The 144,179-nt window shown below is 39.5% G+C and overlaps 1 protein-coding gene and 2 long non-coding RNA genes across 10 annotated transcripts; 1 reads left to right on the top strand and 2 right to left on the bottom strand.

Moving 5' to 3' along the window:
• Window positions 1–5,988: 5,988 nt before the first annotated feature.
• LOC140001902 (uncharacterized) lies at window positions 5,989–9,556 on the bottom strand. 2 transcript variants are annotated; one of them, XR_011807652.1, is made up of 5 exons: window positions 9,287–9,556; window positions 9,101–9,172; window positions 8,660–8,827; window positions 7,068–7,570; window positions 5,989–6,263 (listed from the first exon to the last, which is right to left on the bottom strand). It is a non-coding gene; the product is annotated as an uncharacterized lncRNA (long non-coding RNA). The 2 variants fall into 2 exon arrangements; XR_011807651.1 differs by having other exon boundaries at window positions 5,989–7,570; window positions 9,287–9,507.
• A 57,232-nt stretch (window positions 9,557–66,788) lies between these two features.
• IRX4 (iroquois homeobox 4) lies at window positions 66,789–76,657 on the bottom strand. Of its 7 annotated transcripts, none has more exons than XM_072034874.1 (7): window positions 76,405–76,657; window positions 75,811–75,918; window positions 70,982–71,047; window positions 69,803–70,054; window positions 69,329–69,435; window positions 68,090–68,412; window positions 66,789–67,905 (listed from the first exon to the last, which is right to left on the bottom strand). In XM_072034874.1, the coding sequence occupies exons 3-7, from the start codon at window positions 71,024–71,026 to the stop codon at window positions 67,154–67,156; spliced, it is 1,479 nt and encodes a 492-aa protein (XP_071890975.1). In that variant the 5' UTR covers window positions 71,027–71,047; window positions 75,811–75,918; window positions 76,405–76,657; the 3' UTR covers window positions 66,789–67,153. The 7 variants fall into 7 exon arrangements, with proteins under 7 accessions (XP_071890975.1, XP_038031394.1, XP_027307626.1 ...); XM_038175466.2 differs by having other exon boundaries at window positions 70,982–71,140; window positions 76,405–76,646; XM_027451825.3 differs by lacking the exon at window positions 76,405–76,657 and adding an exon at window positions 76,005–76,398 and having other exon boundaries at window positions 70,982–71,140.
• Window positions 76,070–141,187, top strand: LOC140001901 (uncharacterized). The gene is made up of 3 exons (XR_011807650.1): window positions 76,070–76,195; window positions 135,650–135,794; window positions 141,011–141,187. It is a non-coding gene; the product is annotated as an uncharacterized lncRNA (long non-coding RNA).
• The last annotated feature ends 2,992 nt before the right edge of the window (window positions 141,188–144,179 follow it).

Raw genomic sequence — 144,179 nt, 5'->3', positions numbered from 1 at the left:
TAGAATTAAAAACATTTGTATCCTTTCTGCATATGTCAGTGACTTGTATGATTGAATTTCACAGAGTTTTCTTTATGTCAAGCTCTGTTTGGTATTAGTGGCCTGTGCAACAAGACACATTAAAGACCGTGCATACCCAGGTAGTGACAGTTTTCACTCTAGTCTTTCCAGACCCCAAATAATTTTCTACGGACTGGTCGCAGTGGGGGATTAGAGTTGGACATGCTGACTATCTTTCCATGCTGAGAGCAGCTCACAGAGCTCAGATGTGTTTGAGATATGGTGAATTTAACTGACAGTAACAGGAACTTATTTTTCTCAGCCTGAAAGTTATGCAGTCATTATTGATTATTCCAGGTCTACATTGCCATCCAGTGACTTGATGCTCATTTTGCCATCTGAAATGCTTAGCATTCAGGTGTCAAAAAATTGAGATGACAAAGCAAAAATCGTCATGTGGAAGAACAGATTATGAAAGAGGAGCAGAGGAACGAAGAATGCAATTACTGCAAAATGGAAATAATGTGATGGAACACTGGGAATATTGCTTTTAAACCTTTTTTCTTTTTTAAAGGGGCTGTTTGTTTCCCTTAGAGTGATGCAAATATTGTGAGAATATGCATAACTGCACCCATCCATATTATCTTCTGCTGATACTACATCCTGTTTTAGGAAACCTTTCCAATGACCCTGCTGTGCATACATTTTTATTGCCATACTGGCAACTGTATACCAGTACAAACGCTATCAACAGCACTTTCTAATGGAGATGCTGTTTTAGCAAACACCAGAATTCAAGCAAAAAATTCTTATCCCTAAGCAGTGTGAATCCAGTCGTGAAATAAGAATACAGTTAAACATTACAGAATTTGTAAAAACTGGCTACAGCTCCGTAGGCATTCCCACCCTTTTTAACATTCCCCAGTGAGTATATTTTCTCCTTTACAGTTTTTAATTTTTTCCTGTTTTCTCATTGTTTCCTTTTCCTATGTCTTCTGTTCCTTTCACTCATCTGTCCCTTCTTTTATACCTTTATTAATAAGGACTAGATCTTTGACAAATCAGTGGTTTACTTGTAATAAACCTGTCTCTCTGGTTTACCTCTAATGCTTATCTCCTGCTTCAATAAAACAGAGTGCCTAACTCAAAAGCCTGTTCTTTATGAAACTCTGTTGCTTGGTCTGAAGCATACATTTAAGAAGGCAGTCATTTGGCTAGAGTTTTTTGCTCTTGAGTGGATCAAGAAATCTAAAACTACATTCACTACAGTGATTAATGATCAAAATGAAATCTCTATTTGGAAATTTGACACTTTATAGTGTACTGGCCTGGCAAAGTATTGCATAAGATTTCTTAGTCTTCACTTATGATTTATCTTAACAGCAAGTCATTTCTGTTTGTGTTAACTTTATGTCAATATTGGTATATTTGCAACTTTCGTTGTCATAACTTCCAAAAGTTATTGATTTATTTATTTTTTTTCTTGTAGAGATACTAGAGAAGTGGAAGAAATTAGCTTAGAAGTCTGTATTAATGTATTCGCTGTGGACATAATGATTTTTTTTTTTTTAAAGATGTAGTTAGGAATACAAGAATAAAAATTACCTGATTTTTATGTTCACGTACATTTTCTTGAACTTTGTTTTGTAGGAAAAAGTCACTTTCAGGAAAACCTGGAGTAAGGCAGTTCTTGGTTTCTAGAAAGGATTTGCACAAGGTGCATCTCTTCCCTCCTCTCCAAGGAGTCATCTTCTGCTAGCAGACCTGTGTTTTAATACCTAAGTAGACTTAAGCAAGTACTATAATCTTTGGACTGTGCAATGCTCTTTGAATCTTCCCAAATTCACAGATCATAAAACTAAGTTCTCATGCATCTGCTACTGAAAGGAAATCTGAAGTGTTTTAGGTGCTAAAAGAGGATTTGTAAACAAAGTGGGGTACCAGTGACTATAGCAGAACCTCAAATGGTTCTCAAATTTGCTTTTAATTTTTAATTTTAGGATAATACAATGCCCTTACCCTTGTGTAATGAAAACAAGTTAGAAGCACAGCAGTGTGACTGAAGAGTGGGATCTGCCTGACCTAATTTTAGACTGGAATGCTTGGGTGTAAGGGAGGTTGAACACTTGAAATAAGGGGATATCAGAAATAAAAAGGACTTCCAGAAATGTACTGCATATAACGAAGATTCCACTGATGTTCTGGGTAGCACAGGCCTGTCTCTGAGGAAAGAGGGCCTGGACAGATCTGGGATGAGACATTGTAAGGACTGAAGTTGTCAGGGTACTGTAGCAGTTGCTGCCTTTTGGCATCAGAGCTGTAAATCTAATCAGTTGTGGCCTCCTGCAAAGCTCTCTCTGGATGCTCACATCTAGAGTGAGAACTGGACTTGCTCCATGTACAGTTTGTGCCAACTCTAAAAGCAAGCTGAGTGACTTACGGAGCAGGAATACATGGGGTAATGTCTGCATGTAGTCTTATTAGTTACTCATAAACCCAATGATCAGGAATGAGGCGGTTGCCTACCTACACTAAGGGGATTCTTACTTCATATTGTTGATATATTGATTAACTTATAAATTTCCATAAACTTAGTATTGTTCTTTTGTCCTCTATACAGATGTTTCTGGACACATAAATACTTGGATTTGATGCCTATATGCTGGATGTGATGAAATCTGGTATGTTCAGATCCAGAAACTGAGTTTCATAGATTCCATCATGGAAATTAAAGTTGGTTTTACACTTGAGAGGGAAGTGTTGCTTGAGTTTGTAGGAAGGGGCAGTAAAGTATTTGACATGGATGTTTTTATTCCCTGTATTCCCTGCAGCCCTTCGCAGATCACTGATATTTGGAGAAAAGCATGTCACAATGTAGTCTACAACTGTGGTATTCCTGTTATCAAGAGTGGAGGTCAAGCCAGAACACAGGCCAAGAAACATAAATGTGCTCCTAGATGACCTCACTGTAGCCAAAGCATAGGAGAAACATAGGGTCAAGACAGAGAATGGGATTAATGTACAGCTGGATATAGCTAAGATTTGGGGTCAGGTTTAGGATTAGAATATCTCCATAAAAGCATCAGTTCAAATATCAGTAGTGGTCACAAAATCAAGTCTGTATTAGAAATTACTAGGAAAAGAACAGTGGGAAACAGAAAACAGTTGTGCTGCTGCCTAAACTGAAATCTTACCTGTGCCTTGTATTTTTCTGTACAGGTATGGTCCTTCTATCTTCATTTTTTAAAAAAGAGAGTCAGACTGAAGGAAGCCACACTGGTTAAAAACTTATTCCCATATTCAGAGGACAGCTAGAGGAGCTATAAAATTAAGCAGTATGTATACTGTGAACAGCTAAGAGAAACTGAAGAAAATAAGAGGGAAACAAGACCAATAGAGAACATAATTAAGGCCAGTAAGAAGCACTGAAATTTTAGAAATTGAAAGAATTTTAATAAGTGTACAAGCCTAATGTGAGAAGGATGTGGTAAAATTTAGTGATGCTAAAAGATGAAAATTAGAGGTGTATCTGTTACGTTATATAACTGTATGATAGGAAATCAATAAAATATTTTCCAGTAATAGAAGGGGCTGCTCTTTAATGTCTACTAAATTTAGACATTTTTAAATTGGCATGCCCAAGTAATTAGTTTCCACAGAGCTGTCCAATAAGCCTTCTGGATCATTAATGTTGATTTTTGATAAGCTTTGAAATATTGGAAAAAGAGAACAAAAATGGCTAATATGCCAACATTCAAAGATGGTAAAAGGCATGACCTGGATAATTACATGTCTGTCAGTTTGACATCACTTCTGGGCAAAATAATAAGGGACCTAATTAATAATGAATTAAAGAAATGTTGTATAATTAGTGCCAATCAACATGAGTCATAGGAAAATCAGACCATGTCCAGCTAGCTTGATGTGTTTTTGATGAAATTAGTAGTAGTGGTTGATAAAACTAAAAGTGTTAACATAATACCCTCTGATATTTGCGAAGATTAGATTTGGTAGTACTCCATGATATTTTGATTCAGAAGTGGAAGTCTTGTGTAATCAACCAGCTGCACTCACATGGATTATGTGTATTAAAGAGTAGCCATTTTCTAGGTGTGAAAACCTCAGTGTAAAATGAGGATCATTGCTGAAATTATTTATTTCTGTCGGACCCTTGATGGCATCTGTTCTCAACTGTGTGGCACTTAGCTTCTTATCAGTGTCATAAGACAACATTAGTAACTATAGATGGTTTGAGGGTTGAAAGACTGAGGAGCTATTAAGACAGAGGATTCAGTGGTGATACTGCTCACTGCCTCTTGCCCAGCCAAAGCTGGCACAAAGCTGTATATCTTAATGTGAAGAAAAGTAAACCAAAAATAAAGCGCTGTCTATATTTGTAGAAAAAAGAAGCATTTTAGTGAGGGGATACCTGTAACAACCCAAGTTACATTTTATCCCAGGTGAATAGCAGACAATAGCAAACATTGACTATTACATTTGTCCTTTTTTTTTTTTTTTTTTTTTTTTTTGATTATCAGATCCTTATAAGTTTACAATGTTTACAATTCAGTTCTGTCTTGAATAACTTTTGTGAGCTTTGGAAGAATAAGTAGAGCTGCATTGCATAGGCACATCTTTCTAAATTTTTCATGAGTTCACCTGTTATTGAATACTGAGTCCAGTTCGAGGTCTATGGTTCATTAACTAATGGGGATAAATTAGAAAAAGTTCAGATAAAGCAATGGCACAAATTACAAGAGTAGAAAACGTGTTGTGTAGTGAAAGATTTAACAAGCTTCATCTTTGCACTTCCCCATAAATGAGGTTAAGGGCTGACTTGATCAGGGTCTACAAGTACACATACAGGGAGCAAAGCTCTGATAATGGGGTCTTTGTTCTGGCTGAAAAAAAAATAAAATCTAATTGCTGGAAGATATAGACAGGCAGATTCAGTCATGAGTGTCACTTACCAAGGCCTGTAAGACTCTGCAGCATTGCTGATTCTATTTTTAGTGTTGGTAGCTTCTGAGATGTGTATTAATTGAAACAATGGTGATACCTGAAAACTACTGTGGACTGTGTTATAAAGGTAATTAGATCATTGCAATAGTCCATACTCAATCTGTAGTAATTAAATGCATATTAAGTCAAAGACACTGGTTCTATTAAACATGGTGCTGTTAAAAATATATTCCAAGCCTTCTTCTGAATAAGGTACAGAAAGGACTTGAACTTTGTTTCTCCACAAAAATACTCCAGTTGTCTGAGGGATGGTGATTTGAACTCTGTTTTTGCAAAAAGAAAGACCAGATCTCAAATCCTGATATTTATCATTGACAAGGAATTGTCATCATGTCAGTACCTAACAAAGCCAGATGAATTAAAATGAAATAAAGTTAGCTTTAGAAGGTGGACAGACAGGTGGATTTCCTCTCTGCTCTCACTTTTTTTTTTTTTCCAGTTAAGATTACATATGAAACCTGTATTACTTTTGGGGATGAAAATGAAAAAGTGATTCCATTTAAACTTTGAAAACTAGGACTTTACTATTATTTTTGACAGTACTGCTTTTGTGGTGCTCTTTATACTATACCTGCTACTGGAATGAAGGGGCTTATGCTTCTTCTAGGCTTTGCAAGCTTTGCTTACCAGTTTGAATGGCACTCTAGATTAGTGCCTTAAATTTTCTATGGTTTTGATGAAGTAGCTAGTATTCAGCATCTCCATATATGTTGAACAGTAGCATCATCTTCAGAACAGTCATAGAATGATTGATATTCATGCCAATTAGCATAAGTTATTCATTGAATTAAGGCATTTTGGGAGGGCCTAAGATAATAGTAGGAGAACATGTACATATGAATGAAACTATCCTTATTCTAAGAGCAATTGGAAGGTTTAAGTATATTCAAAAAAAAACAAACACAAACCACCAACAACAAAACCCTTGATGGTGGTCTGCATTAGAAATAAATATACCAGAAAAAATAGGAGACATTAAATATTTAATGATTGTGACGGATATCATACATTTATACTAAGTGATAATGAAATATATTCTATTCCAACAGTAAATCGAAGGGATGTTAGACAACCTCCAGACAAAGATTTTCAGATTTGCAGGACTGGATAATGGGTATTAACCAGTTTAAAAACAATTGTTCTAGGAGCTTTCCATGTTGCTTATGTTGCCCAATCTAACCTTGCCTCTTGGAACACAGGTGAGTCTTAAGAAAACTGGAAGAGTTGACCTAAGGAATTAACTACAAAAGGTGCACAAGGGTCACATTTCTGTTAGTCATTCTGTGAGGAAAATAAATACAGAGCCTGTTAAACAAATAAAATAAATAAAAAAGAAAATGACCTTAGAAGCAAAATTGCTATAATAGATTTTCATCTGTCTAGTCACAACAGATAAAGAATATAGCAAATAGAATTACTTTTCTTGACATTAATATTATTTAAATTTGCTTTTCTGAGATCTCTTGTTTACGTAGGACTGTTCAAAATCTAGCCCCATGACCTCTGACTACAGTATTTACTTTGGCTATATATAAATTATCACATATAAATGCCAGGATCCAGATCCTCACTCACTATTCAGGTCAAGGACTGGGCTGGAAGTTTTGGCTTTAGTTTGGTTACATGCCTACATTGCTCTTTCCTGGCAGGTCATGGGAAGAATGGCTGCCTTGGAGGAGCTTATGTACGCGTGGCTTTTAGGCTACAGCCAAAGTGTTCCTCTAGATCTGGAAGTCTGAAGATGGTTGCAGTCTCCAAGCTCAGATACAACCACATATTAGTCTGGCACAACTGATTTTTACAAGTATTTACAAGTTAGTTTTACACGTTGGCATTATTAACTTGTCTTGCATTCAGGGCTTGATCTGTCTGGGGGGGGGGGGGGGGGGGGGAAGGGACAGGGGGAACATGGAGGGAGAAGCATACAATGCCATGCAAAATTGTTTGGTTGTATGACTGACAAAATGACTTTAAAATTTTGAACTGTTTCTATAGAAGCAAAATACAGAAGAGTACACTATCCCCAAGGGAAACGTAGAAACTACCTGTTGCTTCTCAGGTTTAAAGTTTTCCCTGAAAAGGTGTAAGTATCTGTTGAAGTGTAAGAAAAGGTTTAATCAGCTGAGTACAATTCTGACATATAAATGAATATTTTCCTCTCCAATTTCCAACTTGGAATGCAATGTTTTTCATCATACTCTTCGATCAGGATTCTGATTTTAACAATGGTTCCCAGTGCAAATTTCCAGAGAAGAGAGAAGCAAACCAGTCCTGTCTGCTTTGAATGAGGTGGAGATAACAAACAAATGTAAATGAAGAAAATAAAGCTGTAGGAATGTTTTCAAATAATTGTCATTGTCCAAAAGCTTTAAATTGGTTGAATCCCTGAAAGTTAATTAACGTAGACTCAGGTAGCATCACTGAATTTGAAATAGTAAGATAGACTTCATTGCAGAGCCTCAGTCACAGTTTAAATTGGCAATACCTCTAACTTCACAAGAATGAAAGAGAAAAGCACACCTTTCCACTTTGTCAGCTACTGGCAGACCTAGAGAGAGAAAAAAAAAAGTTGTTAAAATTAAAAAGTAATTATTTTTTTTTAGGACATTTCACCGAATGTGTAATATTTAGTAATAACCTGACTACAAATGAAAGGGAAGATGATACAGTAGAAGGTACTTGCATGGCCTTAATTTACATGGCAATTGAAAAGAACCACAATCTGCAATGGTTAATAAATGTCTCACACCATTCACCCCTAAGACAGAAAAATGGGATTCCCTTATTAGTTAATGGAAGTGCAATCCCTCTCAAAATATGAGAGTCTGGGGTACACTACTGAGTACTGAAAACGTTAAGACTAGGCAGCACCAAACACAACAGAGAAGGGAAGCCAATCCTTTCTGCCTGTTCAGGTAACAGAAAAGCAACTCAGCTTTTCTCAGCAACTCAACTCAGCGATGATTCTTAGTGACAGGCGGGGAAGTAGTTCTTTTTAAGCCAGGGACGCTTTCAGAACCTACAAAGCTAAAGAACTGGTTGAGGGCTCTGTGGAATCACATTCCTGGTGCAAAAATCTGGGGACCAGGATGCCACAACAGGACGTGCTAACAGGACCGGCTTGGCAGTTAGCGCGGGGCAGGGAGGAGAACCTAGACCTCATCATGGTGGGCACCCATCGCAGTGGTCGGTCTGAGGCAGTAACCCAAACGGAGGAGATGCTGCCTGTCTGGTCTCATGTGGGCACCCAGGTGGATCCCCTGAGGGGGGAGGCGGCAGTCCAGACAGGTCACTGTGGGGAACCCCAGAATCTGGAGGCCCCCCTGGGCCATGAGGGAGGAGAGCGCTGTCACAGGTGCAGGTGTGCCCTGCTTCAGGGACTCCTCGAGCAGGTGGCTGGGCTGCAGTGAGAAATTGGCAACCTGAGGGAGTCTCTGAGGGTGACAGATAGGAGGGGTGTCCCCACCCCTGCTGTCGCTCGGCAGCCCTCTATGTCCCGACAAGGGGTAGAGGCTGCCCCTGTTGAACACATATGGAACAGAGGGCCAGATTGTCTGCAAGACACAAGGGGCTGGACCCTTGTCTTGGCTCAGAGCAGAAAGAGACGTCTGCCCCCAACACCCACAGTGCCACTTACCCCCACGGTGTCTCTGGGAAATAGATTTAAGGCTCTCAGGAAGGTTGCAGAAGAGGCTGAGGGTCTGGACAGTAGTCCGAACCCAGGAAGCAACCCCAAGAAGAGAGTCAAGATTGGGGGAAGTGCAAGACATAAGGATCAGGGCCAGATGGAGCACCGCATTGTAACCTGTGCCACAAAAAAAGAACAGAAAGTCCTGGTGACTGTGGACTCCTTGCTGAGGGGCACTGAGGCTCCTATCTGCCACCCAAATAACCCAGCCAGAGAAGCATGCTGTCTTCCTGGGGCATGTGTCAGAAACGTTAGGAAGGCTCTGCTGTGACTCATTGAACTGGAGGACTACTATCCTCTCCTATGAGAGGATCATTCAGGTTGGATCCTGGGAAGCTGCTATTAGAAATGGGGGCCAGGACGGGGGGGGCTGGGTCTGGGGACACTTACCTGCCAGCATCTGAACTTGTGTCACTGCCGAACAACTTCCCAGTGAAGTAGCATCACCAGGGTTTTACTGTACTGAGAAGGCAACATCAGAGTTATTAGCTCATAGAGTCTCTAGACCTATTTTACAGAGATGGTAGAAAACATGAAGAAAAAGCAGGCTACTGGGGAACACTGCATCCGTTTTACCATCACAGTAGAAGAGCACCCTAAGTATCCTGAGCCTCAATCTCCCCTAGGGAAGTAATTCTTCCCATAACTCCTCATGCTTCCTATATAGCAAAGGTCATATGATCCCCACCTGGCAGATTTCATTTCACAAGGGTGGAGCCAAGAGACCTTGTGGAATAAGCTCATCTACTTGGCTTCAATGTTTTAATGTCAATTACTCCTTATCGCTAATAGGAATAACCTGACAAGGGGCTTAGTAGTTAGAGATGACCTAATGAATTAACTACAAATGGTGTGTAAGGGTCATATTTCTGTTAGTCATTCTGTGAGGAAAATCAGTAAAGAGCCTGTTAAAATAAGATAAATGAACATAAATAAAAGAAATAAATAAAAAAGAAAATTCTTACCTTCTGTACAGCCTCTACTTAGTAACATAACAAAATGCTCATTTTGTGTATATGGAGACCTGTAAAATATTTTTTACAAATATATGGATTTAATTCCATGTGGGTAAATCTTAGCTACAAAGCGAGTGTGATGCAGTGTTTCCTCCATTATGAAGGACGGGGGAAAGAGCTTTAATTCATTCAAGTAAAAGTATATGTAGGTGTACTAAGAAGTACAGTAAAAGCTGGGAAACAAAACTACTTAATAGTTCCCCCCTCATCCCCCTCCATTGGTAATTTTCCAGCAAAGCCAAGTAAAATCCCATTGTCAGCTCATCACTCTGGTACTATCTGAAGTGTTTCATGCATCATTCATCATAGCAGGTGAAGAAACACTGAAATGCAGTTCACTTCAGCAGTAAGATCCTTTAGGACTGTTTGGTTAAGTGACTTAATGGCTTATTCTTAATGTTCTTTTCTTTTATCTTGAGATCTAGTAAATCAAAATGACCAAAAAAAAAAATCAAATTCTTTTTGGCAGCAGGTCACCTGTAAAATATTTTCTGACCAACATGATTACTTTTAAATACAAAACAGCAAGAAAAAGGTGGGTGCACCTTTGATCCTAGAAGATGTATATATCTGTAAGTCTTTCATATAACCAATCTGTAGTATTTTCCAATGGGAACAAAGACAAAAACATTTTTTAATCATATAATCCGTACCTCATCTGCTCCATTTTACCAGCACTTAAGTCATGACATAAGCCACTGATAAGGGACAAAAGCAGAAGCAAAGGAGAATTAAAGGCAGGGGGACTCACTGGGAAGGGTAGAGTAGTAGTGGAAAAAAGTGAAAGCTAAGGCAAGGAAAAGAAGGGAGATTCAGAGGTAGCAAGCTTTTGGTCTAAATTATTTTGTCTGATTTTTTTCCTAATATAAGAAATATCTGTAGACGTTGCATGAAGGAATTTTCAGAAAACATTCAATGCCAGGTATGAATACAGGAACTTTCAAACTCTCTCTAAAAACAAAATGCCTCGACTGCCTTAGAAGGGTAATTGTATTCATTCTCAATACGTCTTTTAAATTGCGTTACCAGAAAAGACAAATGAACAATCAGGATGAACATTTTATGTAAATAGCAGTTGCCTAGAAAAAAAAAATAATTATCCTTTCTTAGGTAAATTGCAGTTATGTGCAAATAGAGAGAAAGTGGCAAATTCAAGAATAGTTTGTCTTGTGCTCTGATCAAGGAAATCATATGACTAGAAATCATATACTAGAGACTCTGTAAGTCTCTAATATAACTGTATATGCACTAAAACACTAAATAGAAGTTTGACAAAAGGAACTGAATGCAGGCAAAACATATGTAAGGTGAAAACAGCAAGTATGTGTTAAGCTGCCAATTTTCTGTTTATTATTAGCCATGCAAGATAAAACCTATTTATTGGCATTCTGTGGTCCTCCTATCAAGAGCAGTAAATGGGAGAGGCACCAAGCAGCAGTTGCAGAGGAGGAGATCATGTGGTATTTCTTAGATCTGATCCAGAGCCTGACTGTAAGACTGCTGCTCTTCTCTTGTACCCCTCTCCCTGAAGACACAAAACATCCTCACATGATATTAAAGGAAGCACCTTATATTTTAAAGCAAAAACAAACAAAAAACCCAACCAAACAAACAACAAAAAAAAAATTATTTGAAGTATTTCCTCAGTGTCTATATTTTGCATTCTACCATCTATTTTAAATGTATTAGCTATTTTTTAATAATGAAAGCTTCAGTAGAATGTTTACCAATGAATTTGCCAAAAAAAAAACAAACCAAAACAACAACAACAAAACCAAACCAAAACAAACAAACAAAAAAAACCACAACCAAACAAACTTCAGTCATTGTCAAGAAAAGGCTTGCTTTTAAAAAAAGTTTGATGTTTAACAGGAAAATAACTATGGTATCAGAGAATGAGGGAACTTTTGCCCCTCTTGAAAACACGTGTTCAGATTTGGTAAATTTGTAGCTCTGGGGAATACTGCTTGTGCAGTGAGTGTATAATAGTTGAATGCAATGTTGCTCAGTTCTTCTAGTGCTGGTGCAGGTAATATGGGTCCATGGCCAAAACCAAATTTTAGCTAAACTGTAATCTGAATGTGTTTAAAATTTTGGCCTAGAGGGGCATGCAGAAGTCTTGGAGAGAAATCATGGTTTCGCACCTTCTGTGTGCTGGTATTATAACACATGACTTGCAAGACTAAGGTGTGATGGGATGTCCACATGTTTTTCACAGCGGGGACAATTTCCAGAAACTTGCTATATGTGGTCAGAGAGCACTGTGGATTGAATAGGTGAGAAATGTCAGGTCTGTCACTCAGTTGTTAGTGTACTAAGTGGGGAGAAAAATATGGTGATTGTGTGGAGATCTTTTACAATCCTGTAGCTGTCTTCCTTAGCTTGCTTTAGGCATATTGTAGGTAACAATGCTCACAGCCTTATTATCAGTGATGTATAGCCTCATAGATAAGGGGGGAAGAAATGGGATAACTGACCTGTTAAGGGAGGAAGCAAACATGATGAGGTGTTGGCAAAAAATAATAATAATAATAAATATATATATATATTTATATTAATGTCCTTATTCCAGGTGATTGAAGCATATTTGCTATTTCCAGTGAATGCATTAAAGATGTTTCAAATGTAATTTATTTTATTTTATTTTATTTTATTTTATTTTATTTTATTTATTTATTTATTTATTTATTTTTTTAATTTGTTTTTTTCCCCGTAAATAGTAAAAAGTAAATGCAGAGAGTGACTACTTTTCTGTCCTCTAGGTCTCTCTTGGCCTTCGAGTTCCCAGGAAATTTGTGAATGCTGAGGAGATTGCTTTGGTCAGTTCCTAGGGTCAAGCCAGCATGGTCTAAGGACATTCATCCTATTTCCTTTACAAAGAACTTGCAATCTGTTCTTTCCGTATTCTAACTTACATCTCTGTCTTCTTTGTAAGGGTGTTCTCATCAAATAATGTCATCACAATTTCTTTGCTTAGTTCTTCACAAAAGAAGAAAATGAGTAGTTTCTTCAGACTTTTTGTTCTCTGCTAGTGGTGGTTTTACCTTGACAGACGTCTGAACTCCACCATAACCACTCTTTCACTCCTCCTCCTCCGGAGAGGAGGGGAAGAGGAAAAGGAAAGAAACAACACAGGTTGAGATAAGGATAATTTAATTACAGCAAAAGTAATTATTAAAGTAAAATTATTATTAATTAATAATACTAAAGGGAAAAGGGGAAAAAGGGAAACAAAACAAAAATACAAGCAAAGACCGTGTGGAAGTGTGTGGAAGTGCAAATGAAAGAAATTATTCTCTACTTCCCACCAACCATGCTTGACCATGTCCTTGAAGCAGGGCCTCAATACACGTAGCTGTTTTCCGGGAGGACAGACATTGTTTTCACAATGAAAGCTCACCCCTCCTCTCTTCATCTCTTTTCCACCTTTTATTGCTGAGTTTGACATCACATGGTATGGTATATCCCTTTGGTTGGTTTAGGTCAGCTGCCCTGGTGATGTCCCCTCCCCACCTCTTGCCCATCCGCAGCCTGCTGGCTCTAGGGGGGTTAGAGGGAGTGCTGATGCTGTGCCAGCACTGCTCAGCAATAGACACAACACTAGTGTGATACCACTGCTGTTCTAGCTACAAGTGCAGAGCACAGCACTCTATGGGCTGCTGCAGGGAAAGTTACCTACATCCCTGCCAGTCCCAGTACACTGCTAGATTCTTCTTTTTCTATCTGTTAATGAGTCTAAGTATACTTTGATTTTATTTATTTTTTTCAAGTATAGCTGTAAACTGATTGTTACTTTTAACATTTGTTGTTAACAATGCTGTTTTTTGCATTATCTTTCTGATACTCTTGACATACTTATGCTGTTTCTTTTTATTATTATTATTATTTTTTCATTATGTGCCCCTGTGTAAATCCCTTTATGGTACAGACTTATTTCTAAAATCATTGTATCTGTACCATTCTTTTACTGAGATCTTCATGTGATGTGGCCATTCTTGCTCAGGTATAAAATGTTTCTTGTAGACTTATTCTAATGCTTTCTTAGTCTAAAATTATTTTGAAACCAATGTTTGTTCCAACCTTGTATTGTAACCTGCCTCCATGTAAGTTTACTTTATGTAGGTGGAATGAAACAATTTATTAGAATGGCCTCTTACAGACATGCTCATTCAAAGATGCATTTTCTGAATAGAAGTCATGCTTGCTTTAATCTTTTCCATGTCTAATGCGTACAGGTGCTGTGTTGGTTTTATATTGGTAGGCAGCTCTGCACTACTACACTGGTCTCTCACCCCCACTCCTGAGAAGGACAACAGGGGTGAAAATACAATGGTGGGGAAAAAGCTCAAGGGCTGAGATAAGGACAGGGAGATCACTTGTCAATTACTGTCATAAGTAAAACAGGCTCATTGTAGGGAGTTTAATATCCTTCATTGCAAACTGCTAACAGACCAGAGCAGTGAGAATTAAAGCAAACCAAAACCACCTTCCCCCCTATCCTACTCTTCTACCTCCTCCTGAAGAGCTGGTAATGGAGGCTGTGGTTTGATGCTTTGTCACCAGAACTTCATGCTCATTCTCTGACCCTGCTACCCGTGGGGTCCCTCCCGAACTGATCCTGCAGGGGCTGCCCACAGGCACTGTTCCCATATAGCTCCGTCCCACGGGGGATAAGGACGGGGAGATCGCTCAACAATTCTCGTGACGGGCAAAGCAGACTCAGCATAGGGAGATAGTAAGAGTGATTGCCTATTACCAACAAACTAGACACGTGAGAAACAAAGGAAAGAAACCCAAAACGCCTTCTCCCCATCTGCCCTCTTCCACCTCCTCCCCCTTAGCAGCACAGGGAAATGGGGGAATGGGGGCTGCGCTCAGTCCCTGATGCTTTGTCCCCGCCGCTCCCTCAGGCTCCCTCCCTGCCCTGCTCCCCGTGGGGTCCCTCCCACGGGATGCCGTCCTTCCCCAGCTCATCCCACATGGCTGCCCACAGGCAGCAGCTCCTCAAGCACTGCTCCCACACGGCTCCGTCCCACGGGGTCCGTCCATCCATCCCCCAGGAGCAAACTGCTCCAGCACGGGTCCCCCATGGCTGGGCGGCAGCTCCCCCCAGACCCCCTGCTCCTGCGGGGGCTCCTCTCCATGGGCTGCAGCTGCGGCCCGGGGCCTGCTCCTGCGGGGGCTCTCCATGGGCCGCAGCCTCCTCCAGGCCACATCCACCTGCTCCACCGGGGGCTCCTCCACCCACGGGGGGGCTGCAGCGTGGAGATCTGCTCCATGGGGGACCCATGGGCTGCAGGGGGACAGCCTGCCCCACCAGGGGCCTCTCCCTGCACAGCCCGCAGGGGAACTGCTGCTGCCTGCCTGGAGCACCTCCTGCCCTCCTGCTGCACTCCCCTGGGGGGCTGCAGGGCTGCTTCTCCTCTCTTTCTCCCTGGGAAGCAACTTTTTTTTGTTCTTTTTTTTATCCTTTCTTAATTACGCTCTCACAGAGGAACAAGCGACATCGTTTCTTGGCTTGGCTCTGGCCAGCAGTGGAGCCATTATCTAACGTGGGGCAGCTTCTAGATTCTTCTCACGGAAGCCACCCCTATGGCCCCCTGCTACCAAAACCTTGCCACGTAAACCCACCAGAGCAACTCTTTTGGTGAAGAAATTTTTCGTAAGAACCAACCGAAACCTCCCCTGGTACAACTTAAGGTTTTTGGTTCTTGTCTTGTCACTTGGGGCTTGGGAGAAGAGAACGATCCCCACCTCTCTGGAGCCTCCTTTCAGCTTCCTGTAGAGCACAGGAAGGTCTCCCCTGAGCCTCCTTTTCTCCAGGCTGAACAACCCCAGCTCCCTCAGCCGCTCCTCACCAGACTTGTTCTCGAAACCCTTCACAAGCTTCAGAGCCCTTCTCCGGACACGCTCCAGCACCTCGAGGTCTTCGCTGAACACAGTGCTCGAGGTGCGGCCTCACCAGAGCCGAGCACAGAGGGACAACCGCTTCCCTAGTCCTGAGGGCCACTCTATGTCTGATACAAGCCAGCTGTAGAGATATTTAGATGCATAGATATGCAGCACTAGTACATGTTCCTTGGAAAACTGGTCAAACTCTCTTCAAACCCCGTAAACTGATGGTTTCCTCTAACTGGCACTGACGCTTCAGCTGGATCCTCTAAATCCCATGTTACTGCTTCTGCTTCCCAAGCAGGTGACGGAAACTCCTAACCGGAGAGCAGAGGAGTTGTAGTTCTGTCTACAGGCAATATTTGGAAGTTTGGAAGATGCTTCCCTTGCTCAGCTGCCATCCCTACGTTAATCAATCAGCCGATCTTTTGCCTTCCAGCAAAAGTCTCGATGCAGTTCTTAAGGAAAGTTATATCTGAAAATCCTCAGCCACCTCTGTGCACGCCAAACCTTTCATGGCACTGTGCAATGCACGGATGGTAGCGATAAATCAGGTTGTGGAATGAAGGGCAACGTGTGGGGAAGGAATTTTCAGGTGGCTTCGCGCTGCTTCGCAGGTCCCTGAATTAGAGGTAATGAGGAAACAAGCGGGAGAAACAAAACCTTGAGCAAGGCTGAGAGCAAGAATTGGCTACAGTGTTAAAGAGGACCTTTGGGCAGTGGGCAATTGCTGGCTGGCTCCAGGCGCGTGTCTGAGGGTCTCTGACCAACTGTAGGATAGATTCGGGCGCGTGGACAGCACGTGGGGCTACCATGAGAGGACATGTAGGAGTGAAAAAGGGCACTAAACGCCTCCTGTTCCAGAGCCATCAGGAGTCTGTGTCTTGCATCCCTTCAGCAACACAAATATTTGGCTCCAGATCCAAAATGTCATGTATTTGGCAATTTTATTTATGGTAGCACTCCCCTCCCCTCCCCTCCCCTCCCCTCCCCTCCCCTCCCCTCCGTCCGCTCTTTTGCCTCCCCTCCCCTCCCCTCCCCTCTTTTGCCTCCCCTCCCCTCTTTTGCCTCCCCTCCCCTCCCCTCCCCTCCCCTCCCCTATGCTCCCTGTCCCTACACTCTGCTACACTCCCCGCCCCTATCCTACCCTACACTCCCCTAAACTGCCTTGCCCTACACTACCCTATACTCTCCTACACTCCCCGCCCCTATCCTACCCTCCCCTCCCCTACACTCCCCTCCCCTACACTACCCTATACTCTCCTACACTCCCCTTCCCTATCCTACCCTACACTCCCCTACACTCCCTTCCCCTACACTACCCTATACTCTCCTACACTCCCCTCCTCTATCCTACCCTCCCCTCCCCTACACTCCCCTCCCCTACACTACCCTATACTCTCCTACACTCCCCTCCCCTATCCTACCCTACACTCCCCTACACTCCCTTCCCCTACACTACCCTATACTCTCCTACACTCCCCTCCCCTATCCTACCCTACACTCCCCTACACTCCCTTCCCCTACACTACCCTATACTCTCCTACACTCCCCTCCCCTATCCTACCCTACACTCCCCTAAACTCCACTCCCCTACACTACCCTATACTCTCCTACACTCCCCTCCCCTATCCTACCCTACACTCCCCTAAACTCCACTCCCCTACACTACCCTATACTGTCCTACGCTCCCCTCCCCTCTAACACGCTACACTTCGCTATGCTATGCTACACTACCCTATCCTACCCTCCCCATACCTCCCCTACACTATCTTCCCCTGCCCTGCCCTTCCCTCCCTGTCCCTCCCCTCCCCTCCAATTCCCTCCCCACCCCTCCCCTCTCTTTCTTTTATTCCCTCCCCTCCCCTTCCCTCCCCTCCCCTCCCCTCCCCTCTTGTCTTCTTCTCTCCTCTTTTCTTTCTTTCAGGTATCTTCAGATCGCTTCAGTTGTTCTCATAGCTCCTATCCCTGGCTGATTCACGGGAACCCAGCAGCAGCAACCAGAAGCGCTCCAGCTGCTGTGTTACTGGGCGAGCAACAGTCTCCAACTGGCAATCGCTGACTTTGTTCCGTGGCTCGGACAGGTGCCTTGCAGTTCCAGCGTGGCCTGGACGTGTCCTCTTGCTGTGTCCCCACCTACAGCGCAGTTCTGCTTAGAAGCAGCAGCAGGCTTTTGAAGATGTCCCACTCCTTCCATTTTCAATGGGTTAGCTTGGCTAGCCGGGTGGTGTCTGTCAATAGAGACAACAAAGAGATTTGGGTTAGAAACAGCTAACTGAGTAGTTCCTTTGCACAAGGGCAAGGAAGATTTACCCCTTCCTAATGGAGACTGCAGTGTCAGAGAGAACGACAGGTCCTTCCGAGAGCTTGGAAATATCCCCTGGGGATGCTGAGTCCAGAGGAAATCTGTCTAAAGTACACCGTGGAATCGCTCTGGTTTACTTCCGAGCAGAACAGAAGCATGTGTCCGATACGGCTTCAGCTGGTTGCAGTGTTCTTCTTCACCTCACACCTAAAGTAAGATAAGAGGTCTCAATGCAGATGGAAAGATTGAGAAATAGAGAAATCCCTGATGCGCTTTGAGAACTTCTAAGAACTGAGAACTACATCAATCCAATGGTGTAACATTAAGGATCGCTTAGAAAAGTAAACGTTCAAAACAAGGAAAGGAGAAGAACAAGTAAGCTTTCTTAAAGCATCTATTCTATTGAAAGGATCTTTAAATAAGTAAATAAGTAATGAAATATATGCGCAGAGAGATAGATAGATAGATAGACAGACAGAAACCTAAGAAACTGCTGTGCAGGTGAGCTTCTTGCTCTCTTTTCTCAAAGTCCCAGTGAATACAGCATCTGTGTGCGTTACAAGCATTACCCTCAGTCCACCACAGGTACAGACGAGAGGACAGCCTGCAGGTTGCGGAGGCAAAGAAACTGCTCTGGCTGGATGTGAAGAGCCACGACAGAAGTTGCTGTCAGGGAAAAGATACACAGAGGGGATGGATGAAAAACACGGAGTGTGCTTCCGACCTTCACAACTGCTAAGCAAGTGGAGATGAGGGTGTGGAAGAAGCAAATCAGCTGCTGATCGAGAAGCAGCCTGAAGATTGCCCTTAAGCAGGGCCTTGCATTCTTCGTTTTTAGAGCATTGCTTGCCTTCAAGTGCACGATCAGGATTTTATTAACTTTCTCCCACTACAGAACTGCAGCCGATTCCTTCACAAAACTTACAGGTGGGAATTGGAAGTCTTGGTCTGCATTCTCTCTTGCCTTCTTCATCTCAATTCTCTTTTGGCCTGTGAAGCTTTTCGGATCAGAGGAGAAGATCCGCTGTAACACGGAGTTTTGGATACTGCAAAGGAAACGAAGAATCGTACTGACAACTCTTGTCAACCTCACCTGCAACCATCACAGAAGAGAATAGCAAAAGAACCCCGCTTTCTCATGGGAAGCATAAATTTGAGCATAGGTGTCCTCTAGCTGAAGCGAGGTTAAGCAGGTTCCAAACAAGGGGAAGGAGCACACCCAGAAGCATTTCCATAAAGCTGTGTTTTCAGACAAACGGTTTAAAGACTTAGATTTTCTTACAAGTGAAGAATGAAACAAGAAAGAAAGGAAAATTACCTGGACATCCAGTTTTCCTCTAGCTTGCTTTGCTTCTTTCCGAATCTGAGTCTGGAGTGACAGTCAGGGAGCAGCACTGTGCAGAAATGCCAAAGCCTCCCCAGCTTGTTGTACCTTCATCAACAAGGCCTTTGACACTGCCGCCTCCTCAGCAACATCAGCAATTTCCTAGGAAAGCTGGTGTCCACCAGGTCAAATAGGAATGGGAAACCCCTCTTGCCACAGCTTCACACTCACACCAGAGTCGGCAGGACAGGCCGATGGACAGAGAAGTGTCTGTAAGAGTGTTAGAAACCAGACTTTAGATTTCCACCAACCCAGGAAAAATTACTCATCCCTTCAAACTGAACTCTCAGTAGAAGGAGGTGATCCCAAGCTGCATTCCTGACATCTATGCTGCAAAGTCATCGAATGCGCCATGTTACTGTACCAGCCATGTTATGAACAGAAACAGGACTTTGAGGTTATGCTGTTTGAGTAGAATTAAGCTCAAAGAGTTAGTCCTTCGGTATGTTTTTGTCTGCAAGTGTTTTCACTGTCTCCCAGACAATGTCTCCAGCAAGCTAGCTGCTTGTTTCATTTGTTCTGTGCTGTTTTGTTTTCTCAGGAAGGATTCTTAGAGAAATGAGATTAAAGTGATCATCTTGTATGTCCATCCATCCCTCCCTGCCCTTCGCTTGTCCAGAGCTTTTACCTTGTCCAGCAGCTTGAATGAACTCGCTCCTAGGCGCAGTTGTGTCCAAGCCATTCTGTTGCTAGGCGTGTTGTGCAAACAGACAGCTCAGTGGTGGGGAGAGGTCACACTGTCTGCAGTGTGACCTCAGCGCTTACCAAGCAGTAGGGAATACACAGAGAAGGGCGTTAGGAAAACTTCAAGCCCCACATACATTTGAGGTGGAAACCATGTTTCCCAAGATAACACTGGGCACAACGCCATCATCAAAATGTGTTCATTTCTTGGTTCATCCAACTCCTAGGTTTGAGGTTTAATACGTTTCTGTCTTGGCTTAAAGCACTCTTCCAACCTCTCTTTCCAGTTCCTATGATTTCCTGCAATAGCTAATCCCACTTTTCCTTTTGACAATCTCCCAGTCTCTTCTTTTTTACCTCTCCCCAAGAAACTTAGAACTGCTCTCGTCATACTTGACAACTAGATATGGAGCTGTATCAGCCAGAAGGAAGTTTCCTTCACACTTGCTGCTTCTTACGCTACCTGGGCTCTTACCTTTACTCTTACTCGCCCTTCCTACATTAGCACAAAGAAAGCTGCTTTGGAGATCTGACGTCTTGTTTTCCAGAAACTACCCTGAATCACCTTTACAAGAGCTGTCCCACGCTGCGAGCATACGTCTTGCAGTCTGGCCAGATATTTGCCTTCCAAGTCAATAACCAAATCTGTCAAGTTAAGAGCATGGAATTAATGGAGAGGAAATCCTTTTATTTATTTATTTGTTTGTTTGTTTGTTTATTTTCCTAGACCGAGTAGGGATGAATTGTGGGGAACAAGCAAAACTCTGGTGAAAAATGAAATGAAAAATGTTAAGGTGAGGCAGCTTGCCCACTGCAAGTGCTAGCCTGAAAGCAGATGGAGTGCATCTTCATACACCACAGCCTGAGACACTACTCGACAGGCCAGCCCATGTGAGGAAGTCCATTGCTGTCCTGAATTTGAACGTGACAGGGGGACTCCTAAGCCTCTTGTTTATGCTTAACAAAACAAAAAACAAAACAAAAAACACGCATTGTTTTCCTCAGCCATCAACAAAACACTTACAGAAGGGAATGGGCCCTCTCTGCACCTCAAGGGGAGATCCACAAATCCTCGCGTGGTTTCATCACATCCAGCACCCTTCTCTGTGCCTCCCAGCTAAACGTGCACAGAGGCAGCTGTTCCCAAAGTGCTGTGGTGACATCATTCAGGTCTGTTTCTGAAGTCATCACCACAGGCGCCTCGCAATGACAGCACAACACTCCCTGTAGCTAATGCATATGTCTCAGAAACAGCTAGAGAAGTACCACTATGCCCAAACTGACTTTCATTAGAGTAGATCCCAAATTATTCTCTGCTCCCCTACGTCTGCGGAAGGTGTGGGATAAATCTGTTCCTTGAGAAAGGATTACAGGCAAAAAGAGCTTGATTCTGATACGGTGCCCGTACTTGGAGAGCAGTTCACCTTTGATTTCCATGGAAGAAAAGAGAAGGGGAAATCAACAATTCTCTTCCTCCGAGCTGGCAATAGGAAAGAACCCCAATTCTCCAGGAAGCCTTAAGAAGGAAACTATGCATCTCCTTGCTAAACATCTTGTTTCTTCGGAAAACTTTTCCAGTCCTTTGCAACTGCGGTGGTCTGAATCGGGTGGGCAGCCGAGTTCCACCATGGCCGCTCTCTCACTCCCCCTCCTCAAAGGGAAAGGGGGAGAAAATACAGTGCAAAGAGCTCTAGGGCTGAGATAAGGACGGGGAGATCGCTCAACAATTCTCGTGACGGGCAAAGCAGACTCAGCATAGGGAGATAGTAAGAGTTATTGCCTATTACCAACAAACTAGACACGTGAGAAACAAAGGAAAGAAACCCAAAACGCCTTCTCCCCATCTGCCCTCTTCCACCTCCTCCCCCTTAGCAGCACAGGGAAATGGGGGAATGGGGGCTGTGGTCAGTCCCTGATGCTTTGTCCCCGCCGCTCCCTCAGGCTCCCTCCCTGCCCCTGCTCCCCGTGGGGTCCCTCCCACGGGATGCCGTCCTTCCCCAGCTGATCCCACACGGGCTGCCCACAGGCAGCAGCTCCTCAAGCACTGCTCCCACACGGCTCCGTCCCTCAGGGTCCATGGTTGGGCGGCAGCTCCCCCCAGACCCCCTGCTCCTGCGGGGGCTCCTCTCCACGGGCTGCAGCTGTGGCCCGGGGCCTGCTCCTGCGGGGGCTCTCCATGGGCCGCAGCCTCCTCCAGGCCACATCCACCTGCTCCACCGGGGGCTCCTCCACCCACGGGGGGGCTGCAGCGTGGAGATCTGCTCCGTGGGGGACCCATGGGCTGCAGGGGGACAGCCTGCTCCACCGGGGGCCTCTCCCTGCACAGCCCGCAGGGGAACTGCTGCTGCCTGCCTGGAGCACCTCCTGCCCTCCTGCTGCACTCCTCTGGGGGGCTTCAGGGCTGCTTCTCACTCCTCTCTCCCAGCTGTTGTTGCCCAGCAGTCTTTCCCGTTCCTTAAATCTGTTCTCCCAGAAGCCCAACCAACGTCTGTCACTGTTTTGGCTCTTGCCAGCATCAGGTCCCTTTTGGAGCCTGCTGGAGCTGGCTCTCATCTGACATGGGGCAGCTCCTGGGCTCTGCTCACAGAGGCAACCCATGCAGCCCAACTCTCCTACCAAACCCTTGCCATGTAAACCCAGTACAGGGCCTTATTCCTCAAAGGATATTAGCTTTCTAGTTCTCACTGAATTTAGCTGGGTATTTAGGCATTTACAATCATAAATCATTTTAATCACAAACAGAAAAGCTGAATGGACTCAAAAGTGTCAAGGACCAATCATCAATTCTTTTTGTCCGGTCATCAGTCATCATTCTTTGTGCCCAAAGAAGCGCAATGAAGCTGGTGAAGAGTCTGGAGAACAAGTCTTATGAGGACCGGCTGAGGGAGTTGGGGTTTAGCTTGGAAAAAAAAGAAGGCTCAGGGAAGACCTTATTGTACTTTACAATTACCTTAAAGGAGGTTGTGGCAAGGTAGGGATCTGGCTCTTTTCCCAAGCACCAAAGTGATAAGATGAGGGGAAACTGCCTCATATTATGCCAGGAGAGGTTTAGGTTGGATATTAGGATAAATTTCTTTACTAGAAGGGTTGCATGGCATTGGAATAAGCTGCCCAGGGAAGTGGTTGAGTCACCATCCTCTGAGGTCTTCAAGAAATGTGTAGATGTAGAGCTTAGTAGCATTAGTAGACCTTAGTAGGTTTAGTTGTGGAATTGTCAGTACTAGGTTAAAGGTTGGTCTAAATCATCTTAAAGGTATTTTCCAACCTGAACGATTCTATGTTTTTATGATCAACTTTTACCACAAGTCACTTATCAACTTTTAAAGTTGCTTACTAATTTAAGTTCCATTGACTGCAATTGATTTTATATACCTGTCTATGCTGAAGAACCTCTCAGCTTTACTTATGCACAGGTTGTTAAATAAAGTTTTTGTTTGTTTGCTTGTTTGTTTGTTTGTTTTTGTTTGTTTTAAATGAGAATTCTTTGCTTTATTTATGCAGTCATTACTTGAAAGTTGACTTCCTACCTAGATGCACAAAAACTGTGGCAGTGTTGAATGCAGTGCTGAACTCTTCAGAAAATGTCACTAAATTTCCTTGTTGGCTGTAGCTAACACAAAAAGTATTTTTGTATACATCTACTGTGATTACAGTGGTTGTAAAAACCTTTTATATCATGTGTTCTTAAAATCTGATAAACTTACCTGATACTGAAAATGCTACTTACATCACATTGTGAACCCTTTATAGAGAACTTTAATTCAGCCGTGTCAGGCATATTATAGTCTCTAGCAATGACAGATGGCTAGACCATTCATATTTGACAAGACTTCTTTAGTTATGCTAAACTGAATTTTGATTCCTGAGAGGCAGTATCAGTATTGCTGTACTAATTTATTAGACAAGGATAAATTTAAATTTTTATTTTTGTGCAGCTATTTAAAATTTAAAATGATAAAGTCCAAACAAATTAAATTTTAGTGATCACTCTCCAAATGCATAAAAATCTCATAAAATAGTTAGGAAGAGCATTTGGATCTTTTATAACCAGTTAATCTCTATATACATGATCAGTTTTTCATATACTTGTGTCCCCCCGTTGGTACTAGGATATCAAAACTTAAGCTGTGCTCAAAGCTAATGCCATCAGAAAAACTGATTTCCCACAGTACTACAGGCATTGGACTTTTCCTTCCATACTATACTCCTATTAAAGCATAATAAGGTTATATCAGAGCATACACGTTCTTCCATTGGGAACTGTAGTAAATGTTGAAAATCACAGATGAAAGGTATGAAAGAATAATGTTAGTTCTGTGCTGAAAATAGAAAATGAACATATGAAGTAACAAAAGGACGGAATTAGTCTAAAATTGTGTACATTAAAGTCCAGACAGGCAAATACTCTATTTCTTACCTAACATTTCCACGCACCTGACCTTGTTTTTAAACAATTGATGTCTCTTAAGACTATAAAGTCTTAAAACCACCATACACACACAGACACACACACACACATGCAAAATGAAAACAAACAAACAAAAAAACAAAACCCAAATTATTGCTTTTAGAGACTGAAACACTGGATCTAAGACAATGAGGAAAAAAAAGTGAGGGTGAATAGCAGAAGGTTTCCAGTAAAACATCCATCTCAGAGCAGACTCAGCTAGATCATTTTATTCAGTGCTGTGATCCCTGTCCACATTCTATGCCAAAATTTGTGTAAGTACTGGCTTCTGTTTCCTGGCAAAGTACCACTGAAGAACATCTGTTGCCAACTTGGGCGATTACAGGGTGTCAGGTACTGCCTGGAGGACTTTACTGGTATGCATCTTTTGTTTATCTGCCTTGAACCTTTTAGACTTGTTCCCATCCCTCCTTTTTCAGTTGATTTACAACACAATGAGCTGGTTACCTTGTTCTGAAGCCCCATATCATGCTCTCATTCATATTTCTTCCAAGCTGAATAGTCACAGTCTGTTTAATTCTGCCTCATGCAGATTTTTTTCTGTACTTCTGACCCATGCTATTGTGCAACAGACACCTTGCAACAAAATGCTGCAGATGCTATAACTATACAAATTCCAAAAAGGATTAAACAAGGTGAGAAAAAAAATATCTGTCAAGTGCTACTAGTTACAAAGTTATGAAATCAGTACATCCCATAGCTACAAATCACAAAGATGCAAAACTACAACTGGCCTAGTAGCTATCTTGTGTATCTACTAATCTTAGTTGTCAGAAAAAGGACAAATAAGTGGCCTCCCCTGATATTAGGAGGCTGCTGTGATAGCCATTGTGATGGTGATGACACTTGTACCCAAAAGAGGCTGTATTGTGATAGAAAAAAAGTTGATGAGAAAATGAATTTCATTATGAGGTCCTACAAACTCAAGGACTACTTTCTTTCTTTTCTAAAAATATTATGCTGATGATGCACAAGATCTTCCAGCATTTGATAAAAACATGACAGAGAGTTGTGGAGTCTCCTTCTTTGGAGACATTCAAAACCCGCTTGGAAGCATTCCTGTGTGACATATTTAGGTGATCCTGCTCTGGCAGGGGGATTGGACTACACAATTTTTCAAAATCCCTTCCAATCCTTAACATTTTGTGATTCTGTGAAATTCCAGACCATATGAGGAAGTGAGAGGGACAGCCATTCCTCTGGAGAAGGAAAAGGCTTCAGGTCCACCAGGAAGGAGTCCTGGAATTCAGTGTTGGGGTCCCTTTGAGATGCTTCATGAGGAGCTTTTCCCAAGACAGGGCAATAAACAAGAAAGCAAGAAAACAACCACCACCAGCACCAGGTAAAAATGCTGTCCTCTCCTATTTGGCACTCTGGGGACTGCGTGTGGGCTCATCTTCCTTTCTGGTTGTTCAAGCCCTCCTGTGCCATCCACCAGTCCTCTTGAAGAAGTGGAAGCTTGTCCTAGTTTTGGCATGGATAGAGGTAATTTTCTTCACACTGGCTGGTGTGGTGCTGTTTTGGATTTGGGGTGACAATATTGCCGATCACACCCCGATGGCTGAGTTGTGGCAGAGCAGCACATACGCAGAGCCAAGGGCTTTTCAGCTTCTTGTGCTGCCCTGCCAGCGAGGAGGCTGGGGGTGCAGCAGGAGCTGGGAGGGGACAGAGCCCAGACAGGTGACCCAGCCTGGCCAAAGGGATGTTGCAGACCATACGGCATCGTGCTGAGCAATAAATATTGGGGGAGTTGGCCAGGGAGATGGGGCTGCTGCTTGGGGTCTGGCTGGGTGTCGGTCAGCAGGAGATGAACCTTTACATTGGGCATCACTTGCTTTGTGTTTTCGCTTTTATGTTCTTCTTTCACTTCGGCAACTATGTGCGTACTCGTCTCCCTTCTGGTTGTGGGAGCCCTCCTGTGCCATCCCCCAACCCTCATGAAGAAGTGGCAGCTTGTCCTAGTTTTGACGTGGATAGAGATTACTTTCTTAATACTGGGTGGTTTGGTGCTGTGTTTTGTATTTTGGATGAGAATAATGCTTATAACAGCTTTAAGTTCATATTGGTATTCTGTTATAATCGGCACTTTGCTGACTGCATCCACACTCATGTCCCATTCTGGTTTTTCTAGTTCCAGGAAGTTTCCTAGGCCGTGTCTGTACAGATGGTGAAGTTCTGGTACACATCATATTATGAATGATGATGGAAATCCATTTTTCAACATAAAGGAGGGGAGGTTCATGTTTGGATATGATTACTTACTGCAATCACCTACTAACAGTCTTTATATTATATTAATCTTTAGGTTTCCATCCTAGTGTTTCTTTTTCTGTCCTTTTTTTTTTTTTTTGCATGTTTGTGTATTTTTTTTTTTTTTTTTTAATTGGTGTATTTGTCGAAATGTATTTTGACCAGAATTTCCAGTATTAAGTATCAGAGAGCAAATTTATTATAGGTAGCAATCTTCTTCAAAGAGTTTGTTTGTTGATATTCTTGTTTTAAAGAATCTACAGAAGAAATTTCCAAAATACTAATTCTAATATTTTCTTTATCATCTTATCTCATGTTGGTGTCAAAGTCTTGGTAAGTAGATATTTTAGTATGCATCATTTGGAGTTCCTCCATGTGCTTTGAAGTGTACCCCATCCCTACAGGCTCCTGAGTAATGAATTTGTTGTGTGGTCATTCTGTATATTTAAAACTGTGCAGAGAAGGGTAAAGTTACTTTCATAAGAGTTACTCTTGTACTGGTTTTAAACTGATATGTCAGAAATCTGTAATGGCAGTGTATTCATGCATTATCTGGCAAAGGGGATAAAGACTAGTTTAAGAAAGTTCCCTGATATTACAAAACTATTTAGGGCAGTAAAAAATTAAGAGTTGCAAATGTATGTCAAGATACAGAGTAACCAAACTATAGTTTAGGAATTTTATATTGTTAAATGTTATACTGTTAAATGTAAAATAATGCAGACAAGGGAGGAATCTATGCAAGGATGAACAATGAAGTTGTGGATAATTCTCTTAAATATTAATTAGATATTTAGTGATGGAAGTAGTTAAGTCTAGAAATGGTCAGTGAAAGAATATGAAAGAAAAATGAAAAATCATTATGACTTTATAAAGTATAATGCTCTTGTATTTGGAGTACTGTCACCAGTTATTGTTACTCTTTATTCCCCTCTAAAAGGATTTAATAAAGCTAGATAAGGTAGAGAGTAAAGCATAAGAATGTAAAGATTGTGTTGATGGGATAGATCAAAAATCTAGTGTCTTTTTACTGACAGCTGGAAAAGGTTGATGCCACAATGTATAGTGAACGTGTGAAAATGTTCCGTAATATAACACAGTGTGTATTACAGAAATAATGGTAAATGGCCATTTTCTTAGAAGATTCTCTTAATTCAGAAACTGAGCCATTTGAAAAATGCAAATGTTTGAATTTATTCTTAACAAATATAAAATCCAGAACTTTTTGCCCTGTCTCGCTTTTATGTTGTCTTTTCACTTCCCAAGAACTGGTAGTTCCTAGAGTCCCTGCTAGATGGCATAACAAGCCACCACAATAATAGTGATGTGCTAAAGCAGGTGTGCTAGTATGTTATCTGCACAATAGCCTAGTCAACTGCTTAGCCAACATTACTCCTTTCTCTTCAGTTTTTTGGTCATGCTGTCTTACTTACACGTGGGAGATCATAGATATGCTTTTTAATTTCTTAATTATTAAAGCACTTACATTCAGAATTAAGGTTTGTCTTTCTCCTATATGAAAGGAGGTGAAATCTCTTGCTTGTAGCTTTATTTCAGAAAGCACACTTGAATTCTAATAGATCTTCTCATGGCTTTTCCCCAGTCTTTCCTGCTGTAGAAATGCTATGAATAAGGCTCTACCACTGTGCCATAAATGCCCTTATACCCAGCTGCAGGTGAAAATTTCTCCTTATTCTCGTAAAACCTCGCGAATGTCTACACACTGTCCTGCTGCACATCTTACTTAGCTTCACAAAGTCTATGTTGGGATGATGGCATGACATTTGAATGCTGGCACTAACAAAAGAAAACAAAAATCATTTTTCCCTTCAGTGTTTTTCTCCTTCTGAGAGTATTATAGCCTGATTCAGGAAGCCTGATTCTCCTGCCACTTTTGTTAGTGTTAAATTAAGAGTAATTCCAAATAACTCACCGGGGTGACACTGTTGTAACTGCTGTTAGCAAAAGAACAATTGGAGTGCAAAAGATTTACATGGAAGCATTTTCAGATATTACAGCTTTGAATGGATTTTTTAAAGTACTGTTTTAATTACTGCTGGCTTACATAGTAATTACTTTTTAGGCAAACATAATAGATACAACAGGGAAGGACGAAAGTAGGAAGATAAAACTGGCTATGGACATGTTATCTGTAATAGAATTCAGTCAATATTTGCAGGTGCAAATTTACAGGCGAGGTAGTCCCCATCTCCATCTCTTTGCTGCAGCACCATGAGCCTGAGTATTCTCAGCGCAGCACTGCCGTTTCTCCTTGGTACCTTGGCCACAGGATGCAGAAACAGAACACTAAAGGGAATCTGTGGCACCATGCATCAGCTGGTGAGTGGGAGTCTTGTCCTGGCTAGTGCATCGTGGTGCAAGAAGGATCATGCTCCAGTATGTGATCAGGTGTGCAAGGGTTAAAGATTATCATCTTTTCCTTGCCTCTCATATACACATGGGGACTGCATTGGCCCCTGCTGCAGCTTGACTTGCCAAAACTCTCAGACATTAAAGGGAGAGGCTGCAATATTAAAGGGGTTAATGAGTGAAGATGTCATGTAAAAATATCCATGCTCTCCTTTGACTGCAGTGTAACAGAAAGTGCTTTTCTACACTGTAGATTTAGCAATTCTGCACATACAGAAAGTGCACAGAACTAGCGTGTCTATTATAAATAGAGCTAAGTGTATCCATTCTAATCTCATTTGTTTTCCTAAAGAAAAGGTAAGCATTAATAGACTCTTAACTCGTGATAGATTAATTCTCTTGTACTGCATTTCAGGAAGCATCTAGCTGTGGAAAACTCTAGGGAAACACCTACTCAGTGTTGCAAAAACAGACTATTTAAAGCCTGCACAAGGAATTTCAACACTGTTAGTGCTGAAGATATTACAGAGAATGTGAGTAATGGATATGAAAATGTGGTATTCCATTGTAGAAAATGCCCTGGGGAGGCAATATGTGATTATAGAGTCTGAAGGACCTTTTGTGTGAGTCTTAATGCAAAATCTTTCTGCTGCATCAGTGGCAAGGGTTATATACCGACACCTGAAGAGAGAGGAGCATAGGGACAACATATTGATTATTGGCACTGCCTTTCATTAGCAAATGATTTGAAACAATGTTTACCTGTGTAGGTAATCCTGTAGATAACAGGGACTAGATGTGCAATGAGACTTAAGCATTCATGCATTCCTGTTGGTGCATAACTCTAGTTTTAAGGAACTAGCAAGATTGCTAAGCCCTAGTTCATTGGCCAATGAGTATTTGTGAAAGTTTACCCACAGCCAACCTTGTCAAGAACTTTCTTCATAATGACCTCAATCATATTCCTACCAGATTCAGTCTCTCTCAACTTAACAAAAGGAAGATTGCTCAAGGGCTATTTTGCAGTGACTATGGCTATTCTCCATGCATCTCTTCTCAAATTCTTTACTCTGTGTAATTCAGATGAAAGGCTTAAATTCAGCTCTTCATCTGTGCCAGAAAGAACGCTGTAACCTCTTGGCTACTGGATATTCAGAGGGGAGGGAAGTAGGAATGGGAGCTGTTCTCCATTTCTCTTGTTAAAACTCTTCCAGTATATACAAATAATGACAATTCATTACAGCAGAGACAGAGATTGATGACACAGGCATGTAATTAGGGCTATCACCTGGGAAGTGGGAGAGTCAGGTTCTGGTCCATGCTCCAATGAATATTTAATTATTAACATGAGATGGAACAGCTCTGTCAAGCCTGGGAAGGCTGCACCTGCAGTTCTTCAATGGTTTTCTGCTGTGGGCAGTCTCCTGGCTGGTAGGAGAATGGGGTTGAAAGCCTTGCTTCAAAATTAATACATATCTCAGAGCAGACCTTTCACTTCCTGATGGAGAGCACTCACCATCATAAAATAGTTTTTTTTTTTTTTTTTCTTCTGTGAGAAGTTATTTCTTAGGCATTTCTTTCCAAAAGATACTGAAAATTGTTAGCAAACCTTAAAAGCTGCAGGAGGTGTTCCCCTTCATTCTTCCAAGGTGGTTAGAAATGAGGTAAGAAGACCAAGCTAGCAAATCCCATAATTTCTATAGATTATGGAAAGAAATAAAAAAAAAAAAAAAAAAAAAGGAAACAAACAAAAGTATTTTTAATCCTTTCCCAGGTGTATAACCATGTAAACAAATTCTTTGGGTGCAGAGTTCTTGTGTTTGATTTAGTTTTACTGAAATATCTGGAAAAAAAGTCCATTTTCAAATATGAATGGAGTGAAAGGTGAGCTACAGCCCCCAGGCACTCCAAGGAGGTCAGGAGAATGAATACTCAAGAAGGAGGGGAAGATTCAGTTGCCCAAACAGAAGTGTCAAGTATCACTTTTGGTATTGGCTCTGACATTTTAAGCCTGCCTGCCTGGCACACACCTGCTGTTTTGCAAGGGAGTGGGTCTCCCTGTGGTCCTGCTGCAGAGCTGCCAGCCCCATGGAGATTATTGTGTCTGCCCCAGGGCAACTCGGGTGGCTTGAGATGGCAATGTTTAAGCAGCTGAATCCCACCTATCCTGTTTGACTGACACAGATACCTCCAGCCTCTGAAAGGAGTTTAATTCCTCTTGTCATTCTGGTTCACCAGCAAGACCAGTGGCTACCAGTGTGACAATCTATCTCAATTTATATGGTGGTTAAAATTGTGCTGTTGTTGCAGAGAAAAGAGGAAAAAATAAATCAATTTGAAAACCCTTGTCATCTAGTAGCTAGTCCAGTAGCATTTTTGCACTGATACAAAAAATCAGGCTTTCCTTTTTATTGTATATAAAGAAACTTCAGTCTACAGTACAGCTTTTAAGATGTGTTTTGTAAAGACTACATTTTAATAGGTGTGTATTGAAAATATATAATTCCCTTTGCCATGAATGTTTTCCTCACTAGTTTTATTGATATTTTTATAATTAATTTTAGAAGGTTATGATGTAGCAAAAGAAAAACAGTGATGGAAAATTCAGCCCTAAGAAGTCAAAAAGGCTGAAATGTATAAGTAATTTCCCTTTGTAAATAATAAGACTAGAACAAGAAGGAAAAGGTGGGAAGAAGATAATGGAGGAAGATATAGATTGGGGACAATCTGCAAGATGTTGCATAAATACAATGTATGCTGTGCCAATGACAATCAGCTTTAATTCTCAAAGATATACAGCTTTGCATCTTGTATCATTCTGGTTTCTAATTAATCTTGGTTGTCTTATATTTGAAATGCTATTTGTCCTTGTTATAAGCAGTTTTGATGACATTTGCTATTTCACTGGATTTCTTAGCCTAAGATTCAAGACTTTGAGTGACCTAGGAGACATACATCTGGCTATGCCTTACTTCATTACAAAAATAGGCACTGTAATATAAGTGCTTCCTCTCTCCTGCTTGCTCCAGTGATACTTGCTGAGAACCAAAAAAAAAGAATTCACAGGTCACTGATACCAAAAGGCATGACTGACTGAACCTTTCTGCAGACAATGTTCTACAAAGTGTTCTATTTTATGGATAGTTTTTATTCAGTGTGAACATGGATTCGACATTGATTTTTTAAGAAGTTATGTGGAACTACTTGATACCAGTCATTCCTTTTGGAAATGCCACCCAAGCCTTTGGGTCTGTGGGCCAGATCTCTTTTGACTGTATCTGTTGGCTGATGAGCTAGTTGCAGTCTGAGTTTCTTGCTGAAAACAAACCTTGCTCCTCCTCATCTCCTGGATCATTTACAACAATTGTGTGTCAATTTGTATTCCAAAATGTTAAGTATGTAGTGTGTCAGTTGGCTGCACTGTAGAGGAGGGCCAAGTCTGGACAAAAGCTGGCAGTGAGCTTAAACTCAAGTGCTGTCTTGCAATCAGTATAGCCCTGACAGCTCAATCCTTGCCTACCCTCATGCTCTTGCCATACTGCTTTAGAAAGTGGCTTTCTGTTCCAAACATCTCTGTGTGCTCTGCTGCACTGGGTATCTAGAAGGCTCCAGTCTTCTGAGAGGGGAGAGAAGACTGTATTTATGTATAGAAAATAATATTTCCTGAGAAAGAACTTCCCTGGTAGTGGAGAACCTGTGCACAATCAGGGGGCTTAGAAAGCTCTGTGGCTATTTGTAAAGGCAGTACTGACTCCTGGGGTCAATAAAGAGCTGTGTGGGAGCAGGTAGCTGCATCAGGGCAGGTTTTTGACAGAAGAATAATTAAAGTGGAGTCCAGCTACTGCTAGCTGGGGAGCTACTCAGGTAATGGGCCAGAGATAACCTTCTCTCAGGGACCTGGATAGAAAAAAGGAAAGGAGAGCGGCACTGAGTTTTGGATAATTTTGTGGATGGTCTGTGTCAACAGTGCAAGTCACAGTATACTGTGGGACCACTTCACTGCAGTGGTCATCATTAGAATATACCTTAGCAAGTATAAACGAGTGATGATGGAGATCTTACCAAGACCATTTTCCTGCCTTCAGAGAAGGCAGAGAAGGCTGTCCGTTACAGCAGGGTATCCACTGATAATGTCACTGCGTGGTGGATCTGGAATAAACATCATGGTAATTTTCTTTATCTGACTCTTGGAACCAGCTGTTATCTTTCTTGAATTTCTCTCTTCCAGCAATGAGGATAAAATTACCTGACACAGCATAGAAAATTTCAGACTCAATTTTCAAGAGATTGGCAAAAATTATTACTGAAAAAGACTTTTATATTGGGATGTGTTCTGTATTTTAAACAGATGCAATACCTCTTCTCTGCTTATTTAGTTAACAGTGATAACAGGAAAAAAAAATACAATTACAAGCTGTAAAACTGAAATTCTGTAGAGGGCCCTAAGACCCCATACAAGTCCAAAACTGTTATTATTATTGTATAGGGTGAGTGACTGAGGGTCCAGTCAAGTGTGGGATTCTGGAGCCAGTGTGAAGGTGGCTCCTTCTGGGAGCAACAGGGTGAAGGCTGACTTTTTTCTGCAGATACATGAGTCTCTCTAATCAGTGATTGGGAACACAGGGAAAAATAATTCTGTAGGCTAATGATTAATCATTTCATCAATTTGGGGAACCATTCAATATTGACTGAGTAGGAAAGAACATAGAGGATCTGCTTCCTGCTCCCTTTTTACATATAGTCATAGGAGATGTTGCTGTGATATGCAGACTTTTTCAGTAATTATAACAAACCTGTATTTAGTAGTCAGATTATGCCCACAGGATGTGGAGGAAAAGGAAGAATAAAAACAAAACAAAACAAAACATAGGTTCAAGACTTTTCTATCTATCTCATGGTTTTGCTAAATGCAACTTCCTTGTGTGCAAATGTCCTTTTTGTCTTTTTATTTTTTTTAATTATTATTATTATTTTTATTTTTGTGGAAATAACACTAAAAACAAGAATGTGGTTTCCAGAGCCAGAATTTAGTCAAATATTCTGCATAAGTAGGCAATGTTTTTTATTTATTTTCTTTTGAGAATATTTTTATTTTCTTTACAATAAATAACCAACTCTATTTATTTTTAGACAATTTAGAACTTTCTAATATCCTAATTCTCCCTTAATTATTGTTAATTAATTCCTCTCACTCCTAAGAATTCATACTATTTAAGCATTTATAAAGAATTAATATATGTTACTTTGATCATTACTTAGTCAGGTTATGTAACTTTTTACATCCTGTCTTTCAAGTGAATCCTTTCAGCTTCCAAATTTTCATTTTTGCTTTCCTCTGGACTCCAACAAATTTGTGAGTATACTTTTCTTCAGAGGTAGGAGTCTAGTTGGATGATTGTCTTTTGAATAAAGAAAAAAAAAAAAACACACAAAAACACAACAATATTATAGTGACAGTATGGGGGAAAAACCAACAACGACAAGGCTCCCCTCCCCCCCAGATCTACAACCCAATTTTGTCTGTATCTCAGAGAATTACTATCAACAGGTAATTAAAAAACATACAAATGCAATAGTTTCTCTGAAATGTTTTCTACCACACAGTTTGATTTATAAGAGAAATAGATTATCTCTTGAGAGCATTTATTTATGTATTCCTTTTCCCTCCAATTTGTGTCATTTTTATGGGGTGTTCTACCTCTATATGGACAGTATTTTTTATTATTATTATTCTTTCTAGACTGAAAAATACTTTTCTTTGCTTAGGTTGAAGGTCTTCTGGTTTGTCACTAGAAGGCCCCTTTACTTGCTGATTTCTACTCATTAAAGTGGTAGTTTATCCACCTTCAAATGTCTCTGCTCTGTGTCACAGACACTTATTTGTTCTCCAGCCATCAAAGTGTATTAAAATTAACAGCAGTCATCACATGAGTGGAGGGTAGCCGTTCTCAGACACACAGATAGTTATATACTCACAGCAGGAAACTTGCAATCAAATTCTAACAAAAGGTCACATTTGCAATAAGTAAAGGAAAATGTAGGTAATTGGTTATAGAATCAGTTAATATCTTCACAGGCCTTGAAAGGCACTCTGATGGACTTGAAACCCTTTTGTTCAAGTAATTAAAACCTAGGTATTGTTATAGTATTAAAAACCAAGGCAGTTCTTAGTGCTCTGTGAAATAGTGTTGCTACAGTTGCAAATAGAGGGAAAATTATTTGTGGTTTGTTTGAAAAGACCCACAGGCTTGCGTACTGGCTGGAATGTAGAAATGGAGTAGGGAATGAAGTGTGGATCAACATGAAGATTAGCCCTTACAAAATCTGTCTTTACACCCAGCTTTAAAGGCACTCATACTGTTTCCTTCAGCTGGCTTAGGTCTGCATCCCCTTCAGAAACATCAGATCACGGTGTATAAGCAACCTTCCAGAGACCTGAGGATATGTCTGTTTGAAGCAACTGACTTTTTGAGGATTCACTTAGGCTGAAATTCTGTTTCTTTGAGTGGTGCAGTTTAATCCTGAGCAGCCATATGCTACAGCAGTATTTTGTAACTCTGTCTTAGTTTATGCAGGTCCCTGCCCAACCAAGGGGAAAGGTAAGTGACACAGAAGGGTCTCCAAGCAGCCAATGCATGGAGAGGGGACCAGACAGGAGCATCGAACGGGAAAGGCCACGGAAATCTACTGGGCTTTCTTTGCCTGTCAAATACTCCTTTTTGTCTAGTTCAAGCTAGGAGTTTCTCACAGTTTTTGGCATGACTGGGGACCAAGTCTTCAGAGCATCTAGAGTAAAGTCCTTCCTCTGCGTGTAGAAAACCAAAGTTAGCACCAGAGAGCCCTCAGTAGGAGGCTGTGGGTATCACAGCACGAACCCTCCCATTTGTGCTTTTGTGCTTTTAGTTGTACAAACAAGGAGTCTGCTGGATCAGACAGAAAAGCTATGTGAAAGCATATCCTTGGGTCTGTGAGCTGGACTACTTAGCAAGGAGATGTAAGGCATGAGTCAAAACTTCTGCTTGAATAAACATTTTAAGCAACTAAATAGCCACTAAATGTACTCCAGAAGTTCCTTTATGTCCACCAAGTGCTCTGTCTACTAGTCTAGGTAGTCAAACTCATACTGACTTCTCAGTGACAATTCAGATTTAAAGCTACCATTCAAATTTTCACCCCTTTCACTGGCTAGTTTTGTTCCAGAATAGCCTGATATTTGCAAAGCTTCCCAGTAACCAAGGGAATGCCTCGACTTTCCCACAACCAGTGAGTGCCCTTCCTGCTGAGCAAACAGAAGGTGAACCAAGCTGTGCACAAAGTAGGCAGAGGAACTCCTCTATACAGAAGAAAGCAGATTCAGGCCTCTCAAAGATGTCCAAAGCAGCCCTGGGAGCTTTCTTAGCTATGACTGTCAGTTTGTGTAGAGTCAGAGATGAGTATGAGAAGCCTATGGGCTTCAAGGTGCCCCCAGGCTAAGGAGCTTGGGCCTGTGTTTTCTCTGTTAAGGCTGAGGACTCTAATTTTGATTTGCTTAACTAAAAATTAAAGCTTACAAACAGAAAGCTTTTGCCCTTCCTCCAGAAATGTTCTCGGAAAATATTTTGGAAAATATATGTAGACAACAGCAGATCTTAAAAACTTCTCCCATCCATTTAATTTTCTACTAGCTAAGTTATTCTAACAAAGGTGCCCCCAGCCTTATCTAGAGATAGTACTGAGATTTTCCAAGAGAAAATTTGGGAATGGGAAGAGAACTGCCAAGGCAGAATCAAAATCTCATTAAAAAGAAGGATGCATTTCAGAGCTCTCAGAGGAATCCTTTCAAGCCTCCACAGTTTTACATGGGAGGAGTGGCATCAGTTTCAAAACTATTTTGTTTTCTTTGCTAACTCTAAGAATAAGAATTTCATTTCTACTAAATTAAAAATCAGAGAGAGACCACTGCTGGTGTGTCCTGTAGGAAGAATTCGTTTTGTTGGGTTATTTCACAGACAGTCTCCAGGTTCAGTGTCCCCTTTTACTCATTTGTCTATTGTTCATATTATCCTTACCTCTGCACTGTACTTGGTGTTTCTCCCCCAGAGGTGTTCCCCTCTGGCCCAGATAAGTGCTGAGGCCATGGTGAAGGAATATGAGTGAGTGCAGAAATGGAGTGACAGTCTGGGGACAGGACTCATATTACCTGTGAATGGGCAAGGCAAAATTTTCTGTGTTCTCCAAACCAAAACAGAGAAAGACATAGACCTGGCTTTTACTTCTTCCCTTCCTTTTCTCCTGGAGCTCAGAGCACCTTTTACTTTCCAAAACCTAGTGAAAAATGACAGAGTTGAGAAACTATTCTTTCTCATTGTCCAAAGTAAACATCACCCCTTAGACCAAGGCAGGCATGAAAAGTGGTTTGTTTGGAATTAGAGGATGACATGTACCACCTCAAATCCTCAAGATCTGCTGCTGTGGAAGTGTGGCACACAGAAAGAGGGAAATATTGGTCTAAGTTGTCTACCACTTTTTTTTTTTTAATTTTATTTTTTTGCCTATTATGTTGGACCAATTCAGAATAACAATACAGCTATTAAAATCAATGAAAACATTCAAAAAACATTGTTTTGCATATTAAATATTCCAAGGAACTGTATGCAGTCTGTAGACTGTATGTATGTGGGAAGAAAGGCAAGAGCAACTCTGGTTAGCACCATGTCAGCTGTATTTGAGGACCCTTCCCCAAAGCCAACAAGAAGGAAGATAATAATGCATTTGCTAAATTGTTATGTGGAGACTATTTGCTCAGTTGTAATTGAAAGTATTGCATGAATCTCTTTACAAATGTGACAGTTTTTCAACTAACAGGAAGGGGGGAAATACCCAAATATGTTCTGATATTTAAGTAATCAATCACCGATGAAAATTAGGAGTTTGAGGGAGAAAATATTTGAATTACTGATTTCAGTAAGTAAGAGTTACTTTATAGATTTAAATAACCTTGCCTGAATAATCTGTTATACAATTTCAAATGATGAACATCCAAAACAAAACAAAACAAAACAAACAAACAACAACAACAACAAAAAAAACTAAAAAAGCACACTTTTTGAATATAATATGAATTAAGTTGTTGTAATAAGTTTACCTAAATAAAAGGCAAGAGACTGGAAACACTGAATTAAATCAGTAATAGCCTCTCAACATTTTGCCTCTTTCTAGGCTAAATTGTGGTTAACAAAGTACCCAGTCAAAAACAATTTTCATGGGAGTTGTATTTTTTATACTTAGATTTCTTTGGAAGAAAAGCATGAAACATTTTCAGGACATTCTCTGTCAAAATATTTGGCCACGTGAAACCAAAATTTTCAAGCCTTGTAACATAAAGCCTTCAGAGCTCATATTGCTCTGCTTGTTTGAAGGGATTGAGATGTAACTTGATCACAGGCAACAGGAATTTCATAGAGAAAAAGATCTCTGACAGTAAGGGATTACAGTCTTGCTGACAAAAGCATCCTGAGATACTACTGAAGCTAGACATCATTTCATGAAATAGAATACTATTTCTTTGCTGTGAGGATAACTGCGCATTTGTTGGGAATACATCTAATCAGCTTCCCCATCCTGGAACTATCTTAGTCTCTGCTGTCCTCTACCTTCTGCTGACTGAAATGTCACAGCCCCGGGGCTTGAAGGAAAGTGATTGATTATGGATGTATGATATTTACTTTCCCCACAAAGACGATAGTCCTTTCTGTGCTCAATGCTTATTAAAATACCAAAATATATTGTTTAATGGGCTTGGGCTTGCCTGTATTTGTTTTTGTTTTTATTTTGTTTTGTTTGTTTACAGAAAAAAATTGAACAAAACTTTGAAATTAATAGTTTATCCTTCAGGGACTTGATTTAATTACTTTTCTGTTGTTAAGTTCTCTTTAATTTCTTTGTCTCTCAACAAAATCCCACTGGAACACAACACATTCACAATACATTTCAAAATTGACCTCTTTCCTCCTATAAACCAGAAAATGTTAGTTTTATTTTTCACTTTCCTTTTTGCTGCAATTTCCCAGTATTCTTCTTTCACATCCAGATGGAAGAAAGCCTCATATTCCAAAAATTGCAGACTGAGTCAGATACAGATTAAATATAAATGTTAAAATTTGTGTTATTTCTGTAGAATTTGTGTTTTATTTTCCTCATGCAAACTATCTTATCATTGAGAGTATCTATCTTTCAATGTCCCAAAAAATTGCTGGCATCCCAGTAATCTTACTTATTTGTTTATTTGTCTGTTTGTTTATTTGAAATGTTATTGTAAACTTGGAGACTTGGAGGCTAAGAATGTCAATCTTGCTGACGGTGCAGTTTATTCATTTTTGTTATCTGTAAATCACAACTTCAGCTACTAGTTCCAAACGTATCCATGCTATAGCACCCAATTTGCTCTCCTTCTGAAGACAGTGATGTATAAGTGTTTTCCTGAGCTGAGGAGGCTGTTGTTTTGCAGGACCAAGCACTGCATCCCTAGTCTGTATATTCACTGACAGAGGCCTTGTTGGAAAAGCCTGATAGAGACAAAAGGCTTGTCAGGATCACATCAGTTCTCTGGACAGCTTTGACAGAGAGTAGGGAAGAGGGCAGTTTAAATAGTAAGCAAGTCTCCTGGCCCAGCTTCCTACCTCTCTACCTGGTTTTCCTGGGAAAGGGGCATACAAGTTTCCTTGGTCTTCCTATTTTGCACTACAGGGCTGTGCAGAGCAGTGCTGAGCACTAACCAAGTGGCAATGACTCTTTTTACTATATGCATTTCCAAAAAGAGAAGTACTGAGGACATAAGAGGTTTGGTTCATGGTAGATAGATCAGTTTATTGTATGTATTTGGTAAATATTAGAGGGTTTGGAGAATGGAATAATAATCCTTAGTTATAAAATATTTATAATGTATTTATAAAGCTGATAAACAAGTAATTTCATAAAACCAATTTCAAAGCTCCTTTTATTTTCTAAAATCTCAGATTGATTCTGCTCTCAGGATAATTCCCACTGTAAATTTTATGTTGCATATTTAATACTATTTGGTTTCAAGTAATTATCTGTTTTAAATCTTACTGTTTCAGTTTTCTTGTATGCCCCAAGGCAAGTGCATATAGAGCTATCCAAAAACAAAAAAAAAAAAAAAGAAGTTGGTATATTCAAAAAGAACAAAATATGTAAACTTGTGTTATATTTTTGCATTTAATAAATGTATATTTATCATAATTTCTAATTATTCTTTTTTTCTTTAGTGCATATTATTAGTTTAATTGAACCATAAACTTTAGACTAATAATACCAATTTGTCTTACATTATACTTTGCTCTATTAACTTTTACAAATGTGTTAATCTCAGCCACTGATTGATGGGCACTCAGCAACTGTGCTAGATTTTTTGCTGGCAAACTGCTACATTGCATTTTCTGTTCTTGGAAAATGCTTTTCTTTGTTTGCCTATTTTTGGGGGGGTGGAGAGTGGGGGATAGAGGGGGATTGGATATGATTTGTATTCTTTATTCTTGAGGTTTAAATACGAAATACATTTTCCTCTTCCATTTTGGCAGAAACCACAAGCAGTGATAAGAGCTAGAGCTGACAATTATTTCAAGATATCCTTTCTAAAATAAAATATTTTGTTCAGTATCCCAGAAAAACCCTATCCACTGCAGAATTTGGGGAATTTAAGTCTCCCAGTGATCTTCATGGTTAGGAATTTCTCTGACATGTGATGTCCATGAGAATGGAAATACACATTTATCTTCTCTTGGAAAAAATAAAACGAAATAAAAGCACATAACTATGAAATTACACAAAAATAACACAGAGAACTGAAAAAAAAAAAAAAAAAAAAAAAAAAAAAAAGGAAAGCTATTTCAGGGCCACTTAGCTACTTTGTAGTTTGGTCCAACACTCAACAAAAGAGTTCCTCATATCCTCTTCTATTCTCTTTGCAAATTATAAAATGCAGATTATAATTAATCTGCAGGGAGAAAAAAAGAATAGTAGAAATAAGCTAGTCTCTCCCAGCTGTGTCTGGTCTGATCTGCAGTAACCTGGACCAGCTTTACAAGTTCAAATGATGTTTTTCCTTGCCCTGTCCCATCACCAAAGATCAGTTTCATAGTTACTATTCTTGTCTCATGAAGACTTCAGGTTATCTGGTCCAGCTGACATATCAGTGAAAAACACATATTTTTTCCTATCTTTGCCCTTGTTACTGAGGCTTTATTTATCTGTCTTGCTACAGCTTTTTCTTTCTCCCATTTTCTCCTTCCAGTTAGAAAAACCCAAACATATTCTCCCTATGCTTTGCTTCTTACATAGAAGCCTCAAATTCCATTGTCTTCCAAAGAGTAGTCTGGCTTCCTTCTAGGCAGAAATAAAAGGATCTCCAAGCCATCTTTAGCCAGACACCAAGATCTACACTGTCACCAAGAGCAGGTAAAATACAGTGTTGACTGGGGGACCTTTCAGAGTATGAATCTCACAGAAAGTTAATTAATTAATTAATTTGAATAAGGGAAAATGTGTGACCCACAAGTCAGAGATACTTGCCAAAATAGCTGTGTATCACAGTTGTGATAAAATTATAGCAAGTTGAGGAAAAAAATGGAGGATGGGTGAAAAAACATGTTGAGAGGAAATCAATCTGAATGAGAAGAGTATAGGAATAGAGAAAGAGACACTCATGAGGAAATTGGGAAGAAGAGGAAAGGGAATAAAAATTAAAATATCCAAAATACATGAGAAGATGCAAGGGACAAGAAGCAGAGCAGAGAGAGCTGCAACACTCACAGTCTTACAGCAACCAGAGGTCCTCTATTGCAACAGAAATGCTGCTCTTCCTTGCTTTGGAAATTCCTTTCTGTGCATCTTGGTCTGTGGAAAGAGAAGTGTGCTTATTCTTAAGCCATAGCATCCCAGGAGCTGTGTCCCTAAACAGTAATCTTTGTGAAGAAAAACAAACAAACAAACAAACAAAAAACCATTTTGGAACAAGTATGAAGCCTACTGACCAGAAGTATTTTCCTTGAAGTTTGTAAACCCAAATAGTACCTTCTACAAAGCCACTGTCTCACCAGACAAAGGAGTTGTGACTCGCTTTTTATTTCAGCTTGGAATTGTTGTGAACTACTAGTGATTGTTAAAAATGTGGAAAAAATGGGGTTGTTCTGTAGCAAGACATAGCATAAAAAGAATATGGAAGGTTCTTCATTTTCCAGTTTCTCTATGTTTTATGTCTTTAGATGCCTTCTCATTTCAACAGATCTTAATGTAACTACTCTTGAGTTCCAGTTTCAGTGGGTTTCCAGTGAATGTTAATAACTGCTGGGCTAATAGGGAACAAATCGTGCTCCCTCTTCTTGAGTGTCATTTTCTGTATCTTTAAGTGGCCTTAGTTTCAGCTTAGTGTAGTAGTGAACAGATGGAGAGCAAGTGAGAGCTGCCTACTGCTTACAGTAATTGCTCTGGCCCAATAAAGCATGATAGGGAGATTTTATTAGGTCAGTTTCTATTACTCTACATCCAGATATTTACAAATGAAATTCAGACCTGTAAAATAATTAATTTTTAAAAACAAATATGAGATTTAATAATAAATAATACATCTAGGAACGCTGTATTTGCCAGCTTCTTTATGCAGCCAGGTTAGTTGCAACCCACTTTTCTAAGTAAAACTAGAGTTACCCCAGCAATCACTTATCTTTATAAGTCATGGTTTCAGAGACAATTTCAAATATATCACTACTCCAAAATAAGCTGTGAGACCTGCCAATGTTTCTAATCTCCTGCAAAGGATTTGTTATCTATATATCTTGAATGTTTTTGTAGCCAATGTCCAGGTGTTGAAATTTGAGATGTAATGTTGAAATGTTCATAGATACTTAAGTTACCTTGCGTGTTTCTATTCTTTGGTGGCTTTTAATAAAAGAAATAGCTGTACTTTTAAAGAAGACAAAGAGGCTTCCTTTGTCTACAAGTTACCACACCCTGTATGTCATGTTAAAGGGACATCTAGTGAGCATATAACATTCTGCAACAAAACATATCCTTATTGTATTATTGAGCACCAGACTATACAGTTTATCAAGTTAAATTTTATTGTAGATAGTCTTGTGATTATCTAATTTGTATATGAAGCAATTATATCTTCACTACATGCTCCTTTGAAATGGCAATAACCTTTTTACTAGGCAGCTATTAAGTTTTGATGGTGTTTTCAGTGTATATTTTTGAAAGGACAATGGTGAATGTTTTTCACTAAATAACTTTTTTTTTTTTTTTTTAGATTATTATTATTATTTCTAATACACTGATCTGGAAATACTGTTTACAGTAGAAAATATAAATTTCTCTTCCTTCAATTAATAGTGATATTTCTTTATGGTATGTTAGAATATATCTCTGTGTTTTATGCTGACACTCAAATGATGAATGAATTCAGCAAAACTTATATGTCACAAAATTATAATAATAGCAATGGAAATGTCCAGTTTTCTTTCTAATTGAAATATATATCTTATTTCTCATCTTTTTAGTGGGAGACTACTTGGCCTGTCAATTTCTTAAAATGCTAGCAAAATCTGTTGCTGAATTTTCTAAGATGTGTAAATATTGGCTTTTAAGCTAGCACAAAGTTTTTCACACATGTAATTAGAAGAGAAGTGGATTACTTCTTACTATAGAAAGAAACTCTCTGCATGTCTTAAACAATGATTTTCTGGACGTATATTTTTTGGATCAAAAAACTCTGTAGCTTATGAAGTTGTTTGTTATTTTGTTGTGATTTTATATAGAATGGAAGGGTGAGGAAAAGGTCAGCAATAACTCTGCTGTTGCATTTTCACTGGGAAAAACATAATATTGATCGATAAGAAAATGGAAAAAGCACAACTATTAGCGTCTTACTTGATCTTCTCCGACCTTTACCCTGCCATGTTGATTTTATTCTTAAATGTTATGTCTGTTGTTCCAAAGGTTTGTCCTGTTTAGTCTTTTATTTAATTAATACATGATCTTCTTTACTCTCTCTAATGTTAAAACAAGAAATTCAGTTTTATTCCTTGTTGAACCATTGTCCTCTTTACACTCAGCAATGCACACTGGATAATGACTCCATGTAGGAATTGGCCTGCTTAAAACTCCTTTAGAAGAGCAATCGATGGGTACTTAACTTCATCAAATTGTTTTGCCGGTCTATAGGAAAATTAGCTTTAAGGATGTGGAAGCTCTTTAAAATGATCATTTAAGTTTTGATATAAAACAATAGGCTTTTAACCTTTCTGTTTGTAGACTTTAGAGCAGAAAATATGTCATTGAACCTTCACTGAATGCCTATATATCTGCTAAGGTAGCGACTACAAAATTTAGTGAAGAAAGCTCTCTGCTCCCTGAGGGCAGTCTGCAGATGATACTGTACTTGGTGTATATGATCGCAGGACAGGAAGAGGGACAGAGCTGTGTGCTCTGGCAAAGCCAATGGAATGTCTTGGTTTGCCTTCTAGCCCCAGATCTTCTCAAGCGCTGCCAAAGAAAGCAAATCATAAGTTTTGGTACTAAAAAGGAATAATGTTTTTATTTTTTGAGGTAAAAGAAAATATTTCAATAAAATATGCAAAGATAAACACATGCAGAAAAGACAAGAAGTTGTATTTGCGGATGTTGAGCATTTGGGCTGCACCCTGTACCTCCTTGCATATCTTTATCAGCCCCTAATCTTCTGAAGACTGACATTACTCATTTGTAGCTTCAGAGAAATAAATGGTGAGTTCACTATGTCAGTAATTTACCTTATAATTATGTTCTAAGTTGGCAACTAGTTTTGTAACTCTTAATTCAGTTTAGTTTAAATGAAATAGGCTGTGATAGGTTCATCCAAGATAAGGTGTTCTTTAACTGAAAAAAGTGGTCACAAAGTCATTTGCAGTCCTAGAACTAAATAGGCTTCAGAAACAAGTTAGGCAATTATAATAAGGCACCTTTTTTTTTCTTTTTCTTTTTTTTTTTTTTTTTCCCCTTTCTTTTACAAAGAACTAGAGTCATGAGCACTTGAATCCAAGAATTTTAAAATAATTGCAAGGTTTGTTCCTGGTAACATTTTAAAATTTCAGTATGGCAGGGCAGTTCTAAAGGATTGCAAGTAAATTTCAATTTAAAAGCAATAATTAGAATAGACCTGTATAGATGACACTGTGTCTGCCAAAATAATGGAATAACTGATATGAAAAATAAAGGATGAGAATATAATTAATATCAGTTGACATTTTTTAAGTATTTTTTACATAAAATAGTTCTTGCTGTCCTCATTTCCTTTCTTAAGAGATGACGGGCTGATTAAAGGTACCTTTATTAGCCTGATCAGGCTGAATGTCTGCACATTTTTCCACATATTACCATGCAAATTTCTCACAATCATAAGATGATATGATATGTGATATACTAATGATAAATATCCAACAGAGTAATTACTTGAGAATCATAATCCAGTATGTTTCCACTGAGGTCTCTCACAGACCAGTTCTTGCTCCAGTGCAGCCATAAATCATTGAGAAAAGCACATAAGAAAATATAAAATATTTGTTGATAAGGTTTGCAGGTGCCATAAAAACAGATGGAATGGTAAAAACATCATGACAACAAGTCATTTGTATAGGATTCTCTACATCATTTAGTAAACTGGGGAGAAGAATAATCCATTTAATATAACTAAATGCAAAACCAAATACCTAAGGGTAGGAAGTACAGGATTTAACATTAGGGAGATAATAATTTAAGAAACACTGAGCCTGAAAAGGTGGCAATACTTTTTAAATGGAAATATTTTCTGAACCTGTGGTCCAGGTAAAAGGGATAAATCTTGGATTTATAAAAAATAAAACATAAAATAGAGGGAAAGAGCTATATTATTTCTGTCCATGAAGTTACTGACACCATCACCAAAATGCAGTCTGATATCTATTCTTCCAAAAAGACAGTAAAAGTTTGGAGAATGTTCAGAGAAGGAATGATTTTACGGGCAGGGAATTCCACCTTAAGAAGAAACCTACAGGAAACTTACTGTTTTTAAAGCATCTTAGATAATTATAGTCCATATGCACCCTGTATATGTAATTCACTATATGTGTATTTCTTTTTGATATGACACTTGAGTTCAGAAGACAAAGGCACCAGCTCCAGCAGTCAGAATATAAAGGGAAAACACTACGTATAGAAAAATATAATTTGTTTTCTTATTTGAACTTTTACATAAAAACATTTTTTTTTTCCTAAAGCATATTTTGCAGTCCATTGTAAGTTCTTAAATGCAATACCAGATAAAATTAAATGGCTAAGTCATACAGAACACCAGATGATATTCTGGTCTTAAAAATCTATTAACCTCTATGAATCTTGCATATGCCAACATTTCTCTGTAAAAGTCTTTGGCATAATACCACAATAAAAGGCTGTGACTATCATTACTATATTTTCACATCTTTTCTCAAAGGTGAACAGTTGTTAAACAAATATTACAGGCCTTTTTATAGCATTGAACTCCTTTATCATCATATCATTAATTCCCCAGCTCTCTCATTTGAAGTGCTTGAAAGTTGCTTTCAATTGCAAATTAGCCAGGGCAAGAAGAAGAGGAGCCATGAAATCTCTTCGTACAGAACATATATCTGATTTTAGTGACCTGTGGTCTTGAATGTTTGTTGTAAATAAGTATTGTACAGTAAAGAAAAGCTGGATAGATACATTTGATCTAATGCAAGTTATTCCTTATAAAGTCTGATTTATTCTCCTTCAAGGTTTTGCATATTTCTTCCACCGTGTGAGGTTAGGAGGAAGAGCCACAGATAAGAAAGTATCTGGAAGACTCAACAAGTTATCTGCCCTGACCTTTGGAGAGCCTTAAAGGGAAGTGTTGTCACTCCGAGGAGATGTGGAGGTCATACTAGGCACAGAGCCAGCCTACAACTTTTTTTAGAGTGTGTCAGAGCCAGGGCAAAGTGAAGACAGACTAGACTTAATCCTTTAACCTAACCTGTCAAAACTGCATCAAGTCAGCACTGCCAAATCTGCAGCCACCTCATAACTCAAAAAGGTATGCATGAGTGCATTTATGAATTTGCTTTTGAGAGGCGGTTTTATGCTTTGGTATTCACAGCATTATGAAACCTGGCCACATTGCTGGATATGCAAACATAAAGCTAAATGCTGCCTACTGCATGAGTGATTCATCCACTGAGTAGTAAGAAGATACGAAATAAGATTATTGTAAAAGGTGATTGTTTTTAAGAGATACTTACTTCCAAACATAAAAAATATGGACTTTGAAGAAATTAGGTTTGTGTTGTCTCAACAAAACTAGGAAGAAATAAGCTATTTGTCAAATCCACGGTAATGGATAAAGCACACAGCACATTAACCTGATATTTTATTTTCATTGACTGTTGTAAATACTGTTTCTGTGTAGTGATAGTTTTTTTTACAGTAAGCATATTTTACATACATGCATATGTACATGCTGGTTTATATGTATGTAGCTGTGTACATGTGAATTTTGCTTGAACCTTCAAATAATTATAAAAGGAAGTATCCATGTGAAAAATAACACAAATGCATTGAAAATACAGGGCCATATCCTAACTGCTGCAAACTAGCTTGGCTGACAATGGGACTGCAGCCTCACTCAGACATGACAGTTTTCACAGCTCAATATACAGCTGAGAATTTTAAATTGTGAATATACAGTAATGCAATTAAAAATGCTGGAAAGCTCATTTTGTGATGTTAATCACTGAGCTTTGTTTCAGATGGGCAAAGACACAGTAAAAATTGTATCCATCTTCAAGGAAAACAGCCTAAAAATTATAGTCCAGGTACAAAAAAAGGACTGGCACTATAATAGGCTGGGATCCAAGCTCTTGCTTCAGAGCTTGTTTAAGTGTTTTTCCTGTCAGACCTATGGAGTGCATCATCCAGCTCATCCCCCACACAGCTGGAGCACCCAAGTGGACCTGGCTGGGGCTGGCTCTCCCCTGCCAAATGCAATAGGTCCCACTTGGAGGTCCCACGCCTTCCCACCACCAGGGCTAGTGGTTTGGTCAGCAGCAGAGGTGGAGGCTCAGCCCTCAGCCCCCACCTCCCCCACCACCTGAGGGTACTTTAGCCACCAAATTATTGGTAGCTTTCTCCATCCACTGAAAAGCTCTCCTGGTACCCATGGACCATGGTACCCAAGGGTCCTGAATCTGCCCTGATTTCCTTATAGTCCCAAACTGGGATTTTTCAAACCTTCCAGGACTGAATCCAGTCTTACTCATATTAATGTTGCACTTGCCTTGACAAGGTTCTCCCTCATGGCCCACAGGAGAAGGATCTGAAGGTGATAGGCTCAGGGCCACCTAGGTGGAGGATCTGAAGGCTCAGGGCCACCCTACTGCATCCCCACATCTCTGATGCCAGCAAAGGGAGCTGGAGCAATACCATGTACAGTAAATGGGTCTTTGTGGGGGTCAAGGAGCCTTAAAGAGAGAGAGAGGGAGAGACTGTGTGTGTGTATGTGTGTGTGTGTCTTGAGGGGGGTTGGTGCCACAAAGAAATCTGTATCTGTGAGGGACAGGGACAGAGCATGAGTGTGATCTTTGCCTTAATGATCAATTAACCAGGAAGTTGTCAAAAGAAAATGCAGAAATGTCAAGATTTTGTTAACAGTTCTTGCTTGTGGACTTGGAAGAACCATTAATGACATTTTGAGATTTTTACACTGGAAACATCAAAACGAAAATGTGGTCTTCTTTTCCCTAGGAAAATGAGTATGTTACCATCTTAATGAGTGATCTGAGCAATTCCAAGGCAGGCCAAGCAAGTACTTATATTTACTTCACTCTTAGAACATGACAAAATTGAAAATCTGTGAAAAGCAGACCAAACATGATAAGAAAAAAGAAAGGAATATAGAATGATATGTTGAAAAGAATATGGGAGTCTAAATTATGAGTGAAGTCAACTAAAAATGATGTTAAACATATGTGCCAGGCATTCTTAAACATAAGTATAGGTGATCTCTTGTGAAAACTCCATCAACTAATGAAGAATTCCACTTTCAGAAGGAGCAGTAGTTTGGCAGATGTTCCCCACAGTCTTTGTGCTTTTCTGGGGAGAGGACGTGACAGCCTATTCATATGACACTCCAATGATTATGCGGGGCACAACTGCTAACTTTGCCAAGTAGATACAAATCAAGCAGTCTAGCTGATTTCTAAAAATAAGAAAATAAAACTCTTTTTCTCATGAATCAGGATAATTTTTGAAAAATACCCATAATCAGCTATTTCAGAGGAACAGAATGTACATTTTTTCATGCCTACATTTCTGAAGATATTTAATAGAACAGGCGTATAGCATACATTTACAAAGAAATGAGTCATTATGCTTCCATAAATCCAGATTATCTGTTACTGCTTTTGGACAGAAATCAGTCACTTCAGGATACATGAAGAAAAACAGATTTCTGACTTCAAATACATATACAGGGACATATTTACTTACATTTTCAGGCGTCAGTGCCAGAAGGTCCTTCCAGCTTTCTGGTCTGACTGGCTTCATAACCCAGGCTATAACTCGTGCCTCTAGTCTGCAATGGCTTACAAATGGCCAGAGGCTTGAATTCACACTCAGAGCTAAAGGTTTCTGTCTTTCAAAGGAGACCTTACTTTTTTTTTTTTCCTTCTCATTCACCACTGCCTTTATTTAAGCTTTTCTCTTGTGCATTTTGTACAGAACAACTCCACTGTAGTGAGAATCTGTGCTATAAAATGCTTATTCCTCAAGTATTGCAAAGCCACAATATGTGTTTCACAAATAATTCTGTAAGAATATATTATACAAAGGCATAAATTCCTTTATAATAGCTACTGTAACTGTGGACAGCATAGAATATGTATAATCTTATTCAAAATTAGTCTATAGCTAAATAGTACTGGCATAACACAATAAATTAAAAGTGGAAGTGAAAAAAGTGAAAAGTAGAAATCCTACCACGGTTGTACTTCGACTACATCTCAGTATGAAACTTCACGGCTTTGCCACCTAGGAAAAAAAGAGGAGTGAAATGAAAGTGGCCTTGTTACACATTTAAGAAGTATTTATATATACAATAACTTGGGAATGGTAAAGAAGAAAATGAGCAATTATGTATCACACAACAATTACATAATGAAAATAGAACTCAGAGTAGACTGCGTCCACACAAATCTGTGTTAGTGAGTGCAAAATTAGAAGGTGCAGGCTTACCATTTCTAACAAATGCTTTACAACAGTTTGATTGCTTTGCTTTGCCTAGATTCTCAAATGGCAATTGCCATTGTAGACTGTTACCATGTATATTATCTAAGGTATATTGGGTATAGAAGCGTTTACTTGTATGACTCAAAGAATTGAGTATGGTTCATGTTGTTCTAATGAGCTAAATTACACAGGAAAAGAGAAAAAGAAGAAATATAAGAGCCTTATCAATGAGCTACTTGAACTTAAATGTGCATTGTCTTCAAGTATTTCTGTGTTCAAACTTTTTAATAGCTACTCCTGACACTGAAGCAGAGAAAAAGCTAAAGATCCAGATTCAGTGACAGCAGGAGTGTACATTTCCCAGCACCATGGACTGATGGAGGCTAGCTGAGCACTATGCCCCTTTGCTGGAGAAGGAGAAGGTATTGCAAGTGCTGGTGAGAGCAGAGAGTAAGAAAATGGCCCACAAAGGCAGAAATCCAGTGCTCTGCCCTCCATGTCTTGGGAACGAGATGTTTCTTCCAAGGGTCTCAGTGGAACAATCTGCGCCTGTTCTGAGGGTGCGGTGGGCTCTTCATAGTTGGAAGTTGGTGGTCTTACTGACATTATTCCAAGGGCTAAGCTTTTTAATCTGATCAGACTCAAAAACACCCTCTTTTACCTCTGACAGGAGTCTGATTGCTCTAGTGCTTTAGATCTGAGTTACTTAAAGATACTGAATGAGGCTGATCAGATGCTGAAGAGCTGCCAAGATTACAGGCCTGTCGGCCCTATCACTTTTGTTATTAATTATGATAAAGCTGTACAAGCTGCAGCCTCGTCCATTCAGTGCAGACGCTGGGACAGCTTTCCTCCCTTATTGTCCCCTCTTTTCACTGCTCCAGCTATTCTTAGCTGGGGGAACAGTCCCTGTGGGATGATTGTCATCTGGTATATATACATTGCAGCAGCTGACTCAGATAACCAGGAAAATATAACCAGCTCCCTGTCTGCCCTGGGAACTTTGCAGCATCAGGGATTCTGGCCCAGTACCAGGAACAAGCACACAGACACGGACTGCATCTCGCAATAGCAGGACACATGTTTTTGATGCTTCTTTGCTTTTCAGGCTTATACCATGGAGACCTTCACAAAGCAGTGAAGCACAGACAGATAACCAAATTGAAAAAAAAATAAAATAATAAAAATAGACACAGACTAGAAGACAAGCAAAAAGATATCCTAAGGAACTTGATGATGTTTCCATGATTTCCACCTTGTACCGCCACTGTGAAGGTCTCTGTTTAAATTAGAAAACCACTGCCTCTTCTTTTATTCTCATCAACAATAGCTTCCTGTTTCCTTCTGACTCTTCTACACATTCCCTTACTGGGAATCTTCTGTCAGTTTGTCTATTCTTCGCAAAGTAAACAAGTCAGAACATGCCAGTATTAATGGTGGGTGCACAAACTTACTCTCTCCACAGAAACCCTTTTCTGAAGTTATCTTAAATTATTAAATTAATTCTAACTTGAGTTCCAAAAACAAGTGTCTCAGAAGAAAACCTGCAGGAAAAGAGGAGGTTACAAGGGTTACAAGGAACTGTGTGACAAGACCCAGAAAAGACAGTGGGGCCTTGGGGCTGGGAGGACTTCCTTCTTCCGACAGCAGTGAACAATCCTATCAGCCTGACATGTATGTATAGCTTCACCCCTACGCTGCAGTTTCGCAAGTTGAATCCCTAATGCCTTAGCATGAACAAAAGGAGGAAATCTCATACACCCCATCCTTGCTTCCCTTCTCCCTTCTCCTGCTCCTTCCTCCCTGTCTCTGCTCCCAGCTGTAGACCTCTGCCTGGTCTTGCACTTCTAGGTTCCTCTTGCAATTTGCATCAGCCCACTAAGATAGCAAAAAAATATTCACCTATTTTTATTCATGAATTATGTTTCTGCCCTTTTTGTGAGCAACGCTGGCTCATGGAAGAGCACCCTTTGTCTCTACATTTTAACTCACAGAAAGAGTTAAGGCAACACACTTCTATCTCCCTATACAACCACGACAAGAGGCTGGGGTGGTGCACCCCCATCTTCTCATCCTTTCATTGCCTAGTCAAAGTTTGGTTGCTCCTTCTGTTGCATCTGAAGGATGGTGATTCACTCAGCCCTTATTTTGAGTAAAATTCTTAACTGTGCTTGAATGTATGATTTTTCTGCTATCAGCCATTCAGAATAATGGCTCTACTGCTTAAACAGACCTGTAGAAGTGATAAGGGGTAGTGCTGAGGTGTATCAGGCCCAGGGCATTCACATAAACAGCTCATTTAAAAGAGCTGTTTTCATCAATGGCCAATGTGATACAATTTCAGATTTCTCAGACAGCATATCTTTCTACCAGCTTTGCAAGACTCATTGTTAGACGGTGATCCATATATGGGATCTTCCAGTCACATTTCTTCTCCAGAGTTCCTCTGGCATTCTGATTTTCAAAGTAAAACTACCTGGTATAGGATTTTTATCCTTGGTAGTTATCCTTGCTTGGCTCTGGTACAACCTATTGCTAGCCCTCTGCTTTTGTTCGTCAGTACACAGAACCCAGACAATTAGTGTTCCTTTTGAACTGTTCTCTCAAAGAAACCCTGTATTTCAAGAAGGAGTCATAAAGGGGTTGACACACAAAGACTCTTCACCTTAAGAACTGTCTAGATCTCAGAGATCAATAAAGTGATCTCCTTATTTTCTGAGATTCTGCAGCAAGCTCCAGTGAATCTCCCAAACCCATGATGCACAGATCTGTGTGGGGTGAATGCAGACTGTGGACAATAAACAGCAGCAGACAGCAATTCTTACAGTCCACAAGAGTGAAGGCATGAAGCTTTATTGCACGAGAATGTGTCCAGGTGGGAGCTGGTAGCAGGTTTTCCTCATTACCACTGCTCTTCTTCATCTGTCCTCATACCAGGTTTGAAGTAACCCTTTTCCTTAGGTGGTGAGCAGAACATACATATATATGTATATAATTTATATGTGTATATATATATCTCATACATTTTTTTCTTTCTCATTGCAAGGCCACTTTAGGAAATGGCCACATCTGACAAGACACATGTAGCTTTTGGAAGATATTTAAAGCTACTACTGTTATGACAGAATGGAATTTGGGGAAAAAAAAAATAAAAAAATATATAAAATAAAAAACAGTTGGAAATGAGTTCGAATCAGGGAAGTTTCTTTAGATATAAGAGGATACAGAGAGAAAATAATATGATTTACTCCACGTCAAAGACTTTCATGCTGTATCAAAGCCAAGACTGTTTCATGCAGCCTGAGCAGCTATTAGAGCTGCAAGCTAATAGGAAAGGAAAAGAGATAGCATCATGCCTTTTAGTTTTGGATGCTGGTAATAGCAACACATGCAGGATGGAGACACATGCCAGCATTGCCTCCCCTATTCCAATGGGTATGTGGAATATTTATTTCTCTGCTTTATTTATGAATATTAATACTGTTCCCTGATTTCACAAACCAGCTCAACAGAGAGTACTATTTAGAGAAAGATAGAGAAAATGCTGTGGTGTGTCCAGGTTGTTTCATTCTCAGACATTTTATCTGAAGCAATGGTGAGGACTCTGGATTAGGCAAGTCTGACAGTCCTGTTGGAAGTGCTGAGAAACTCCAGTCAGGTTGAGTTACTCATTGGTGGTGTGTCCCAACCCCCAAATTAAGGTACTACATTAGCCACTCTTGCCTGAATGTTTAAGACAAGTCCCAAGTAATCCTCCTCTCTTCTGTGCACCCTGTCCTACACTTGAAGGAAACGTGAACAAGAAAGCAGGGACGCATGACCTATTGCAGCAACCCCCTGCTGTGGGCAGTCAAGAGACTTGGACTGTGAAGGTGAAGGCACAAGCCTGTTCTTCAGGTCAGAGAAAGCTTCAGTGCCAAAAATTCCTGGTAAGGTCCCCTGTTTCTTTGCAGACCAGCTTCTGGGTCTTTGTTCAGGACATTATTAAAGAGTCAAAATAATCAGACCTGCCTTCTGTTGTGTCTGAAACCATGACAAATGTGTTCAAATGAACCAACTGCCAATGAGTAGATGATGAGGTGGAAAGCCCTGAAAAGTACATTCACAGCAAGTTTCTGAGGAGTATTTGTCTAGCCTGTCACGAACACCAGAGGTCAGAGGAACTGCCATAGGAAGTATACATTTTCACTGGCTATAGAGAGAGTACAAGTTGTTTAGATTAAACACCTTATTATTATTTTATTTATTTATTTTATTCATTGACAGAGGGGTTCACCAGTCTTCTCAATGTGCAGGAACAAATTCTCTGTAGAACACAATGAAAAAGCTGAAATTTTAAAAATAAGAATCTAGGTTCAGCTAATAAGCCACATACTTCCTTTGGATTGCTATGAGATACTTACACTGCCATTTTAGTAACTGCAAAGCAGCTTGAGTTTAATGAAATGCTTAAAATCAGGTGTTTCCATTGACTTCAAAGTGTCAGGAAGAAACTAAACTATTTGTTAATTTGTTTTCTATGAGTGTAATCAAACAATCCTTTTACTTTTGCAAATAATAACAGGAAAACTATAATCTATCTTAAATTTCCTGTGCTTGCTGCCTTATTCTGTTTAAAAGACTCTCTTCTTTTCCTTAAAATGTCAAAGACTTAGAAATTTATTTTTTCTTCTTTTCTTTCCTTTTGGCTTTGCTCATGTTTATAAACGTAACGGTATCCAGGCAAGGGGGCAGGGAGGAGCTGATATGCGTGATCAGCCATACATAACAGAAGATGCAGCTCTGCATTTGTAGACAAATCACAGTCTGACATATGTTCACATAAATGATATAATGAATAATTATGAAAAATGATCTAATTTGGGAAAATTACAATCAGGTCATGTACATTAAGGGGAAAAGAACTAAATTAATTATGTACAGTGTGTAACTGTCAAATACCAACAACATATGTAATGGAAAATCAACAATATATAAGTATTTAGCTAATTTCTGTGATGTCTGAATTTCTTTGGATATCCATGTTCCTTGGGTTCCCACACTGCTGTAGTCCAACTTATCAAGCTGTGCTTTTAAATATATAGGCCAGGACTCAAAGAAATCTGATAGTGAGGATTTTTATTCTATGGACTCAAAAAAGTGGTGTGACTACCTATGACTGACTGCACCATCACGAGGGCTTGGGGCTCAGCAAAAACTGCTAATAAACCTGCAGGCAATTATTGAGTGGCCAATTCTGAAAATCAAACGCATTCTGACAAATAGACTACCTATGAATCACTTGTAAGTGTGAAAATATATAATGAGTAAATTATCTTTAGGTGTTTTTGTAACAGAGTTACATTATCAATTCCATAAATAATGCTGGTATTACAAAAAGCCCACAGTAAAAATTTAATTATTGCTTTTCTGCAAGAGTGATATGATTTTTAATGGTTTCTCAATTAATTGCATTGTAATTGAAATATATGAAACTTCTTTAGTGTAAATACACTCTGTCCTGAAGGCATTAAAAACATCACTACATCTGAATTGTGCTAATTATCAGAATACGAGCAGTAAGGAATTAAAAGTGACTAGAAACAGCAGCATAAAAGCCCATTCACTCTTCTATTGTATTATATCCCCAATGAAAGCTGAAAAAGGAAGCAAGGCCATCAACTGTGAAAAGTGAGAGCTCCAACTTGAAGCTGAAGTGGCTGACGTCTTTGCCTTAGATGGGACTATTGTGACTGAATAAAAAATGTATTCCAGTTAAAGTTTTGGGAGCTGCTAATAGAAGAATGATTATTATTTTAATATACTTGATCCTTGGTGTGGAAGTAGGAATTTTCACTGTAACACTGTTTCCAAAATGAATAATCTTGGTACTCAGTGTTCACATTCTTCATATTTATTTTAATATGGAAAGCATACATCCTGTACAAAACAGAGAAAACAGATTAGAAGGAATAAAAACCCATTTCAGCATGGACTGGGTGTTCACAACAGACTCACTGGGGACCTTTGATCTTACAGTCAACAGCCATGTATTTCTGTCTGCTTAGTTTCCCTTATATGATTACCTTAAGAGAATTCTTGCCATATGTCATTTGAATCCTTTAGGGACTTTGAAAGGAGATGAGAAGACTACTTAAGCAAGCTTTGTAAATGTATGTGTCTGTCCATATGTATTAAAGTATACAGATAGTTTTTATCTTATGTCAAATTTATTAAAAATAAATGAAATGTACTGAATTTTATCACAGCTAAAATGTGCAGTTTAACTAGTTGTTATTCATTTGTTTTTTGCTGACATGTACATGCTAGGGACCAGGCTCAAATATTTATATTAATAGAATGAGGGTGAAAAAAAATCTGAAGTTTTAGTATATCCAGCAGAAACAGCTTTACTTCTACTTACAGATGTGTGTATATATAAATAACTGAGAATCTGGTGCTGGTGGGTTGTTTGTTTGTTTTCCTCATATAACCACTATAAATAATTCTGGTAACCAAGAACTTGACATTGCTAAAGCTAGATCAGGTTATATAAAGTAGTGTGTATGATTAATCAGTCATGAAGCTTTGCCGGAGAACAACTATCCCATACTGAATCACTAGCTCCCTTCTTTTCCTAGCCTGTAGACTTGATACTGACAAACTGTACCAAACAATATAGATCACAACAGTGCATTTTTCTATGCATGTTAGCCTAGTCCAGTTTCCATGCTATTCAAAGTAAATTACTTATATGATGGGTCACAGCTTGAAAGAAAGAAGCTTCTGTGATCTTCACTTTTTCCTGTACTCTGCAAAAGGGCAGGGCCAAAGTCTGGTGAGCAGGAACAACATAGAGAGAAAAATGGCATTTAAGAGAAGTAAAGTATTGAACTTCTGGGACTTTAAAGCAAATTTAATATAGATACAGCTTTACATAATTGCCAATGGCGTGAATCAATATCTTCAAGTTTTTAAAGAAAAACTGAGTTTGTGGCCTAACACAGTTATTATTTTTTAAATTGGTTGATGGCATATCCTTGAAAGGACCTCACAGAGGAACAGAGAAAAGAGATGCCCTACTCTAGCCTGAACAAAGGTTTTCCACAGTACTATTTATTCAAGTGGTAAGACCCAGATCTAGAGGCGTAAAAACCTGCTTAACCACTTAAGAGTGTAGCAGTAGCATACAGTAAAATTTGCAGCAGGTATGTCTCTAAAGAGAAGGCAGCAAAATGGGCCATTTCTCAGAGAATTGCTTAGCCTTTAATTCAAACCCACAAAACATGTGATAGACTGTCATTGCTATTGAAGCTATTAGAAAATGTGTTACTGATAAAGAATATATATTGTCTCTGTGCAGAGTGCAGTCACTAACCATATTCAGTCTCTATTTCTTAAGTTATCTAAAATATCTAAAGTATCTTCCATTTTTTTTATCCAACCCTTGAATCTACATGTGAAGTGGATTCACTCTTGTTTGCTCCAGCTTTGAAGAAGGTATCCTCTATCTGAAGCTGGGCGCAAAATTTATGGCCACACATCCTACTTTAGTTCAGGAAATCTCACTTGTGTCAGCTGTGCCAAAGCATGCTTTTAACACAGCATTAACTGACTGAGTTTGGTAACATATGCAAAGTCAGGGACTTATCCTTTTCCAGATCACTAACAATTAATATATTACTTCCTTCTGGCAGAGCATTAATCAGGATAAGTGATGATGAAGGCTGAGAACCTTGTCTCCTTACATCATTGTGCCTGAAGAATTTATGGTAGTTAAAAGCAATGGAATGAAAATAAAACACTTTCTTACATCCTCTTCTTAACATTGTCCTATTTGTAGTTATCAGTCTACCAGTCAGCTACCTCTGTGACAGCAGACATCAGGGTCTTGTAATGATACTTCCCAGCACATTCTCCTGGCCATCTAAAGTCCCAACTGCTTAAAACTAACAACCCAAGAGGCATAAAAGCTGAAACGAGGTATGCCCAAAAAGACAAATCTGTGCAGCTATCTTTGTAGGAATCCTTCTTCATCTGTACCTCTGTGGCTCTGTCATACACATAGCTTGAGACAGCAGCCACTCACTGGGAAATAACAAGCTGCTGTTATTTCCTGATCTGCAGAATTTCTGCCTGTACTCAGCTGATTTTGTATCAAATTTGAGAACATTTTCCTCAGGAACAGAACATTGCATTTCTCCACTCTCCTGTGACTGATGCCTCATCAAAGAAAACATCCCCTCTGACATTATTTAAGCTTCTGCTGGGATTAGAGGGAGAAAGACTTCAGCAGCTACTTACAGCTGATCAAGAGTGGACCACATCCCTTCTCTATCAGCCTTGGGAGCCACACTGAGAAGACTTCAAGCCACACTGCATTGTCGCCTCCCTATGAATCCCTCACACTCAGGTGTACCAAGACTCTCTGGTCATCAAGATCTAGGCCTGAAGTTGGGTTCTGAGGAGTTTAGTGGTATTTGTTTGTGAAGAGTTGGGATATTGACTTAGGCGTAGTCAGCTGAGAGATCAACTCTGGAGGACAGAATACCACACTCAAATTCAGCTCAAACTATCCTGGTGAGAGGCTGAACTGAAAGGAAAGTGAGTGAAGGCACTGATTTCTCCATGATTTGTGACGCAGGTTTCCGGACTGATATTTTAATACAATTTACCTGGATTTCCACCCCCCACCCCTCTTCCCAACCCTCTCCACTTATACCCGCCCCTCCCTATCCCTCCACTCCTCTCTCCTTTCCTCCTCTCTTTTGTAACAGAGATTTGGAACAGGAAAAGATGAGACGTGGCGTACTAGGGGAAAATTCAGGTTTGGTTTGTGCGTCTTGCTCATGCATTCAGTATAAACCAACTGCATAATTTGAGGTTATGGTTTGGTGTTCATCTGCTTTTGTTTGGCTTTTACTATTACTATAGAACAGGCTTGACTCATTTCTCAGAATCACATTACTATTTCCTTATGATGAGTTCCCTGTTCTCCAATGCAAAACTGTACCTATCTATCTTTTGGGGTTTGTTTATTTATTTATTTAATTTTCTAGTGTATTATAATTTAAGTTCCTTAGGTCCTTCATTTCATTTAGAAAGTTTTATTCTAAGGTCTTTTACAATGTTTTATGTTGCAAAATGAGTATAATGGAGGTGTTCTGGTTGTTCCCAGGCTACCTTTCTATTACTCAGTTGCTACAATTACAGAATTCAGCCCAGTAATGACAATGCCTCCAGTCTATGGTGGTAGGCCTGGGCTTGCATTTGTGGTTCTTGGTTTAAGTGAAGGACATTTCTTTTTACATGGCTTTTCTTTCTCTGTCATCACTCCTGGCAAAGAAGAAATTCAGGCCAAGGAAGAGCAGCAGCAAAGATTCATGCATAGCAAAGACTTGTTTTCTGAAGACTTTCTACTGCCTAGGTTGTGTGACAGTGGATTGGAGAATAGAAAATGTCCTATCCTACACAGATCTGTCAACCAACAGATGCCTTGCATTCCTCTACATGAAAGAATGAAAAGAAAACTATCCTTGTTATTTCTCTCTCCTGTATTACTATGAAAAAAGAGAGGCTTAGCAGAAATGTTTGAAGGTAAATCCAATAATAAGTGTGAGAATCTGTCTTTTGGCCTTCACATTTGTTGATTCCACTTGCTTCAATTTAATATAGAAGTAACATAACTTGAACTGGCCTATTTCAATAAGGTGTGCCATTTATGGGCCTAAAATACTTAAGTGAAAACACTTACATAGTATGAGATTCCTTTAAGTATTTTTTGATTGCTGCAGACCCCCAGTTTTACGTGCAGCAACTGTGTTGGCAGGGATTTTACTTCAGTCAGCTTCATGCACAGGGATTGTTCTAATGAAGTTAACCTGAGTTATAGCTGACTGAATCCAGTGTAAATGAAGGCAGAAATCAGTACTGATCCTACAAGTGGAGTCAATAGAGCTTGATTTCCTGTCACAAAAACCTGCCTACCCCTGCTCCTTTTTTTTTTTTTTTTCTGGTGAGCCTTCTGTCATTATGGGACTTCCCCACCTGGCATAGAGCCAATAAGATCAGCATGGATTATTTTAGTTATTATTTATTTCAGCTACAGTATGCCAGACTTGTGGTGAACTAGTTATGTATCTGTCCAGGTTGGTTCAGATATAGTTTATATTTTTCTGTAAGATTAAGAGCTTACTCCTCTGAGAGAGAAGGTTCTCACTTGTTTATTGGTGAAGGTTTTGAAGGCTAAAACCAAATGTTTCACTGCTTGTGATTTTGTGGTAAATTAGGCAAATAAACAAAAACAACAACAACAAAACATTTATTCTATACTTGATCACAGATGTGACTTTGGACTAAAAGTTATCTGCCACCTTTCCTTGAAGAAACAGCAACAGAAACAGCTTCTACTTCCCCTGCTCAATACACTGTCAGTCATTTGCATCACAACGTAAGTGAGAAGATGATAGAATATTCAGAATGAGGGTAATCCAAAGGCATGAAGCCTCAAAATTAAAATATTGCATTCACATGGCTACCAACAACTGATATCATCAGGTCTGGCTTCTATGTCATCACTGTCATATACAGCATACTTGTTTGTGTGCTGTGACCTAACTAGTCCAGAATGAAAAACATTATGTTGTGGCTTATAAACCCTTAATCATCATTCCCATTTCCAGGAGGGGAGGAAGAAGAATCCCATTCACAATGGATTCCCAAACACTCCTCCCTCCCGCTCCCTCTCCCCCCCCCCCTTTTTTTTCCCCACTTCTGGTACCTTGGTAGTGTTCCCCTTCAGATTTTCCCTGGGCACTATCCTTTCTTTCCATCAATTTTCTCTCTGGCAAAAGTACTACAAAAGTACTAATGTAGTGAACCCAGTTGGTTAGCTGAACATCTTCAGACTGAGGGCAAAGTGACTCACTTTGAATAACTTGCCAGAATAATACAAGTACCTGAATCCCAGTGTCAAGAAATACTATGGTATAGAACAAAGCTTTAGAAGATTTTACCAGTCTTTGACACAGCAGATCTACAGTCATAAGAACAGAGCTTAAGCATTGATTTTATTATTCAGCTTTGTTTTATTTTCTAGCAAGAGTTTTATGTTCACAGGAATTAATACTTTTTCATAATAAAATACATGGTGGAAATGATGTGATAAAATCTCAAGGTTTCTTTTTCCCTTTTTTTTTTTTTTTTTTTTATTTAACAGTTTGACTTTTACATTCCATAGATATCTAATGAATTAAAGAAGTAATGTTGGTGGGAGGTATTTCCTCGGTTCCATTTCCATCACCCTTGGTGGTATTTCAGAACTGAATTCTGAGATATTCTTTAAGAAATGGTCTGATCATTATTCCATGGAAGCCAGTGACAAAATACTTGCCAACTGCAACTAAAATATATCTGTTTCACAATGTAAATAATGATATACTGATTTGGAGAAAGACAACAGAGGTAAAACTGAGGAAGGATTTTATGCTCTCATTCATGTCCAGCCGAATCGGTACAAAAAATATTTTTCAAGTATTTATATGAGGAAAAATGAATGTTAAGAAAATTATTTCCTTCAAGATAGTTCCTTCATTTTCATTCTTTCCCTAAACTGGGATGGACATAAAATAACTCTTGAGCCTTGTAAGTAGGTCAAATGCAATTTTCATTCCCAGATTATGTTCCCCACTGTGGAACGAAGAATACCAGTGGAGCTCGCTACCATACAACAACTCTCTAGGTTGCATGGAGGCTTATTTCTTTACTCCCCAGCCCCAATCCATTTCTCAATAGGGTGGGGGTACACTGGGAAGCAATTTTCATCTTTTGCTTTTGAATCTCCCCCAGGTGTTTCCTCTTCTTTTTCTTCCTCAGGCTATGTGGAACAGCCTTCTTGTACACTCTCTTCAAGATCTCAGCCAAGTGAAGAATTTGCTAGATAGTTATATGGTATGGAAAATGGCCTCCTTGTGTTACCAAAATACCCCCAGACCTACGTAATGGATGACTATATTAAAACTGCATCTTGGGGGAATACAAATCTGGAATTATTTTCTGCAGTGATGCAACCTCACAAGGAGCACGAAGGGAATCCTTCCCACAAGTCCTAAGCACTTCACAGCTTCTTTGACATTAAATGTGACTTAAAACATCCTCAGACAAAGAAGGAATTGATACCAGATGTCACACTTCCAGGATGTATGTTTTCACCATAGCTATTCCGTAAAAATATAGATTCCTCTTGAAAAGGAAGTACAAGTATTACACTTTTTATCAGACACATTGAAATTTGTAATTTCATTATTAACATCCCTCCATTCTTCACTTTTTTATGTGTGAAGTTACACACACAAACCTCAAGAGACAGAGTACTCAGATTCAAGCTCATCACATTGTACTAACTTCATCTAAGGGAGGGCCTAAACTCTGGCCTAAACTGAGTGATGGTTGAAATACTATTTTTCTGCCCATTCATCCACAAGTCAAACTCACTGAAACAGTTTCTGATCCTTCACAAAATCAATGACTTATAGTCCTTTCTCACATTTGCCAAGTTTTCTGCATGAAATGAAACAACGTGAGCATTAACTCTTTTCTTGGCATTTAACTGAATACACTTTCTCACACACATTATTTGAAGGTCAGATTTAAATGGAAAAGGTAAATGTATATCAAAAAGACTGTACTAAGTCAGAGTCTCCTTCTGAACTGTTATATCTTTAAAATGCATAATGTTCAAACTCTTGCCAAGATGAAGTCTTCTTGTACACTCTCTTTATGTAGCTGATGGGAAGGAGCTGTTACACTGGGTCGTGTAATGGTGAATTGATCACACAAAATTAACAGTCCAATATGAACTCAGGATAAAAAGAAAAGTCTTCCTAAACAGTAATAGAAAATGGACGTCACCTTAGCTGCCTTTTAATTAGGTACCTATACACAAGTTGGCTGTTGCAAGGTGTTCTATAATCAGGTAGAACTTAAACACCAGCCGTTCCCTAAATTAACATTTAAAATTATGTGAGATAGTTACAGATTGATAATTGCTACTACTACTATTATTATTATTTATTTATTTATTTATTTAAGGAACAGGCAGCATGACCCATTGCAATTTTGCATGCATGCCTGGGAAAAAAAGTAGATGACATAAATCGCATGCATAATCTCAGGAGACAATCATTTTAAATCTTAATTGGCTGCCTTTTAAATATCATTTAAGGTCTCGTTTTCCCTGCCTCTCTCTCTCTAGTTAAGAAGGTGTTGTGTCAAAGTCTATTACCTTGCTGGACGTCTCGCCTCTAAGTTTTTTTTTAAAAAAAAAAAAAATAGAACCATCAGCAGAGGTTTGAGAGGTCGATAAAGCTTTTAGATTTGGAGATGTTTTCAGGGAGCCCATTTCCTGCGGCTAAGAGTTGTTAATGGAGCTTAAGGAATTATCTTATGACTCGGGCTGGGAGAGCCGTATATTTCTTCGCTCCTGTTCCCTTGTCGAGGCTGAATATGCTGCTGTCAAACTCGCTTAATGAAAAGTAACGCGTCGCTGATTACAGTTTTATTTGGGCTCTATGTAAAAAGCACTGTTAATTTAGCATCCCCTCCTTTGTGTGTTTGAATTTGCCATGGCTGAATGATTTAGAGTCTCTCAGTTTCAAGCCGTTTCTCTACGTTTTTTTCCTCTCTTTCTTTCTCAGCCTGCCTTTTTATTTCTTCTTTGTACAGCCATACGAGCTGCGTGTCTTTCCCTTTCAGCCCTGTAGCCTCCTCTAAGGCAGCTGAACCTGATCTTTGACTTGTGCTACTGAGTCAAATGGCAAAATTAATTTCTCATACTCTTTTGTTCATACTTTTAAAAACATTTTGAGAGATCACTGTATTTGATGGCTGATCTATAGAAAAGGTTCCTGTACCAAAGCAAGAAACTGTCTTCCCTCCCCCACGATTTCTACAGACTCCTCTCACATAAGTAACGTTTCGGTGTGTATCAGTTCATGCATACACGCACACCCCTATCTACCAGATTTAATACTCGGCCGGTCCCGTAGTCCACAGGGATCTGGTCATGTTATATAATAGACAAAAAACTAACTCAGACTTGTTTTATAATGATAGTGATAAGAAAATGAAGAGATAAAGCTTTGGTCCGATTTTGTCTTGGTTTCTGATATTTCAGTGTGCCTGCGCGTTGCCCACAGTTCTGTCATCTTCATTTTGAGTCCTGGGGAGGAGGCGTTGCCTCCCAAATCACAAGCTGACCAAATCTCATTACTGACCACGCCGACGCCGCTCGGTAGTGACTTATAACCGCTAGTGTGTTACAGGTATGAATCACTTGTAAAATGCCAGCCTACGGGCTGCGTGCCCTGCCCAGTACTCCGCAAAGTCCGGCACTTTTTGGGCCGAGCTCTTTGGCTCCGCAGCGGAGCAGCCCCCTCCTCGCCCCGGGAAGGGGCAGCGCCTCCCTCAGTTCCATGCGGCGACTCCACCTGCCCCCGACCTTTGGAGCCCTCGCCATTCATCTCTCTACTTGCCGCACTTGCCGTGTTGAAACCCACCGGGAAACCTGGTGTAACCCCACCCGTTTCTTGCATCCACGTAAATCTCCCTGAATTTCTCGGCTTTGAATCCCCCCAACCCCCCCCAACACAGCACGCAGCCTTTACCCCCCGTCCCGCTTGTCTCCACCAAAGGCTTGAGGGCAGCCTGACTACTCGCCTTTCCTCCCTTTCCTCTTCCTCGCCTCCTTCATCCCCACCTCCTTAGTTGGGCTGAAAATAATTTGCTTTGTCTAAAGGGTTTCAGAGGCAAAGCTCGCCGGCCGCCCCGGCTGCATTAAAATTCCTGCCGGCCCAGCCTTGAGCTGAGATCGCGGCTCCCCGGAGACTCCACTTTCGCTATTACTGTCAAGTACCCTTGACTCTTTATTTTTGCCCTTTTATCTATTACAACTAATTCGAGTTCTTTTGCCCTTTTCAGTTTAAGACGTGGCTTTCTGTAAAGCCTCCCCCTGCCACCGAGCTCTCCGGGTGCAGAGCCTTTAGAAATTGAGGGGTTTACTGTCAAAATGAAAATTTCACTTCAAATTATCTTGGCTGATGCACGTTTTCCAGGCCGGGGGCTCCTGTCTGAGCCTTTTGACAGCCAGATCAGCAGAGGGGTTCAGTGATCTCGATAATATCATCCAAGAGAGCGAAAGTCAATACAATGACAGGGAATATGACTGGATACAATCCAATTACGGCTGCTCGCAGAGAGGGGAAGGGCTTGATCTGATCTCCGCACCCGGATTCCTTTATTCAGTCCTTGCACTAACAGGTCTCGCTAGAAACTTTGCTGGCTGGAGGATGTTATATTTTGGCTGGGTACTGCCTTGGTTACATTCATCGTCGCCTTTAATACATATGTGCATATCCCCCAGGTTGCATTCTCATTTATCATTTATTTCAGACAGAAGGGGGGTGGGTGAGGACAGAAAGGCTCTTCTGCTTGTCCGGTGTCAGCTCGGTCCTTCGGGCACTTTCGTTTTCCCCCCGCAGCGCCAGGCGCGGGAGCCCAGGGATCTGGCCCGGTCTGGGTAAACCGGGGGCTGTTACAGCCTGGCAGCTTCTTTTCCGGCAGTTCTCCCCCCTCTCCCGGTCCAGGAATCAGGAAAAGTTTGTTCCCGTTCCGGGGAAGGGTAAGGGAAATCTTTTAAACGCCTGTTATCTAAATGGTAAATTGGCTGCGAGTGCTCCTGAATCACACGTCGAGAGCGCTCTCTCTCTCTCTCTCTCTTTTTGTTGGCTGCACTCTATTTAATGTCAAAACGGTAAAGCATCTGTCCTGAAGTGCTGAAATATTCATGGCGGATCAGCGATTCCCCATCCTGGCAGAAGAGCTGGAAAGCTAAAGCGGTTGTTTAAAAGATCAAATTTTCCACGTGAATCAATGGCTCCGCGCACCGAGGAGGAGGCGCCGCGGCAGAGCCGGGCCCCCGCTTTGGGGGAGCCCCCGCCCGCAGCCGGAGCGGGCGATGGCAGCCGCGGGGACACCTGCGGCCCGGCCGGCGCCTCCGGCCCCTTCGGTGCTGTCCGGGTGCCCACTGCCGCACTCGCCAAACACACCGCCCCGAGCCTCCTCGGCAGCGGGGAAGGGTCTGCGGGTGTGGGAGGCTCTCGGAGGCCACGGGGAGCGGCCGAGCCCCTTCCCACTCATGGCAGCCCTTAAAACGAGCCGGAGAGGGAATTTGGAAACCTGGAATATGTTTGTGCAATGCAAAAGGCCACCACGCGTGTTACCTCTGAAACAGACAATTTATTGGAGTGAACATACCTTTTTAACATATTTCTCTTTTCTGTCAAGATAAATTTGTGCAGTAGGTGTAAACTTAGTAGAAGTGCTGTTTGTGAAGTATATGCTAACAAGGAAATTAGGAGGAAAAACTCTCAAAAAGTCTTTATAACTAATATCGGCATGCCTTAAATTAAATCTGAATTAAAATTTCTCATTTGTAAACTTTTGGATGTAAACTTTGTAAGTAGGTCTACGCTATAGTACGTGCTTTTGGACATGGAATTAAATAACTTTCACGACATTGATCCCTTAAAGTCGCAGCCAGGAGAAATTAATTCTTCAGAAGAGCAGTGAGTCGTCTGTCCTTTGAACTGAGCAAACTGAACTTTAAATCCTCGTTTCTGTTGTTAAAAAGGAAAAATAAAAAAAAAAAAAAAAGGAAAGAAAAAAATTTATATTTAAACTCTCACAAGTCTCTTTTCAGTGTAGCTGACTCTTCCAGTGCAGGGAAGTTCTTTGCCCCTCAGTGGGGCCGTTAAGAGCAAAACATTTTGCTTCCTGCTTTGGGAAACGCGATAAACTCCTTGCTCGAGTCGTGGTGGGCCAGGTTTGACATCTGCCCCTTGAGCACGTTGGCGCCGTTGCCCACCGAGCGTCCCAAGGCGCCCGTTTCCAGAATGGCTCCTTTGGTGGTAGCCCAGGACACCGTGGTGTTGCTCAAGGCTTGGTTCAAAGTACTGTGCCTGAACAGGGGGTCGTGAAACACCCCGTCCACCCAGTTCCTGAGGTTGGTGACCGGTGAATCCTGGTGCCTGTCGATGACATTGACCGGGGTGGAGACGGCGGTGGCGGCCGAGCCCCCCTGCCGCTTCAGCATGCATGAGGGGTACTCGGCCTGGTTGAGGGAGGTGGCGGTGTGCGCCAGGGACCAAATCCGGGGCTTCGCCTCCAGCAGCTGCTGTCCCTGCGGGAAGCACATTTTGGGCTCGCAGCCGCGGGGCCGGGCCCCCAGCAAGGCCGCCTCGCACTCCTCGGCCGCCGGCTTCAGGCAGCTGCGGGCCCTCTCCGCCTCCTCCTCCTCCTCTTCGTCGACGGCGGCCGGCAGCGGCAGCTTGGCGGGGGGCTCGGCGGCGCGGGGCGGGGGGCCGCCGCCCGGCAGCGGGTGCGGGTGCGGCAGCGGGTGCGGGAAGGGCCGCCTCATCTCGCACTCGGAGCTCTCCGACTCGGCGGCGTCCAAGTCCTCCAGGTCGCTGAGCTCCAGCTCCTTCTCCTCCTTGCCCGTGGGCTCTGCGGGAGGGGTGGGGGGAAGGGACGGCAAAAACAAGACACGCGGTCACTGGAGGCGCCGCGCTGCCCCGCGGGCGCCCCCGCCAGCGAAGCCCGAGGCCAAGGGGGCGAGGCCCCCCCCGGGGCCAGCTGGCGGCCGACCCCCCGCGGCCGCGCCGCTAAGTGCCCCTTCCTAGCAGGGTACCCTCGGCTTTCTCGTTCTTCATCATCGCGTCTTCCTGCGAGCCCTCCTCCTCCTCCTCCTCTTCCTCGTAGGGCCGCTTCTCGTCCGAGCACTTGTTCCGCGGAGGCCAGGTCATCTTGTTCTCCTTCTTGAGCCGCCGGCGGGCGTTGGCGAACCAGGTGGAGACCTGGGTGAGGGTCATCTTGGTGATGATGGCCAGCATGATCTTCTCGCCCTTGGTGGGGTAGGGGTTCTTGCGGTGCTCCTGCAGCCAGGCCTTCAGCGTGCTGGTGGTCTCCCGGGTGGCGTTTTTCCGCCGCGTCCCGCCGTCCATCCCGCCGTACCTGCGGGCACAGCCGAGCACCCCCACCATGACCCGCCGCCCTCGCCCCCCGACGACCCGCCTGATGCCTCCCTGCGGGGCGGGGGCTCCCCGGGTCCCGGCTCTGACACGCAGCACCCCCCGTGGGTGGGGACGGCAGGACCACGGAGGGGACAAGAGGGCGAGGACAGCTCAGCTTCCAGGGGAGGCCCGGCCGAGGAAGGAGGAGGACGGTGGGCTCGTTCAGCCAGCACCGGGCAGTGTAAAGCTCTGCTGCACCGCGGATTTTGTGGGGAAAGAGGGAAGAAAACTCCTGTCTTTATTGACGGCAAAGTCATTGTCAACCTTTCGGGCAGCAGTAAAATCCTAGCGGCTCGCAAATGGCCAGAAATCCTGCTTTCCTGGTTTTTTTTTGCTCAGTGCTTCCCAAACAGAATACGTCTGTGTGACCCCAGGGTGTAACTGCTAATAGAAATACATTTCCTCTTACTCCTTTTATTAGCAACCCCCCCTACCCTTTTGTTCCTGAAATTGTAAATAAATATATATATATAAACCTAACGTAGATGACACTGGACTGCAACTGAATATTTAATGCACATCCTCCAGCAAAGGTCACCGGCGCCCAATGGGCCTCAAAGGTTGCACCGGCGTCTGAGCGCCTTCTGCGCCCTGTTAAAGCTGATAAAGGCAGCAGGGCAGGCCGGCCGCCTACTCCTGACTCCATGCGGGAACAAACTGAAGGAGGGGGCGTCGGAGGGGTCCGCAGCCCCCCCGCCACTGGACCACGTGCGGAGGCTGAGCGGCGGGGAAGGGGGCGGCCGGCGGGGACCCGGCGGGGACCGTCGGGGAGCGGCCGCTGGCTGAGGCTAAGGTCCGGGCATAGGATGCTGGGGGGAGGAAAGGGGGTCCCCGAGGGGGGCCGGGGCTGCCCTTACCTGTCGTACTGGTACTGGCTGAGGGTGTGATCATAGGGGTAGTAGGCAGCCGCCGGGGCGATGCCCGCATGCGCAGAGCCGCTGCCGTCCTTCGCCTCCAAACTGTTCTGCAAAGAGACACCGCGCCGCCGCCCTCAGCCCCCGCCGACCCCCGGCTCGTGGGGAGGGGGACATCCCCCCCCGACCCGGCCCGGGCCCCCCCCGGCGCGGCAGGGTCCGTAGGGACGTGAACTCAGGACGGTGCTGCGATGCGGGGAGAGGGAGGAGGAATAAGAGGGGAGGGGGGCGCAAGGGCTGGCTGGGAAGAGCGCCCCGGTGACTACCAGCAACGGGGGGACCCGCAGCCATCGTCCTGGCCGGCTCCTCACCCTCGGCATCGCCGGGCCCGGGGGGCGGCGGCGGAACCGGGGATGCGGGGGGGATGCGGGCGGGAAGCAGCGGAACCGGGAAGGGGGGCGGTGGAAGGGGGCTTACCAGGGAGTAGAAAGCGGGAGCCTCGGTGCCGTAGGTCACGTAGTTTCCATAGCCCTGGGGGCCGGCGTAGGGGCCGCCGTAGACCCCCAGGGCGGCGGCGGAGTTGAGCTCGTGGCGGGCGGTGGCGAGCAGGCGGCTCTCGTACACAGGACAATAGACCGGGGTCTGCGCCGAGGCGGCCGCCCCCGTCTCGGCCAGTGTCCGGCCGCCGGACTCGCAGCAGGTCGTCAGGGAGTTGGTGCTCATCAGGAACTGGGGGGGGGGAGAGAGAGGAGCGCTCAGGGCGGGGAGGCAAACTTCGGCACCTGAAACTAACTTTGATCGCCACGGTTGCGGCTTTGGGGTGTCGCCCCCCCACTTCCCTCCTCCCTCCCCCACCCCATCTCCCTGCTTCTCCTCCCCTCGCGTGTTTTGCTTTGGGGGTTAAAACGTTAAAACAGAGGTGCCAGTACTTTATCAGTTAAAACAAAAAACAATAATAATAATAATAAAAAAACCACCACCACCAAACACCCCGTGCCTGTAGGCGTTTAATCCGCCGTAACGCATTGCTCCAGCCCTTTGCGTTTAAAGCCCAACTTTCCCGGTGTGCTCTGACAAGACGGGGTTTACACCGCTTTTCCCCTCTTGCGGCACAATGCTTCCCATCTGCATTTTTAAACCTTTTTTTTTTTTTTTCTTCTTCTTCTTTTTCCCTCTATATCACTCATGCATATTTATTTTGACTGCAGATTTGTAGCGGCCATGCACGCATCTTTTATTAACCTGCTGTTTTAGAATAGCCCATTATGTTTCTGCAGTTCAGCCCTCAGTACTTTCGTGTTTAATTGGTAAACTGTAGATTTAATCGGGAAAGATAAAAAAAAAAAAAAAAAGCGCTCGGGGGAGAGAGCGGGTGGGGGCTGGGGGATCTCTTGGTCCTTTTCTCACCTCGCTCATCTCTGTAATCGTCCCCCACGCATCGTTATCACCCCGAAAGACCCTAAATCCCGAGTGTGCCTCCCCGTTTCAAAACAAGGGCACAAGATATAACTTAGGCATCATCCAGGCATGCTGAGTGAGTAACCGATTTCACGCTCTCGCATGCTAGAAAGGATCGCTGCAGCTTTTAGCACTGAACGGAAGTGATCAATAATGACTGAAATTCAATCAATTAACGTTTGTAGGCAAAAGTCTTACCTGGGGTGCAGAGGAGTAAGGGTAGCCAAACTGAGGATATGACATGGTACAGAGGCTCCCAGTTATCTAGAAACAAGGCGAGACGTCTGATCTGCACGCTATTGCAGCCTTGCTCTGCTCTATTGTACCAATTGATTGGTAACCACAGGTCCCTAGATGCTTATAGGACGAAGCAGAAAACCACATTTAATTTATTTACATGATTTTTTGAACTTTTTTTTTTTAACTAAAGAAAAAAAAGAAGACGTATAGTAATTTTAGCAAGTTCGCCTGTACAGCTGCGACACAGAAATAGTTGTTACGTGAGGGCTGCGAGGCTGGCAAACGTGACTGCAGAAACACATATTTTGCACCCACGGAAAGGGAAAGGAGGAGAAAAAAAAGGGGCAACGAAAAGTAGAACAAGCACATCACGTCAGAACCACGTTGTTTTACAGGAGCCGAGCCTCTGACGTCACGTAAAACCTATTCAAATTACCTTGCCTGGAAGTTTAACATTCATTTTCGGGAGTCTTTGAGCTGCCGTGGAAAACAGACTCTCTAGCATCTCTCTCAGGCTGCCTAACAGGAGCGAAAGTTTGGAAAGCGCTCCAGCACCAGCTATGCCTGTTCGCAACATATCTATATTAATTTCTTTGGGAAGGAAATGAATGGTTTCAACCTGAAGAATCAATGTCCTATCAGCTAAGATTTTTTTCCCCCCGACCTCCTTCGTCACTGAAGGGATGGTAAGCACTTTTAATTAGAAATTAATTAATGAGCAGCTGCTTCTTCCCACCCCACAGTAATAATTAGTCTCAATTACAAACAAGACATATGAAGGGACACACGACTGAGTCTTCATTTAAGATTTAATCAACAGTTAAAATTAGCGCTAATGCTGACAATAAAGCACATGACATGCAACCCTGCGTTTCTTTTCCAGCTTTTATTCCCGGCGTGTGATTACAGGTAGAAAACCCTACGAGCGTATTCCAGGGAGTGATTGAAGGACGTGACTTTTCACGTTAAAACGACTCGGGTGCCGTCGCAAACCTCCGCTGGAAAAGCCAGCCCTTCGCTGAGGGCCCCATCCAGCCTGCCTGCGTGCTCCCAAGTGGACACGGCTGAAAGAGGGGTGTTATAGCAGGGGGGGGGCAATGCCCCGACGTGCCGAGTGCTGCTTCCTACAGGGGAACAAATATCTCTCTGCCGGTGGTTCCCGGCAGAGCGGAGCTTCCCTCGGGACCCTTTGGCGGTGGGGTCCGGGGTAGCACCCTCAGGGCGCAGCGGGACCTCAGAGCAGAACCGATGGGGCGGGCGCCTCTCCCGCACCGCCCCCCTTCCTTTCCTTTCCCCAAAGTCGCCTTTTGTGGGGGCCGTGTCCCCCTCCTTAACCAGGCAGAGCCCCCCACAGCCCCCCGGAGGGGCAGGCTCCGTGCTGCCGCCCTGCGGAGGCGGCCGTCGGGGGGCTCCGGCAGCCCCTCTCCCCCCGACGGCCGCAGCCGACGGCGGGCGGAGGAAGTGGAGGACGGGGCTGAGCGCTGCTCCGCGGTGTGCAGACTTGCTCAGAGAGATTCCTGGGTTCAGACATGTGAATAGCCCCAGGGTCACACTCTAATTAATGATGATGTTCTCTTCTTCTCCCCAGCTGGAAGACTGCCTCCCAGAAACGAATCTGCCCACACTGACAGCTCGATTGAGGGTGATTGATGACTATCTGGAGACCACAGTACACATAATATAATATCTGCTGCGTAATTGCTTTAATTTACAGATGAAAATACTAGTTCTCGGATTGAGTTAGACTACAGCGAGCGGTGCTTTATGGCGCTTCAGAGTGTTTGCAAATAAAAGATATCAGATACAGTACATGCAAATTATCCTGACAGCTTGCTATCTGTAGCCGGGAGAAACGTATGAAGAACGGGAATCAAATGACATTAATAATCGAGTTTGAATTCCGTATTGATTTCGGGCAGGGGGGGGAAAAGTGCTTATCCTTTTCTCACCTGAACTGCTAATTTCTTCTTCTTCCCGGGAATATTAATAACTTAGCCATTGGGTTTCTGTTACAGAAACGCTTCTTTATTCCTTCTGCGACCCGGTGCTGCCAGAATATAATGGTAGTTTAAGTTACTATTTACAAGCAGCTTCCTTCTGTGCATCGTGCTGCCGGGCTGTTGCATTGTTTTGGAAGAAAAGACACCCAGTGTTTACACAATGGTCTGCCTGCAGTGTTGGGTACTGCTCACTCTGCCTCCTATGCTGATTACGCTGGGGGTTGTTTATTTAAGCCCTGGAGTATAACTCACCGGTGCTAGGGAAGAAAAGAGTTGCACTTATCTCAAGAGTGGCTCAGGGTAAAGCACTATAATTAGCTGAGAGAGCTAGAGAACTGCCTTGAGAAGTCCTCGCAGTTTTCCAGGCTGCAGTTTGGGAAACGTCCCGTTGTGTTTCCACCCCCCCCCCCCCCACCTTCTTTTGATACTACTGCAGATGTCAACTGCAGTGGCCCGCAGAACACTATGGGTTTTGATATTTAGATGAGTCTATTAAACTTTAAAATACAAGGTAAAATTCAATACTTATAGTCCTTGTCTATTTATATATCACAGTTGTCTTTCATTGCCCTGCCCCACGCAAATACTCTGGTGCCCGTTTTTGAACCGAACTTTCCTGGATTAATAATGATAATTATTTGTCATTGTAATTTGCAGCTTGCCTGCTTTAATACTTTACACCCGGTCAGCATTGTGCTACTTCTAATCTGTATTCCCTAGGAAGTAGTCATAAAAACACAAAACAAAAACCCACCACCACCACCAAAAAACAAACCAACAACAACAACCTCCTTTAATATTTAAACACTGACATTACATCTTCCTAAGGCGTTCACATCTTGTTTCACTTGCAATCTACAAATAATGGCCCTTTGTTGATAAGAAACCCAACAGAGTTATATTTCATCTTGAATTTTTGGTGCCAGAGCACAAACATGCAATAAGCCCCACAATGATTTAAAATAACCTTTGTGGTTCTTGCACATAAACAACGTAACACTGTTCAAATCCAAGTAAAGACGCTTAATGCTGTGGGCTATATCCTTAAGCACTTGGAAAATGCAAGCCTTTGCTGTGCAATAAAAATTGTTCCTTGTCAAAGCCCCTTTCCCGTACAAAAGAGTCAACAGCACACCAGAAAGATATACACGCCGTGCTTTCTCCAAAGTTTGAGAAAGTAAAAGCCATGGCAATCGATACGGAGCGCTGCAGGGTTTCCCTCTCGTAAGAGTCAGCCTGAGCACCCAGAAGAGCGGATATTTTCGCACCAAAGCCAAACTAAGTACATCTTCCAGGGTTACGTGCTTCTTCCCCGGGAAGCTGGAGCCAACGTTCATGCAAGTTTTATCATAAAAACACGAAACTAGAAGGAAACGCTGTGATACTGGAACAGGCCACAGCAGGTAAAACAGAGAACCGCGTCAGGACTAACGCTTTGATGGACGTCTTCAGGGACATGATCTAGAGGCAGTTAATGCAGCTACAGTTTTGCTATCTGCATTTTCATCACCTCCTCGTTCCGAGGGGTTATTGCCACTCCTGGAAATATTTCAGCGACGGAATTTGCTTATGGGCTAAACAGACTTCAGCAGGCGCTTTCAGCCGAGTTTGCTTTGTTTTCACGTTAAAGATTTAAAGCAACCTTGACACCGTCTGACAAACGCCGTGAAGCTCTACACGTTGCCCATTTGGGATCTGACATGGAACCGAGGGCAGCCTGCAACATTTTCAAGTAGATTAGCTCCCAGGAAGGCGGTATCGCCAGTAGGCGCGAGGTGTTTTTAGAGCCCACCTGAGGTGTGATTGCCTACACTGCACTGCAAATCGGGGGGCAGCGAGTCGGTGGTGCCTACCTGCACCAGCCCACATAATGGCTTGTGACCAGCACAACTATGATGACAAACACAACAGTTGCATAAGAAGGCGCCGCTAATTAATTCACGCAGATTACAACTACGTGTAAAAGCGGTTGTACCAAGCTATCCGTTTGAATGCTTTCATTTTGTAGTCTTCAATCCTCTTGGCAAACAATCTAGATTAAAGCAGAAAGGCCTCACATGCTCACTCTGTTCTTTGTATTTATTAACTTTTCACACTGAAGGACTAGAGCCAACACACACACGCGCGCTCACTCTCACCCCCCAAAACTTTTCAGCAAGAGAATAAGCAAATGCTGCGACCTGGGCAGCCGCTGTGGGGCTAGATGGACCCTGCCGCACATCCACGTTTACCTGCCCGGTGCAGAGCGTACAACTACCCTTTCCCTAGCCAAGCAGAGATTATTCGAGGTTTCCCTTTCCAGCTCCTGCACCCCAAGCGCCGCAGACTCGTAGGCATTCAAACGCCACCGCCTTCGAGCTGCCTGGCAGCAGACAGCTTGAGCGTACTTCTGTGCGAAGAGAAAACTTTCCTACGTGCAAGGTCAAATCCTATTCCCTTTAAAGTTTGTCTTAAAATCCAGAAAGTTTGACTCGGTACCTTACCTTAGCGCTCGCTGAATATCATATCCACACCCCCTTCCCAAGAAATAACACATATGTTAAATTACATTTGCCCTCTCTCCTAGGTAAAGATTGCACAAAGCCAAATGATTCATCACAGATAGTTTCTCTTCCCTCCAGCAGTTCGTTTTCAGCTGCCTTGCTGCTAGAGCAGGCTCCGAAGGGGGGAAAAAAATAAACCCCACCGCCCCCCTCCTCCCCGCTTCCGTAGAGACAGACAGACACACACAAGCATCACCACCAAAACAAGGAGATTTTTTTTTTTTTTTTTTTTTTTTTTTTTTACCTGCGATCACACCAGGCTTCGGCTAAAACCTCGTAGCGAGAGCTGTGCCATGGCAGGGCTTCTCTCCTCTTGTCTGCGCTGGCTCACTTTGCAGGGAGCTACGGAGAACTAATGTAGACATTTCTCAGTGTATAATACCTGACTGGAGTGGCACAGTGCCTTCGGTCCCCAGGCGCCACAATCACTTCACTAACCCCCTGTACTAGAGTGACGTTCAAGTGAATAGCTCCACTGATCACACTCTTTCCTGCTGATTAACACTTTCCAACACGACCAGGCGCTCGGGTTCCAACTTTTCCTTTTAAAACAGCAGCAGCCAGCACTGCTTGCCTCCTCGGGTTATAAACGCCGTCTGGGGCGTGGGGGACACCATAATTAATAGCAGGTTAGTAAAATTAGCGCTGCCACTCCAATTGCTGTCCTCGTTGCCAACAATAATTGCATTGATTCGGGAAGGACACGAATGTCCTCCATTTAACCTAATGATCGGCGGGTTGCACACGCTGGAAGGCAGCCGGCGCCGTGATTAAGTGCGCGCACCTCCGAGCTCCCATTTATCTCCGCGGCTCAAGGCTGCGCTGGCGCTAAACTTACGGGCAACTCTGCCTCTCCCGCCGTCTTTGTCTCCCTCCCGTTGCCGGAGGTGGGCTCGGACGCAGGCGCCAGCCTCCGCGTCCCCGCACCTGGCCACCTATTGGCCTTACTTTTGGGCATAGCCGGGGCTCGGCGCGACGGACCCAGGCTCCGCCGCGCTTGCCGGGGCTGTGCTGGACGGAGGGGGCGCGGGGCGGAGGGGGGCGTCGCAGCGCGGCCCCCCCGGCTCCGGGGACCCGCGTCCCGCAGCGGTCCCGCAGCCCCGGGGGCCGGCCCCGCCGTCGCCCCCCGGCCCGGGGGCAGCCGGAGGGGGCTGCCTGGTCACCGGGGGCTTCCCCCGGGGGGGGCGACAGCCGCAGGCGGGTCGGGAGCAGGAGCGCTTGCTCCAGCTGCTGCTCTCCGGCCGTCCGTCGGTCCGTCCGGCTGCCGCCCCTCTCTGCTGCGGAGTTCTCCGGACTCGGGCTGAGAACCCCCCCAACCCTCCCCGGTGTCCGCTGCTGCCCCCCCGTGCAGTCCCCTCCGGGGGCCGGTCTTGCGCTAAGTTTTGCGGCGCGGCCGCGACTTTCTTGGCTTAATTGTTTGTGCAGCGCGAAAAGGGACAAATCGGGATTGACAGAAGGGGGAGGAGGGATCGATATCGTTTCTCTTTAAAGGCATAAGCCCGGGCAGACGTCTCAATAAGACGGAGGAGGAGAAAAGGAGAATATTATAGCCCTAGCTAATTAAGCGAAGACAAAGAGGTGTGGGGAGAAAGGCTCGGGAGAGGTGGGGTGGCAGCGGGGATTTTTGAGCCGGTGCCTTCCCACCGTAACCACCAAGGCTGAACAATAACGTTAATAGGGAACATCTGTACATCGACAGATTTATTCTTGCCAGGGCTCTTTCATGCCCGTGTCATTTGCATGGCCCCATGCTCGTAATGTTCGACACACGTTGCACCTTGTAGTGCAATGACAGGGGAAATCTGATGGATGTTGAGAGTGGGAAACCCTATTCTCTTTCCCCTTTCTCCCTCCTCGGATTGCCCTTGCGGCTTCCAAGGCGGGGAAACCACACGGAGAAAGACAACGTGCGCCTTCTCCCCCATCCGCGCTCGCAAGCAGAAAGCCAATCACGTAGCGGACCTTTGCATGTTAAAGCAGGGAGCTAACCCGCGGCGGCGGGGACGCCGGGGTTACCCGCCCGGGGCCAGCCGAGACGGGGAGGATCAGGGGGACGGGGCACCGCTCCGCTTCCCGGCTGGCCTCTGCGACCTTCCAGCCCTCTCCAGACCAGCCGGCAGCCCAGGAGTTGCAGGCGCTGTCTCTAGCGGATCCGGGGCATCCCTTCCTCCCCCGCTGGACGCCCGTCCGTCGGGGCTGCCCCGGGCTCCTCTGCCCCTCTCCGCGGGACCCCTTCCAGCCGCCCTCCCGCCCGAGCCCGTGGTGACATCCCCCAAAATGGTGACACCCCCCAAAATGGTGACACCCCCCAAAATGATGACACCGCCGGGAGTGGTACCGGGGTCAGGGGTGCCCCACGGGTGCAGAGCAGTGGGACTGGGGGGACATCTGTGGCTGTTGGGTGCTGCCCCTTCCCACTGCCCCTTTGAAGGTGTTCAAGGGCAGGAGGCAATGTTCAGAAAGCCATTTATCTCATTAGCACCTACCATCCGTGGCAGTGAGCTAACAGGTATTTTATGGAATACATCAACCTCAGTTGCACGGGTGCAACCTTTTTACTGTGCCAGTGATGGTGAGAGGAAGCAAGCACACTCTGTCTTTTTCATTTTGCTTATGTCGACCTGCACACCTCAGAAATTGCTGCTCATTTCCACCTCGATCCATTCCACCTTGCACCACAAGGCAGGATTGCTCTCTGAGAAAGACCGGCCTACCTGGGTGGGAGGAGGGTGACCCAGCCAAGTAGAGCTGAGTTCCCACTAGATGTTTATGTAAGTCAACCATAGTGACCTGAAGGACACATCTACTGAGGGGACACTGGCTACCAATAAATCACAGAAGGTGCTTGCAATCAAAGCAAAAACAGTCAAAAAATCACAGAGAAGGGCTGGTGGCTCAAAGGGCATTTGTTGATTTTTTTTATGTTGTTCATGATGTTAATACAGCTTCTCTTTCTCCCTTTCTTTTTAATGCTGAGTTTCCAATCGTTTTAATGTTTAAACTATTAAAAGGTGCTCTTTTCATAGTCTAAATGGAGCTGGGATTGTGTATCCTGGCATTCTTTTCCATTTCTGTAGCTAGATCAATGCCCTCTCTGTTGTGAAAAGGCCATCACTAAACGATAGCAAGTGGTTAAAAACCTTAATTTTCCATGTCATTAGACAAACAGCACTGGTGATAGCACCATGTACTTCCATTCAGAAAAGGAATATCATTTAATTGCAAGTGTCAATTCCGGCAGCACAGTGGCTGTTCTTTGAAGGCCTACTTTCTAAGAGATCAGATAAGAGAAAACACTAGCTTGATCTCTTACTTTTTTTTTTTTTTTTGGCCTTTATTTTACTCTTGAGGTTATTAAATCACACCCAGTCAAGGAATAATATACTACTGCTTGTTTCATAACTCATGAAAGTCTTAGAAAAACATTAGCTTAATCATGAAACCTCCCAGATAATCTACATAACTAGAACAATTTCACACACACAAAATCCAATGCAATTTAGAATGTAGTAAATACATGGAGAAAAATCATATTTTCTTTGAAACAGTTTTTGTCCTCATCTGATTTTGCTTTCCTCAGCAGAGCAAGGTTTATCTTAATGTGCAAGGATCTGTACAGGTACATTTCTTTTCCTTTTCTTGCATTAAATTGATTATATAATGTTCAAAAGACTGATACACATTAGAAAACCTTTAGGCACTTCAGTGTAAAAGGGATGGATTATTAAAAGGGGAGGTTATTACTGTGAACAATGACAGCAGTACATTTATATGTGAAATGTTTATCTGGCACTGACCTGCACTGGTCAGAATCTGTACAACTACACTTTTATTTGTAAATATGCACTCATGCTGATAAAAGGCATCTATTTTCAGACTTGTCTGGTCATCTGACTCTTTTGTAGGCTGTAAATATATATGCTTCTTTTTCAACAATTTTCTAAGCAAGTGTTACAATAATTCTACTTTTGAACTCATGATTTTGAGAAAACGGCTATTCTGTGGTAGAAAAAAAATGTCGTTGTGGTTAGAGAAGTAGTTAAGGCTGTCTTAGTGTACTCAATATATGGCTGGAGAGGATTATCTTTTAGTAGGAGAGGAGATTCGTTTTCGTTGTTTAAAAGCTGAGCTACACCAAGGGACACTGGTCCCCAAGGGACAAGGGACACCCCCAAAAGGCAGAAGATATTGGGTAAGTCAGTAGGACCAAGTTCTCCTTACACTGAGCAGGGAGGGAGCCTGCAGCCCTCACTCAGGTGAGCAGCACTGCTGAGGTGGAGCTCCAGGGAAGCAGGACAGGAGCTGGGTCCTTCCTCCATGTTACACAACTAAAGAGAAGCGGGCTGTGGGTCCGATCCCAGAGATCTTCCCGTGCACAAGTAGTGCCATAAGATGTTACTTGCGGGCGATCACTCCTTGCACAGAAGGGATTACAGACAAGAACTGTGTACGCCTCAGAAAACAATGATGCAATTAAAGAAGCATTTGTAGTTTGTGCTTAGGGTTATCTTTCCATGCAGGATGAACCAACATTTTTTTTTCCTGCTAATTATTTTCATTAGCTGTTTTAACTCTTCCTGAGAGCTCTTAATAATTGCTTCAGAGCAGAATGTGTAAAACTGAAAATTATTTATGGCACCGATTAGAACTACAGAATACTAATATGGGTAGTCAGGAATAATTTACCATAGCAGGAAAAGCATTATTTAATTGTTTAATATAGAAGCTTAATTGTGCTTGCATATAATTATCATGTAAATATCACTGTGATCACTTTAAGAGGTTATTTCTGAGTGTGCCAAAATTCTGAAGCAATCTGAAAAGAATTAATTTTTTTTTTCTTGCCTTCCTTCACAAGTCTCTCAAGTACACTATATGTTTTAACTTAAACCAAAATATAGCCAAAGGCAGACAGGAGTTCCAACAGTGACCAGTGTAATACTCACTGCTTTTAATTACTGTAACAATAAATCACACAGGAATGTCCTCCAGGAACTAAATGATTTTCTAAAAACATTTGAGAATATTTTTGAAATTCAATTAATTGAAGGCACCAGATAAAAGGTACACATTCTTAATGGCTATAAAATAACCCTAAGGGATGTAACTGAGCTCTAAGCTTAACTTCAAAGTGTGACAGAAATACTTACTGTATTACTTTAAAAGTATTCAGATCAATGAATCAGTTAAAATTACTTATACATTTACCAACCTTTTCATTTTCTTTCGACTATGGTAGAAAGAACTGCTCTCATTTCCCAGGATACAAAAAGCAGTTGAGACCTGTAAAAGAAATTGTAATTAAAGCCAGCCTTCAGTCAAAATTGGTATTATGAATTTTTGGTTGACACAAGATAAAGGGGCCAGCAAAACATAAAAGTGTCTTGATAAAACATACATTTAGACATATTATACTAAAATTTAACTGGTTTGTGTAAATAGTTCAGGTTTTGGGATTAAATCTATCTTTGTTAAAGCCAGTAAGCATTTTTTTTATTGACTTTTATGGAACAAATAGAACACGAATTTTGCACTGCGATGTTTTACTTAACTTACTTAATTGCATACCTGTCCAACCTATCTTATTATGGGCCAAATCTGTGAGTTTCTTTCTTTCTTTCTTTCTTTCTTTCTTTCTTTCTTTCTTTCTTTCTTTCTTTCTTTCTTTCTCTCTCTCTCTCTCTCTCTCTCTCTCTCTCTCTCTCTTTCTCTCTTTCCTTTCTCTCTCTCTCTCTCTTTCTTTCCTTTCTCTCTCTTTCTCTCTCTTTCTTTCTTTCTTTCTTTCTTTCTTTCTTTCTTTCTTTCTTTCTTTCTGTCTGTCTTTCTTTCTGTCTTTCTTTCTTTCTGTCTTTCTTTCTGTCTTTCTGTCTTTCTGTCTTTCTCTCCTTCTACCTCCCCCCCCCCACTCTTTTTGAACTTACCATGCTAACTTGAACATGCATGGCTTTACAAGGTGCTGAGCATCTCAAACAACCACAGCATGCCTTCAGCTTTTGTGGGCAGTAGTCTGAGGTGGTATGCAAGATAACGCTCAGTAGGATCCCACTCTGTGAATAAATATCTTGGCATTTGACCTGCAGTATACGATCAGCAAAAACTGTTTTAAAAGACAAGTGTTTAAACCATCACAATTTTCTGATTTGCTAGGTGATTTAATAAATCAGAATGATTCAACAGCAGGAAAGTGTTAAGAAATACGGGGAAGCTGAAATGTCACTGCTTTTTTTTTTTTTTTTTTTTTTTTTTTTTTTTTAGCAGTGCTGCTCTGTTCTGAGCTTCCCTTCCTTTTGCAATCTAAAGCCATGCTTGTAATTGCACTCAGGCCAAGTAAGCAGATTGTAGATCCATAGTCATCATACTATAGATATAAGGGTTAACTTCTAAGCTTTGCAAAATGGCTGCTTGTTATAAATATTCACTGATGAGAAATTATTTAACTCTATACACTCTAAGCCTCAGTGCAGAAAGTTTAGAAATAGTTGAACTAGAATTAGGCACACATGTACATGTACATTCTTACCTGTGTACACACATACACAGGGAAGGATGCAGAGAATTGTCTGCTCTGTATGAAGAGACTGTATTCTAAGAGAAAACTAAAAATATGCTATAAAAGGCTAATTGCTCTGTTTTTCAACAACTACCTAGTTTCAGTACTCACTGATCATTTTCTCTATTTAATTAAGAGTGACTTAAAATTTTTCTCTCTGTTTAAAATGTGCTAAGCTGAGATGGTAAAAAATGACAATAATATTACAGAGATAAATGCATCTGTATCCTTTCTACTCTTTTCCTTGGTCATTCAAATTCATAAAAAACAACAAAAAAAATGAGCATTTAATATTGATGTTATATCATAAAAATGTAATAATATTTTATAGCCCCACACAGTAATTCTGTACCCTGAAGGTGAGATGGTCGCTGAAAAGCAGCAAGATCCACAGTAGATTACAGCTGCAATAATACTATCACTAAAAATACATGTATTATATGATATCTATTTAAAAAATACATTTAATATATAATATAATATATCATATAAGGCTAAAAACATCAATAAGACCCAGGATTTGTCTGTGTTGAAGAAGGGCAAGTCTAACTATGACACTTCTAATCAGAAACTGTACACTGTAGAAGACAGTTTGATGGGCAAATACCCATAATGTTCAGAACAGACTCACATCTACCAAATTACCACCTGTGACCTGCAGCCAGATTCAAATCAATTCCGTATAAAAAAGCCTGAACTTTCTATTAAATATTTGTTCTACCAATTACTCTAAGCCACCATTCACAAACATTTAAAAGCTTTTATCTTCCAAGGACTTTGCAGTCAAAAGATTTTTTTTTTTTTCCTGACTAGCTAGGTTGTTTATCTCAGAAGGGCTGTGTGTCTAATAAAGGAACTCATAGATTTATGATTACATAGTATCTCTATAAATTCTGAGAAACCGTAGGACATTCCTGTATTCCCCCAGTTTTCCCTCCTTTATTTTTATTTATTTTTTATTTTTTTTAGAAAATCAATAAATCTTTGAATTAAAAGTCTCTCTCTCTCTCTCTCTCTCTCTCTCTAATTTCTTTACCTGTAGTGAAATGGTTGAACTGGAGTAGTATAGAAGAGCTGAAATATATAACAAGCCAGAATATTGGCTTCAGATTAAAGCTGTGCAGACCTGGGATAACTTGTCTGCAAAGTCAAATCATTTCATTGAAAATACATGTCAGGCATGGTTAAATATGATTAACAAAGGAAAATGTAAAATTTATGTGAAATTTTTAGGTTTGCAAAAGTCAGAGCAATCAAGATATGAAATGTAGTCATGTTTGTCATCAGAAGCTGTTTCATCTGCTCTATATTTTCCAGTTAACACTCCTCCTCCTCTCTCCAGCATCCAATTTCATACCAGGGAGAGCTATCAGTCCTAAGGACAAAGACAGTGTCTATGGACACAGAGATTTTTACCAAACCCTTGTTAATCTTGAAGGAAAGGACTTCCTTGGGAAGATAATCCCATTTCTTATCTTTGCTCATATCCAGGGACAATTTTGTGAGGTAAAAGATACAGGGCAAAACTTTGCATCTGCACGTGCTACAGAGAGCAAGTACTGTCTGGTATTTCAAGCTTTTCACAAGGTTCCCAGGCCAGCCTGTGTTTCAGATGGATGTGGAGCAGAACAGAACAAGGACAGTTTATCCAAGAACCAAGAAAATGTCACCACCATGCTCAAATCCAGAGTGGCTAGGGATGCAACGGAGCCAGCGGCAACATCGGTGAAGCTGATAGCTGAGGCTGACTGTCATAACTTAGAGGAAATTTCGGCTGAAACGACTTGATAGAGATGAAAGGTTTGCACAACAGCTGTTTCCAGAATTCTCCAGCTCTCACCCAAGCTGGGTGGTCATGGGCACATAGTAAGCCAAATAATGAAGTCTGAGTGGGACAAGTGTGAGAAAATCTGTTTCTTTCAAGCATTACCAAAGTGCAGGCAGCCCCTCAGCTTCTTCAGACACTATAGCAGAAGCTCAGCTGGAAAGCTGGAAACTTACCTTTTTTTTTTTTTTTTTTTTTTTGTTCCCACAAACTTCCAGCTTTAACCAATAATTAAAACCTTGAGCTGTCAAATATATTTTGTGATTCTCTGTGGAACTGTGGTCTCAAAGTTGCGCATCAAATTTTATTACCAGAAGATAGTTAGCCACCTAACACATGTAAAGAAAGATCTCCTGGCCCTGGTAGCTCCTGGGCCTCAGTGTTTTCTTGTCTCTCTGAGCATTTGGAAGGAAGACATTTGTTGGAAGCAGTTATGTTGGCTGTCTACTTCTTCATGGAACTTAAAGATTTGAAGCAGAAAACCCAAGGTGATCTGAAAAATCAAAAGCAATAGACATCTATAGAAGATTCCACAAATGTAAGTAAGACTTACAACTCTGAAGTTTTACAAATTAAAATATTTTATTTGATTTATACTGCTGAAAAAGGCAGTTGTGGGTACTGCAATCACTCTTGAAAGCAGAGAGGGTCACAGCAAGTCAGAGAGCAGCTTGTTTGCCTCGTCAGTGTCATACCGGTCCTTGTTGTGGTATGTGATCCTAGATAGATTTTTGGGGGGGCAAATTGTGATTCATTTGACTCTAATGGTTGACCTTCCTGTGAGAGAAGAAAAAAATAACATTCCCCCCTCCTACTTAATGCAGAATATTTGCTTTCAAGAAATCTAGCTTAATATGTGTTTCAGTAATCACTCTTAAATTTATAAGGTTCTTTAACCTGTTTATTTATTTAGTTATTTATTTTCTGTTATTTTCTTTTCCTGCCATTACAAAGTGTTGTGGCTTGGTTGTTAAACTAACCAGCGCTGCTCACCTGCAGTTTAGAGTGCTTAAAATCACTCAGACCAGCTTTGTGAAGGCACTTCAGAATTACCAAAAGGGACAGGCAGGGAAGAGGATCTTTATAAATTTATAAAAGTGCAGTAATTAAAACTGCAGTTTGGAAGCCCAGTCCCTATTCCCTCTTCATTTTATTTCTCTCTTTCCATGAGAGTTATATGAGTTTACCCTTGTTTTGCCTCAGTTGCATTAAAAAAAAGACAAAAAACCAAAAAGCAAAACAAAAACAAACAAACAAAAAACAACCAAACAAAAAACAAACAACACCAAAAACACGCATGAAATTCTGACTGAGAAATGAGATAAGGACAAAAACATTTTTCATCATTTTGATTGCCACTTTTACTTTTGTAGTTTTCTTATTCCCATGGAAATGTCTATGCCAAGGTAAACTTGTTCAATAGTATAATTTACAATTAAAAATTTTATAGATAGAACTAGGAGAACTAAAGTCAGTTGTAGCAATACAAATGAGGAGTGAATCTTATGTTAAGTGTGAATCATGCAATTAGTGAATTTCACTAAGGATAGTAATTGTTCATTGCTTCATATCCAGAAGGTAATTTGAAATGCTCTAGAAAGTTGAATGAGAAGAATATTGTTTATTTTCAAAATCAAATTCAAAGAACTTACCTTTAAGCAAATGACAGCATTCCCAAGTAGTTATCACACTATAGAATAAATGCTAAGTGGAACTAATCTTAAAACAGCCCAATGCAGAAGTTTGATTGAAATAAAACTTGTTTGGATTTTCTCAAGAGATGACTGGTAAAAAAAAAAAAGGAAAAAAATAAAAGCTTATGGTGAAAAACAGCTAGAGTGGTGAAGGCCTAGGTCAATCACACCAAATGCTAACTTTTTCCACTTTAACATGTGCGTTGCAGAAGCATGACCTAGTGCAGCTGAATCCCAATGACAGTCTTATGTAAATGTCATATCTGTCTTTCCTTTGCACAATATCTTTATACTGGTAATATAAACCCGTGGAAGTGGTTTGTGTACATAAGCAATTTGATTTTGTTTCCTCTACTAGGCTCTAACTTTGTAAACAGTGTGTGCTGTGGACAAAATGAGTAAAATGATGCGGTAAGGCTGCCTATCCCAAACCAATTTTAAACATGTAAATAGCAGTTCAGCTTTGATGCCTACAGCACTTAGGAGCTTAATTTAGCAGGATTCTAGAGTAGAAAGGTAATTTTATGAGAGAATAAAATGGCCAGAATTGTTCCTCTCACTTTATCTTCTTCCAAAATTTGTAAAGCCATAAATCACCATGTCTTAGGGTATAAACCAAGTGCTAAACCAATTGAGCTGCCTTTAGAGAGGGCTTTTTAGTCTTTCTCTGCAGCAGATGGTACTGGGCAATCTTGGAACTAGAATACTTGATAGATAGCCTGTTTCAGAATAGCCATTCCCAGATTTCTTCCAGATTTGGTGTTTCTTTCTTCTCTTTTGACTGCCAAGATTATCAAGGCTATTTACCCCAACACGCCAGTCATGGTCTTGTTTTTAAAACTTTCATTAGAGACAGATTTATCTGGACTTCTGTTAACCAGTTTAGAGGAAATTGTCCTTCTGGCAGCAATATCTCTTTGGGAGTCTGTCAGTCTTAATTATTTCTTTAGCTGTTGAGACAAACCAGGAGTTAAAATATGTATTTAAGAACCTAAATAAATTTGTCAGAGTTTCTGAGCATCACCAGCTTCTGCTCTGGCCAGTAATAGCTGATGCTCAGCATCTCTTTGGCTAGATCACTTTTTGGAGAAAGCTTTTAACTCTTTTATATATCAAGGGATGGAAATCATTTCCTCATGCCAATGTTTGCAGAAAGGGATGCATAAAGTCACGTTTAGGAAGGAAATTTCATTTAGACATTTAACAGTTGTTACAGAAATAAAGTAAGAATTGTTTCTAACTTGTGACTAAGATGCTAGATTTAGAAGTAAAAGGCTCTTGCAACATGTTTCTTGATGCATTAAATTAGATCAACTTGTGATGAAAATTTCTCCTTTAAAGAAGCAAGATAGGAAACAAAACAAAAAACACTTCCCTTTAAAACCTTTAAGCTAATAATGGATGACACTGGTACCGGTTACTACTGGGAGTAGTAACTGGGAGGTCCTGGGAGTGGAAATAAATGAGATGAGGTCAACGATATGTACTTAACTAGCAGACCAAAAAGTGGAAATTGGATTCTTGTCTCTTAATGCTTGATGTTTTTACATTTAAATTGTCTAAATCTTTGTTGTTAATCTGAATTCAATACTTTAGGGAGATCTATTTGTCCACTTTAGAGATAACAAAAAACTCCTAGAAGAGAAGTTAAGAAAATCTCTTGAATGTTTACTGCATTTTAGGTTGTTTTTATAAGCCATACAAACCTGGTAAATAGACCAGGTAGTGGAGACTTCTGACTACTTTGACTTCCACTTGTATTTGCTAACTCAGATTTTGTATAAATATGATAGATAGAGGCTTATCTTCACCAGCTGACAAAGACATTGTCAGTTGGTTATGCAGTCCCTGACTATTAGACTTTATTTTGTCTAGACACAGCAATACCATTCTAGATATTCCAGTTTCTCCAGGTACAGAAATTCTGATTTCCAGGGAAGTTTCTTTAATTTCCTTCTTGTATAAACAAGTATATTCTGAGTTTATCTATTATGTTAGAGCACAGGTAATTTTCATGATGCTAGTTCACCTTTAGCATATTTATGCATATGCATATTAGCATATTTAACATAGCATAGCTATGTTAAACTGATTATCACAGAATCACAGAATTTCTAGGTTGGAAGAGACCTCAAGATCATCGAGTCCAACCTCTGACCTAACGCTAACAGTCCCCACCAAACCATATCCCTAAGCTCTACATCTAAACGTCTTTTAAAGACTTCCAGGGATGGTGACTCCACCACTTCCCTGGGCAGACTGTTCCAATGTCTAACAACCCTTTCGGTAAAGAAGTTCTTCCTAACATCCAACCTATGCAAAAAGCAAGATTATATTGTACTTTAAAATTGCAAGAAAGAAGAAAAGGGCTTGGGTTGCTTTAAATCAATCAAAATGTGAATAATTGGTCTTCATAAGATTTCATTAAGAATACCTAATGTTAGATGATATCTATATTTTCAGCTTTAGAGTGTTATTCAAGTGCCACTTTTGAAAGTCCACATTTCAATACCAAGATTGTTTGACTCTTAAAAATCTTGGTGAAGTGTGAGCCAGATACCTGGTTCATTCTGGTCAAGAGTGTATTCAATTCATTAATGGAATATGTGTCATTATCTTGTCCAGCCTTGTTACTACCAAAAGCAGAAAGACTTTGGCAAGCCAACCACAGAATTGTGGTTACTAATTCACTGTTCATCACATGATATAAATGCTTCCCAAAACTGCCCTTTCCATTTTGATAGGAACAATATGTAACAATACATTTCATGCCCTGTGGATAAAATATATTAGGATATTTGTTAAATGTTAAAGGGTATTTGTCAGTATACGTGCCTACTTTGACAATCAGAGTAGACTTTGTAATAAAGGATTCCTTTTCATCAGGGTCTTTAGATTTCGTACAGTCCTGAAGAACCATCAAACTAACCTCTTGTTTACCACCCCCTTCCTGTTTAGAAAATATCTTTCTCTGGAAAACTGGAAAACTCATTCTTAATTGCTTGGTCCTTGTCCTTACCATAATTTGAAAAGATTACTCTGGAAACTGTTTCCTAGCATTTGGGCCTCCTCACTGAGCTTCTCAAAGTGCTTTTTTTTTTTTTTTTTTTTTTTTTTTTAAGCATTAGCATGTTTACCCAATTTAAACAGTGTAATTATCAACTTGGAAGCACAGAGGTGTTGCCTCTGTTTTGCTTCATAGCAGATGATGCAAAAGTGTTGATGCACTTTAGACCAGCAACCCCTCAATAACAAAGAATGAAGTTTTCCTTCTATGGAGAAGTTCCAAGATGTGTTCTGACAACATGTGTTTATTCAGACTGAAGGTGTCAGGATTAGGTGAGATTCAGAGCACACCATTCTCCTTTTAAATGAAGGTTTCTTCCTTTTAGGTTATGAAACAGTTGGGAGAAATGTTCTTAGGAATTGCCCTTGATTCACTTTCCCTAGGAGCAGTTCTGGAGAAAAACAATTATTTCTTCATGGTTGCTTCAGAATATTTGGGGGGAATTTCTTCTCTCTCTCAGGGATAAATTTTGTGAAGCCTTTCAAGAAGTGGCTGCTAAAATATGTATAAATATACACGTTCTATTTCAGGCTTTGTACTCAAGCAAATGTTTGAACAGTACAGGTAATTCATTTTCTAATTACGTAATGGAGATAATGGCTTTAGATATGCCTCCCTTGCCAATTATTGCTATACTAGCTTAATGTGAGGAAGTTTTTTGTTGTTATTTTTTATTTTTTAGTTTATTCTGATGTCTGCTTTGGGGTGGAGGAGACATTTTATTTTTTTTCTGAGATAAAAAAGTAAGAAATTTTTGAAAGCAAAGGTGCTTGTTAATCATCTTCTTGTGGTAATTACCTTCTGTTTCCTAACCTACATCCACACTCCCTTCTTTTGGTTTTGGACATTCTAGTCTGAAGAAGGTGGTTGTAGAGTTGTTCAGGATAGACCTTGATACTTGAGAGTCATTTGTGCTCCCTTCCTCCAGACCACGGCACTGTTATTTAACCGATATGAGAAGTAAGCAGTAGCTGTTTACAGATGGACTTTGGAAAGGAGGTGTAGGAGATTATGACAGACTGAATTAGCAATAAATAATTCTTCCCACAGAAAAGGACTTACAGTCATCTCAGTGAGTTACTAATTTGTTTACCTTCAGGTAAAATCATATCTCTACAGCCAGCCGATTTTTATACTGAAGTGTAAAAGAGCTGTCCTATGTGGCAATGTGATGGATAACTTCATTACACAACTAAAGAAGCTCTCTTCCCTTTCTTGTACCTTTTCACACTCTAGTTAATCACCTCACCCTGGTTAAGCCAACTGACTACTTCAGCACTAAAAGTATGCAAAATTAACATTTCACTGCACCAGTGTCAGATAAAGGCAGTCTTTTCCATCTGGAAAACAGTCTTGTTTAGATGATTCTGGCTGCTCCCTCTGATGTGTAGTTCTGTTGATGCTGTTCTCAATCAAAAGAATGAGTCATGCTTTCAATTTCTGTCCCATCTCTGACTTTTTTTTTCTTGTAAGAATACAGTGTAAGGATGGCTGTCCTGGAGTGTCCCTGACTATGACAGTAGCAGATGTTGACTGCTGAGGGAGCATGAACAGGAGGAGGACACAGAGATTTTTCTCCAGAATAATCTTTCAAACTCCATCATGTGTGGTTCAAGGACTTTCTAAGTCCAGGAAGACAGAGTCCTGGTTACAGTCACTGGGGCTGATCCTGAGCTTCACCTGTGAGCTGATGTCCTTCTTGCTCTTGACCTGTTCCCAGGGAGGTGCCCAATGCCCAGGGCTGCAGTTGTCTTCTGCTACTGTACCCCTGGCTAGAGGTGGTGGGACTGTCCCTGGGTGGTGAGTCCCTGACTTACTGGACCTGGGGAACTCTGGGCTCCCAGGGGGCCCCCAGTCCTCACTGCTTCCTAACATCTGATGTTGGTTTGGATTCATATTTTCTCTGTGATTTTATCCTTTGAAAGTTGTACCTCTTCTGGAGTAGTCCCTTAGCTTTCATGGCAGCCATGGCAGGGAGCTCCAAAGGTCAAATATAATCTGTGATTCATTTTCTTTAGAGAATTTTGAAGCTGAGAGCTGCCCACTTCAGCTGACATCTCCCAGTTTTTCTACTGAGAGACAGTGACCAGTTTTACGCTCTTTACCTTCTCCATCACCCTCAACTATTTTATGGATATGTCATACTCTCTTTCAGTTCTCCCTTCTCCGTTATATCTAATGTAAAATCTTGCAATGATTCTTACTCCTCTCTTTACATTTTCCATCTTTCTGAGGTCAGACTTGTGCATAGAATTCAGCATATAGGTTCAATTTAGATTTATACAGTGATATAACAAGTTTTATATATATATATATATTATTTCTTGAAACTCTTTCATAATCACGGTTTTAAGTTTGTAGTTCAAAAGAACAAAACAAAACAACAATAACAACAAAAAAAAACTAGGCAAAAATAGTTTTCTTCCCTGGGGTCTAAATCATGTACAAGTCTTTTACAGAAATTGATGCAATTTTTAATAAAAAAAATATATTTGTTTGAGAGGTTGTGCCCAAACTCTGAGAACATCAGGCTTGCCAGTTTTTGAAGTCTTCACAGAGTATCTGTAAGACCTTATCTGCCCTTCCTATAAAGATATCAAGACAGATTCTCCTTTCACAAGAACTTCACAGTTTGAAAAAGAAAGCCAATATGATATCACATTTTGTCACCATCAATCATTTGCTATGCAAATTGAGATACCTACAGGACTTCAGAGAGTCAAGGCCTGACTGCACACGTGGCTTGTACAAACAATGAAAGATTTACAATGTGAGTAATACATGTTTTCAGGAAGGGATCAATTACAAATCAAAGTGTAAGAGGATATGGACAAAGAAAGAAAAAAGGGCAAGTGTTGATCACAAAAGGGAAACAGAGCGAACAGAGAACACACCTGGTAAAACGGTTTTATGAAACACTTTTATTTGAAAAATATACTTTCAACTCTTTTGCCTGAAACTTGTTCTCACTTTCTAAATTCTGAGAAGCTTTGAAAAATATTAGTTTTTAAATAAATATAAAAAAAACCCTGTGTAACAAGAGATCAAAGGTCCATCTACAGCTTGTTTCTGAGAGGTTCACAGAGGATCCTTATGCTAAAATATAGTGACAAGGCAAGAATAAAATGATGTTCCCCTAGGTTCCAGCCATTCTCAGATCAGGACCTATGATAAAGGTAATATCTTTGTACTTAGTAGCCTTTGATTTTTTTTTTCTTTTTCCTTCTGTCTAAGTCTTAATGATTTCTCTTCGAATTGCTTTGAATTTTAGCATTTGCAGCATTCTGCAGCAAGAAGTTCCAACGTTTGTACATGCACAGTATAAGTATTATTTTTCACTTGTTCTGAGCTTGCCACATGTTGCTGGCACTCATCAGAAAACTACACTTAATGTCTAATAACAAAAGAATTGAGGCTACTGTATTAGGAAAAATCAGGATGATAATATATTTTCTGTCAATACAAGATAGGCCAGATTGAGGTCATGTTAAAAGAAAGGCCAGAAGCTGCCACTACCCAGAAGACAGAAAATGTCACTCCTCTTTCTGTCAGAGTACTCCCCAGTGACTTCCCCTAGATCCATTTCTGAAAGGATTTTCCCTCTCCTTTGAAGACAATGTCAAATTTGGGTTAAAGATAGACCTCAGGTGTAAAAAAATAAAAGAGGTTTTAAGTTCACAAATACAGGTTGGGTTGGCTATATAATTTTCCACTATCTTCTTGCCACTTGGAATGGTGAATTGAGGGGAAAAGTCCTCAGGCTTAAAATTGCCTCATATTTTACTGTCTGATAATGCAACCACAGAAGAAGCTGTATTTACAGTACTTCCCTCCATGTTTCCCTGTTATTATGGGCACCTTGATAGTCATGATAAATTCTGACCAGGCTTCTGACTGTGTAAAGTCTGCAGGAAAAGATATGTGCTTCTGATATTCAACCCACCAGAGGGCTGTGAACTAAGAATCTCAGACAACATCCTCCAAGAAATAGATGTGTGCACAACCTATGACTTCAAGTCCATAATTTTGTATAAACAGCAATAACAAATAATACCATGAGGAATACTTTGCTAGCTGGGACAGAGATCTCTCACTCAATTTTTAAGCCTCTGCTGTAGCTAGGACTTAAGACTATTTTCCTGGTAGTGACGTAGGATAATGTTTCACTCTGCTGAGCATATTGAAAAGAGATCTGCTCCCAAATCCTTGATGTCATCATTAAGATAACTTTCTTTTTGAAAAAATAACTGTCCAACTTGCAGTCAACAAATCAGGCACAATCATATCGTGCTGTAAGTAAGCAATAAATGTCAGTTTAGAGCAACCCCTATAGACTTCTAGGGAAAACCCAAGAAATCATGTAAAAGGGTTCTGTGCTATTACAAGAGCAGTCTGTTTATAACGCTCATCACTATCTACCAATCACATGTATATCTGTAAGAATAATCTTTGAAAGTAATTATTTATTCCATTTTTTGTCAGCCATTTGTTGGTTTGTACACTGAAGAAATAAAGGTTTCTATTCTTAAGGATGTTTTATTCCATGGAGATGTCATTAGTGTCTCAATTGGTCTCCACCTGCTTTCAAAACAGTGCAAATCTCCTGTAGGTTTTGCATCATATATGCCACACAGATCTCTTAGGATACTTTAGAGCATGTTAAATGCCTCTGTGTGCCATACTGAGGCAACTGAATGCCACCCTTCCATCCTGTTCATTTTTGAGCCGTTGAGCTTAATTGTATGCCATCACATTGAGTTCTTCTGCTTCCCTTCACACAAGGAAGGGATGAAATTCCTTTTCTAGGTCATTAATTTCCCCTTAATTATACTGGCTGTTTATTAATTTTCCTTTAATTTTATTGGCTATTTTTTTTTTTTTCAACGAGGAAATGGGGTTCACTATGTGTTCTTGCTTAGCATGCATTATTTTATTTATTGCTTATGTTTCCTCTCCAACAGAAATAATCCTGATCTTTAAAAGCTTTATTTTCACAAAAATCTGTTATTATATCTGCATTTATGTTATGTTCGCACAACTTTCAAATGAAAGTACAAAACTGGTCCTTAGTAATGTGTTAACTTGTTGTTTGTTGGTATTCACAAGCCTTTAGGCTGTGTACGATTCATTTGGGCTGCATGCTGCACAAATACAGAACTCTTGCCTGGAAGATCTTACAAACAGATTTGAAAACAGACATTAAAAAAGGTGTATAAATTATAGAAATGATAGAGGAAAAATGTGCCAGGAAATAAAATGGTTTATGAACAACACAAAGTCAACTAATCAAATTGATTATAGCATTGTTTCATTTTAAGGTATTATTTTAATCCAAAAATTTAAATGTATTTTGAAATTTAGTTTCCCAGATCCACAAATACTTAAAAAATATGTTAATATGTTAGTAACCAACAGTAACTCATTGTCTCCTATGCTTGAATCCCAAATGATTACAGTTCACTTAGAGCTCATGAAGGTGTACCAGCAGCTCAGATCATGCTGAATGTTTTACCTTCCACTGTACATTAGCATGCCTTTGTTAACATGGAGTTTTAACTGCAGCCAGACTGTGCAGTTGTATATCTTTTTAAGTGCCTCTGGAATTCCACACAAATCTGTCAGGTTTTTAGTAACCTAAATTATTTTGACATCTGTGAATATGTCACCTTGGACATATGTCACCTTTTTCCAAATAATTAATAGATGTATTCATTAATCATTTTCCTTTTTAAAAAGAGCTCCAATATTAGCTCTATTGTTTACATGAGGAGAACAGTACAAAATAGAGACAGAGCCAAAGTGGTAACCTGTTTCCTGTGTCATTGCATATACAAACAACCATCAGCTGGTATTTTTGAAATCAGAACTTATTGCTAGGCAGATTTAAAGGTAATTTTTTACTCTAGGTTCACCTTAAAGAGAAGGAAGTCATAGACCCTAGTTATTCTGGGCCAAAGGAGGATATTTACTCCAAAGTTGTCTGTCATGAGAAAATGATGATTGTAGCTCTTTTGTTTGAGAGCAAAGGTGTCCACAGGCCCCAAATACAGGAATGTATTTCAGGTGTCTGAGATATTATGTCTCAAAGAGAAAAGACAAATTAAGTCTGCGCAGATGAAAAGCAGTGTCTTAAAAACACACCTAGGAATAGATCCTATAGCCTATTGACAGGAGCAGGGAGTGCATCCAAAACAAAAGAATGCCTGATATGTATATTAGTTTTCAGTCTGAGAAAAATGTGGCTTCAGATAGATTTCATTGCAATATTCAGATCTAGAAATACCAAGGAAGTATGTTGATCTTCCCTTCAGAGTTAAGATGGGTACGTCTTAGCCAAATATAGCTAGAAAAAGAGTCCAGTTACAGTAGCTTCTTTTACATAACCAAATAGCAGAGAATGTCTATTTTGGAAATAGCAACATTTTGATTCAAATGGTGGTATTGTACATTATCTCATGGGGCTATTAGTGCTTACTGGGATTTTCAAAAGCTGGAGACTCCTTTGTTTCCAAAGAAATTAGGCAATTTTAAAAAATTCATCTGTTTACCTGTTTCTGTGTCCAAATAATGGTAGTCATACCCATTTTTGAACATGAAGCTTTGATTTATAAATTCTTTACAAGATTTAGAAATTTTACTTGGACCCTTTGGTAGATCACAAGGCAGTGAATGAATATAGTCTTTTTTGCCACTCCAAATAATTCCAGTTTATGGGAGTAAATGAAACTGAGGGAAAATGGGAAAATTCTCTCTGAATAGAATAAAGATTAATTAGTGGATTTCCCACAGACAGTAGATACAAGTTACTTTTAAGGCAATTTATTTCTCTTAGGAATTAAAATGTCTTTCTTACAGACACTACCAGTTTGGAAAGACAAAGATTCAGAGCACAGATGGCTGTAATATAGTTGGCACATCAGTTACTACCAGCTTTTTGTCACTTCTAATTCTTGCATTTTGTTTTCTGCCCTGGAAGTCTTCCCAGGTATAAACAACAATTTACACAGCTTTGTTGGTAGCAGCTGATATTGTTTCAGTTCCGAATTTCACATTACTAAAAAGACCCTGGGAGAAATTTAGCAAACAGCAAAAATAATCTAGATGGAAACAATGGGAGACAAAATTGGTTTATGGGGAAGAAGTACAAAAGTGAGACATGCATTGCTTTGTCAAGAAGTGACTGCAGAGGAAAGGTGATAAGAAAGAGTACATTATGTTAGCAGTATCCAGTGGCTGAAGGTTTTTTAATTTCAGGAAATTCATGTTGGTTTAAGAAGGTTCAACAGAGAATAGTAAAAAGAAAGTGAGAATAAAATTAATGTGTAAAAAAATATTGTAGTGTCAAGACTTTACGTTGTGAGGCATTTTAGCAAATGGCTTCTGCTGGGCCAGTTACAATTAAGCATTTAAGTTAGGAGAGTCCTTAACAGTTAGATTCCTCTTTAAGAAAGCAGATGTGCTGGACCAGGCTGTGGGTGGGATTCATGTTTAGATTTAGGTAACAAAAAAAGTATCTATTGATAGCCAAGATGCTCACATATGAGCTAATATCTAAACTCCTGTCAGAGTCAGTGGGGCTCTCAGACTTGATTCAGTTGCCTAACTGTAGGCATCAAGTGTCATAAGAGTTGCTGTGGGCATTATCTTTATCCAAAAGATCTGGCAGATCTAGCACAGGTTGTAGGAAAGACTCATTACCCTCTGGAGCAGCAGCTGGTGGCCAGGCAGAATGAATCAGTAGGAACTTGCCTTGTGGCTCCAGATATGATTGTCTGTGTGGGCTGAATCTCCATTGACTTCAGAGGGAATTGAGCATCTTCCAGTCCCCTGACTCATGTAAATACTTACCATAAACACTGGAAGTTACGCTACAGGATCCAGAGTCAAATCCTTCCCTAGCTCTGTTTTTTATTTTATTTTATTTTATTTTATTTTATTTTATTTTATTTTATTTTATTTTATTTTATTTTATTTTATTTTATTTTATTTTATTTTATTTATCTCTATGATAAGGTAATGGCTGTAGTTAAATAATAAAGTCATCTATAAATTATAAACAACAGAATGAAGTAACCTCAGAAATAAAGGAACTGGAAATTAATTCTGATCTGTGATTATACTGGCTTTTCTGTTACAATGCTCTTAGAAAATCATGATAGAATATCAGTGTTTAATTAAATGAAATCTTAACAGTTTTGAAAATTATTTGTCTTTATAACTTCTTTTGAGAAATTTTCACTGATAATAAAAATCTAAGCAAAAACATTCTAGATCCTTTCCTATTACCATGTCTGTTTACTTTCATAATGTCACAAGTTTCTAGATTCTAAATAACTTAATTATTTAGCCTTATCTGAATAATATGTAATAAAAAGAGACAAATCATCATGTTTTTTTCAGTAGCAAGTGCATCATACCTGAGTAAAAGACCTGACTTTTCCATTAGAGATGACATGGCATGCTCAGAGTACTCACACTCAAAAGAAATGAAGATTATTTTTAACAGTTTGATGAACATTTAAATACAGAAATGGTTCAGCAAATCTTTCCAATACATTTTCTGTTTTGTATCTAGTTCACATTATAAATACATAGCACATAATTTTAACTTTAAAAATATTCTGTTATTTTCAATATCAAAATGTGTGCGTCTCAGAGCTCATTAAGTGCTAAGCTTATGTCAAATGATCTTACATTGCCAGTAGTTTTCATGGGAAAAGTAAGTTTTACTAAGATTTTGAAACCTGCTGTGAAAACAAACAAACAAACAAAAACAAATGACTAAATAAAACAAAATAAAAACCCAGCAGTAAAACCATAACTCATTTGTTTATTTCAAAAGTCCAAATACATTTCACTGAAATGTGATTTGATTTATTTTACAATTTACCTTACACACAATGAAATCAATTAACTATTCTGTGTTAGGACTAAATCCTTTTCCCTAACTCAGGAACAGCCATTCCAAAACAGCATTATCAGAAAAAGCCTGGCTTGCTTCTCAGCCTTAGCAACTGTTCATAAAACTGCAGTTTAAAAAGATGACAAAACCAAGATAAACTGTAATTCACAATGTAAAAACAAAACAAAAAACTCAAGCCAGAAAACAATGTTTTATTGTCTGAAACAGAAAGAATTGACATGTTGTTAATATTCTGTATTGTGCGTTGCTCCTGCCGTTATCTTCAATAAAGGATGACAGTGTTACAAACTTCTGGAACAGGTCGAGCACTGTCACTTTTATCAAATATGGTATCAGCATTTTTCTTCAGTGGTTTTGGAACAATGTTAACTGCTCTATGGTCTCTTTGGAAGAGAGTTGACTGGTTGTTCTGTACCATCATTTTGATTCTTGCAGTGAACTTTGAGGGAGCTCTAAGGAGAGTTAAGTTTTGTGTGTTAACACACACAAAATAAGGATTTTAGTCTGTATAAAATAAAGGATAGCTGCCTCTGAATGTGTTTTCTAATTGGGTTGCCTTCTTTGGCAGTATTTCACATTTCCAAGTACTGAATGACTGCCCAGGTTGAATTTCTTTAACTCTGCAGTTACCCAGAACAATTACTTAGGACTGGAAAATGAAGGATGAATAATAAACCCGTACTTCACACACTTGATTCTGGTGGATAACAATCTACCTGAAGTTCTCCATCAAGTTGCATTTGACAGTACTGTTTAATGTAACTTGCTTGGAACTTAAAGATATTCAAGTGAAAAACTTCTATATTAAATAACTAAGTTGCAAATTTTATCTGCGTAACAACCATCAGCAAAGAAACCCTGTGAAGGAGAGAGAAATTATCCATACATCTTAGCTATGTATGATAGCTGCAGATATCTGACCTGCATTTCTGTGATTAGGTAGCTGTCTTAATGTAACTCATGCACAGTATGGTCAGGGGTTGTTTTGCATAAAGATCTTTACTGCTAGTTTCACATGGCAACAAGATTATGCAGCTTAGTGCATAGTAGAAACAGATAAAAAAGGAGTATGGATTTTCTTTTCTCATCTGTAGGTTAGAAGAACTCATCAGAATAACAGGTACCTAAATGAAAGACCCTTGGATATATACTTCAGGAATATAAATGAATGTTGAATATCAGCAGATACTTGGGGAAAAGTCCTCACAGTGCAAACTAAAGATGTTAGTGACTGCTGATTTTTTTACTGAACGATTCGATGTATGTAATTGATTGTTGCGTTCTTCTATGTTTATATGCAGAGCCAAGAAAAATGTTATAATTTTGCATACTAGATTGTAAAAAGATAACTTTAAAAGTACTGGACTGATATATGTGATTTGGGTTACTAATGTTTCTTAAAAGAGGAAATAGGAGCAGATGCAATCTGCCAAATAAATTTGTATTTTGTGCCGATGCACTGAAGAAATCTCTAATGACTCAGTTAAAATGTAAGAGAGCTTGTTTTACAGTGATTGTACCTATTAGGGGAACACAGTAGATTCGATTGGAAATAAGATACCCAAAACACTGGTGTATCTAAGTTTGAAGACAGGCTTGTGATATGATGACTCCCTAAAGTCTTCATTTAGGTTAGTAGGAGCTGAACAACTAACAGCTTGAATGGAATGGGTTGGGATGGGTTAAACTGCCTTTCATCTCAGAGATATTCAGCAAGTAAGAGCTGGGGAAGCAATGATGAAGACATCAAGGAGGGAGAAATAAAGTGCATTGGAAATTTAATGCTTCTGTTGATAGAACACTGCCCAGGTATTGATCACAAAGTTACAGATTTATTGGAGACACTTAGATGGAATTTTGGTGTACTTTATGCAAGAAAGCATGCTTTTTTTTTTTTTTTCATTTTCTTTTTTAGACCATGTATGTGCAGTCTTAGATCTTAAATCTAGTACTCTACCAAAGTATTACTGAATTCAGGATCCTTCAGGTAAGTAAGGATATGATTGATCTCTTCTTCTTTCCAAAATATCCATAAAAACAGCAATACCAATCTTCACATTTTAAACAAAGAAATTGAAATTAGAAAACATAAAACTAGATACAACAATTGCAGTGGTAAACAGAGTAGAAAAGAAAGCTTTGTTCCTTCAATCAATAGTCCTCCCTGTACCTTTTGTGCATGCTTCAGTAGTTCTCTTTCCTTTCTTCTCTGTTAAGCCACTTTGTAGGATTAAGACAGATGTATGATTAGAGCTAAAATCTGAACTCCATTGGGATTAAGTCAAAACTTTTTTAATCTCTTCCTACTCCTTTGCTGGTAATATTTCGTGTGTTTTCCCTTGAAATACCCCCAGCACAGGGCTCCAGCTCCTGTCTGCCATAGCTCTATGCACATCAAGTACTCTAGAGAACCCACCTTAGCGCATTGAATTGAATTATACCCTCATATAGTTGCTTATTCTCACTGGAATTACAGTAGGATTATATTTACTTTATCTTGAAATAGCTGAATTTATGCTGAGCACTGGCCTTTGAGTCTAGAAAGCTGCAAATGTTCATTACTAGGGCATAATTTGGTTTCAGGCTTCTGTGATTTTACTGTTCTTTCTCTTTATTATTTTATTTTTTCTTTCCACAGCTAGGGTAATTTGAAAAGGTCTTCATGCAAATAGAAAACATTCTGTGTAAACACTTCCCAAAAGTGAGCACAAAGGGAACATCTTGCAGCATGTATTAGTTAAGTCGTAGAAACATTGGTCATCCCGCTCCATATTCTGCTACCCCTTCTTGTGCATAAAACATCTTCCCCCACAGATAGTTTCACTGATTTCAAATAAGTAATTATGTTTATTAATATAATTATGTTAGCACAAGAGCTCTCTCTAGTGGAGCCAATGATGCTTTACTGGTTATGTTGCTCAGATACTGAAGAATAGTAGAAATACTTAATCATGTTGACTCAAAAATACAGCTCATGCAAGAATGGTATTCGAGCAGCATATGAGGAATGTTTTGTGTGTGAAATACTAAAATAAAAATAATTTACAAAAGGCACTGGAATGAAATTTTTATAACTCACATGTATCATTGCCCTCAGCAGAGTTTGATTTTTGGATGGTCTTCATAGACTGTTCAAGAAGAATTTGAGATTGCTCCTGAGCATCCAATTATATTTGTCAAGTCTTTTCCTCAGCTATTGTCTGATATGTGGTGGCTAGAACTGGACAAAATACAGAATGTGTTGTTGCTGTGTATGCTACATCAGAGAACCTTGATATTATATTACACATGTGACTCCCATCCTGCTCCTTGATGACCAGCCTTAGCCCCACAGTTGTGCCAGGTTGAGAGACTGTTGAAGTAGAGAAGTTCAGGAGATGAGTGGTCCATCCAAACAGTATTTTCCCTCAACCATGTAACTGGTTTTTACATTCTAAAGAAAGCAGACATTGAGAGAAAAATCTTTGAGATATATGCAACCTAATAACTCTTTTTGCATTAATCAAAGGTTGGTGATGTTGACTTCCTGGTAGTCTCCATTGGGGGTGGAAGAGGAGATGGAAAGATTAGAGATAGTGTTCTTGGAGAGTGCAAAGTGCAAGTATTAATTTACCTTGCATGCATTGCATGCCCACCCCACCCCAACCTCTTTTTTTTTTTTTAAGTTTTCAGATTTTGATTTGTTTGGTTTTCACAGCAGCAGTTATTTTTCCCTTAAAATTTGAGAAGCCCCTTGTGTGTTGGTAAAGAGACAAACTACTTCTATGAAAACAACATTACTAGTGTTGGACATCAGTTACGCTGACTAGTAAAAATAGCACATTTTCATGATGGCAAAAGATTAACAAGGAAGTGCCAAGCATTGAGTACAATGGTCAGTGTCGTTGTAACAATTTTGTTAATATACCAGAGAGGCTGGCAAATAGTAGGATGACAAAATTCATAGCAGACAGTTATTTGGATTAACTGCTCTCAAGAATGATTATGAAAAACTGGAGAAACTGTGAGGTGTAGAATTGTTGAGGAAACTGAGGTAAACGACACTGGGAGTGATCAGAGGACTCTTATACCCTGGTTATTTCATTATTTTCCTTTCAGATCAGGCAGGGAAATGTAGTACTGGATCCTAAAAGTGGAAAAAATCTAAATGGGAGCAGTTAAAAACAATTCCCCTGAAGTGAAAAGGAAGTATCTAAGGAGGTGGATGCTGAAGACAGAAAATATGGAAAGGCCTTCTGGCTTCTTTGTGGTTTACACAGTGCCACCAAAAGTGACAGATGTCTCACAAATCTCACAAAAGATTTGCAGTTTGGAAACCTGTCCTAAATGTAAGTATTTATGATTCTTAAAAGAGGCCCTATTTATTTATTTATTTATTTATTTATTTATTTATTTATTTATTTATCTATTTATGTTATAAATTTTTACTTTATATTATGTTTTGTTTGTAAGGTAGAAAAAAGACCATCCATCTTTAGATGGTTTTTAGACCACCCAAAGTAGTGTCCACTTTCAGAGGATATAGGACCATGTGATCTGGATCTCTCCTTTATTTTATTTTATTTTATTTTATTTTTTATTTTATTTTATTTTATTTTATTTTATTTTATTTTATTTTATTTTATTTTATTTTATTTTATTTTATTTTATTTTATTTTATTTATTTTTCCAGAAAGCCAACCTTGTGCTTGTGAAAGAGAAGCTTGTATTTTCCTTCCTCATTGCTTCTACTACATCCTCCTCATATGCTTGCCCCATGAAGGGACTTCAGCTGAAACAGCCATGTAATAATGGCAAACAGTTTTTCTGAGGGGCCAGGGGGGGCATTGCTGATGAGTCATTGAAAGATTCCTCATGTTTATCTCCTAATAAAGGAGAGAAATGTGCATCTCCAGGAGATCAGATCAGATTATGCTCTTTTAAAAATGTCATCTAAAGTAGATCATGTGAATCATGACCTAAAAAAGCCTTTTTTATACTCAGTTTGAGTGTGAAAGGAATATGAAGGGAAAAGTGATTGAACAGTCTGCTACAATCTTCAAGACCAAGACAAAAGGTTTCTTTCCTTTTGTATGGGTCTAAATAGGAAACAATGTAGGAAGCTGAAGAAATGTAATATAGGAGCTAAGCTGGCTCGAAGGAACATTGCTACCAGTCAGAAAAGAAGAGTGTGGCCTGTGTATCTATTGAGTTTGAATTTGGCAAGGCTGGCAGGTAGAAAGCTGTACTTTTTTCTCTAAGACTGAAAATGCTGGTATAGCAGTCACTTGAAGCTGAAACTTAAGTAATTCAACTTGTTATTTTTACACATTTTTTTCTTAAAATAGGTGTTCTTTCCAGCTTTAATTTAGTATGTTGGCATTTGAAGAAAAGCAAACTTCTTTCCTTCCTTCCTTCCTTCCTTCCTTCCTTCCTTCCTTCCTTCCTTCCTTCCTTCCTTCCTTCCTTCCTTCCTTCCTTCCTTCCTTCCTTCCTTCCTTCCTTCCTTCCTTCCTTCCTTCCTTCCTTCCTTCCTTCCTTCCTTCCTTCCTTCCTTCCTTCCTTCCTTCCTTCCTTCCTTCCTTCCTTCCTTCCTTCCTTCCTTCCTTCCTTCCTTCCTTCCTTCCTTCCTTCCTTCCTTCCTTCCTTCTTTTCTTCTTTCTCTCCTTTGATTTGTGCAATACAGAATTGCTATTCCTGACAGTGACAGATAAATTTCAAATTCTGGGCTGAACAGTTAATGTCTCAAGTGTTTTATTCATGGGCACCATATGAAAAATATGAATAGTTTTTCCTGTTGCGGAAAAGTAATGTTATGTTCAGAACTGCCAAAGTTACTTGAATTTGACTTAGCTGTTTTTTTTTTTTTCTTCAGGTGAACCTAGAAATAAATGAAAAATTGAAAAAGCAGCTACATGTTAAATACACAGCATACCTGTAGTTTTAATTCTTTTAGGTCAAAAATATTCAAATGCATTCACAGTATTTTTGATTGAAAGAATTTGTAATTGGATTTCCAAACATACTGCTTTCATCTTGGGCAGTACAATGTGCACTTTGATAATAACACGGCTATGTCATTAGAAAGAAGTCCATTTAGTGGTTTAGGCATAAAATGAGATACAGGAGAAGACAATAAAATGCTTTCTAACATAATGCATCTTATTTTTTATTGTATTCAATAGAGGCATGATGAATAAGTAATCTTATAAGTGCATCAGAAGGACACCTTGGCTGATCTCTTAGAAGTGTTGAGATTTCACTGCTTTTGAGATTATTCATAATATCGCTTTAATTTCTAATAAAGTGCATGAAGCTTTATAATGGATCAAAATGTATGTCTACAAGCTGCTTAGATCATCTGCTGAAGGAGGCAAACTTCAACACTACAAAAGTAATGCAAGACAGGAGGAAAGGAAATTAAGTGAAGATGAAAAGTAACACCTACAAAATGACTTTTTTTTTCTCTTTTTAATATGAAGACCTTAAATAATAATTTCCTTATTTTCACTTATTCACACACTTTTACTGATAGTTGAGCTATGTATCTATAAGCTGTTCTGGGCATTAGTTACATTTTCCTCTATGTTTAATGCTATCTCATGCAAATTAAGTCTGCAGCACACTAATCTGGTCCAGGTAGTAAACGACACTGTTTGAATTATTTTATTCATCCATTCATTTTTTTTTTTTTTCTGTAACATTTATGCAATTACCAGTGCTAGTGGGATTCTTCTCTCCTTCCCCCCATGAAATCAGAAAAAATTAAATCCAAGGAAATGCAATAAGGTTTACAATATTTCTAGCTTTTTTTTTTTTTTTTTTCTTCCCTTAGGAGAAAAAGAGCTTTATTTTATTTAGTATCAGAACATAAGTAATTTTCCTGATAATAATACTTATTATATTCATAGGAAATTCATGAAATACTGATTTTGCAACCTCAAAGACAATAACAAAAACAGTAGATTAGCTCTTTGTCAAAAGGTGTGCAGCTCTGTCTCTGGACTCACCACTTTTCATGCATGCAGGTCTGCCTACTCAGTAATAAAAACACTCATAACTATTAGAGTATCTAGACTGATTTCACATGTCATTTGTTTTGACTTTTGTTATGCATAGGGAGAAAAAAATGCCATTGAATTGGCCATTGTGTCTTTCTGAAAGTACTTTATAGGAAAAATTATTTAGTATTGTAAAATCTGGCACTTGTTTCAGTTCTTGAAAATGTGTATTGGTATTAATGCTTTTTTTTTTTTTTAATGCTATTAATATATTTTCCCTAAAACTGATTAAACTTTGAAATTAATTGGCAATTCATTTTGCATATTCAGTCTTCATATTTTGAAGCTCGCTTAATGGTCAAAATTGCACCAACTGAAACACAAGCCTTTGAAAGCTTCTTGGTTTCTTTTGAAAAGATTTCTTTTGACACCTTAATAAATCAGACAAGAATTTACTGTACTGTTGGTTGCCAAATATAGTCTCTGACAGCTTTTTTTTATTAACTAAAAGGCTAGCTATGAATCTGGTTTTAGAATACAAAAATACAATGCATAATGTATTGCAAGAATTTTAAGTGGAAAATATCAGCTACTATAATGGCTCGTTAATAATAATTTATTACTCATACCCAAAATACATCATGGTTGTATTTCAATGCCCTCATCCTAGTTGTTGCTATAGAGAGTTGAGCACTGTACAAACAGAGAGCAAGTGCTTTCCAAAATATAGCCCTTCTGAAGAAATCAAAGATACAAGAGTTTTAAAGTCTAATGCAAGGAATACTTTTTATTAACAAAAAATATTTATATAAAAATGAAATGTTTAATTCCAGTGTTCTCAGATAATCTTTGCTATCCATGTTGAAACTGTTTTCATTTAGAAAACAGTCAAAACTGAATAAAAGAGAGATTCAGGTCATTAAAACCAGAGCAACAGAATATGACAACTAACCTAGAGTTTAAAAATACTTCAGTAAACTACATTTTTAACTTATCTTATAAAACAAACATATATATTAATATATGTACATATGTATATATATATATACATATATAAAACATATATATTAATCTTCCTGTTTTGTTTTCTCAATGAAAATAATGTCAGTAACTGACAACAGTGGTATTGATCTTGCAAACAGTTGAGCACATATTTAACTCTTTTCTTTCAAAAGTTTTAGCAGTCTGGCCATGATGTTGTAGTTAAACATATGTGACTAGAGACCTTTTCAATTCAGGAACTATGTAAAGTTAATGTAGAATGCAGGAAAGAGAAATAATCTGAAAGTAAATCATCATTTCTTTTTTAGCTTTATTTTTTCCTATGGATATATATATATATATATATATATATATATATAATATATATATATATATAATAAGAGCAAGTGCCGGGTCCTGCACCTGGGACGGGGAAACCCTGGCTGCACGTACAGACTGGGCGATGAGACGCTGGAGAGCAGCCTAGAAGAGAGGGATCTGGGGGTCGTGGTAGACAGCAAGTTGAATATGAGCCAGCAGTGTGCCCTGGCAGCCAGGAGGGCCAACCGTGTCCTGGGGTGCATCAAGCACGGCATCGCTAGTAGGTCAAGGGAGGTGATTGTCCCGCTCTACTCTGCGCTGGCGCGGCCTCACCTCGGGTACTGTGTGCAGTTCTGGGCACCACAGTATAAAAAGGACATGAAACTGTTGGAGAGTGTCCAGGGGAGGGCTACGAAGATGATGAAAGGCCTGGAGGGGAGGACGTATGAGGAACGGCTGAGGTCACTGGGCCTGTTCAGCCTGGAGAAGAGGAGGCTGAGGGGAGACCTCATCACAGTCTACAACTTCCTCGTAAGGGGGTGTCAAGAGAGGCAGGAGACCTTTTCTCCATTAACACCAGTGACAGGACCCGCGGGAATGGGGTTAAGCTGAGGCAGGAGAAATTTAGGCTTGACATCAAGAGGGGGTTCTTCACAGAGAGGGTGGTTGCACACTGGAACAGGCTCCCCAGGGAAGTGGTCACTGCACCGAGCCTGTCTGAATTTAAGAAGAGATTGGACTGTGCACTTAGTCACATGGTCTGAACTTTTGGGTAGACCTGTGCGGTGTCAAGAGTTGGACTTGATGATCCTTAAGGGTCCCTTCCAACTCAGGATATTCTATGATTCTATGATTCTATGATATATATGCCCTCAATATATATATGTGTATATATGTGTAAGTATATATATATATACACACACACACACACACACACACACATATATATATATATATACACACACCCCTATATACCCTTAATATATATATTTTTTTTACATATATACATATAATAGTTTATGACAGGGACAGATTAAATAATGTTGCACTGCTTCATTTTCCCAGAGTTAAAGAGAACACATCCTGTAATCACCTGTTCTGCTTTGTTCCTTGGTGTATTAGATCTATGGAGCATGTACTGTAAGGGTATATTTTATTTTTTCCTTCACCAGATTCCAGGGCAGATGACCTTACATATAGAAATACTTCTGTCATTAAAAAAATAAAAATATCCCTCATAATTTGCTAGACTAAATCGATTTTGCTAACAGAACTGGCCTAGATGTTTAGGTAGGCCAGAGTATAAATACCAATGTGCTGTGGTAAAAGTTGCAATCTACAAACAAGAAGGCTAAAATTTCCCTACCAATGACAAAAATAATAAAATAACCCCCCAAATCATCAGATTCCCCAGGCCTGCTTGCAAGTATCCTGAAAGAATGAGCAAAGAAATTCTATGTTCTCAACCGTATTTGTTTTCAGTAAATCTTAGAAAATTAAGGGAAAATCCAGGACAAAAATGTGCCACTCATGTTACACTGAAACTCTGAGAATGCTTGTGAAAATGCCTGGGAAATGATTAGTTGTATTTCTTGCCATGGTACATTAAAAGAACACCTAGTGGAGGAACTTGTTCATAAGGAAACAAAAATTTCCAACTAAAATTAATACTGACCAATATAAAAAATAGATCTCTGTTAAACAAGCTTGTTTTTACTCTTTGATAATGATAAATTTGGTTGATATGATGAATTAGTAGATGTGACATGCTTAGTCATTTGAAATTTGAGTGTATACAACATGCAGTTCTAAAAAAACAACCAACCAAACAGCAACAAAAAAACAAAACCAACCAACCAAAAAAACAAACCACAACACATACAAACAAAACAAAACAAAACAAAACAAAACAAAAACAACACACACAAAAAAACCCTATTGCTATGCCATGTCAATAAAACATGTTAAATAGATTAAAATCTAGCTAGCTGACAGGTAACACAGGTAGCTGTCAATGGTGAGACATCATTGAGCATAGCAGTTTCTCATGAAGTTCTGCAGGGGCAAATATTGCCTTATTCTTAAATTTTTATTCCCTGGGGCTGTGTGTGAGCAATGCTGGTGGGGCTTTTGGGTAACATTTTGAGTTCCCCTCCACTAAGTTACACATCATTATGGTACAGTAGTGTGTACTTTTGATGCTTTTCCTACATTGACAACAGCAAATGTAAGACACTTTTGTACTAAGTCTTTTAGCTTTCTGAAGCATTACTGTAAGCATAAGAGCTGAGTCAGATTCATTTATATGTGGATAGATCTAGACAGCTATTTTAAATGGAGTTTTTATTGAATTAAAATAAAAGAGCACAAGAACATAGTAAGCATAAGTTCCTAGGAGGAAGGATATGCCAATCAGAGCTTTGGAGCAGCCAAAATTGACCTTGCAAGCAAGCATCAAGAGAAATTCAACCTTGAGTTATTTCCAGAACCCTTTGCCAGTTTGTTTCAAAATCACCTTTGGCAAAAACAAAACAAAATAAAACAAAACAATAACTGTTTCTGAGCAGGTACTGAGGAACCTGCTTGGAAGACAGAATTTTTCTTTGATTATCTGAGAACTTTAAAGATTTTTTTTTTTTTTTTTTTTTTTTTTTTTTACTTCTATTTCTTTTGAAATCATTCCCTCCCTCCTAAGTGAGGGCAGTATTTTGTCTCAATTGCTACATCTTTTTCTATTGTATTTTAAATGATGATAAAGGGCTTAGGAGTTTTGGAAAGTTTTCAGAATGCTGTGGGTAAAACTAGATTCTACACAAATATGTTGGATTTGTTTGTTATCAAATATTACTGTTTATTGTTGTAATGCTATATGTGTATGTACAGGTACATGTAATATTGTGGGATTTTCTCAGGCATTTTTTGATGTCTTCTCATGCTTAATAATGCCTAGTTTTTGGTGACTTTTTCACTATTTATTAGCTGACCTTTATCTTTGCTGTATCATACCTTGTCTTATAATAACAACAACATGCATATAATTAATGACTGGTGTATGCATTTGGATACCTCCAGAGCCTTGTTCTGCATGTGGACTCTGAGGGTTCTCAAAAGTCGCAAGCACATAAAAAGGTAGCTGTACTTGTTTTATTTATTAGTTTATTTATTACTATTATTACTATTATTATTATTATTATTATTATTATTATTTATTTATTACTATTTATTTAGTGAGAGTACAGCACTTATTAAAGAAATTAACTTCTACCCACATTTGGACATTCATGAATCAGAAAAGAGTGAAATGAGTTACAGAAACAGGTAGTCATACATGTATGTGATTTCTATCAGTTGCACATGGTTGTATTGAAAAAACTGTGTAACAATAACAAAATTTACACTCAACACTGTCAATAATTTTTGTCCTTTGTATCCTGTTTTGGCTTTCACATCTGCATATTTTTATTTATATTTTTGACCCAGAATCTAAAGCACCCTGGAAAAGATGACAGAACTCTGATTTCCTTTCAGTCCATTCATTTTCCATCATGCTTATCCTCCTGGGAAATATTTTTATACGTTCCCCTCACAGCACTAAAAGATGCTTACAATGCTTACAACTATCTCAAGTGATCTCACCCATCATTTGTTATTCAGGCATGGGATCCTTGAATCTCTTAGTATGGGTTTGGTCTTAGTTTTACCAGATAATCAGCTAATTTTTTTTTTTTTTTTTTTTTTTTTTTTTTTTTTTTTTTTTTGCTATGTATATCAAATTTCAGTTTCTTCTTTACTTATCAGCACAAGGCTGATAAGGTGGATTTGCCCTGTTAGACAGCTGAGCTCATAGCTATTTTCTCACACCCCCTCCCCAAAGGAAAAGAGGGAGAAAATATGACGGAAAGGGCTCAAGGGTTGAGTTAAGGACAGGGAGATGGCTCACCGATTACTGTCATGGGCAAGATGGACTCCGTATAGGGAGATTTATAAAACTTCTTGCCGATCACTAGCAAACTAGGGAAGTGAGAAACTAAAAAGCAAACCAAAAGCACCTTCCGCCTCATACATCCTCTTCTATGTTCTCACCTTGAGCAGTGCAGTTAACGGGGGGCTGCGGTCAGTCCCTGACGCTTTGTCTCCACCGCTCCCTCAGGCTCCCTCCCTGCCCCTGCTCCCCGTGGGGTCCCTCCCACGGGATGCCGTCCTTCTCCAGCTGATCCCACACGGGCTGCCCACAGGCAGCAGCTCCTCAAGCACTGCTCCCACACGGCTCCGTCCCACGGGGTCCATGGTTGGGCGGCAGCTCCTCCCAGACCCCCTGCTCCTGCGGGGGCTCCTCTCCACGGGCTGCAGCTGCGGCCCGGGGCCTGCTCCTGTGGGGGCTCTCCATGGGCCGCAGCCTCCTCCAGGCCACATCCACCTGCTCCACCGGGGGCTCCTCCACCCACGGGGGGGCTGCAGCGTGGAGATCTGCTCCATGGGGGACCCATGGGCTGCAGGGGGACAGCCTGCTCCACCGGGGGCCACAGGTGAACTGCTGCTGCCTGCCTGGAGCACCTCCTGCCCTCCTGCTGCACTGACCTGAGGGTCTGCAGGACTGCTTCTCAGTCCTCTCTCTCCCAGGTGCTGTTGCCCAGCAATTTTCCCCCTTCCTTAAATCTGTTCTTCCAGAAGCCCAACCAACATCTGTCACTTGACTCTGGCTCACAGCAGGTCCCTTTTGGAGCCTGCTGGATCTGGCTCTGATCTGACATGGGGCAGCTGCTGGGCTCTGCCCACAGAGGCCGATTCTGCAGCCCCCCTGGTACCAAACACTTGCCATATAAACCCAAGCTACTGTCCGAGTAGGTACCTTGTCCTACAAACATATGAAATGTACTAAAAAGCTTGAAGTGCATAATAAACATGTAGGACTTGAGGCCAGTTGTACTCCAACTGCTTTTGTGACTCCAGATTCAGGCTAACAAAAGGAGTTCTGTTCATTGAAGATCTTGGCTAGGACACGCAACACTAAGTTCCTGACTTGAGAAGGGACGTTTGATATGTAGAATTGTATGCTAGGAGATGTGAGATGTGATATTTATGCTCTTTACATTGAACAGGGGAAGAGTACGTCACATGTCACAGTTTGCTCCTGAAGTTGATTCAAGATCCTACCAGCAGGGCAAGGAGGAGGTCCCTTCCTCACTCTGGGAGCCCTTCTATGCTCCTTCTATCTGTGGTGGTGACGGAAATAAGAAAAACAAAACCAAACAAATGAACAACAACAACAAAAAAAAGGCAGGAAAAAAAGATAATAGCTTTGATGTAGATTTTTTATTTTATTTTATTTTATTTTATTTTTAAACCAGGCTGGTGAGGCAGGCTGGTTTGTGTGTAGTTGTAATGATTATGACACTGTTGTGGATTAAGGAAACAGTGGAGCTAACACTTTTGTTGCGTGAGCACTGCTCTGAAAAACTAAAACTCTCTTCATTATTTTTACTGAATAATGCCTAGCAGTAACATTTGTCACATAAAATTAAGACCTTGGCAGAGCAATTTGTGCCATGTTGTCCTTGGATTGTGCTTTTGCAGGTTAGAACTGGACACAGTAGGAGTCAGAGAGTGCTTCCTCCCTCTAGGGTCTGGTTGCCAACCTTAGCCATTTCTCATCTCTGTGGTAAGCTCACATCCTTCACTATCCTTCTGTCAACCCTTATCCACCCAGCTCCTAGGAAAGGAGAACAGGCATGCAGGCTGGCAGAGGTCCTTGATGTTTTATCCAGGCCCACAATGTGGATAGCTAGGAATTAACCAAATGCACAATTTACAGCATTTACCAGCCTAGGAGTTCAGAGTGACTGTCTCTCATAAGTAGAGAAGATGAGGGGTGGGTGCCACGTAGCAGGCTTTAAATATCTGAAAGCCTTCTGCAGAAACAAAAGATACATTGATTTTTTATTTATTAATGTTTAATTGATGGTGGTTTGCTCAGGAAATAATGGGTTATTTCATAAAAAACTCATAAAAAACTGTATAGAATGTTAAGATAATCTTCCTTGTGGTAAAGGCAGAGGTATAAATTGGATGAGGAGATTGTATGCAAAGACCTCTGATGATGAAAATGGCAAAGAATGTCAAGAATGCATAAATGTAGTTGATTTTGTTTTAGGAAATAAGACTGGACAAGATGACCTCTTGAGGTACCTTCCAGACCTTTGTCTCTATAAACTGTGCTTGAACTGACATGGAAACAATAGGCAGAATATTTTAAAAGAAACATTACCCAACCTGTCTGGTGATCACATGCCCCCTTGTTCGTTTCCTGTACTAATTCTGGGGTCCTCTATATGGTATTCCATGGTGTCTAGGCACTGATTGCCTGTGAGGCCATCCCATTTTACACAGGCATAACTGGCATCAGCTGTAATGTGGTTGAATCAACAGAACTTTGATTTTAAATATGAGAGATCTAAAAGCTCTTACTTGAGGCTCTTAATGCTAGACCCTGATAGCCAAAGAGGCCTTAGATTTATAGAATGCTCACAGATGTATTTAAATATATCCTTCAAAAGGCATTCCTGAAGCTTTATTAGTGAGCTTGGGGTGGTCCAGCAAAGATATAAATTAAAATATTCATTTAAATTTTGTAGATGTGCTGAAGGATTGCAAAAAGTCTATGTTTATTACCTGGGGAATAAAATGTGAAAGAAAATAAAGATTACAACAAACCAGTAAGAAACACAGAGAATTTGTAGTTGCAATATTGTTTGTCTTGTGAAGGAAACCATGGCATGTATTTCTTAGTAATGTCAGCTGATGGAGCTGAGACCATGAAATGTTCCTTGCCACTAGTGGAACATTTATATTGCTAGTTATTGATTATATTGCTAGTTATTGTGGGAAACATATATTATAGATTGCATTTTTTTTCTTCCCTTGATGTGAAATAGTTGCTGTGTGATGATGCACAGGAAGCTACTGCCATGGAAATTCTCTGGAGAAACATGAGGGCACATTCCCTCTCCACAACCTATGTTTAATATGTCACATGACAGACAGGCAAACATGCTGGCTTGTCAAATGTTGTTTTTTCAAAAATTCTTGTTTGTATATGAAGGCTTGCTTTCCACTCATGGTCTGCAACTCTCAGAAAAAGAAGAAAGACTATGATATTTAATGCAACTATCTTAGTATGGTAGATGATAGATCGTTATGTAAAGAGGCACATAGAATCGAAAATGTTTCAGAACTGTGTTCAAAATCACTAGCTATGCTTAACTGGTAACCTGGCAAGGGAGATAACTGGGCATTTAAATTATAATTAAGTATATACAAAGAACAATGAAACCACAAATGGAAAAGTGTAAGGAGGCTGGCCAGACCAGTTCTTTGCTGGTATGAGTTCTCACATATCAAAATGTTAGAGACCCAAGTAGTCTCTGTCTTGCTTCTTATGCTATCTTAATGCCATTTGTAGTTCCATAATGCTTTATTTCTACATTTCTACTCCTGATCAGGATACACGATTACTGCTCTCTTTTTTTTTCTTTTCCTTTTTTTTTTTTTTTTTTTTTTTTAAGAGATGTAAGATTAATAATAAAATGCTACCTGCACAACTCACCCCTCTGAGGGTTGCATGTAGCCTCTCAGTTTCCCCATAGTAAGCCCTTTCTCTTCCATTCAGTTCCCTGGCTCCTGCTTTCCAAGTACAATAATGTAGAAACATTAATAATTCATGTTCTTTTCATGCTTTCATTTTCCTCCTCTCAGGCTCAGCCATAGCTGAGGTTCAAGCCCTAAGCAAAATGTCGGGCACCATTACACTGAGAGCCTCAATGTGCTCCTTGGCTTCTTTTCAGAAATAAATCCCCCCAGAAGGGATGGGGTAGCATATCTTACGTGACAACCATTGCTGTGTGGAGTCACTTCCCACCTGCTTCCCTCCCCTGCTCGCTCATGTTGACTCACACGCCCCTGGATAACACAAAGTCCCCTCCTGGTGCAGGGGATGGCAGACAGCCAGGGGCAGGCAGGGGCATGAAGTGCTCCTTGCTGCCTTCCTCCTTTCCACTGCTGCTCAATGTCTGAGTGGTCGCTCCTTTCCTTGATCAAATGCTTCTTGTAGCTACATGTTGGGCTGTCATTCCTCAGCTCTCTGGACTATTAGTTTTAGACGTTTTAAATACAGTTGATTAATTTGCTTTTGACCATCCAGTATGTGCACTCACTCTTTTTTCTTGTTTGCTTTTTGTTTCATTTATCATCAGCCATACACCTTCCTGCGCCATCTCTGCTCGTTGTAATCTTCTGGGCTCTCCAGTAGTCACCACTTTCACTTTTTGTCCTTTTGTCATTACTGTAACACCTCTCTTTTGCTCCCACTTGGCTTTTGCTGCCTTTTGGACACATCTTTCAATCATCTTGCCTGTCACAGAGAAGTCCAGCTGAAGATGACTTCTTACTACAACCCTATTTGCTAGCAGTCAATTCTTGCTACTCCTTATTTTCCTCAATTATTATTTTTTTCTGATAGAGTTTCATTGCTGTTGTCCCTGTCCTTCACCACTCTTCTACTTTTTAAAGTAAAATGTGACATTAATATTCATGCTTTATTTAAATCAGAGCATTTTAAACACTGGTTTACATTACTGATTATATACTTTCAGTACTGAAATACCAAAATGTGCTTTCAGTCTGAATGGTTTTTATTTACAACTGAAAACAAAACAAAACAAAACAAACAAAAAATGTTTTTCCTCAAAAACTAACAAAAGCTCAAAAACAGATATTTCAGTTTATCATATGACAATTTTTAAAAATGCTTTCAGCACAAGGTAGTAGTCAGCTAGTATTCTGCCTCACAGCACATTAGATATTGAAGTTTCTTGAGCATGCTTCTGAGTTTTGAGTTTTGCTACAGCAAAATAGAGTTGTGAAGTTTTCCACGGAAATGATTTTCTGACAGAAAACAGTCTCTATTGAAACATTTAATTCTGTAACAAAAACAAAAACAAATAAATAAATCCATTTTCCATGGAAGTAAAATAAAAGAAAATCTATGGAAAAAAAAAATGACTGCAGTCAGTTTAGAATATTTTTCAGTTTTAGTGGACTAACAAGTAAAATTTCATTTCAGTCAGTTAAATATTAAGCCGCATTTCTTTATTCTAATATCCCATTTCTGATATTTGTACCTTATTCGAAGAGATCCAGAGAAAAGTCTATAAGAAAATGTAATCCTTTCTTCTATAGTACAGTACTCTAGCCCTCTCTTGCAGAATATTGTTTTTACCCTGTTAGCATGCTGACTTTCAGAATACTTGAATATTTGGATAGAGATGGCAAAGTTCTTGCAATAATGGAAAATAAAGTCTACACAAAGCTTTTCAGAAAGTAAAGGAAACTGGGAACTGGGATGTTCCAGGCGCACCTTTTATTTTTGCATACATAACTCATTGTGAAATGTGTTTTTTTTTTTTTTTTTGGAAATATTCAGAAAACTTTTATCAAACTGTTACTCTTGTGTGCTGAGTTCCCTCAGAAAGGAAATTATTTCCATCCACTTTCCAATCACTAAATGCTTTGTGTGAAGTTAGGCCTTATCGGTTACAGTAATTCCAGAGTTCTTAAACAAAGATAGAAAATATTTTCAATGAAAAGTCTTCAGAACAAGTAATTTTAAAAGTTGATTCTGTTGGTTCTAATTGCACAAACTCAAATATGCTACATTAATGAGCAATACCTTACAAGTTTAAAATTAGTTTTCACTGGCTTTGTAACAGCACTATAACTTTATAATCATTTGATATTGTCTTAGTAGCCATAGGAAACAATTTATGTGTTTTTTTTTTTTTTTTTTTTTTTTTATTTTTTCCAAAGTAAAACCATTTAATGGTCCATATGCCTTTGAATAATAAAAAAGGCATAAATATATAAAGATATAGTAGTCTAAGAGCAGGGGATCCAGATCAATGAAAGGTTAGGATCATGAAATAGAGTCAAAATTAATTATCCCTAAAATAATTATACTTTACAGATTTTTCTTTGCTAGTATTGTATTTCAAATGCAGTATTTTAAGTGACTTCAAGAAGAGTAATGCTGAAAGATTCTGGAGGACTGTGCCAGTAATTAGTGATCTTGGATCCTGGAGGCCTTATATGCTATGACTTCCCGCTGTGCCAGGAACATTATTCCAAAAATAAATGATTACCAAAACTTTTTTTTTTTTTTCTAGAATTTTGATTAGCATCTCTAATCATTTCTTCCATGTAGCCTACAGACAAGAAAGGCATTAGAAGATTGTTTTTCCTAGTTTTTAAATTGACCATTCCCTCCAAGATATCTACTCAATTCAAAGCATCTCTATTCAAGGTCAAAATAAGTTGTTTCATGTTTCATGTAGATGAAGTTTTGCATATCACATTTGCTCTTTGCACAGCTAGCAAGACCTTTTGTTTCTGAGCTCTACCAACCTATTGTCCCTCCCCTTCATCCACTCACCACTTTATTCCTCTTGATCTGGTGCTTTTCAGGGATGAGAAAGCAGTTCTGCTGTTAGCCAAGTTTGCTCATAATCTCTGTCAGCCACTCATCTAACTCTGACAATACTTCAGATTTCCAAATTAAATATTACTTTAAAGACACATGCTCCTGCTGAACAGATTTAAAATCTCAATGGGATTATCTCTCTACACTTACACTTACCACCATGGTGTCACCATTGCTCTACTCCAGTCACACTATGATTCAGGTGGGTTTCATGGCACCTTTCTTTCCAGTAGTGAATAACGTGTTTACTTTTAGCTGTGCAAAAGTGCAGGGTCCTTCAATGTCTGAGGGTAGGCAAAATTGCACACCTTAGAGTGAATTTCACTCTGAATTAGGGAAAGCTAATGTATTTTAGGAGAACAGTTTTTGTAAATGGAGAGAGAAGAGTAAGTTTCACCTATGGAGTTGACTTTTAGCAGCAGTAGACAAAAAAAATATAAAGGCTTTGTATGTAAAAATGAAGATTAAAAATAATGATTTAAAAAATAAAAAAATCAAGGTTACCAGAAGCTTGGAGGTTTTTAAAGAAGAAACAATCATTTTAGATGGGTTCAGAAAATGACCAGACATACTCAGGTTAAACAAAACCCTACCAGCTTGACATCTGTTGAATGAAAAGATGCTTCTGGCTAAAAGCAAAATCATCAGTGGTCAGAGGGTATTCAGGGGAAGTCTCACTGCATCCCTGACAACAACTAACCAATGCTAGAGGCCACGTATTGGGTTACTGGTAGGACCTGCAGTCTGATTTAACATGGTTTCTCTTTATGTTCCCATTCTGTACCTTGGCCTTTCTTACATGGCCAAAATTTCTCAGGCAGCTACTGTCAGAAATGAGATGCTAGAATATATGATTCTTTGGTCTGATCCAAGTGCAGGTTTATTGCCTCAGAAACTATATCATCACTGTTTTTCTTTTCTTCCACTGACACAAGGGTGCTTGAACAACAGGTTCAAGAATGGTGAGTTTTCTGTCTTTTCCACTTTCTTTTTCCCACTGCCTGTGTGAAATGTCACAAGGCATTTTGAAGATACTTCTTAAACATTTCATCTTAGAGTGACACTGTAAGTAAGCACAGACTAGCTTGGTAGCTGCAGTTCTGTTTTTTTTTTTTTTTTTTTTTGTTTTGTTTTGTTTTGTTTTGTTTTGTTTTGTTTTGTTTTTTTCCTAACATTCAGTGGCCTCAAAATGTGGCACTTTGTAAGCATCAAGACAATTCACTCTTATGGCACTTCCTGGTTACACAGCATTTTACCTTTAGTCCTTACAGAGACATTTTCCTAGCTTTTCTCTTCAGTTCAAGCTGCATTCTTTTTCTGTACTCCTGGACTTTCAGATTCCTGCAGTAGAAATGTGTATGATGTCAGATACTGATCAATGGGATTTTATATCATTTCATACTAGTAGAATATTCCATATCCTTTAAAAATGAAAGTTGTAAAAAAAGATCAGAAAGATTTAACCTTCTTATAATTGGCAGGATTAACCGCTTTATATTCAGCATTATAACTGAGCTTGTAGTAATTAAACAAGTCTAGAACAGCATAAGGAAGATCAGAATCTGGTCCCTCAGGTTTTCTTCTCAGAATGTTCTGTCATACCAATAATATCCTACCTTTAACAGTCAATCACATTGCCCTTTAAACTGATTTCCTTTTCTTTCTTTCCAGATTATGTAAACAAAAAGGATAGAATTCGTAGAATCTTCTTTATATAGGCTATGATATCAAATCAAAAATATTCCTGGTTTTAATTACTCACAAATGACATCTCCTGCTAAAAATAAGAGAGCATTGCATGTTAAGTCATATCTGAGGAAAAATGGCAATTTTTTTAACCCAGTGATATATTTGTTGAATCCCTCTTTCCATTAGGGCACCTGGATCCATAACTTCATGTGATAAAATAAGTGTTATTCATATATGAGTGAACATAGTGTACTGTTCCTTCTTGTGGGACTTACCACTGTTACTAGGGGACTTTTTTATTTTACTGGAAGCAGTTAGGAAAATCTCAGCAGGCCTTGGTACAATTATCGTGGCCCCTGGTTTCCATCTAGTGCACTTCCAGCTTTGCTGTTCCTAGCCAGTGGGAATTTAGCAAACTACTTGGAAGGAGATCTGGTCACTGAGGCATCAAAATGTACCTTCTTCTCACACACCAGAAGGTACGGATGTGGACTGAAAGCTGCACTGTGCCTTTTCACACAGTGATCTCATCAGGGAGAGAGTCCCAGGGTTGGAACGCAGTATCCAAAAATAAACACCTTTCAGTGCTTTCATTATGGGGATTTGTTGTCTTTCCTCCTTTTGTCTTGGCTCTGGAAATTGGGTAGGGTATCTCACCATGTTCAGGAGAAAGTGAGAATTTTAACTTAGAATGCCCTATGTTTTATAACATTCCCTGGCTGCCATGAGCAAAGCCAGGGAGTCAGCCCTCAAAACATCTCTTACTAGCAGACCCAACCTATAGGTGCCTATGACAGAAAAATTTGAAAGCAGGATTAAATGAAGCTGCCCAAGCCAGGCACATTTTGAAAAATAAGCACTGAATTACTTCAATTTCCTGTAAATAGTAATTTACTTTGGTTATTTCCTTTAATTATAGTGTTTCATCTTTACACGAGGCTGTATTTAGGAACAAAGGGACCAGTGTCACTGTAAGGTGTATGTTGTAATAGACACATTTGTATTCGGCTTCAATAGAGCCTACAGTGTATCCAGCAGTTCTGTGGCTCTTGTTACCACAAGCCCTTCTCTGGTTTTGCTAATGTGTTTTTGTTTGTTTGTTTGTTTGTTTTGTATGTGTTCATTCAGACTCTTTCTGGTTCTTCTATGAAGTTCATTAGGTACTTCATCTATTACCATACACTCTTCTTACTATTAGCATAGACAATAATAGGATAAATCAGAATTAGAATAGACTCCCCTTTATTATATAAAATGTTTTTAAGGAAAACAACACACACACACAAAATCAACCTAACAAGTGTTATATATGAGCCAATTGTTCCAAATTTTTTAAAAAGAAACAGGAAATCAAGTTATCTAGCAAACCTATTTATACACAGTAGGCAATCCTGGGTTGCAGGCAGGACTAATAAACAAAGAATGACAACCTATTTCTTTTAATGACAAGCTGACATATTTATTTTTATTATTTCACAAAAGTATTCACCAGACTCATCTGTCACACTAAAACCTCATTCTCCCTCCCTGCAGACAGAGAGAGTAGCCTTACTGAGAGCCAGGTTGAAAGAAAAATAAAAAAAATAAAACCTGCACTTTTGGAATTAAAAAGAAAATTGAGAAACTGCAGTGTACTGCACTGGAACATAAAAAGACTTTTCTTGAAAAAAAAAAGACTTTAAAAAGACTTTTCTTGAAAAGTTAAATTACAGCTATATAAAGGCATTTTGATACTGAAAATTAACTTCATATTATGCTCAAGTTTCATTTCTACTTCTCCAGGAACTGGAACACCAGTTCCTGTAGAATCTATCCAGTCTTCCTACCTGAATCAGACACTTCACAACTTGTAGACCATTAAATCAAATAGTTCTTTTATAAATGGTAGAGCCTCTTATAGTGTTTAAAAAGTGCAATAATGAATTTCAGATACAAACTAAGTTGCCATAAAACAGGCTTACTTTTCTGCACAGTGTGACATTTTCCAGTAACAGCATTTTCTACAACAAAAGTGAGAATTCTTTTTTGCTCAAAGAAATAGTCACCTTGGCTTTTCTATATGCAAATTTTTGTTATTTGTCAATTGTGTAATACTAACATGGATATGTAAAATAATTTAGAATGTCTTGAACTGGAACTTAAAGTAGCTACAGATGAAGATTTGCTTTCTGATCTTGGAAAAGAAGACAACATGTATGCAAATCTCACACTGGAAAAGTATATGTACCTGTTTTGCATATAACAATTAAATAGGGAAACTTATTAATTAAATCTTTCAAATGAAATTGAGTTAAAACATGGAAGTGTTTAGAGCACAGGATTTTTTCTTTTTCATTGTACATTTAATTTATATTTTACATTGATGTTTAATATAAGTTTTGAACATTTAAAAACCTCTATAAACATAGTACATTAGCTCTTTCACATTTAGAGCAGCTGTTTGGTGATGGGAAATATATTACTAAGAAGGGAAGTTTTATGCTTTTTCAAAGAATTAGATTGTGATAACTAGAGGATAAAATAAGGTATTTTATAATAATAATATGTGTATATATTATATAATGTATGTATATATATTATATATCAGCATAATAATAATATTTTATAACCTTATAAGGCTGTCATTAATTTAATATAAAAATATTATATAAAAATACAATGAAGAGAAATAAGAAAAATATTTTAAATGCTCCAAATCTCATGTATTCATTGCATTGCCCAACATAACTCATGAACCACTAAATAAGTAGATCTTTCAGGTTCGTGTAAATTCTGCTTACTTTGGAAAATGAGCCAACTGACTAAACATTTTAGAGTCTCTGGGATTTTACAATGTCAGTGTTATAAGCTCTTCTGAGAGTGAATAACAATTCTACTAAAACAAAAACAAAGGTAACTTATCCACTTAAATATTATGATTCCAGCATCCACTTTATTAAATGCTTGAGATCATCTTGTATCACATCCAAATTTCTTGCTTGTAAATGTGTTGGTTTTGAATGTGAGAGAAAATAAAGACACTGTGATAATCTGTATGAATTTATACTTTGTGGGGAAAAATATATTTTCTCATTCCTTTCACTTAAAAGAAAAGAATTACACAACTTTAAGTATCCTGAATCATAACATGTCCATGAACAGTGTTTTATGATACCTGAATTTTATGGAGGGAAAATAACAACAACAAACCAACAACAGCAGCAACAACACAACACAAAACAAAACAAAACATTTTTACATTAACGTGGATATAGTAGAAAAGTGCCATTATTGAGTTAGCTACCTATTCCTGTCCATTCATGAATGAATAATGACAGAATTAACATGAGCTATAGTGCATTATTTATTATTTCTCTGGGTTTGATGTTTAGCAGAGGTGTTAAAGGTCTAATGCCTTTTAAATGTAATTCATTTCCCATTTTTTAAGTATTTTGCTGGCTTCACTTTTCTTTTGCTATTAGTATTTTGGGGAAATACTTCTTAAATTAGAGTAATAAAATTATTTCAAGTTATTAGTTAAATAAACAGAACAATTAGTTAAAAGCATGCAATTATTTATTTTTAGGGAATAAAGCCTGAAGTAAATTTGAAATGTATGTATTTGGCTAGCATCTGTACCTGTATCATGAAAGTGAAAACAAAATTATGCTCTTATGCTCTTTTGCTGTGATATTTATTTCTGAGAGTTCAAGAAATGCTAGCAAGAAAGCATCCAGGCTGAAAGTCTGGCACTATCAAAGTAATGGGAATTTCATTCACAGTAGCATAATCCTGTTCATTGATTGTTTGTTCTTGTTTAAACAAGATTCTATTTATGCTGTTAAAGACTGAAGATTAATATTTTATGATTCATAATACATGGTATTGAAGCTTTGTGAACCAGGCAGTAAAATAGGCATTTCCTAAGAAGCATTTGCAGTACAAGCAAAAGTGTCCAAATGTTGCTCAAAGGAGGCTGTACAAATGGATCTGAACAGCTGAGGGTTCTGTACAGAAATTAAGAGTATTAGTTACAAGCTGGGAAAACACCCTTTCTAATTGTAGAAATCTAGCTATTGTGCAGTAAGGGCAAATTAAACAGAGAAAGCCTCCAGACTCTTACAAGCTGCTGTGAGAATGCTTTCTCACCTGTGGGTATATCTGATTATCAGTTTTACAGTTATGAGGCTTTTGGCAAGACTTGCAAATTCCTGCCATGACTTCAGTCTACTGAAAACAAGCTGTTGGCTAGTGCTCTTGGCAAGCTTAGGATTTGCAGTGAGCCTTCTGCAAAAAATGTTTTGGTCCTTAATCATTTTGGAGAACAATTGCTTCCCCAGGGCTTCTGTCTGCAATTCGAGTTGATGCTTCTCTTCTGTTGAGATGCCATGTGACACATCCCATTTAACAACCTTAATTTGGAATGAAGTATACATTTAGTCTTTGAATTCGCAAACTGTATTTTCAAGGATTTTCACACCTCTGAAGTTCCCTGTGTATCATCTTGTAGCTCCCCAAACTGCAACTTTCCAGAATCCAAAGAAAAACATGTAATCAGGGTCACAATCATTAAAAGAAAACCCCAAACAACACAAATTAAAGGTACACGACCTGCAGTGGTAAGGAACAGGTGGGCAAAGCTAAAAGGAGATTCCTTCTCTGAAGATTTGTAAGATGTTTGATGATGAGACAGAACAAGAGGAAGCGCCAGCATGCCACCCAAGTTTTCCTCAGATAATGAGTTAACAGACATTTTGGTTCACATTATGTTTCATGCTACTATTAACAAACATTCAAGACTGCAACAGAAGCAGTGAAATTCAATCATTGCAATTGCGTACAATATGGTTCAAAGGCAGCTAGATGGTTAACTGGTCTGGCTGATGAGACTAACAGGGCTTGGTGGGCTGCTTCTTTTGAACATTGAAGCATTGTAGGCTCCCCCTGCATTGCACAGAGTGTATGGGCATTTTTCAGGCAAAAATCTGTGTGCCCTTCCCCCCCCCCCCCCCCCTTTTTTTCCCCTGCCACATCAATTTTAGAAGGCAGTGCATACATTATCAGTTATTAAAAGCAGTGATGAATCCATAGCAAGACTAATCAGAGTCTTTCTTCTGTAGAAGGAGTTACAAGAAGGAAAAGCACATTTTATAACCATTAAATGCCTGCTAACATTGGGAATTTAAGCTGAGCAGGAAGGATTAGGAAGGAAAAAAACAGTAACAGTCACAGTTTAGGTCTGGACGGTTTCTTCCTCCTTTTTGTAGAGAACAAAGGCTTAGACACAGAGTAGCTTTATTTAACTCCTGTTTATTCTAGTTGTAATTATGAATGTAAGTAAGGACTAGACAATGAAATGTGTATTAGGAAACTTGGTCTATGTGGTTTGAGTAAGATTGTGTCGAAACTTGTTCCCCTAAGGCTTCTAAATGCCTCTCACCTAAAACTGTAAAGTATGAAAATGTAATGAACAAATAAAGGAATTTAAACTACCTAATTAATTAAATCCATAGAAAATTAGTATTAAATTGTATTCCTTGCAATAGTAAGAATATTATTTACTTTTTGTTTGTTTGTTTGTTTGTTCATATTAAAAGCATAAATGGCTTTAATAGCAAAGAAATTTTGGAAAATGCACTTTCCATAAATGATTTTATGGAAATGAAAATCATAAATGATTTTATGGATTTTAAATGTTTGCACATGATTATTTGTGTGCATGTGTATGAAAATCCATGAGATCATTTTTGTATGCATGTATGGTTTTTTCCCCTGAAATTTTGGAAGTGCAGAATACTTACAGAGATTATCAACCCCTGTGCCACAAACCACCCATGCAAATCCCCAGATGGCATGAATTCAAAAAATAAATGACCTGGTAGTAAACACCCATTAACAAAACAAACAAACCAACCAAGGACTAAGCAGCAGAGGTCTGAAGTCAGCATCCTAAAGCATATTTGTGTGCCCTGCATCGTGTCATGATTAATGCATTGGACTCGTGGCATTTGACAAACATTGTTTTGCAGGTACTTAGTATAATGACAAATTAACAAATGGAATAAATGGATTACAACGCGTTTACACAGTCATTTATGACTTTTTCACATCCAGTCTGGACTACTACAAAGTGATCAGAGGCTAGTTACGAAGAGATATACAAGCTTTACAAGGTGCAACATGCAGCAGGGTGATTAATGCAGAAAGATTAATGAACATAATTTTGAATCAGTGGCTTTTGTCTTAATGCTATTTGCTCATTTTATTATTAATAGACACTGAAATCATGACCCTTATTTCATAAATCCTCAAAGGGCTGGCAATGGGCTGCCACAGATAGCATTCTTGAAGCATCTTTGAAACAACCTCTGATAAACAGGGACAAAAGAGATGATCATCCAGCAGCAAACATCTGAGAAGCAGGGTAAATTAGCTTGGGTGACGGTCCACTCTATCATGGCAGCAGTGCTTCTGGCTCCTCCATACCCTACTGATTTGGCACTGTAAATCGTTGTGGGCTATTGCTGGAGGGGCCTCAGGTTTAAAATGACTTAGTGGGATGTCTCCTAAAATTTGTGGTAGTAATGACTGATGTAATTTTTCATACATGTCATCCCTAGAGAAAAATGACTGCTGTGTTGGTGTGCTGTTTTTATAGACAGTGACCGAGAGTGTTCCTTTCTGGGGGAGACCTCATGGGGTCTTCTCATGCTGGGCTGCAGAAGCATTTTGCAATGCTCTGTGGTGAGCCACAGCACTGATATACCCTTCACTTTGCATGGGTGTCATCAGTGTATGGTGTTGGGCTGCTGCAGCTGCCACCATACTGTTCTCCTGAAGTCTCTGTTCCATTCTGTAATAGACTTGATAAAACTTGGTTTGTCCACACCACAGACATCAGTGATCATGATCCTAAGCATACTCCATGGATGCTTCCCTTGTCTCATTTTGGACAAGTAAACAGAAAGGCAATTTGTACCAAAAGTGTTTGGAGGTTTTTTTTTTTCTTTTCATTTTTTTTTTTTTAATAATTATTTTTTAATTTTAAACTTGATTATATAAATGATATATGGTAATTTTTGATGTGTTGTTAATCTGATGTGTACCATAAGATAAAGGAAACTTTTGATCTTACACATACAACTTAGCAAGTCAACACGTGTCAGCTGAGCTGTGGTAGCTGCCCAATTTTTTGTTCTTTGCCTGTGGCAGCTATATAATGGTTCAATTTAGCTGGCCCTCCGAGAAAGCACCTGCAGAGATTTGGTATAATGTAGACTGTCCTGCCCCTTACAGAATCACAGAATTTCTAGGTTGGAAGAGACCTCAAGATCATCGAGTCCAACCTCTGACTTAATGCTAACAGTCCCCACTAAACCATATCCCTAAGCTCTACATCTAAACATCTTTTAAAGACCTCCAGGGATGGTGACTCCACCACTTCCCTGGGCAGCCTGTTCCAATGTCTAACAACCCTTTCGGTAAAGAAGTTCTTCCTAACATCTAACCTAAAACTCCCCTGGCGCAACTTAAGCCCATTCCCCCTCATCCTGTCACCAGGCACGTGGGAGAATAGACCAACCCCCACCTCTCTACAGCCTCCTTTAAGGTATCTGTAAAGAGCAATAAGGTCACCCCTGAGCCTCCTTTTCTCCAGGCTGAACAAGCCCAGCTCCCTCAGCTGCTCCTCGATATGACCACCACAGTTGACCACATACTTGTGGTACCCTGGGTTACAGTGTTTGCATTTGTGGGGGACATATGGAGAGCCAGATGGGAAGCTGTTCCCAGAGATGAAGCAGTGAACATCCACGAGATGAGCAACTTCTGGTACTGCTCACACCCTGGGGAAACTAATTGCCTCCCTTTGCCTGTATGATTGCTGGAGGACAATTTTACAATGATAGATAAGTTGTATATTTGTGGTCCCTGAAGTGATAGATTGGAGAGCCAAAGTCTGGGGAGTGTTGGGGCAATTGGTATGAGCTATAGGGGAATGAAGTCTGGTACTGCAGATTTGCAACCCATTTTAGGAGTTAAGACACACTGGTTTTGGAGGTATTTGCTTCAGAAAAGTGCCACACCCTGTCTGGGGTGCAAAGGGGGAAAAGAAAAGAGAATGAAGTAATAGACAAGGGAGTGACAGCAATTAAAAGGTTGCAACAGACACTTGTGCCTTAAGGGGCATGGATGGCATGAACAGGTCTGAGGAAGGGAAGGAAGGGAGTTAAAGGAGGTGCATACATTAATTTTATGTAAGAGCTGTGACTCTTAGCTTAAACCAGCAGCTGAAAAATTAGTAAGTTGAACAAAACTCAACTACCAACCTATTCCAAGGCACTTGTAAACACTAAAATTCAACAACAGCAGCAGCAACAACAACAAAAATCAGCATAATGTATAATCAAATAATGGTAATAATAAGAGTGTGGTGCTTCTTAATATTACAGGTGAAATACTTGTCTGAAAACAACCTCTGGTACTCACAAAATTAAAAATAGAAAAGTACATCTGTGTGATCATCTCTTTATGTTTCAGAAAACATTTGAAATAAAATTATAGAATACCTCTTGACAAATATGGCCAGTCACAGAAGAAACTATAGAAACCAGCACTAAAAATGTTAGGGATTTCATAATTGGATCATCACCACAGCAAATGTTGTATACTTTAGAACTGGATCTTATTATGAGACAAGGCTTCTTCAGAAAGTGTAACTGATCAATGCTCTAAAATAAAGTGAGAGTACTTTTAAACTAATTGATTTATGATCTATGTTGGACCTGTATTCTTCCTAAAATTCTGTTTTGTGAACAAAGTAGGAATTACTTTTTCAAACAGAACGTTATTTCTAATTGGAAGTTTAATATCATTTTATAAGTTGAATTCCATTTTTGAAACGTGATACTTCTGATCTGAAGATCAGAAGAATGTCACCCCTCTCTATTAGCAGAACTTTCAGGACAATGTGTTACAGAGTTGTTTTCTAAGCACCAAATTTTATCTTTCAAGTCATATATTCTCCAGGAGTTAAAGAAGGTGTGTGTGGGAAAAATAACACTTGAGGCACAGCTCTAGTTGATACACATAGGGATGAAGAAGGTGAAAAGCTACTCCTTTCTCCACTCTTTAGGTTACTTGGAGGCTGAGATGCCTAACATTCCCCGTCCTGTGTGTTGTTCTGGTTATCATCTCTTCAAGAGCCCACAGGACACTCTTGTGTGCAGAAGGTGATGGACCTGGGACAGAAGGAGCTGTTGGTTGGCTCCTGAGTTTCTTGATGCATTTGAAAAGTTGGTTTGACCATACTGGAGTAATTAGTGGGACTTGGCATTTCTGTGTGTGCTTAACTACAGATTTATGCATGGTAAAGCTCACCACTGTCCAAATGTACCTGTAGGGCCTCAGCTAAAGCCTTTGAAGTCAATATCAGTCTGAAATGAATGAGAGGTGGATCATGCCCTTAAACAAATACTTCCGGAAGGCCCACTGTGCATAAAGAGAAATATTTTCTAGCTAAGCTGACATTTTAAATAGTTTTTTGGCTCCAGGCCTTAAAGGAAATGAGACAACTCTCTTTTCACTTATTTTTAATGATGCAAAAAAATAAATTTAATCTTCTTTCTATTTTAAAGTGACTATTTATTTATTTATTTATTTTCCCACAGACTTTTCCATAAACTCTCCTCAACAACAAAAAATACCCCAAATCCACTGATGGAAGCATCAGAAAGTATTGACCTAAAATGTATTTTAAAGTTCTATGTCTGGAAAACAGGGGAAAAAATTAAACTCTTTTGCAACCACAAGAACCTTTTTTTCACTGTATGCCAGTCTGTGGGTGTTTGTGTGTGTCAGAGCTCGTCAGGTAGTTATTCGGATTATATTTTCCATCCGTGCTTATGAATCACTCAGAAATGGATCCAGATTTCTGCTGTTGCTTCGTTATTTGTAAGTATAAATACAATAATTTGGATGATTAATTTTCAGACTATGGAATGTCCATAAACCGATTGCTGTAGCATGTCACTGCTGGCTGTTCACATAAGGTGATTGATTAACTATATTACAGTGTAAGCTTTCAGCTTCCCTTTTGGAGAACTAAAACTTTAAAGAAGTCTGAACAATAAATATAAAATCAGATCATCCAGAATGTAACAACAGCTGAAGGATCTGACTTTGAATCCCTGTTGTTAGTCTTCATCCAATCGGAAGGATTGTCAGTTTACCATATAGTATTTATTTATTTATTTATTTTTGGTACAATTTATTTAACAACTTGAGCTAGCATGTGCATTCAGAATTTCTGGAAAAAAAGTAATATATGTGTGTGTGCTTTTTGTTCTGTTATACTGGCTGTATTATAATGAATTATTGCTAGTCTTACGATACTGTAAAATAAATGGCACTATTAAAACTTTTGGGAGATGGATACCGAAGGACCTTTGGAGGAGGTTCGTCTTTGCATGCCCAGCCTTTATGTATTCTTAACACCTGGGTGATGCCTGAGGCATGCCAGCCAATAATTATATACCTTCATATTTCTTTCCTGACAGTCTGTCATCATTAGTTTTAACTATGAGTTAAAGAGAGATTCTTCATGTCTACCCCTTCTCCCTGTCCCAAATTGTGCAGTATCTCCTGCAAAATCATATTTATTTCACCAGCAGGTTACATAATGGGGTTAATTACAACTGTTGCATAAAAAAGAAGAGAATAATACAGACCTGAATCTTCAGAACTACTTAAGTGACAGCTGCAGAACAGATTATATGAGTAAATGTATTGCAGAAAGTAGTTTTCAATTAAAATCTTTTAAATTAAATTCCTAATGACCATTAAGTCAACTATTTAGATCTTACCTTATATCAGGACCATTATGGCTTGCACCTCAGAGAAAGCAATGGTCTATCTTAAAAAAGAATTTGCATGTAATTCACGCATGGTCACATTAGCAGTGGGCTTTCTGTGAGAAACAAGGAAGCATAAAACACCTGTGTGTCTGTAATACATGGAAGTTGGGTTGGAAATGGGAAGTTCAGGTCTTCACATAAATCTAGAGTTGAAAGACAAGCAATCAGTAGGTCATCTAGTCCAATCGCTTGTATAGTATGAGTAGGATCCTCTGTAATGAGCTCTGTAATAATCATTTGTTGTTAATTGGTGTATATGTTGCATTTGACTTATGTAGCTCTTAAAGAAAAGCTTCCAATCTTTACGTGAAGACATTAAGATGTGGGAAACTACATGTCCATTGGTCATTGCTCCAGGGATTAATCACTCTTGTAGTTAACATCCAGATCATTTTCACATATTAATTTCCTTGTGCTTAGATTTCGCTTGGTGATTTTTGATCTGTGTTTCCTGATTTATGAAAATTTCTTTTATGATCATTATTTTCTTGACATATATGTCTTGCCACATTTTATATGGTGCAAGCAAACCACCTCTCACTATTTTTTTTGAGAAGTCGGGCAGATTCCTTATTCTATCTGTGCAGGGAATTTTTATTTATTTATTTTTATCTCTCAAATAATTAGAGTGACACTTTCTGTGCACATTTAGCATCTTTCTTGAAACAAGAATGCTAAAGCTGGAGGGCATGCTCCCATTAGCTTTACCAGTGCTATATGGCTAGCTAAAATCATCTTGGACTTTTCCTACTTATAGCTCTTTGTCTATCTGAGGATGACAAAAGTCTCTTTTGCTAAATCACCATAGTGGAAGCTTACCTTCATACATCTATGTACTTAGATGTACTGGCTTTTCTGAAAGTAATTTTCCCCACCCTCAACTGGATGTAGTTTCTTAGGCTGTGGTTATGATCAAATTATTATTATTTTTTTTAATAGATATATAACTTTGCAGATGGCTTTTTGAAGTCTGTGAGACATTCTCCTCAAATAATCAAATTTATCTATCTATCTATTTATTTATTTATTTTTATGACTGGTGGTAGTATTCATAGTTTTTATCTTTTAATTCTTTGTGATGTAAGTCCTACATGATTTTTTTCATTAATCTATTGTGGATTAATACCAGGTTCCCTGGTCCCTAGTAACACAGGTCATCCACTTGCGCTTCTATTGAGAGCTTTCACAAGATTAATGCTCTCTAGGCATCTGAATCTTTCTGCTATTGCAAGATGCACTGGAGATGAATATCAGCAAGAAGAGGTTTTCGGCTAATTCTCATGGAATTCTTGGCTGAGAATTTTCTGAATCTTCTGTTTTTAAGATATTTATCTTTTGTGGATGTTGTTCAACATCCTTCTTAATTACTTACAGACTGCAAAGTACTGCATTGCCCTGCAGTCTCATGCATCATCCTTTTTATTGCCTCAGCAGTTGCTTTTCGCAGTGACCAGGCCTTAGCTCTGGTTTAGGCAGTTTCAATGTACACGCTAATTCATTTCAGTTAAGATTCGTAAAAGCTATGGGAATTGTCTGTCTGCTGACTTGCAGGTGTGATTTTCATTCATTTCAGCAGCACTTGTGGCAAATGCAGTAAATAACTTGTAGAAGGAGATAATCGATAAGTTGGCTGAATGAAAGAGATCTCTTACTCACTACAGATCTTACCTTGTTCTGATGGGATTTGCAGGTATACATGTAGTCTGAACACAATAGTCAAATCATAAACATGTTTGTGAATGACTGTACACTTGATGCATATATTATACAACAACCACTGCTATCAGTGTCTTTAAGAAAGATAGTCATGTACAGCACGATTTTAATTAGTGTAACACAGTTAAATGCGATTCCTAAAATTAGAGCTAATCATGATTTCACTGGAAAGCAACAGATAGATTTAGTAATTACTACTGAAAACAGCCCACAGCATGTTCAGGAGAGAGCAAAGTAGTACAAATCTATAGAAAAGTATTTTCTAGTAGTATTTGTAATGTTTCTAAATTTGTTTGTAAGACTAGAAGCATGCATGTGCTTTAAGTGTCATGCTGTTTAGAAACAATGATGTCTGACTGCCATAAACATATTTTCTTGAAGTATGCAGATAACAGTTAAATTGCCGTTTGTTGAACAAATGACTCAACCAAAATGATAAGAATTGACATTACTTTAGTTACTATTTTAAATGCACCATCTGTTATAAACACAAGAAATACCTCTTTGGTGGAAAGAAACTCTGAAGAACAGAAAAAGATATGAGGAAAACACATTCAAATTAATGAAAACCACAGAAAAAATAATCCAGATAGAGGCACTTTTCAGAGAAAGGATATACTTTTTGGCTCTGATTAACACAGCAACGACTCATACAGGTTATGCAAAATATTGTATCAAAGCATTCTGTAATAGCAGAGGAAACAGTACGTAGTGGTAACCATAAATGTGCATGAATACAAACAAACTTATGCATAGCCACATGTACAGAATATCAAAAAATAGCAGTCCTAAACATTACTTACTTCAGCTCAGTGCTTGGAAAATATTTTGTCCAAGATGCACTGAAATTTGCTGGGCAACTTTATACAGATTATCCCCTGTTCTGACATGTTTTATGAAAAGAACACAGGAAATTGTATGTATCTTCTTCATGCCAACAGCCAGAAAGGACAAAAGACTCAACTTGCAGCTTGAAAAACCTCAGAAATGTAGAAACAAATGACATTCCATTATCCATTACATATACTTTCTGTGCTTAACAGTCTATATTAGAAATAGCATGTTAGCAAATATTGGCATGTTATCTCTTTCTTGACAGACTTTAGAAAAGTTTTCTTCAATTATTTTGCATACAAAGTTGATGAATAAAACTAAAATAAATGTTAACACAGCAGCTCCTATATTGAAAGTGATTTACATATGATTGAGTTAATTTTATCCCCAAATAAAATCATCTAGTAATAGTATCAAGCCCTAATGTCCAGATATCAAAAGAGGTGTTTACAAACTATTAATCAGAAAATGAAGTTTATTTATTCACACTGTATTTCATGACCAAGAAACAACTCTGTAAGTTATAAAATAGCACATAATATATAAAGAAAGAAATAATTTAAAAAAATAAAATAAGCATTAATCAGGAATATGAATAACAGTTAATATGAATAAGAAAATTTAAAACTGCATGTTCTCGGTATCATTGTAGTACCTATTGCCAGTTGCTTTAAGGAAAACAGAGAGGATATTATACCAGAAAGGCATATACAAGAGTCTGGAAAAAAGTAAATGAGGCTTAAAAATATGAACCCAGATCCAATGAGACTATCAGCTGTGTGCTTCTCCTAGACAAAATATAACAATGGCTAAAATGTCACGTGGCAAAATGGGAATGTGAAGAAGTGACACTGAAGTTGTCATGGCCTCCACACGGTGGTTTCCAGATTAACCCACTGCCCATTACCTTTTTCCCCTTTGGAGCCTGTCTTATCCTGAAAATATTGCAGTGGGTTCATGGGGTAAATGGAGAATAAAAACAATGAATATACTACAGTGTGTGTTGTATACTGCCATACATTTTTTATTCTGTTTTCTCAGCATGTGCATTGGGCATAGTGCTCTCCAGATGCACAGTGCTGTAATGGGGAAGATGCACAGTGCTATGATGGGGAGATATCTGAAAAATTCCTGAAGCTATGGTGGCCTTGATGACAACCATCTAGTCCCAGATTGCCCTAAGAAAGTGTCACTGAGGCCAGAAATCAGATATATTAGATAGAACAGGAGCACAAGATTTGCTAACAATCATCTTGGTTTGGTGGAAGTAAATATTTCTAAAAAGTATTGGAGTTACTTTTTTTTTTTTTTTTTTTTTTTTTTTTTTTTTTTTTTTCTGTGTGTGGCCTACACAGTTCAATCAATTCTCTGGAAGAAAATCTATTAAGAAAAGGATGTAAGAAGTATATAGAAATTTTGCAGATGAAACTAAGACTTGTGACTTGTTAATTCAGGGTGAATTACTCAGTTTGAACTGGACAACTTTGTTAACTTTGGGACAACCAAGTAATATGATTGATGGATTTTAATGTAAACAGAAACAGACAAAAATTGAAAATATGTGTAGTTCATGGCTACTTCCTCTTCATGAACAGGTATTTTTAAAACACCCGTAACTAGTCACTCATGAGGAGGGCATAGGAAGGGGGTGGGATCCTATATCTTTCTCCAATCTCCCTTCCGGTTCAGCCAGCATTTCTGGGTCTGAGGCATGTAACAGTATAATCTGCGGTATGATGCAAATAACTTCAGTTGTATGTCTGGTTTCATGCAGGTGGGTAGACTAGAAAACGTAAGTATTGTGACAGTGTAAATGGTACTTAGCAACAACTGTCCTTTCTGTTCTAACATGCATAAAAGTTTCCAAAATAACCCTCTAAAAAAGAACATAATATATCAGACTTAAGTATATCATTCAGCTTAGCTTCTTCAAGGTAAATTTTATCAAGGTATGTTCAAATTTCTGGGTTTCCTGGGAAGCACATGAGATGGAAAATAATGTCTGTTTTTAACTGGAGGAATACTTTTAGGTGAGAATAAAGTCAGAATTGCAGAAGCCCAACTGTTACTGGCCAGACTGTGGGAAAGCTCTGACTTTTCTAAAAGATTGTGTCCAGCCACAAGGAAGATCTCGCTGGGACTAAAGACAGGTTTTATGAAGGATCAAAACTGATTAGCCAGAACAAGATAATTCTTTGTACAGAGGGATCACTGGTCTGTCAGGTGATCTATATTAACTAAGAGGTTTTGAAAGCAAATCTCCATGTCCGTCCCCCTCCCCCCCCCTGATGCCACTGTGTCCTTGCAGGGCAAGGTACCCCCCTCATTTGCCTTTTAGATCAGAAACAGCCAATGACGCCTAGTTTCCTCAAATTCCTTGCCATGCTCAAGAAAGTATTTTTTCTGCTTGGCAACCTGAGGAAGGTCTGCTCCCTTCTGTGTAGAGGAGATTCCTTACTTGTGCCAAATCTTTCATCCTTCTTCAGACTCCTGTGTTATGTTCACATTCTTGCTCATGCCCTAGAAGCATCTCATGCTGAACATGTCCAGGATGTTGTCCTGTTCTCCCTCCAGAGTGTTTCCCGAGATACACAGTACAGCTACCAGCATTTATTATGTCAACAAGGTACAATAAACAATAGTCACAGAACAAACAGAAACCAAACTCGCTAACTTCTTGTACCAATGCTTACAAAGAGATTGAGAATTTTTGTAAAATTATTCTTATAAGACCCCAACATTTAGTGCAAGTTATTGCAACAGAAAAGAGATACTATTCTTATGTTACATATGTAATATATTTCATAGATTTAGTTCCAGCTGTCCAGACATGCTGCATCATGTCTCAGAAGAAAAGGTATTCCAAAGAGACTGCAGCTAGAAATATTTCATCTGTTAAAGCAAAAAAGGAAGCAAGATGAAAAGTGAAAGTGCTGAAAACAACTGACCAAATTAATACATAAGAAAACAAATGTGGTACGTGAATGTGAAAACAAACAAATAAAAAGATACTGCAGTATAAAGATCCAGCAAAATATTGCAGGCACTGTTTTAAAAGCAGTTGCATTTCTCAATGTGAAATATTTTCCACAATTCATATAACAATTTGCATTTTATTAAATTCTAACACTTTTGTTGCGTAGCAGAAATACGAAATATAGAGGATTTACAGAAAATACAACCCTAATTTATAAATGTCATTCTTGTCCATAGAAGAAATAAAAATTTACCTGAGAAAGGTACATAGGGACTATGCACCTTTAGGATATATATAGGGACTATAGGGACTCTTTAAGGATTTTTGAAGAAAGAACTCTAAACTCAAGCACTTCTGGGATGTAATGGGTAAATCCTAGGAATACTCTCCACTCTTACTGGCAGGAAATCATGCTTTCTGTTGTGCAGACTCTGGTGTTCTGCACAACAGAACACAATGATGCTGACAGATTTCATCCTTTGGCCAGTCATGTCAGTGGTTATCAGAGTCTCATTATAGTTGTCTTCTACAGAGCAGAAGGTGAATAGGGCCCTTATATATTCTCTTTAGATTTCATCATTTTTCTTCCTATACATCCTTCATAGCACATGGGAGATTTGCACCATATTCCCGTTCTGTACTTCTGTGATTTTTAATCTCCTATGTGTTTCTGTTGATGTGTGGAATTTGTTGCTTTGTGAGTTGAGAGGGATTTGTTCATTCATCTATTTGGGTTGTGCACAACTGGGGTGTGCTGGGGTCATTGCTGTTTTGTTTGCATTTCCATGCTACATAGCCCTGATAGAAACAGAGGGCCCAGACCCTCCCCAGAACTGTCCACTGTCCGCTAACGCTGGGGAGAGTGGTGGTGGCGGGGGTGTCACAGGTTCCTGAGGGCTGTTCCTCTCCCCTGGTTGTCAGCCAGTGCTGCTAGAGACTAAATAGATTGAAGACTGGGCTACAACCTTGCCAAAGCAATAGTTGAATACAGAGGTTGTCCTCATTCACTTCATTTTGAAAAGTTACCTTTCTGAGTAATCATCCCCACTGGTGGGTGAGGAGTTATTTCTCCATTTAGGTGGCATTTTATTTTTGCCTTGCAGCTTGCCTGTTAGGCACTCAACCTACAGAGGGACAACACCTGACCTAAGTGGCACTGGATGTTGCAGCATGGTGTGAGAACTCTGATGGCTTCCATGGGCAAAGAAGGAGAACATCAGTCATGTGGATGCCAGAACCTAACAGGAGGTAAGTTTGTGACATGCTGACACATGTGGACACTGCTTCTTTTCTCACTGCAGATGAAGGGATGGACAGCCTGGGCAGCTGCCTGTTCATCATAAACCCAAAGCCAGAAGGTACCTTACCTCCTCACCATCACTGCCTGCTTGCAATCTGATGTAAGCTCTGGAGAGCTGCCTGGGGCTAAACATGGCACAAGCTTGTACTCAGTCTGAAGAGGACAGTAGTTAGTGAAAACATCTCGGCCACTAAAATAACTAGTATAGTAACTGGAAGAGAATTGGTGGATTGGATGGTTGATAAATTTAAATGGAAAGGTTAAAAAAAATCTGTTTTTTTTTTCCTAAATACTGTTAGGGGTTATAAATCATGTAGTAATTATACAGATTAGTTATGACAAAGGAGTGTAGTCCAGAAGTAGGAAAATTGATAGTTAAGGATATGGTTAGTTTTTACTGCACTGCACCAAAAAAGGCCATTGCAACATAAATGCCAAGTGAATTCTCTAAAACTTGCAGCTGTTTTCATGATGTTGGTGTTGCTCAGTACCTGCACATAAAAAGCAAAGGCTAAATAATGCTTGTATCCTGACCTTTGTAGTGCTTTTGGTGAGTTCTGCAGATGTTATATGGCACTAACTATGGCAGACAATTAACAAACTCATTTGAAGTTTTCAATTTAAAACTATAGTTGCCATGAATCACCCCTTAACATATACCTACCTTTGTTACATTTTCAATGTAGGTCTTAATTGTTTAAATATTTGCAGAAAACCAGTTTATTTTTAGAAATATCATGTCAGCCTGAAGGCATATTTTGTGACTATCACTCCATTACTTTTTCAGATACCAAGGTCTCCTCAGGAATAGCAAATAAGCTCCATTACTCAGCTAGAATTAATAGAAAACATATACATATATATATATATATATATTTTAAAACACCTCTTCATGGAAATATCCTGACATAACTCAAAATCCAAGAAAAATATTCTTATCATTCTGAAACCTCGTGAATATTCTCTTCTGTAATATGTCATGTTGGTTAACAAAATTTGTAGCTGGCATCTTCCTATGACATCTTGTTAACTGACATTTTTCCTAATATAAAATGGCACATGTACAGAATCTGTAAATACCCATGATAACCAAGTAGATTGAAAAATTATCATATCAACACTTCACCTTTCAATACTTCTTCTGGATGATCATGTTTGAAAGCCAGAAAATAGCAAAAGACTTGTCTTTTATCCTATTGACTCTTACCGCTACAATTAGTTTAATAATAAAATACTGTCAGATTTAACTTGAAAGTTCTGAGCTACTGTCTTGAATAAAATGATTTTTTTTGGGGAAAAAAAACAAAACAAAAACACAACGAGGATAGGATCAATGAGGCATACTTGAGATTTCAAAAATAGTATTGTGCTTCAAGAAGCATTAAAATATGTTTAGACTAACTGTGAATCAACATTGTAAAAACTGAATACTTGTTGCTAAAGTCTTTGATGTAGTCTGAGCTATTCAAGCCAACACTGAACAAAGTTTTCACATGTGAAATGAGGCAGGAGTTTTTTTTTTTTTTTTTTTTTTTTAAATCCAAATAAAAATAAAATACTATTGATGTGTTTGTTTCAGCAAAGTTTTCCTCAGGGCTTAGGTATAGTTTCTTGTCTAGTAAGGGAGGTGAAAAAAAGTCAAATCCTGTAATAATCCAGGTAAGGAACTACATCTGGAAAGCGTGCAAGAAAAATAATATTCTATGGTTTTATCCTGGGATAAAATATAGGGGATGATGTAACGCCACCCACTTAGACTGAAGATGTATCTGTTCTTTCTTATACTAGGGAATCAAATATATATTTTGCAATTAATGGATAAATTACTTTAATTGCTTTTTTTTTTTTTTTTTTTTTTTTTTTTTCCCTGCAAAAGGGGGCAAGAACTTAAACATTTCTCTGACTCTTGAAATTTATGAACTTATACACACAAGCACTACTGGTCAAATTACCAAACAACATTTAAAAAACAGTGGTACCAGGCAAAAATACTTTCTTGGTGAGAAAACACAAGGTGGTCATCATTACCAACAGCCCTGGGTCAAAGTAGCCAATACAACTGCTGCATGCAGCAAAAAGACTGCTTAAGTGTCAGCTTAAAAGGTAAAGATAGTCTGTTGACCTAAGCATTTCTAAAGTTTAAATAGAAATCATTCCAATTAGATAAAACAGCACTAATAACAGACGTGTTACAAATTATTTTTTGAATGGAATCTTATCTTCAAGACATATAATAATTATAAATATTTTGAATAGTTTGAAGAGACCGTTTTATTCCATTGTTAAAGCAAGTTAAATGAAAGATGAGACCAAACTGAATGATGTAATTCTTGAAGCCCTCGGTTCTCAAGTCTGATTTATACATATGTTGCAAATCAGCTAAATTGGAAAGGAGAAAGATAAGAATTTATAGACGATTCTGTCTTCTGCCCTTTTGCCAGATACCATGGTCAGTAACCAGCAGGGATCCTTAGTGCTCCTAAGCATTTTCAGTTTCCTACTCTAGGAAGGGTTACTTCAAAGCTCCTAATCTTCTGCATTTATTTTTTACGGCAAAAAAAATACAGATGGCAGTTACCGGAAGGATATGAATTACTCTTGGAAAGGATTGGGAAGCACAAATTTAGGAGTTAGGAAAGTGGTTTGACAAGTCTGGAAGATGGAAATAGGAAGGAAAAGGTGAAATATTATTTCAGCAATAGTGTTAGAAACAGCAAACAGCATTTTTTTTTTTTTTTTTTTTTTAATGGAGGATGTTGATATCTTCCTTACCTTTCTGTCTCATTTTAGAAAGATTTTTACTCTGAAGTTTTCACTAAAGTCACACAGTCACAAGCCCTATGAGAGAAATGTCATTGGGCTGTGCTACAGCAGTTTTCTCTTGTGCCGCTTATTTTTTTGCCTGGAAGCACAGGAGATAAAAGACTAACCTTAAGACGATAGTGCAAGTCAATAGTAAGGTCCTGAATGAAGTGGGAGACACAGTGCTTACAGTCCCTGCTGGACAGCAGTCAATATCAGACATCACACTTAAACTGTCACAATTTGACCTGACAATCCTTTTTCAGAAGGACCAGAAATAGAGCTAGCCAAGTTACCTTGCATTTCTGAAGAAGGTCAGGTGCAGGTCACTGGCAGTTGGAAGCGTGTGCTAAGGATGTCTGGTATAAGCATGAACATTTCTAGCTTGCATAAACATAAATGTTAAGATGCATTAGGAATTGTTACTGCATAGTTGGAACAGGAGCACAGTTAAAAGATCTTTATAAGGAACAAAGAGAGATGTTTTCTCTGTTCATGTGAAAAAAAAAAATTACTGGAAGAAAAAAAAAAAAAGGAGACTTATATAGTCAGCAATATATGTTCTAAAAATGCAATTTCCGGATTAATAACAAAGACACTGTTCTAGTTCACTAGTTCCTTTAGGACGTGCGCTTTTGACCCATGCAACATATTGTGCCCCATGGCTCTTAGCTGAACTGTGACTTAACTGTGCCTATTTTTTTTAAATGTGTGATGTCTATTAAAACTAGCTGGTGCTTGTACCAGCACCCCAGTGGAAATGAAAGAGATGTCTCAGTGGACTGTCCATTGGTTAAATATTAAAGGATCAAACTTTAATATTTAAGTGTGTATGTAGTATATTATATAAAACAAATTCCCATCTGAATATTTAAAATTTTTACTTTAATCTCAGGAAACCCAGCATTTCCACCCCTTAACTCTAATTAACCAGATAAAACAGTATTTCAAGAATACATCTCCTATGAAAAGAGTCAGGTTTTTCTGTGATTATATATATCTTTGCTCCAAGGCACTTATTAATTTGCTTAAAAGTCCATGCATCATTTCACAGATTGTTTTAGCACTTGTCATCTTATCAGTCCACGTCTGAGTAAGGCACACTTGAAAAAAATGGAGTGAAAGATTAAGTATTCCTGCATGCTCTACATTATAAATATAACTGTCTTCATTTTATAAATGAGTTACCATAAAAACAGAGCAGCAGAGGAGGGTGAGAGGTGATGGAGCACAGTGAAAGATGGTGGGCCTGACAAATACAGCTGGGGAGAGAGTCAGAGGCAGCAGCCAGATAGACAGAGTGGGAAATCTCTTATTCCCCTGCAGTTGAAATACTTCTTCACTCAGCTATTTTGTGTTTCATGTGCCAGGGAACAGGAGGAATGGGTGGTCTGAAAGGGCAAGAGGTGGCAGTGGGACAGAAGAGGCATTGCCCCAACAGTGAGGGCTGCCCTACCAAGGTGAGCAGAGTGATGGGGACAGCAATCTGCCAACCCCATCACCCTGATAACCCCATGTGGTGAAGCAGGTTCAAGGATAGGGCAAGGGTGTCCTCTCCTTGAAGTATCACAGTAAGATGGAAACAGAAAAGCAAGGTCCTCAAGGTGAGCGAAACTGAGGCCCAGCTCTCCAAAATATTTCTTCACCATCTTGATATGCAACATTGAAATCATCAAAATCTCTGCCAAGCTACCCTTTGATTGGTTGAGTGTTTAAGACTTGTAGTTGGGCCAACGACAACACACAGCTGAAATGCTGAGGCCAACCTGTGAGTGAACCCTGCCTCAGCCCACACCTGGGTTTTTGGTTAGATCTAAGTCTAGTCTGTATGGCAAGGGCTTGAATTTCACCTTCCTACATGTCAAGTCAGTCCTCTAATCACAGGTTGTCTGCTCACTGTCTTCTCTCAACATGGAATAGTTCACAGACAGTGGAAGAGCCTCAACAGGAGACCTGGCAGGTCTGCAAAGACTGTGGAGAGGTACATGATCATGAGCAAACTGGCTCCAGAAACAACATGCTTGCATCATAACTGCATTTCACTTAGGTGAATCAGCCTTGTGTACTTAGATGACTGTTTGGGGTCTGGGTCACATCCACCTTTTTACTTATTGGTTTCTATGTCATGGGATCAGGCATATTTCATCCATTGTCACTGAGATACAGCCATCAAAGATACAGCCTTACACACCAAAGTGTCCAGAATGAAGGCGGGAAAAAAAAAGCATTTAGGAACCTTAGAGACTGTGCAGAGGCATATGAAGTAAGCGTATGCCTACTTCCAATTCTTTATTCTTCAGCTGTGGCTGAATTAGGGAGATACTTGCTCAGCTGATTTCTGATTTTTTTTTTTTTTTGTCAGGCCTTCACTCTTGCCGTTCATTGCCTGGGAAATTGTTTTTGGGCTGAGTAATCCATGAGGATACAGGGGGAAAAATGTTGGCTTTGCAACATTTACGTGCCTTTGAGAATCTGGGCCCAAAGGCTTAATCCTACATCATCAAAGTCAGTAGAAACTTCCTGAAGTTAGAATGGGAAATTGAGGTAAGAATGTGAATATGCTCTTTTATAATTCCTTTTTCATAATTTCTGTTGATAAAAAGACTCAGAGTAGTAATTCTTCTTTGATGCTTCTGCTGTAAAATCAAAGTTCAAAGGGGCTGGTTTGGCTCTGTACAATGCTCTGACATTTTATCCTTGTTCTTCAGCTGCACAATCATAGGAGCAAATTGAACAATAGAGAAAATTGAAAATAAATGTCATGAAAATCTTATTAATTTCACTGGGTGCTTGGCTTATCATAGAAACTTAGCTGAGGAATCAAAATTAATCAGTTTGAGTGAAAGAGTGGAGTGCAGGTGGAGGTATGGAGAGGAGGAAAGGGCAAAATGGAAACAGAGGAAAATAGAGAGGAAGGGATGCAATATAATAACACTTCTTTTTAGTTGGGAAGAAGAATTTTGCTCTGAAAAAGACAGGATGAATCTTTGTGATTTTTTCCTAACAAAAAAAATATCTATGGATGCAACCTGTTTTGCTTACAATTCAACGAGGGATACTCAAGCTATTATTTTGGAGTGTTACCTTTTCTCTGCCACCACTGAAATAGCCAAATGATTGAACAGAAGGTTCGGAAACTTATTACAGATAATTATTAAATAATCTGTTGTTAAGAAAGTTTCTTGGTCTGACACCTGTAGATTAGATACCAGGCATTTAAGTGTTGTGAAATCTGTCTAATGTGATTGGATGTTCACACTAGAAATTGCTGTATTTCTCTGTATTGCTCTAAGCTCTTGGTGTCAATGATGTCCTGTTCTAAGGAAAACTGTGCATGAAATATTTTCTGCTTAGGAAGATGTTTCTTTTTATCAAGTTTTTAATTGTTGCCTTCCAGTTTTATGGCAGTTCCATTTACTCTTATGTAACAGCAATTCTCATGTTAACAGCAATTTTGCCAACGTAGCTACAGCTGAATTATACTACTGGGAGGTCAGAGAGTGGTGATACTGAAGCTCATTTTTCACTGAGAAAGTTAGGTAAAATGGTTTGTCTGCAGGCAAAAATGTCTGAAGAAATTTTGATTAAGTTATTTCTGCAGGTTTCCTACTCAATTTTTTTTGAAAATTTTTGTTTGAGAGATTTTTTTTTTTTCCATGCAGCTGGAAAGGAGGAATTTTGAGTTTTAGATTTGAAAATTTTGATTTGTTACTGAGGGAACAGATAGATTGAAGAGGTAAAATAGAACTGAATAAATAATGAGAAAATAAAAGCACAAACAAACAAAAAAAAAACACATGAGGAAATGGAGAAAGCAAGAACATCTGAATGAAGAAGAGTAAGGGTGTCAGGACTATGAGAATTCATGTATTCAACAGAGCTTCCTTCCACAGCTGGAAGAAGTGGATATCTCAAGGCATTCCTCTCCCCTCCCCAGAAAACAAACACATTCTTAAAGAAGGTATACTTTACCAGAAAATAACCCACAGCGATTTTGCATACTGCAGTCCAAAATATAAAGTGGCATATATTGAATATTCTAATGGCAAGTATAAAAGAAAATGGCTCAGTCATGCTATCATACTCAGGATTACCTTTTAAGAAATACTGAGCTGAGAAAACTTGTGTTGTTAAGGGAAGCTTTGAAAAATTATACTGTTCAGTGTCAACCTTTCAAGATTTGTTAGCTTTCAGCAAGGTCAGAGCAATCAAGATGTGGAAGCCCTTTTTTGATAAATAACACATCATAATCATAAGAAACATGTCAAAGGTTTAAATTAATCTATTATAATGAAGAAACATTTTTAAAATTAATTTTTAGATATTCCCAAATTATGTAGCAGCAGAAGATCAGTTCTTTAAAATTTTGAGTGCATATTGCTTTTGGAAAGACAGTGAGCAATCAGAGCCATATATATAAGCCATGCTTCTTATTTAACTATGAACTGAAAAGCTCCATCTCTTAATTGAATAATATATTGATAATATATTATGAATATGTAACTTTTATGTTACCTTTCTGCTTTTGTATTATGTTTTCCTAAAGAAAAAAATAGGGAATTTAATGAGGTCTCCCAGCCTTTCAACAACAGGGAAAGTATCACTATCAGATTAATAACTGGAATGCAGCTGGAAGTTCCCTCTGTCTGTCAGTAATTTAACTTGGCTAATCTTTTGTAGGTACAAACTACTATGCAGCCAATAGGATACAGCTAGAATTAGTAAGACCTATGAAGAAATTCCACACTGTGTGATACACATAATAGGCTTAAACAGATTTGGCTTAAAAATAAGTTGTTAATTGACAGCATATGACTGCCTAAAATCACACAGCTGCTTTGCAAACCATTCAGACAAGCAGTTCTAAATTAATACACATCTAATTCATTATTTATGTAACAAATTATCTCCTTTCACAGTTAACAATAAGGAAAAGCATTTCCAAATGGGTCATCACTGTAATTGGCCATAGAGTTATGCGGGATGCCATTTTCAAGGGGTGAAAATGAACTGAAAGTTATTTTGAAAAAAAAAAAAAGAGTTCAGATAGGAGCTGGCCCTCATCTCCCATCTAAAAGAAAAGGAGCATAAATAAATAAATATTTCTCCAACTGCTTAGCTATATTTATTTTCCATGGCCTCCCTGCCTACAGCAACACGGATGTCCCCTGAGCTCTTGAACCTGTTTATTTCCCATCCGCTACCTGTCCAATTGAAGCAGCACTAATTATCCCAGAAGGCTTTGCTCCTGTCAGTTAAGGCAGAAAAAACACTCAAAGCCTTCTGGAGATGCATCAAGGCTATTGTAGGCAACAGGTTGTGGAGCTCTTGGTTGGTGAAACACAGCTAAAACCTGGAGTCACAGCCTGGAGCTGGGGAGGAGCATCAAAGTGGAGGGGCAGGGGTAGTACTTCACCTACGTAATATGCAGCAGTATCTGAGAAACTCATTATTACAAACATGTGCACATCTGACCTAATTACAGTTAGATTTATGTCTCTTCTGCATGTAATTTATATTGCTTTGTTCCC

This window comes from Anas platyrhynchos, chromosome 2, assembly GCF_047663525.1.
Source record: "Anas platyrhynchos isolate ZD024472 breed Pekin duck chromosome 2, IASCAAS_PekinDuck_T2T, whole genome shotgun sequence".
In the NCBI taxonomy this organism is placed as follows: domain Eukaryota; kingdom Metazoa; phylum Chordata; class Aves; order Anseriformes; family Anatidae; genus Anas; species Anas platyrhynchos.
Note: the sequence above shows the minus strand (reverse complement) of the source record. Positions and strands in the feature narration are given on the sequence as shown.

Excerpts from the sequence above, each read along its gene's own strand:
- IRX4 (XM_072034874.1), bottom strand. The coding sequence starts at position 71,026 with ATGTCATATCCTCAGTTTGGCTACCCTTACTCCTCTGCACCCCAG. Across the intron at positions 70,055-70,981 it reads CTTACTCCTCTGCACCCCAG|TTCCTGATGAGCACCAACTC; the intron begins GTAAGACTTTTG and ends CCCCCCCCCCAG. Across the intron at positions 69,436-69,802 it reads CTCCCGCTTTCTACTCCCTG|AACAGTTTGGAGGCGAAGGA; the intron begins GTAAGCCCCCTT and ends GTCTCTTTGCAG.